Raw genomic sequence first — 144,179 nt, 5'->3', positions numbered from 1 at the left:
AAACTGTCACTTGACAGTTCAACAAAAGCAATTCTATTTATGAAATTAAACAATTATTTAATTATTAAAATAGCAATTCGGTTCTCAGATAATGATCATGCATAGCCAACTGCATGCATGCCTGCACACATGCATAGCACAGTCTAATATATAGTTAAATGTTTTACCTGGTTTTTCATATAAGCAGATCTTTTAATACCTTTGTTGAAAAATCAACATTCATTCGTGCTCTAATCACTTACTATTTAAAATGGAAAGGCATATTATTATGAAACCCCTTTGTTGAAAAGATCTTATAGCACCAGAACTTCCTCAAGGTGACTCTTGTCATTCAAGGTGTTCTATCCAGAATTTCTTTCTTTATACATTACAGCTTCTTTATACATTAGCAATCCAATTTCTTTACATAAGTTTGATTTCCCATCAAATAGATTGTCAGTTCTGTATTTGATATAACAGTAAGTCTTTATTCTGTATTTCAATTTAAACCAACCCACAAAAAGGAAAATGTATGTTCCTCAATCACAAATTCTCTAGGAGTTTGTTGATAGTAGGCTAGCTGATTCTGTTTCCAAAACCCCATCTTCTGTGAAACATAGAAAACAGCTTCTCTTTGCTTCCTATAAGTTTCTGGCATATCACTATCATTGATATACACAGTAAAGTTAATACATTCCATATTTTATGGATCTAATCATTCCACCCTCATCCTTCTTCCCCCTTTCCATCTGTCTATTATAGTGCTTGTACAATGTCTAGCACAGCATCCACATCACAAAAACTGGCATGAATTGGCATCTTTGTTGACAGTTTCAGCAACAAGGCCAAAGATTGAATCAGCAAGGAGACTGAACTACCTGCCCACCCTTAAGGATATAATTACACACATTCTATAGCTGTTCTGTGGATAAACAGGATTTCAAATCTCCATGGCTACTAATCTGGAACCTTTCATGAGCTCTAAATTCACTATACAAGACATATAAAGTTGTTGACAAAGGAGGATAGTAAAAAGATGAAAAAGAGAGGTTTGAAAGCAAGTGTGAAAGGACGGTCAAAAAAAACTTAAGCAAAGGACAAGGAGAGACAAAGTACTGAAGTAATCTGCTGTGATAAGAAGTTTTTGTTTTCTGTTTCTGGAAGCATGGATAGCAATTACAGTTCAACTTCTATTCTGATTCAGAGTTTGGTTCAGCCACTTAAGAAAACAGGCTCTTTTAAAAAAAAGTTAAGATCCAGATTTCAGAAAAAAATAAGTCTGGATGTTCATACTCAAACTTCTGTTTCAGGCCCAATACTAGCTTAGTCCTCTGTAGTAATGGGACTAAAATCAAATCTACAATAAGGCACAATATACTGTGCTGGTGCAGGAACCATTTCCCTTTCATCCTGTTGAAGTGTTCAAGACAGACAATCCTAACTTGTTCTTTTACCTTAAATTATTAACATAACTGGTAGTTTCCCAAAGCACCTTTCAAAGCAAAGCTATATTTGTTCTGATGGTGCAATTATTAGTCAGCAATCAAGAATCTATAGGAAAACTATATGAAATATTTAAATTGGAATTAAAATGGAAAGAGTAGAAGAGGTATATATTTAGGCAGCTATTTCAATAATTTATTATAGTTGCAACGATGTAACTGAAAACCTACAATTGCAAACCCAGAATTTGTATGATTTTCTAGTAAAAGTGTCTGTAATGAACTTTTATAACAACAAAACCAGGAAAACAAACTTAAAATGTTATTTTACACTTTTATACACTGGTTCTTAAAATGTCCGTGGGGATCACAGGAGTGAAATCAGATGGTCAACACAACATGCCAATGAAAACATGTTTTGTCTCAAGGAAATCCCGTTTATCCCAAAACTCAGGGTATGTCTACACTACGGAATTAGGTTGAATTTATAGAAGTCGTTTTTTTAGAAATCGGTTTTATATATTCGAGTGTGTGTGTCCCCACAGAAAATGCTCTAAGTGCATTAAGTGCATTAACTCGGCGGAGTGCTTCCACAGTACCAAGGCAAGCGTCGACTTCCGGAGCGTTGCACTGTGGGGAGCTATCCCACAGTTCCCGCAGTCTCCGCTGCCCATTGGAATTCTGGGTTGAGATCCCAATGCCCGATGGGGCTAAAACATTGTCGCGGGTGGTTCTGGGTACATATCGTCAGGCCCCCGTTCCCTCCCTCCCTCCCTCCATGAAAGCAAGGGCAGACAATCGTTTCGCGCCTTTTTTCCTGAGTTACCTGTGCAGACACCATACCACGGCAAGCATGGAGCCCGCTCAGGTAACTGTCACCGTATGTCTCCTGGGTGCTGGCAGATGCGGTACTGCATTGCTAGACAGTAGCAGCAACCCATTGTCTTCTGGCAGCAGATGGTGCAATACGACTGGTAGCCGTCATCGTCATGTCAGAGGTGCTCCTGGCCACGTCGGCCGGGAGCGCCTGGGCAGACATGGGCGCAGGGACTAAATTTGGAGTGACTTGACCAGGTCATTCTCTTTAGTCCTGCAGTCAGTCCTATTGAACCATCTTATGGTGAGCAGGCAGGCGATACGGATTGCTAGCAGTCGTACTGTACCACCTTCTGCTGGGCAGGCAAGAGAGGAGGATGGCTAGCAGTTGTATTGTACCATCTTCTGCCGGGCAGGCAAGAGATGAGGATGGCTAGCAGTCGTACTGTACCATCTTCTGCCGAGCAGCCATGAGATGTGGATGGCATGCAGTCCTTCTGCACCATCTGCTGCCAGCCAAAGATGTAAAAGATAGATGGAGTGGATCAAAACAAGAAATAGACCAGATTTGTTTTGTACTCATTTGCTTCCCCCCCTCCCCTGTCTAGGGGACTCATTCCTTTAGGTCACACTGCAGTCACTCACAGAGAAGGTGCAGCGAGGTAAATCTAGCCATGTATCAATCAGAGGCCAGACTAACCTCCTTGTTCCAATAAGAACAATAACTTAGGTGCACCATTTCTTATTGGAACCCTCCGTGAAGTCCTGCCTGAAATACTCCTTGATCTAAAGCCATCCCCTTTGTTGATTTTAGCTCCCTGAAACCAACCCTGTAAGCCGTGTCATCAGTTGCCCCTCCCTCCGTCAGAGCAACGGCAGACAATCGTTCCATGCCTTTTTTCTGTGCAGACGCCATACCAAGGCAAGCATGGAGGCCGCTCAGTTCACTTTGGCTATTAGGAGCACATTAAACACCACACGCATTATCCAGCAGTATATGCAGCACCGGAACCTGGCAGAGTGATACCGGGCGAGGAGGCGACGTCAGCGCGGTCACGTGAGTGATCAGGACATGGACACAGATTTCTCTGAAAGCATGGGCCCTGCCAATGCATGCATTATGGTGCTAATGGGTCAGGTTCATGCTGTGGAATGCCGATTCTGGGCTCGGGAAACAAGCACAGACTGGTGGGACCGCATAGCATTGCAGGTCTGGGACGATTCCCAGTGGCTGCGAAACTTTCGCATGCGTAAGGGCACTTTCATGGAACTTTGTGACTTGCTTTCCCCTGCCCTGAAGCGCATGAATACCAAGATGAGAGCAGCCCTCACAGCTGAGAAGCGAATGGCGATAGCCCTGTGGAAGCTTGCAACACCAGACAGCTACCGGTCAGTTGGGAATCAATTTGGAGTGGGCAAATCTACTGTTGGGGCTGCTGTGATGCAAGTAGCCCACGCAATCAAATATCTGCTGATATCAAGGGTAGTGACCCTGGGAAATGTGCAGGTCATAGTGGATGGCTTTGCTGCAATGGGATTCCCTAACTGTGGTGGGGCCATAGACGAAACCCATATCCCTATCTTGGCACCGGAGCACCAAGCCGGTGAGTACATAAACCGCAAGGGGTACTTTTCAATAGTGCTGCAAGCTCTGGTGGATCACAAGGGACATTTCACCAACATCAACGTGGGATAGCCGGGAAAGGTACATGACGCTCGCATCTTCAGGAACTCTGGTCTGTTTCAAAAGCTGCAGGAAGGGACTTTATTCCCAGACCAGGAAATAACTGTTGGGGACGTTGAAACGCCTATATGTATCCTTGGGGACCCAGCCTACCCCTTAATGCCATGGTTCATGAAGCCATACACAGGCAGCCTGGACAGTAGTCAGGAGCTGTTCAACTACAGGCTGAGCAAGTGCAGAATGGTGGTAGAATGTGCATTTGAACGTTTAAAGACGCGCTGGAGCAGTTTACTGACTCGCTTAGACCTCAGCGAAACCAATATTCCCACTGTTATTACTGCTTGCTGTGTGCTCCACAATATCTGTGAGAGTAAGGAGGAGACGTTTATGGTGGGGTGGGAGGTTGAGGCAAATCGCCTGGCTGCTGGTTACGCGCAGCCAGACACCAGGGCGGTTAGAAGAGCACAGGAGGGCACGGTCCGCATCAGAGAAGCTTTGAAAACCAGTTTCACGACTGGCCAGGCTACGGTGTGAAAGTTCTGTTTGTTTCTCCTTGATGAAACCCCCCGCCCCTTGGTTCACTCTACTTCCCTGTAAGCTAACCACCCGCCCCTCCTCCCTTCAATCATTGCTTGCAGAGGCAATAAAGTCATTGTTGCTTCACATTCATGTATTCTTTATTCATTCATCACACAAATAGGGGGATGACTACCAAGGTAGCCCAGGAGGGGTGGTGGAGGAAGGAAGGAAAATGCCACACAGCACTTTAAAAGTTTACAACTTTAAAATTTATTGAATGCCAGCCTTCTTTTTTTGGGGCAATCCTCTGTGGCGGAGTGGCTGGTTGGCCGGTGGCCCCCCCACCGCGTTCTTGGGCGTCTGTGTGTGGAGGCTATGGAACTTGGGGAGGATGGCGGTTGGTTACACAAGGGCTGTAGTGGCAGTCTGTGCTCCAGCTGCCTTTGCTGCAGCTCAACCATACACTGGAGCATACTGGTTTGGTCCTCCAGCAGCCTCAGCATTGAATCCTGCCTCCTCTCATCACGCTGCCGCCACATTTGAGCTTCAGCCCTGTCTTCAGCCCGCCATTTACTCTCTTCAGCCCACCACGTCTCCTCCCGGTCATTTTGTGCTTTCCTGCACTCTGACATTATTTGCCTCCATGCATTTGTCTGTGCTCTGTCAGTGTGGGAGGACAGCATGAGCTCAGAGAACATTTCATCACCAGTGCGTTTTTTTTTCTTTCTAATCTTCACTAGCCTCTGGGAAGGAGAAGATCCTGTGATCATTGAAACACATGCAGCTGGTGGAGAAAAAAAAAGGGACAACGGTATTTAAAAAGACACATTTTATAAAACAGTGGCTACACTCTTTCACGGTAAACCTTGCTGTTAACATTACATACATAGCACATGTGCTTTCGTTACAAGGTCGCATTTTGCCTCCCCCCACCGCGTGGCTACCCCCTCAACCCTCCCCCCTCCCTGTGGCTAACAGCGGGCAACATTTCTGTTCAGCCACAGGCAAACAGCCCAGGAGGAACGGGCTCCTCTGAGTGTCCCCTGAAGAAAAGCACCCTATTTCAACCAGGTGACCATGAATGATATCTCACTCTCCTGACTAACAGACTAACACGGCTGTTCCTCTGAAACCTGTCTCCTGAGGATAACACAGAGAGATAAAGAACGGATGTTGTTTGAACGCCAGCAAACATACACTGCAATGCTTTGTTGTACAATGATTCCCGAGTACGTGTTACTGGCCTGGAGTGGTAAAGTGTCCTACCATGAAGGACGCAATAAGGCTGCCCTCCCCAGAAACCTTTTGCAAAGGCTTTGGGAGTACATCCAGGAGAACCGCGAATGCCAGGGCAAAGTAATCCTTTCACATGTTTACTTTTAAACCATGTATAGTATTTTAAAAGGTACACTCACCGGAGGTCCCTTCTCCGCCTGCCAGGTCCAGGAAGCAGCCATGGGTGGGTTCGGGGGGTACTGGCTCCAGGTCCAGGGTGAGAAACAGTTCCTGGCTGACGGGAAAACCGGTTTCTCCGCTTGCTTGCTGTGAGCTATCTACAACCTCATCATCATCTTCTTCGTCCCCAAAACCTGCTTCCGTGTTGCCTCCATCTCCATTGAAGGAGTCAAACAACACAGCTGGGGTAGTGGTGGCTGAACCCCCTCAAATGGCATGCAGCTCATCATAGAAGCGGCATGTTTGGGGCTCTGACCCGGAGCGGCCGTTCGCCTCTCTGGTTTTCTGGTAGGCTTGCCTCAGCTCCTTAAGTTTCACGTGGCACTGCTTCGGGTCCCTGTTATAGCCTCTGTCCTTCATGCCCTAGGAGATTTTGACAAAGGTTTTGGCATTTCGAAAACTGGAACGGAATTCTGACAGCACGGATTCCTCTCCCCATACAGCGATCAGGTCCTGTACCTCCCGTTCAGTCCATGCTGGAGCTCTTGCGATTCTGGGACTCCATCATGGTTACCTCTGTTGATGAGCTCTGCATAGTCACCTGCAGCTTGCCACGCTGGCCAAACAAGAAATGAGATTCAAAAGTTCGCGGTTCTTTTCCTGTCTACCTGGCCAGTGCATCTGAGTTGAGAGTGCTGTCCAGAGCAGTCACAATGGAGCACTCTGGGATAGCTCCCGGAGGCCAATACCGTTGAATTGTGTCCACAATACCTCAAATTCGACCCGGCAAGGCCGATTTAAGCGCTAATCCACTTGTCAGGGGTGGAGTAAGGAAATCGATTTTAAGAGCCCTTTAAGTCGAAATAAAAAGGCTTCATCGTGTGGACGGGTGCAGGTTTACATTGATTTAACGCTGCTAAGTTCAACCTGAAGTCCTAGTGTAGACCAGGGCTCAGAAATAACCTGACTTGAAAATCTTTCATTAGACACCTGCAGCTCAGGAGGCAAGAGCGGCCAAGGTGGCTTTAAGCCCTGCTTCCAATGTGTAGGTGTGACACCCAGAATCAGAATCTTTGAATCATTATGCATTGTGACTTCACTCCCAACACACCAGTCCCATCCCCACTCCTGCACCCAGTGTACCCTTTACACCTGACTTGCGAGCTGGTCCTTGGAAGACAACCTCTTCAGTTCCTGCATTGGAAAATTCCCCTTTGGCTGGATCCACGGCTTTTAGAGCCCCTTTTCACCACTCCAGCCCTTTTACCTGGAATAAAGAACAAGGGTAAATATCTCACCTTTATGACCTGGTAGTTACACATATAGGGCTAAATATCTGCCCCTGGTACAATCCATTGGTACAAACCACTGCAAAGCCACCTTAACCAGCTTCCTCCTGGCATGGGGGAATCCCCGGGCTCTGTAGAGCTTGTGTAGCTGTCCACTTTCTGGTTGCCAGAGAATGGGGAGTGGCAAAAGACGTGTACATTTGGTATGGCTGCACAAATCCAGCTATGTCCTTCCCAAGAGCTGGTCACATAATCTCACCCAGAATTTTTTTTTTCTCTAAATGGCTACTTAGAAATATTTAAGCATACAATTATCTTTACCTATTTTTAAAAGAAAAATTAAATGGAATATAGTGTGGCTTTTATTTGTTCGTGTAAGGATAGATACAACTCTTAAGGAGTTTAAGAATATCATACAGATGTAGGGAAAGCAATTCAATAGACAGTCACTACTTGCAATTAATAATACCCAAACATGGACAAACAACGCATGAAAAGATGTATGAGGAAGAAATAGGAGAAGGTCTCTGAGTTTCTAATTTCTAATATAGGTCCCAACTCTGCTACCACATATGCAAATAGGTGTTCTCTAGAGCTCCTTCCAGGATAGGGCCCTCACAGATAAAGCGCCTATTAGAGGAATAAAGATTAATGGCAACAGGTGATGTGCAGAGAGGTGGTCTTATTCACATCAGTGGGGAAGCTGATCACCCAGGTAGTGCTGCAGAAATCAATAGGATTTATAGGGAGAGTAATTCTTCACCACTGTGAGAAAGGCAATGGGTAGGCATAATCTGGCCCTAATAATGGAAGAATGGCATGTTTGATGTGAGGTATAATTAAGACCTCAAAGAACTATGCAAGTGTTATGTATTAAAAGGTCCTGTGGTCTCTCTTTATTCTTCTTTTCCAGGATCAGATTCTGATCTCACTTACACTGAAGTGAATCTGGAGTAACTACCGTAATCAGTGGAATTACTCTGAATTAATGCCTGTGCAACTGAGCTCAGAATCTCACCCCAAAGAGCCTATCTTCATTTAGCACTTAATCTGATTCACACTGAAGTCAATGGCCTTTCAATGGAGTTATGCCAGTTTACACTAGCCACATGAGTCTTTCCGTTATCTTCAATGGGAGCTGAATTTAAGCCCTTAAACCTTTTCAAAATGGTATGATTTCTCTCCTAATTCTCTTCTTCCCATTGTTAGGAAATAGATTGACAATTCTCATGAGGCCTTTCTGGGATTCAAAAGAAATAGTCCTAAATAAATAACCATCCTTTCTTCAAAATATTTATTAAGATTAAATTCATGCAAACAACCCCGGAACAAAAGAATTTTCAGAGATGCAAGTCATCAAGATCCCAGGCTATTTCTCAATGCAGTATTTGCCTACGAAAGGAGGTACTTACCTTCTGTTTGAGCTGGTGCACTCAGCACCTCACAAACTACCTGTCTTTTTCTTTCTGAGACTGAAAAACCACCGGCTTTTTCTCAAACAACTTTACAATCCTTTGTGACCCTATCCCAGAATCGTTCGTGTTCTTTCAGCCTCACACAACATCTCTCCCACACCAATTCTGTAACTTAATAACTTGCTTTCTCTCGTTCATTATTCCATATATGGCCAAGCTAGGCATTGGTTTTAAATGCGTACACATTTTACATTGTCACATTAGAAAACTATAATCTATACATTCTCACAGAAAATTTAACGAGTTGTACATTCCCAAATTCTCTATATATTCAGTATATAGGCTGGGCAACTACTAGACTAAGCAGTTTTTCTCACCCCACTGGATATTGCAGTCCTTAATATACAGATTTGTCTCTTAAATCTGGGCCAGTCTTCAGGAGGCTTCAGTCTTCTTTGCGATGTCTTTGTTGCTTGCAGCGTAGGTGGGGGCAGGAGAAAGGCCCAGCTTGTGGTCACTTTGTTCTGTTTTACAGCCTCAGTCCCATGTGCTTGAGCATGGGGAGCACAAGTCCAGGCATGTCTGGGGGCATTGCTGAGTCTCCAGGCAAGGTTGAGCAATTCTGCTGGTGTGACTTCATGCAGGTGAGTCATTGCATTGTAGCTCCCTTGCTGGACAATGGCTGGTGATGTCTGTTCAACAGCACCCCCCAGGGTGTTGGTTACCTCCCTTGTCATTGTCTCTGTATAGCTAGTATATGAGTGCCTCCCAAACCCACAGCATATTTTAGTGAAAACTATACAACACAATTCTTATAATTTCAGATGCACTGATGTTACGCATATTTAGATAGAACAATGTCTTTCAGCAGATCATAACCTTTCCCCTGATACCTTACAAAGCATGCTCTATGTGCAAATCATGATTATATAAAAATGAGGAATATGGGGGTTACAGGGCCCTCCTCCAAGGTACAGAATATCATAATGGTATTATGCAAGAATAATTTCACCAAATTATCACAAGTAAGTGATACTAGCAGATTCTACTTTTGCTTCATATACTTTTAGATTTGCATTTGCGCTAAGAAGTGGCCTTAGCAATATTTATATTCTTTACACTGTACAAAGTAAAAGATGAAATAAGAATAAAACAAATAAAGACTAGAACAGGGTCACCTATTAGTGCAAATGCAAAACTAAAAATATTTCTGAAGCATTTCTGAAAACAAAAAATTCCTATCTACATTTACTGACGAAAAGCCAGGCCACAATTTTTAAAAATGGCTAGTGATTTTGCGTGGCCAATTTGTGAAACCTGAAAGGAGCCTGATTTTTAGAAAGTGCTAAGACTCATCCTCTGAAAATGACTCCCTATAGGCAGGAGTGCTGGAACAGTTTGTATAGTGGGGGTGCTCAGAGCCATTGAACCAAACTGTAAACCCTGTATATGATGGAAATCACAGCGAGCCAGGGGATGCGGCCGCACCCTCAGCACTACTAGTTCTTGCACCTATGCCTATAGGAGTCTCAAAGCTGAGCACCCAAAAATTTTGACATCCCAAACCTCTAGTCACTTTTGAAAATCTTGACCATAGACTGTAAATTATTCTTAGATAAGACCACAAAGGATGAGAAAGTGAGAGAACAGAAAGATGTGCCGTTCCCTGATGACGTTCTCACTCTCCTTCTCATAGTTTGCAAAACTCTTTGTGGACCTGATTATTCAGCTAAACTAACATTGCTGAACAAGCAACTTAGTTAGAAAGTCGTTATTTTCTATATCCTTTTAATTAGGTATTAGAGATATGATTTTTGTTTTCTTGTTGGGAGTCACTACAATAAAGATTGGAGCAGTTCTTATACGCTCCTGGCCAAATGTATATTTAACTTGGATTTCTAGCTAGTTCTTCTAATAGCTCCATTTTCTACTCTTGAATATATGTTTTTTCTATTTTTTCAGTTCACAATTTTTTCAGGGATATTCTTAGATAATGGTACTGTTACCATTTGATCCAAACACTTAGTCAAAATATGGAATCTTGCAGATCATTTCCCTTAGGAGAAGAAATTGATGATGGAATCAGGTATTTCTTTGATGCAATCTTGTTTATTTATAAATAAAGTATATAAAGTCCTGTTTCCCTGAGAAGAATAGGAAGCAAACAGCAGGAGATAGTTTCTTTACTCACAGTTCCAAGTCTCTTTCTAGCCAGCACTCTACCAAAAGTTCTCTTTCTCTCAGTTGCTTTCTTAGGATCATGGTACAAGTGTTTCTCTGGCTGTCCCTTGGCTTCCTTGCTAACTTCTTTGTGAGTTTTTCTCTTACACACAGACACACAGTTGCAATCAAATCAAAGCTCCACCCTTGTGTTTGTTATTAGACCCTCAGGGAATCCCTAAGATTGCATGGTCTAGCCACTGCTCAGACTTGCACGTGGTCTCATCCTTGGGCAGTGATTTTTCCATTGTTTCAGCTATCACTGAAAAGGAGTATTTGATTGGTCCCTCATTTAGTCCATATGGAGGGTAGCTATCATGCCCAATGGCTTCATCAGGGTGGTGTGATTGTGAACACCCTGCATAACAACACTCAGCTCTGCCCATTGTCTCTGTAGAGTCCAAAATGGTGACAGACTGTATGACGCAGCCCAAATAGAAAAGAAATAATTTACAAATGATACAAGCTTAACTATTTATGTAATTATATGATATTTTTCTGTCACAACATTTTCACATCATCAATCCAAACTGGTTTTATTCCCATCCAAGTCTCCTAGCAATTCTTCTTTCCCTTCCCAGTTTCCTTTCAAGGCCTCTTTTAATGACCCCCGCAAGTAATGTCTATTGTTTCTGTGAAACCTACTGGCTAAGACAGATGTTACCCATTTTGTTCTAATGGAGAAATCATCTCCGTTATAGGAATACCCTGCCATCAGTCTGCACACAGAATTTACATTGATATTATGGGAAGTTCCATGTGCTTAGTAAAGGCATCATTATTTATTAAGCACTAGCAATGTGCTACAAGATATTACTCCAGGGGAAAATCTACACCACTGCACATGTGCAGAATTCATGTCTGGCGAAGACTTTTTTTCCCACAGAAAATATATTCTGCCCAAGAAGTGCTGCTGTTCTGCCTTTCACCCACCAGAGGCCACTGTGGTGCCAGAACAGCCAGCAGCCTGCTACATTCATCACAGCACCCTGCCCACAGAGCCAGGTTAGGACAGATGAACATGGGGCTCCTGCGGGGGGTCACAGACTGGGGTTCAGAAGGGCTAGTTGGGGGGACAGACTGCAGTGCGGGCTCAGGAGCTAGTGGGGTGACAGCACTGAGCCAAGGGCTGAATGGGAGGGGTGCTGCAGAGCCATATGAGGATGGGGGACAGGGGGTGCAGGGCCACATGGGGACAGGGGCAGATGTACCTAACTGAAAGGGAGAGGCTTAAGGTCAGCCAGGGTCTGCATGGGGGAAGCTCCCAAATCCCTAACAATCCCTCTCCTTCTCTTTCCCTTCACCCAAAAAAACCTGTTCCATACTTCTCCCACTTTCACCCAGCAACCCTCCAAGTTAAATCACAGGCTCCTTCCTTCTCCCTTAGCTCCTCCATTACCCCTGACTCCTACCAAGATTTTTCACTGCTTCTGAGAAGTGTGGGAAATATGTTTCTGTATTGTAGTTTAAATGAATTACTCAAAGTTCCATATTAATATGCCTAGTAAGGAATCTGTTTGTCAAAAATCATTACCTGAATCTTTTTTTTGTTGTTGTTGTCTGTATTGTTACAAACATACTTGCTGACAGGTATTTTGAAATAAATTACCAAAATAATTTAAACTGGCCTGATTATATTGTGGTATTTTGACAAATAAAATATGCAGAATTTAAAATGTTGTGTGCAGAATTTTTAATTTTTTGGTGCAGAATTCTCCCAGGAGTCAATATGGACACAGATAATTAAAAGTGATATTTTAGATATAGTCTATGTGTCATCATTGATTTCAGTTTTTGGTTTATTTTCTTTCATCCTCTAGGACTTTGCTGTTTCTATTATATTTAACATGGGAAACTGTCATTCCTTGCTAGAGCACTAGGTTGTGTGTAACTGTGTACTAAAGGAATTGCTGGAGAAGAGAGAGGTAGAAATGTGTGCACTAGAAAGGTCTTATAGTGGATGTATTGCAGTAAAACAGTACTGGAGCTATCTTAATTTTGCTAACCTGATTGATCAGACCCAATATTTTCAGTATGTCATGCATCTCTACAACCCTCCACCACTGAGATTATTTATTATTGCCACCAGATCACTAAATTCTTCCAAGATATGTGAAAACTAAGTTTCATCTTATTTTATTAATCTCTTACCATTTATTATCTACTTTACCTTTGTTAGGGTATTTTCTTTTCTTTATAAAACTTATCTGTCTGTACAATTATTGAATCATTTCCAATCTTTTGTCTTTGGCCCCCTAGCCAGACACAAACTTGACCAGGGTAAAGATGGAAGAAACTTCAAAGTGTGTCTTGTCTTGAAACTAATCTCCTGATGCACAAAGCTCATGTACAGTCTTATCACGCTGCTTCTGTTTCAACCAGGTCTACTTTTTCTCCTCCCATTGCTAATGAGAAACACAGACCTGAAGTCTTATTTTGTACTATTGATCACATTTTGAACCACAAATCACTTGTTGTGCACAATCCTTCAACTGCCTCCTGTGAGGAATTCGGCAAGAACAGAATGAATTTCTAATCAGCTACTCCTGTTCAGCACTGCTTCTGGTAATTATAATACCAGTGCAAGTTTGACAGTTTTTCTTTGTTCCATGCTGAGCTCATAGGTTATGTCTACACTACAAAGTTAAGTTGACTTTATGTAAATCAACATTAAGCCTCCAATTTAAGCAAATCAATCTTCCGTGTCCACACTATGCTCACTGTGTTGGTGGAGTGCATCCTTACTAGCAGGGCTTGCATCGACGCACAGAGCACTGCACTGTGGGTAGCTATCCCACAGTGTACACAGCCAAGTAGAATTTTGGATTGGGTTTTCAATGCCTTATGGGACCAAAATATTGGCATGGGTGGTTATGGGAACATGGCGTTAGTCTCCCATGATGCACTTACCTACCTACCTCCCTGAAATCAATGACAAACAAACCAAGTCTTTTTTTTTAAAAAAAAGGAGTACTTGTGGCACCTTCGAGACTAACAAATTTATTTGAGCATAAGCTTTCGTGAGCTGCAGCTCACTTCATCGGATGCATTCAGTGGAAAATACAGCGCGGAGATTTATATACATAGAGAACATGAAACAGTGGGTGTTACCATACACGCTGTAAGGAGAGTGATCACTTAAGGTGAGCTATTACCAGCAGGAGAGTGGGGGGGAGGGGGCGGCGGAAACCTTTTGTAGTGATAATCAAGGTGGGCCATTTCCAGTAGGGGACACCATCATAGGGCCTAATCACATCAGCCATTTACATTGGTCAAACTGAACAGTCTCTACGTAAAAGAATAAATGGACACAAATCAGACGTCAAGAATTATAACATTCAAAAACCAGTCGGAGAACACTTCAGTGTCTTTGGTCACTCGATTACAGACCTAAAAGTGGCAATTCTTCAACAAAAAAACTTCAAAAACAGACTCGAACGAGAGACTGCTGAATTGGAATTAATTTGCAAACTGGATACAATTAACTTAGACTTGAATAGAGACTGGGAGTGGATGGATCATTACACAAAGTAAAACTATTTCCCCATGTTTATTCCACACACACACACACACACACACACTGTTCCTCAGACATTCTTGTCAACTGCTGGAAATGGCCCACCTTGATTATCACTACCAAAGGTTCCCCCCACCCCCACTCTCTTGCTGGTAATAGCTCACCTTAAGTGATCACTCTCCTTACAGTGTGTATGCTAACACCCATTGTTTCATGTTCTCTATGTACATAAATCTCCCTACTGTATTTTCCACTGAATGCATCCGATGAAGTGAGCTGCAGCTCACGAAAGCTTATGCGCAAATAAATTTGTTAGTCTCGAAGGTGCCACAAGTACTCCTTTTCTTTTTGCAAATACAGACTAACACGGCTGCTACTCTGAAACCAGTCATTATGCAAGGCACTGAATTTAGCCGTATGGAGTGGAAATCTATCAACTTCATGAAAAAACTCGTACAGATACAGACAGACATTATCTTCCTTTCCAAATGCAAACAGATGGACATCAAAAGGACTGAAGGTAAAAAATCCATTACAATCTACATACCACACAGACTATGCTGACAGCTTGTGCCACATGCTCTCAAAGAAACTGCAGAACCACGTGATCAAGATCCTCTACAGCAAACAGGGAAAGATTAAGAATGAGCTCTCAAAACTGGATACTCTCATAAAAAACCAACCTTCCACACAAACTTCCTCATGGCTGAACTTTACAAAAACTAGACAAGCCATTTACAACGCACACTTTGCTTCTCTATAAAAGAAAAAGGACACTAAACTATCTAAACTACTGCATGCCAGAAGGGGCCACAACAATGGTTCCCTTAACCCATCCAGCAATATCGATAATCTATCCAACTATACTCTTAGCCCAGCAGAAGAATCTGTCCTATCTCGGGGCCTCTCCTTCTGCCCCTCCACCCCCACGAACATGATATAGTTCTGTGGTGACCTAGAATCCTATTTTTGATGTCTCCAACTCAAGGAATATTTCCAACACGCCTCTGAACAACATACTAACCCACAGAGACCTTCCTATCAAGACTACAAAAAGAAGGATTCTGGGTGGACTCCTCCTGAAGGTCGAAACAACAGACTGGACTTCTACATAGAATGCTTCCGCCGACGTGCATGGGCTGAAATTGTGGAAAAGCAGCATCACTTGCCCCATAACCTCAGCCGTGCAGAACACAATGCCATCCACAGCCTCAGAAACAACTCTGACATCATAATCAAAAAGGCTGACAAAGGAGGTGCTGTTGTTATCATGAATAGGTTGGAATATGAACAAGAGGCTGCTAGGCAGCTCTCCAACACCACTTTCTACAAGCCATTACCCTCTGATCCCACTGAGGGTTACCAAAAGAAACTACAACATTTGCTCAAGAAGCTCCCTGAAAAAAGCACAAGAACAAATCCGCACAGACACACCCCTGGAGCCCCGACCTGGGGTATTCTATCTGCTACCCAAGATCCATAAACCTGGAAATCCTGGATGCCCCATCATCTCAGGCATTGGTACCCTCAGAGCAGCATTGTCTGGCTACGTAGACTCCCTCCTCAGGCCCTACGCTACCAGTACTCCCAGCTATCTTCGAGACACCACTGACTTCCTGAGGAAACTATAATCCATCGGTGATCTTCCTGAAAACACCACTTGCCACTATGGATGTAGAAGCCCTCTACACCAACATTCCACACAAAGATGGACTACAAGCCATCAGGAACAGAATCCCCGATAATGTCACGGCAAACCTGGTGGCTGAACTTTGTGACTTTGTCCTCACCCACAACTATTTCATATTTGGGGACAATGTATTACTTCAAATCGGCGGCACTGCTATGGGTACCCGCATGGCCCCACAGTATGCCAACATTTTTATGGCTGACTTAGAACAACGCTTCCTCAGCACTCGTCCCCTAATGCCCCTACTCTACTTGCGCTACATTGATGACATCTTCATCATCTGGACCCATGGAAAAGAAGCCCTTGAGGAATTCCACCATGATTTCAACAATTTCCATCCCACCATCAACCTCAGCCTGGACCAGTCTACACAAGAGATCCACTTCCTGGACACTACGGTGCTAATAAGCGATGGTCACATAACCACCACCCTATACCAGAAACCTACTGACCGCTATTCCTACCTACATGCCTCCAGCTTTCACCCAGACCACACCCCACGATCCATTGTCGACAGCCAAGCTCTACGATACAACTGCATTTGCTCCAACCCCTCAGACAGAGACAAACACCTACAAGATCTCTATCAAGTGTTCTTACAACTACAGTACCCACCTGCTGAAGTGAAGAAACAGATTGACAGAGCCAGAAGAGTACCCAGAAGTCACCTACTACAGGATAGGCCCAACAAAGAAAATAACAGAACGCCACTAGCCATCACCTTCAGCCCCCAACTAAAACCTCTCCAACGCATCATCAAGGATCTACTACCTATCCTGAAGGACGACCCATCACACTCACAGCTCTTGGGAGACAGGCCAGTCCTTGCTTACAGACAGCCCCCCAACCTGAAGCAAATACTCACCAGCAACCACACACCACACAACAGAACCACTAACCCAGGAACCTATCCTTGCAACAAAGCCCGTTGCCAACTGTGTCCACATATCTATTCAGGGGACACCATCATAGGGCCTAATCACATCAGCCACACTATCAGAGGCTCGTTCACCTGCACATTTACCAATGTGATATATGCCATCATGTGCCAGCAATGCCCCTCTGCCATGTACATTGGTCAAACTGGACAGTCTCTACGTAAAAGAATAAATAGACACAAATCAGACATCAAGAATTATAACATTCAAAAACCAGTTGGAGAACACTTCAATCTCTTTGGTCACTCGATTACAGACCTAAAAGTTGCAATTCTTCAACAAAAAAACTTCAAAAACAGACTCCAACAAGAGACTGCTGAATTGGAATTAATTTGCAAACTGGATACAGTTAATTTAGGCTTGAATAGAGACTGGGAGTAGATGGGTCATTACACAAAGTAAAACTATTTCCCCATGTTTATCCCCCCCACCCCATTGTTCCTCAGACGTTCTTGTCAACTGCTGGAAATGGCCCACCTTGATTATCACTACAAAAGGTTTCCGCCGCCCCTCCCCCCCACTCTCCTGCTGGTAATAGCTCACCTTAAGTGATCACTCTCCTTACAGTGTGAATGCTAACACCCATTGTTTCATGTTCTCTATGTATATAAATCTCCCCACTGTATTTTCCACTGAATGCATCCGATGAAGTGAGCTGTAGCTCACAAAAGCTTATGCTCAAATAAATTTGTTAGTCTCTAAGGTGCCACAAGTACTCCATTTCTTTTTGCGAATACAGACTAACACGGCTGCTACTCTGAAACAAGTATTTTTTCCCCTTTTTTTGTAAGCCTGGGTTACCCGCGTGGACACCATAGTACAAGCATGGACCCCGCTCAGCTGTACAATGCTGTGAGCATTAAAAACACCTGGTGCCTTATCATGCAGTATTTACACAGCCGATACAGGGGCCGCTGCGCAGAACAATGTGATGCCACACAAGCAGCCCTGCTGGAAGCCACAGAGCAGAGCAATTTGCAGTTGCTGGCAACAGTCATAAGAACATAAGAATGGCCATACTGGGTCAGACCAAAGGTCCATCCAGCCCAGTATCCTGTCTACTGACAGTGGCCAATGCCAGGTGCCCCAGAGGGAGTGAACCTAAAAGGTAATGAACTAGTGATCTCTCTCCTGCCATCCATCTCCACACTCTGACAGAGGCTAGGGACACCATTCTTTACCCATCCTGGCTAATAGCCATTAATGGACTTAACCTCCATGAATGTATCCAGTTATCTTTTAAACCCTGTCATAACCCTAGCCTTCACAACCGCCTCAGGCAAGGAGTTCCACAGGTTGACTGTGCACTGAGTGAAGAACTTCCTTTTATTTGTTTTCAACCTGCTACCCATTAACTTCATTTGGTGGCCCCTAGTTCTTATATTATGGAAAAAAGTAAATAACTTTTCCTTATTCACTTTTTCCACACAACTCATGATTTTATATACCTCTATCATATCCCCCCTTAGTCTCCTCTTTTCCAAGCTGAAAAGTCCTAGCTTCTTTAATCTCTTCTCATATGGGACCCTAATCATTTTAGTTGCCCTTCTCTGAACCTTTTCTAATGCCAGTATATCTTTTTTGAGATGAGGAGGCCACATCTGTACACAGTATTCAAGATGTGGGTGTACCATGGATTTATATGAGGGCAATAAGATATTCTCTGTCTTATTCTCTATCCCTTTTTTAATGATTCCTAACATCCTGTTTGCTTTTTTGACTGCCGCTGCACACTGCATGGACGTCTTTAGAGAACTATTCATGACGACTCCAAGATCTTTCTCCTGATTAGTTGTAGCTAAATTAGCCCCCATCATATTGTATGTACAGTTGGGATTATTTTTTCCAATGTGCGTTACTTTACATTTATCCACATTACATTTCATTTGCCATTTTGTTGCCCAATCACTTAGTTTTTGTGGACTTTTTGAAGTTCTTCACAGTCTGCTTTGGTCTTAACTATCTTGAGCAGTTTAGTATTGTCTGCAAACTTTGCCACCTCACTGTTTACCCCTTTCTCCAGATCATTTATGAATAAGTTGAATAGGATTGGTCCTAGGACTGACCCTTGGAGAACACCACTAGTTACCCCTCTCCATGCTGAAAATTTAGTATTTATTCATACCCTTTGTTGCCTGTCTTTTAACCAGTTCTCAGTCCATGAAAGTTCCCTCTTATCCCATGACAGCTTAATTTACATAAGAGCCTTTGGTGAGGGACCTTGTTAAAGGCTTCCTGGAAATCTAAGTACACTATGTCCACTGGATCCCCCTTGTCCACATGTTTGTTGACCCCTTCAAAGAACTCTAATAGATTTGTAAAACATGATCTCCCTTTACAGAAACCATGTTGACTTTTGTGCAACAATTTATGTTCTTCTATGTGTCTGATAATTTTATTCTTTAATATTTGTTTCAACTAATTTGCCTGGCACTGACGTTAGACTTACCAGTCTGTAATTGCCAGGATCACCTTTAGAGCCCTTCTTAAATATTGGTGTTACATTAGCTATCTTCCAGTCATTGGGTACAGTAGCTGATTTAAAGGACAGGTTAGAAACCATAGTTAATAGTTCTGCAATTTCACATTTGAGTTCCTCAGAACTCTTGGGTGAATGCCATCTGGTCCCGGTGACTTGTTACTGTTAAGTTTCTCAATTAATTCCAAAACCTCCTCTAGTGACACTTCAATCTGTGACAATTCCTCAGATTTGTCACCTACAAAGGACGGCCCAGGTTTGGGAATCTCCCTAACATCCTCAGCCATGAAGACTGAAGCAAAGAATTCATTTAGTTTCTCTGCAATGACTTTATCATCTTTAAGTGCTCATTTTGTATCTCGATCATCCAGGGGCCCCACTGGTTGTTTAGCAGGCTTCCTGCTTCTGATATACTTAAAAAACATTTTGTTATTACGTTTTGAGTTTTTGGCTAGCTGTTCTTCAAACTCCTTTTTGGCTTTTCTTATTACATTTTTACATTTAATTTGGCAGTGTTTATGCTCCTTTCTATTTACCTCACTAGGATTTGACTTCCCCTTTTTAAAAGATGCCTTTTTGTCTCTCACTGCTTCTTTTACATGGTTGTTAAGCCACAGTGGCTCTTTTTTAGTTTTTTTACTGTGTTTTTTTTAATTTGGGGTATACATTTAAGTTGAGCCTCTATTATGGTGTCTTTGAAAAGTGTCCATGCAGCTTGCAGTCTACTCACTGTACCTTTTAATTTCTGTTTAAATAACCTCCTCATTTTTGCATAGTTCCCCTTTCTGAAATTAAATGGCACAGTGTTGGGCTGTTGAGGTGTTCTTCCCACCACAGGAATATTAAATGTTATTATATTATGGTCACTATTTCCAAGCGGTCCTGCTATAGTTACCTCTTGGACCAGATCCTGCGCTTCACTCAGGACTAGATCGAGAGTTGCCTCTCCCCTTGTTGGTTCCTGTACCAGCTGCTCCAAGAAGCAGTCATTTAAAGTATCAAGGAATTTTGTCTCTGCATTTCGTCCTGAGGTGACATGTACCCAGTCAATATGGGGATAATTGAAATCCCCCACTATTATTGAGTTTTTTATTTTGATAGCCTCTCTAATCTCCCTTAGCATTTCAGTGTCACTATCACTGTCCTGGTCAGGTGATCGATAATAGATCCCTACTGTTATATTCTTCTTAGAGCATGGAATTACTGTCCACAGAGATTCTATGGAACATGTGGATTCATTTAAGATTTTTATTTCATTTGATTCTACTTTTTCTTTCACATATAGTGCCACTCCCTCCCCCCTCCCATGACCTGTTCTGTCCTTCCGATATATTTTGTACCCCGGAATGATGGTGTCCCGTTGATTGTCCTCACTCCACCAGGTTTCTGTGATGCCTGTTATATCAATATCCTCCTTAACACGAGGCACTCTAGTTCACCCATCTTATTATTTAGACTTCTAACATTTGTGTACAAGAACTTTAAAAACTTGTCACTGTTTATTTGTCTGCCCTTTTCTGATGTGTCAGATTCTTTATGTAAATGTTTCTCATCTGATCTGGCCCATACTTTGTCCTCTTTCATCACCTCCTCCTGACTAAAACCTAGAGAATCTCTATCAATAGATTCTCCTCTAGGAGAAGTCTCTGTCTGATCCATGTGCGCCTCTCCAGCAATCGGCTTTCCCCCAGCTCTTAGTTTAAAAACTGCTCTGCAACCTTTTTCATGTTAAGTGGTAGCTCTCTGGATCCACTTTGGTTTAGGTGGAGTCCATCCTTCCTGTAGAGGCTCCCGCTCTCCCAAAAGTTTCCCCAGTTCCTAATAAATCTAAAGCCCTCCTCTCTACACCATCGTCTCATCCATGCATTGAGACTCTGAAGCTTTGCCTGCCTACCTGACCCTGTGCATGGAACTGGAAGCATTTCCAAGAATGCCAGCATAGAGGTCCTGGATTTCAGTCTCTTTTCTAGCAGCCTAAATTTGGCCTCCAGGATGTCTCTCCTACCCTTCCCTATGTCATTGGTACCTACATGTACCACGACCACCAGCTCTTCCCCAGCACTACACATAGGTCTATCTAGATGCCTCAAAAGATCTGCAACCTTTGTACCACGCAGGCAAGTCACCATACGGTTCTCCCAGTCATCACAAACCCAGCTATCTATGTTTCTAGTGATTGAATCTCCCATTATTAATACCTGTATTTTCCTAATGACTGGAGTTCCCTCCCCCAGAGGGGTAACCTCAGTGCGAGAGGATACCCCAACATCATCTGGAAGGAGGGTCCCAGCTATGGGAAGGTTTCCCTCTGTTCCCATTGACTGCTCTCCTTCTCTGGGCCTTTCACCTTCCTTAACGGCCCAGGGGCTGTCTGACCGGAGGTGGGACAAATGTACAGTGTCCCAGAAAGCCTCATCAACATACCTCTCTGCCTCCTTTAGCCACTCCAGTTCCACCACCCTGGCCTCCAAAGCCCGTACATGGTCTCTGAGGGCCAGGAGCTCCTTGCACCGAATGCACACATACACCGCCCACCCACAGGGCAGGTAATCATACATGCTACACTGAGTGCAATAAACAAGATACCCCCCACTCTGCTGCTGATCTTCAGCCTGCATTTCTCCTACAGCTACCGAGGTTAATGATAGGGTTTTTGTTTAAATCAAGAAGTTTTGACTGTAGTTTAGTGTAAAGGTTTTAAAGAATGGCAAGTGTACCTTACCCCCTTCCCACTCCCCTTCCAAACTCCCTCTCGAAACTCCCTGTTAGCGGCCCCTATATCACCTTGACATGGTTGAGTGCCGTTTCTGGGCCCAGGAAACAAGCACTGACTGGTGGGACCACATCATTATGCAGCTATGGGATGATGAGCAGTGGCTGCAGAACTTTCAAATGCATAAGGACACTTTTCTGGAACTGTGTGAAGAGCTTTCCCCAGTCCTGAAGCATAGCAATACTAAAATGAGAGCTGCTCTGAGAGTGGCAATAGCTCTGTGGAAGCTTGCAACGCCACACTGCTACCAGTCAGCGTGGCATCAGTTTGGTATGAGTAAATCTACCACGGAATCTGTTGTGATCCAAGTTTGCATGGCCATTAACAGGCTTCTGGTAAGAAGGGTAGTGATTCTGGGCAATGTGCAGGACGTAATGGATGGTTTTGCCGTGATGGGGTTCCCTAACTGCAGTGGGACAACAGACAGAACACATATCTCTATCCTGGCACCAGACTACCTTGCCAAAGAATACATAAACCGAAAGGGGTACTTCTCAATGGTGTTGCAAGTGCTGGTGGATCACAGGGGCCATTTCACCAACATAAACATGAGATGGTCAGGAATGGTGCATGTCATGCGCATCTTTAGGAACACAGGTCTGTTCAGAAAGCTGCAAGCAGGGACTTTCTTTTCAGACTGCAAAAGAATCACTGGTGATGTTGACATGCCAATCTTGATCCTAGTAGACTCAGCCTACCCAAGCCGTACACTAGCAGCCTGGACAGCAGTAAGAACCTGTTCAACCATAGGCTGAGCAAGTGCAGAATGGATGTGGAATGTGCCTTTGGTCATTTAAAAGGTTGTTGGTGTTGTTTGCTTACTAAGTTAGACCTCAGGGAAAGCAATATCCCCATTGTTATTGCTGCCTGCTGTGCGCTCCATAATATCTGTGAAATAAAGGGAAAAAAGTTTCCACTGGGGTGGGGATGTTGAGGCAGATCGCCTGGCAGCCAATATTGAGCAGGCAGACACCAAGACAATAAGATGAGCACGTTGAGGGGCTCTGCGTCTCTGTAAGGCTTTGAAAACCAGTTTCAACAAAGAGCCAGAGTAATGTGATACTCATCTGTGTTGTTCCTTACCAACTTGTCCCCTCCATTGCATTTTCTCCCCTGTAAACTCCACCCCCACCAACCACTGTGTGTTAAAGGAGAAAAAGCTCTTTATTCATTCATCTGTTAAGTTTTGTGATGCACACAAACACATAGAGACTGAAAAGAAAAGTAAAATAATCTGGGCCAAAAGGGTTGATAACACTATGGGGGGGAGCAACAAAGAAAGTTTACTTACAGGTGCACTGCAATAACAATCAAAGGTATGGGAATGTGCGCCTTCTGGTCCTTGTACCCTCCCCTGGTGTTGAGTGCAAGTGATACTTTCCGACCCACTCCCTCCCTCCCCCATCTCATAGGACGTTTGAGGGAGGAGGATGTAGAACTGGGCGATGATGGCAGCAGGTTCAGCATAGGCTGCAGAGGGACTCTAGCATCCGGCTGCCTCTCTTGAACCTCAACCAGACACCTCAACATATCTGATTGCTCCTTCAAAATCTGCAGCATCTCGTCCTGCATGGCACGCTATTGTTCCCTGCATGTTCTCCTGTCCTCCCTGTCCATGTCCAGGTTCTCGGACAGTGTAATCCTCCATCTTGAGCTCCCTCTTGTCACTCTCAGAGGCATGCATTAACTCACTGAACATGTCCCCCCGAATCTTCTTTTTCCACCTTCTAATCTGGGAAAGTCTCTGTCCCGGTGTGGAGGATGTGCAGACAGGCAAGGTTTCAGCTGCAAAGAATGAAAAGTACAAGGGTAGCATTGACAGTACATACATTGTTTCTGGTGCAAGGTTAAAACACCCTCTATACACTTCACTGCAAGCCACAATGTAATCACAACCGCTGGCTATTGCAAGAGTCAATTTGCTGCTCCAGCCATGGTGAGTAAGGCCATGAGACACACTGCTTTTGTGAAGACATCCTTGGGATCACAGGTTGGAACTTGAGAAAAGCCCACTCTCCCCTAGCAACCTGGATAGTGCTTGAGGACAGGCACCAGTGTAAAGCCCCCCAAATAATTTGTTTTTTTACAAAAGTGGCAGCAGGTTGTGGGGGGGAAGGGCGACAAACAGGAAGCCACTCTCTTCTTTTTTTCTAATGCTGCTTGCAATACATAGTGATCCCTTCCCACCACAGCCGTGCCACATCTAGGAAAGCGTGGTTGTGTGACCCAGATTTCACCAAACGGGAGTTGGATTGTTTTCAGCCCAAGGGCTAGCATTGAAAACTTCCCCCGTTTCCCCTAGGTGATCCTATGTGATATCATTCTCCTGAGGGTAACAGAGGTGGAAAGGGAGCAGATGCTGCAAGCATCTGGGTACAGACCTGGTCCAATGCTGTGTGCTACAATGATGCCAGCAGAGTTAATACCGGAGTGGGGTGGGAAAGTGTCCTACCATGGTGGATGAAATAAGGCAGTCCTTCCCAGACACCTCCTGTAAAGGATTGCAGAGTACTTCCAGGAAAGCTTCCTAGCGATCTCTATGGAGGATTCCCAGGCCAACCCCATGCATATAAACTTTTTTGGAGAGCACCCTCTGCATAGCTGGAGTGGCCACTGATACCCACTACACCTACTTTTTTGTTCAGATTAAACATAAAAAATAATAGCATGTAACCCATACAGTTTGATTGGATATGTGTACTCACCAGAGGTGCCTTCCCCGGCATCACACTCCGCTGCCAACTGGTCCTGTGAAGGGATGGGCTCCAGAGTTAAAAACAGTTCTTGGCTGTCAGGGAGAATGGATCCTCCACTTGCCCGCTTCACATTCTCCTCCTCTTCCTCATCAACAATGTCCTCCTCGTTGTTGCTCGAGATCACCTGGGGTTCCTGGGAGGTATCCAAGGCATGTTTTGGGGCAGTAGTGGGATCACCGACAATGTTCCCTCTAATTTTTTTTGTCCATGTGTGGAATGAATTTTGATATGTGCACCAATATGGAGGTAATATGTGGTGGGGTTGGGGCTGGGGATGAAGGGTTTGGGGTGCGGGAGGGGGATCAGGGCTAGGACATAGTGTTGGGGTGTGGGGGTGAGGGCTCTGGCTGGGGGTGCAAGCTCTGAGGTGGGGCTGGGGATGAGGGGTTTGGGGCATGGGAGGGGGCTCAGGACTGGGGAAGAAGGTTGCTGTATAGGGGGTCAGGGCTCCAGCTGGGGGTGTGGGCTCTTGGGTGGTGCTGGGGGAGAGGTGCCCCTGCCTGGCCATGGTAACTCGGGGGCCAGGGGAGAGGCACCTCTCCCCAGCCAGGGCAACTCCAGGCCCCGGGCTGAAGGAGAGGCACTTCTCCCTGACCTCAGCAGCTCTGGAGCTGGGGCCAGGGGAGAGGTGCCTCTCCCTGCCTTCATGGCCCTTGATTGCCTGCTGTGCATCTTAGAGGAAACTTAGGTCACCACCGAGAATCGCATGCAGCTCATAAAAGCGGCACATCTGTGGAAGAGAACCAGAAAGACTGCTGGCCTCCCTTGTCTTCTGGTATTTTTCCCTAAGCTCCTTTATTTTCACGTGGCACTGCTGCGTGTTCCTGGTGTAGCCCTTCTCCCCCATGCCTGGCATGATCTTGACATAGATGTCAGCGTTTCTTCTGCTGGATCAGAGCTCTGCCTGCACACACTCTTCTTCCCACACAGCAATTAGATCCACCATCTCCTGTGTACTCCATGCTGGAGCGCGTCTGCCATCTTCAATCTCCATGATCAGCTGTGCTGGTGAGCTCTCCATGCTGATCAACAGGAAATGAAAATTCAAATGTTCCTGAGGCTTTAACAGGGGAGTGGCTGTTCCCTGTGTACCTGGCTGACTTGCAGTGGAGTTGAAAGTGCTCTCCAGAGCGGTCACAGAGGAGGACTGTGGGACACCTCCTGGAGGCCAATTCATTCAAATTACACAACGCAGTGTCTACACTATCCCCATGTCGAACTGTGGATGTCGAATCAAGCGCTACATCTCTTGCACAGGTGGAGTACAGAAGTCGACTTTACAGGCCACTTAGGTCAGCAGAAGGTACTCAGTATTGTAGTCACACACATTACTAGATCGACTTAATGTGGCTTATGTTGACCTAAGTTTGAAGTGTAGATCTGGCCATAGTTGAGAAAGCAATCATGCTCCATTACTTCTTGTTTTGACTCTTGGCCCATATGGCTGCTCACGGACAGTCTTTTGGTGCTTTGCTACATTAGCTAATATGGTTAATGAGTCTTTGCTTTCTGAGTGTGTTCATTATCTGTAGCTGTTCATTGTTAGCAGAAAGAAGCCAAAGCTTTCCCCTTTGTATCTTGCAGATTTCTATCCTACAATCCCTTACTAAAACTCCTGTTTTGGATAGTGGGAAGGGAAAGATTGGAAAAGATGGTTGTCCTTTAACTAAAGGCAATTTTGCCCGGGAATGGATTATATGAGAGGTTTCAGTCTGGCTTCAGGGAGAATACCAGTAGTGGGATTGCTTTACTTAGTGGCACAAATGATTTATTACTAGCTGATTATTCAAGTTAAATTACACGGCTCCTTCTGATAGATCCTTCTGCTGCTTTCTGTACAGTAGATCTTGGAATATTACTGAGTCATTTGACGGAAATGCTTAGATTATGAAGAACTGTCCTGGCTTGGTGTCATTCACCATTTATAGGGCATTATCAGTTTGTAACTGGGCAATTGTGGATCAGATTCTTCCTCACTGGCTCCATTACTCTCCAGAATATAATATCCTATAATTCTCTCCCTTTATTTGCTGCAGATGTGGACAAAATTCTCTAGCAGCATAATATTAATTTTAATTAGAACACAAACAATATGCATTTGTCTTTTACAGTTTTGGGCAACAAAAATGATTAGGGGTATGGAACAGCTGCCGTATGGGGAGCGATTAATAAGATTGGGACTTTTCAGCTTGGTAAAGAGACAACTAAGGAGGAATATGATTGAGGTCTATAAAATCATGACAGGTGAGGAGAAAGTCAATAAGGAAGTTTTATTTACTCCTTTTCATAACACAAGAACTGGGGGGTCATCAAATGAAATTAATAGGCAAAAGGTTTAAAACAAACAAAAGGAAGTATTTTTTCAGTCAACATGTGGAACTCTTTGCCAGAGGATGTTGAGAAGGCCAAGACTATAACAAGGTTAAAAAAAGAACTAGATAAGTTCATGGAGGATAGGTCCATCAATGGCTATTAGCCAGGATGGGAAGGGATGTGTCCCTAGCCTTTGTTTGCCAGAACCTGGGAATGGGCAACAAGGGGATGGATCACTTGATGTTTAATTGTTCTGTTCATTCTCTCTGAAGCACCTGGCATTGGCCACTGTTGTAAGACAGGATACTGGGCGAGATGGACCTTTGGTCTAACCCAGTATGGCTGTTCTTATGTCTCTTGCAGCAGTTTTGCCCATGTCTACGTATTTTACCAAAGCATGATCTGTGATGGTCACAAATGATTTGAAACTGAACTGAGATAATATGTATTTGTTTTTTGCAAATCTTCTGCTTCTACTAAGTAGTTGTTTTCTAGGCAATCTAATCTATCTATCACACTGACTCAGTGCAAGGGGATGAACTAGATGACCTCTTGAGTTCACTTCCAGCCATCCCTTTCTATGATTTTATAGCTGAAGTATGCATCACCTCGCATTTGGGGGATCTTTCTCCAAAGACTATAATATATAAGCTACCAGAGTTAGAAGACTTGGAATGAAAATAGAGTCGGGGAGGTCGGGGGGGCAGGGGCGGGTTAGGCTGGATATTAGGAAAAACTTTTTCACTAGAAGGGTGGTGAAACACTGGAATGCGTTACCTAGAGAGGTGGTCTCCTTCCTTTGAGGTTTTTAAGGTCAGGCTTGACAAAACCCTGGCTAGGATGATTTAGTTGGGGATTGGTCCTGCTTTGAGCAGGGGGTTGGACTAAATGACCTCCTGAGGTCCCTTCCAACCCTGATATTCTATGATTCTATTACATATCTTGTCACCAGGTTTGCCTTTCATCATCTCAGAAGTCTTAGAGTGAAACTGCACTTTTGCAATGTTGATATTTTAGTTTTTATTTTGCTTGACTTTTAATTTCTCCCCTGGAATCTTCAAAATTATTAATGCACACATTCTCTAGTTTTCACAATATGAACATTGGGCCTTATTCTAAATGCCGGGATTGTCTCTGGTAATACAGAGTTGTTCTTAAGCCACTTCACTGGCTACTAGTACTGTTTCCATTTTACTTCATAATCATATTGATCATTCCCCAACTACTGCAATGATTATCACCTACTTCTTTCTAATACCATCTGTTTCAATAGGCCTTTAAGGCCCCTAGGATCATCTGTTTCCAGACTCTCGTTTTCAGACATAGGAGAGCTTTTACTTTCCCATCTAGAAGACAGGTCTATCACTTTTGGATATGGAAGGTAGAACATTTAGCAATGCCACTACAAGACCATCCAATGAACCCTTCGCCAGAAACATACCCCATGGGAACTGTTTATATTTTTGTTTTCCTGGAAAACTTACCCATTACAAAAAATATGTATATTTCATTTTAGATTTATCCAACACCTGCACTTTGTGCATCACCCAGTGTTAGACACTGCTGCTTCAAGCAGACCACCACACCTACATAACTGCTTGCAGGATTTGATTCTCAGTTATAAGTATAGTTCAGAGTTTTCCAACACTAGAGAGATCTTATGAGAGGTGACAAATCCATTAGAAGTGACATTCTTATTCAAATGAGTCAATGTTTGTGCCTGACAGACACTGTCCTTGTATCATCAGACAGCCATGGATATTTTCACAACTTCATTTTCCGGTGACACTTATGCTAATTGAGCAATATTGTCCAGGCACCATTCCAAATATGTTTGATTTTTTTAATATAAAATATTAAATGTGATTAGAAATGCATTATTAAGTATTTCCCTTTAAACCAATATCCTGTAAAAAGATGAGCTGTTCACCAAGCACTTGGGTGCCATGGGTATTTACAGCTCACCCTGCTTATATTACTCACAGAAAAGTCCTGCACAGGCAGAAAATTTTCTTCCATATTAGAGAGGACTTTGCTCATGGGGGGTGGAGCAGGGAAGGTTAAAAACATTTTTATTTTTAGATTCTATAAGCATATTTTTTCTTTGACTTGGAAAACTTCTCTTCACATTTCCCCAGCTAATGTATCATGCTGAAAAGCATCCTCTCCTTTTATATCACATAAATAAATATGTAACGAAACCACTTGGGATGCCTCAAATAACACAAGAAGACAGGACATTTGAACAGAAGGTTTTCTGAACAATTTGGTAAAGAAAAACAAGGAAAGAAAAAAGCTTTTGTCTTTAGATTGGCTAGTACAAGTGCCCCAGCCACATAGTTGCCATGGGCATTTAATTCAGTTCTGATTTACTCCACCCTTCAGTATGCAAGCACACAGGGTCCTCCTGCTGTTAACACACTGGAGAAACATAACAGATGCCTTGTTAAAACTCACCCCTCTAGGCTAGCAGTCCACAAATAATTTCCAAATGCTCCCCACTGCTCAGCACCTGATCATGAATGTATTAGGAAAACTAAAAACAAACTAAAGACAAAAACTAAACTAAAATACTTAAATAAAACAATAAACAAACACAGCAAGAAGCTAAATTGATTTGGACAAAAAGAGAAGCTTTTTAGTGCATTTTAAACCACTTTTACCATAATTTTATCATCTTCACTGTGGCTGCAACTTCTTATGTGTGGATGGCCTACCACACATGGCTTCACTGATCTCAGCCTGCTCACATGCAAGATGTTGCAGAATCACGGCTTAATTTTAAGGTCTTTGGTGCAGGACCCTGACTTTTATATCTATAAAACACCATGTATTACCTAATTACCAGTAATAAGAAGAATACTTAACACATAACCAATATCACTGTAACACTTACAATAACTTAAAAATGAATAATATAAACAAAACCAATATATTGATTCACAGAAAGATCGGGTTTAGTGGAAATATTAGACCTGCTCAAATGCAATCATAGTTCAGATTATCTGGTCAATCAAACACACATTTTAACTTCCCCTCATAAGATCCTATGTCAGGTTGAATATACACTACCCATGTAGTAATAAACCAAAAGAATCAACAATTAACTGGTGGAATAAGATATATCTATGGGATATTTTTCCATTATTTATGTGTAGAACTGAACAGTGAATATTTGATATTTGACACAACTGTAGCTGAGACTCATCTAATCATCACTATAACACTGAATGTAGGAGATGAGCTAGTCGGCAGAAGAGCATTTTCCTCAGAGGACAAAGAAATCTCTCACATATTGGTGGTTTCAGTGACAATGTGTTCTCTATCACAAATCAAAGGCCTGATCTAACAGTTGCTTTAATTAATGGCAATTCTTCCTTTGACTTCAACGGGCACTGGATCAGACCCCAAAAGCTGAAAATATGGGCTTCTTGGGTGGGACTAACTGGTTGGAAGGTTGCTAATTCTCACATTTCATAACAAAACTTGCACTACTATGGAAGGAGTACACACACCAAAGTGTCTCAGTTCACACGCTGTGGGAAACAATATTCTATCCTTTTTGGGGCGGGGGGGGTCTTCCTTCTATCTGTCGCAGTCACATGGCACCCCCATCACCATCATATCTTCCCAATCTTTAAAGTATTTATCCTCACAACATCCCTTCGAGGGTGTTATTATCCCCATTGTACAGATTGGGAACTGTAGCACAGAGAGACCAGGGCCCAGATCCACAAAAGTACTAAGGAGCATAAACCCCAGACTTAAGTGCCTAAGTCCCAATTTTAGGCTCCACAACAATCCTGCTGAACTCTGTAGGCACCTAAAATCACTTGATGCCTACAGTTTTCAAAGCAAAGTTTCTCTAGGCCCCTACATTTCAGCCTCTTGGCTTGTCCACTGCTGTCTCCCTCTAGGCATTCAGATGCCTGTCTCCTGCCTAAGCCCCAGAGTGAGTCACAAACCAGGGAAGATAGGCTTTTGCCCACCTAAGTCACAAGCAGGGCCCAATTCAGCAGGCTCAGGTAGCACCTAATGGATTGGGTCCCATTCAAAATACAGCTGAAGGAAGAGGTGGTGGTGGTGCCCACCGTATTTAACATTTAGCCCAGGGATTAGAACATTCTCCTGGGATAAGGGAGACTCAGGTTCATTTCCCCCCTCCCTGAAAGAGGAGAGAAAGGATTTGAGCAGGGGTCTCCCTCCTCTCAGCAGAGTGTTCTTACCTTTGGACTCTTGGATATGCTGATGTGCAGCTCCCTCAGTCTCTCCTGTTGAAGCTATTCCACTTTGGAGAAATAATGAGAGTCATGGAAGCAGGGGGAAGGGGACTGCGACTGGGGTTTCCCACCTCCGAGGCAAGTGCTCTAACCACTGGGCTAAAAGTTATGCTTTGGGTGGCACCAATCCTGTAGCTATTTCGTATGGAATAAAGCAGGCACCTGACTCAGTTCCTCAAGATGTGGCTTAGATGCCTAAGCCACCCGACTCCATGCGATAGGTTCCTGTTTGAGGATTGCCAAGGAGCGATAGCGCCCCCACCCCCCACCCCCCCCCCGCCCCAGTCTCAATTTAAGACTCCAAGAGCAGGGTGAGTGCGCACACACACACTTGTTGTCAGTCTCTCCCACAGCTAGCTAACTTAGGTGGTTCCCTGCCTAGTATGTTACCCTTTGTGGATAGTATTGATACCCATCACTCCTCATTCATTATATAGGGAGTCTAGATAACTAATTTAGGCTTTGTGGATTACACTGTTGCTTCTGGAATTTTCTAAGCACCATGACACTCAGTGCTGCTATGCCTAGATCCCGTTACGCATCCTACCCTAAGTGACTTGCCCAAGGTCACACAGGAAGTCTGTGGTAGAGCAGGGACTCAAACCTAGGGCTCCCAAAGCATAGGCTTGTGTTTTAACCAGTGGATCATCCCGTTTCCTCTTAATTTCTTCAAACTTCATCTTCCTCTGTGATCCCCACCCCCATCCCAGACTGACAGTGCCACTTTCTCCTATTAATTCAATGTGGCCTCATCTGTCTCCTGCTATCTAGGGCACCAAATGAATTGCTCTCACTAGTGAAGATGTTTTATTTGTCCTGCACACAGTTTGTCTTTGTACTATTTCGTTTTTATATTATGCTGTTTTAACTGTATTTTTAGACTGTTTTAAAATTACTGCACAGCCATCAGCGCCCCCTCTCCAAGTGGCCTGTTCTTTAAATAATTTCATATTGGCTATTTTGAGTGGGATTTTCAAAAGCACTCAGCCCTGCTCTCATTACAGTGTTAATGCTGAGTACTTTTGATAATCTCACTTTTGACACACACAAAGGTGGTCATATATGTGTGAAATGATTGAACTCTTGTTCCTTCTAGTTTTCATTTTTGATGCTATTTACCCAATCTATTAATAATAATTTGCATAACCATGCTGCTTTCTTTTGTAGATCTCACAGCAGTTTATAAAGGTGAGTAAACATGATCATCCTCATTCAGAGGATGTGGCAATTAAGATGATGAGCATTGACTTGGTTACACAATGTGTCAATGACAGACACTGGTACACACTCTGAACCTCCTCAAACCCAGTCCTGTGTTCTAACCACTACTCCATGAGAAGTAGCTTGCCACAGTAGTGTGGAATGCCTTCCTACATCATTTCCTAGCAAGAAAACTCCATTCCTCCTCTTAGATGAGAACCCCAACCATCACAAATCTATGCTTTCAGTGCCTCCAGATTAGACTATTACAACTCATTCCACCTGAGACTGTACAGAACTGACTCAAGACAACTAAGATTGGTGCAGTATGCAGCAATGCACCTCATAAACCATAAAGATAAATGGGAACACAACGCACCTGAGCTTTGTACATTCTACTGGCTCCCCATTAACTTCAGAAGTCATGTCAAAGTGTTGGTCTTAATCTGTAAAGCTCTTAACAGGACCTGGTTGTGCCAACCAACTGAGAGGAGTTGTGACTTATACACACCTTGAAAAAAAAATCTGGCTGGTGCACACAAGCGTGTGTGTGTGTGTATATAAAAAGAAAACATTGACACTACAAATGGAGGGAAAAAATAGAAGAAATTAAACAAAAAACAATACTATGTGATTTCTTCAGATGCATATCTTGTCTTCTGACGCACTCCAAAACAGAAGCTTTCAATTCTGTAAGTAAAACACAACAACCCAATAATCAAGTTCCCACTCTACTAATGAGTCAGGCCTATCATTCTTTTGACTCTGTCCTTTAGATACTGATTACACTGAATTGTTTTACAGCTTTGTCCTTGTGTAGTTCTTTGCTGTTTACTGGACCAAGCCAGATTCCCAAAGAAATTGCCAGCCATCCTGTATTCATTCCATCACCTCATTCAATTGCTTTTCTAAGTTTAGTGTTTCTCTGTAAAGTCCTCCTCATGTTTCCTACTAATTTCAACACACTTATGATAGTTGGAATTAAATGTAGAAGTATTCTCATAACTGCCAATTTTGTGCAGCTCCATGTGTGAAATTGTATGCAAATCATTTAATGAACTAATTTACATAACAGCATAAACTTCAGCTTAAGGCCACTACCTAAACACTCCCCGCCAAGCAGAAGTGGGAGTAGGACACAAAGCTGCCTAAAATTTGGCTGCTGTGAGGCAAAGCCAGATAAGGGGTTAGTAGGTGGGAGGGTAGGTGATTGGGGGGGGATGCTGGAGGTAATCTGGGGTTGCCACCATGTGCATTCATACTAGGGTGTCTACATCACTGAGTGCTTTTGGGTAACTGTGGGGGGGGTGGCAGGGTGCTGTCATGGGGTGTCTAGAGTAAGTGGTTCAAGTGCTGCGTGCTGAGACGTCTGGGAGTGCTGGGATAGTCAGGGGCTGAATGGGAGATGGGCTCTGGTCTCCAAGAGGGCAGGTACCTGGGGAATGGTTACTCTCTTGGGGGCAGGGGTCTGGATAGGGTTTCTGAGGGGCTGGTTAGGAAAGCAGTGGTCTCAGGTTTTTCTGGGGTCTGGCTGCGGGAGCCTGGGGCTGTTATTTAGGTTACATAATCTTTCTTCCCAGCCAACCTGCCACCTGCTGCAGCCAAGTCACTATGCTGCTGCTCCTTTCCCAGCTGAATCCAATACCGGGAGCATCTGGAGGGAAGGCAGAGTGCTGCCCTGAAGTGCTGAGCTTCACTGAGCAGCAGTGAGAGACCTCAGGAGGAACTGCAGTTTCTGCTCTCAGGCCAGCTGGGCTATGTGATATTCAGGCTGAGCTGTGAGCAGGCAGGACAGAGCTGCCAAATGCATGATTGTCATGTGTGAGGCATAGAATTCGGCAGCACTGCAGACTTGCCAAGAGTTCTCCCCAGGGTCAGTGGAAAGCAGGAGTATTAATAAAGCTACTGAATATGAGGCTTATGGTACATATGGAAATATTTTAAATTTCTACATGCAGACCTGCCACGTGTATGTGATTTCCCCATACACTATGGGGCTTCCGACCCTTATATGGGACGCCCCGGCCCCAGCCTACATGGAAATACCTTCTGATTTGCTGACTTCACCGTCATCCCACCTCCTGGGGGAGGGGAATTCAGTTTCAGGAGTTGCATGTGGTGAGCGATCACTTGGCACTTAACATTCGCAGTAGCCAAGGCTCCTTTGCCTTCCCCCAAATGTAAGTGGACTGTTGGCCCCCTACTAAAACTCAGTGAGGGTGTTTTGGTTGGCTACCTCCCAGTACCAAAAGGAAGGGGAAGGGTTGATGGGAAATCAGGACCCTGAGACTGACAGTCCCCAGGAACAATGGGGAGAGGCCAATGCTCCAGGTCAGCCTGATTGACAGGGCAGGCAGGTTAATGAGAGAGTCAGGAGGCCAGGGGGGTCCCATCCTCTGTGTGAGCTGGAATTGCCTGGGTCAGACACAGTAGGACCAAGCTAAGGAGAGAGCAGGAGCCTGAGCTGAGCTGGGGAGCAGGGCTGCGCCAGCCAGAAAGACAAAAAGCCAGAAAAGCAGCCCAGGAAGCAGATCAGTGCTAGGAGCCGAGCCACAGAAGCAGCCCACAGAGCAGACATTTTCTGGGAGGAGAGCTGCAGCAGCCAGAGCCAGAGGGGCCAGTGGGGTTGCCACGCATCCGGTTTTTGAGCGGAACACCTGGTCAAAAAGGGATCCTGGTGGCTCCGGTCAGCACCACTGACTGGACCGTTAAAAGTCCAGTCAGCGGCGCAGCAAGGCTAAGGCAGGCTCCCTGTCTGCCCTGGCTCTGTGCGGCTCCCAGAAGCAGCCGGTACGTCCCTGTGGCCACAAGGCACAGAGGTAGCCAGGGAGGCTCTGCGCGCTGCCCCCTGAGCGCTGGCTCTGCAGCTCCCATTGGCCAGGAACCGCGGCCAACGGGAGCTGTAGAGGCGGCACCTGTGGCCGGGGGGAAGCGCGCAGAGCTGCCTAGCCATGCCTCCCTCTAGGGGCCGCAGGGACATGCCAGCCACTGCTGGGAGCCTCCTGAGATAAGCGCTGCCTGGAGACTGCACCCCGCACCTCCTCCCGTGGCCCAGCCCAGAGCCCCCTCCCACACTACAAACTCCTCATCCCCAGCATCACCCCAGAGCCCCCACCCCCAGCTGCAGCCCTCAGCCCCCCTCACACTCCAACCCCCTGCCCCAGTCCTGAGCCCCCTCCCTCATCCCCGGCCTCACCCCAGAGCCCGTTCCCCCAGCTGGAGCCCTCACCCTTTGCCCCAGCCCAATGAAGATGAGTGAGGATTGCTAAGAGCTAGCGAGGGAGGGAGGGAGGGGGGGAAATGGAGTGAGTGGGGGAGGGGCCTCAGAGAAGGGGTGGGGCAGGGGAGAGTGGGGCAGGGAGCAGGGTAAGGGTGTTCAATTTTTCTGCAGTCAGAAAGTTGGTAAACCTAGGGGCCAGAAAAAGCAGCCCTGGGGGCTGGAGGCAGAGCAGCATCAATGCTGAGGCTGGGTGGAGCTGGAGCTGGGGCTAGAGCAGTCTGGAACCAGGTGCAGTGAGCAGCTGGGAAGAGTGAGGGGGGACCCTGGGCAGCCAGCCCAGTGCAGGGAGATGCCCCAGCCAACAGGCCTTGCAGGCCAGACCTGTGGGGGATCTAACCACGACCCTAGCCCCTGTCCCAAGTGATCATGACAAGGTTGGGGGTTGAGCCCCCCGAGGAATCCTGGGCCCAGCCTTGTTGGGGTTACGAGGACTCTGCCGTACAGGAGAGTGGAAGGGGAGCCCTCGAGGTCAGGCAGGCCTGAGTAATGGAACTGGGAGTGAGGACTCAGATCCTTTCACTAGCCAAGTCCTCCAGGGTAGTGTATAAGACAGGAAAGTTCCCCACAGTAGCGGGACCGTTGCCCCACTTACACAAACACCAGGCTGAGAGCCAGCTGGAGAGAAGCAGCTCCTTGCTGGCTCTTAGTTTCCATCACTAATTTTCCTCCACCCATCCTGTCCAAACCTCCTGGGGGAGAGGCATACAGAGGCCACTAATGCTGCCTTCTCCCAGACTGGGTGACAGGACAAAAGTCCCCTTTTCCCATCCTCGCCTCCCAACATCTGGAGGAGAGCAGCTGGAGCTGCTCCATCAGCAGAGGAGAGACAGTGAGCAGCAAAGCAGCCCAGCAGAGCTGAGAGACAGGCACCAGGAATGGAGCAGGACTAGCACCCACCCTGGAAATAGGTATGGATGGGGACAGGGCAGGCTGTTCCAGGGGGCAGGATTAGTGATGGGCTGTGTGGATAACACAGTCAGAAACCAGATTAATTAGGCGACCTGCCTATAGAGAGTATAGAATTTATTGGGGGCTCTGTGCTGGGGGCAGCAATGTCATTTGGGGAAACAGATGGAACATACATAATTAACTGGGGGGCTGTGTGTAGGATAAGAGAATTAATTAGGACTGCATGGAGCATGCAACTTGGGTGCTGTGCATTGAAGGGACTGACAGAATTACTAGCTGTGCGACAGATGTAATGCACGGTGCACTAGGGATAAGTATTGATTTTATATGTGTAGGGAAGCGGATGAAGGCATGGGGAAAGGTAAGAAAGGAGCTCTCTCCTTCCTAGAGTCCATTCTCTCCTCCCTGGGGAGTTTTGCTTGTTTTCTCTGCTGTTTTATAATGGGAGGAAGACTGAAAGAAGATCAGGGCTATGGAGAGAGAGAGAGAGCACCCCCTAACAAAGAATCCCACACCACCCACAATGTTTACATCAATCAGACTTAAGAGTGTTTGGTGGGGGTGTCCCACTCTTCTCCATTGTCGTCGCCAGCGGCTCCAGTGATGTGGACAGTACTAGGAGAGGAGCTGGCCTGGCATGTATTCCCCATAACATCAGACCCCCTGCCTACATCAAGGGGGAGGAACTGGGACCGTCACCAAGTACTCTAACCCACTTGTTTTTGACATATGCAAATTCAAATCTATTGGCTTCTGGTTGACCGCTGTTGGCAGTAACAGTTTGCTTTAGGGCCGAGCTAAGGGTCACTTTTTGCTCACTAAGGTTTAAGTAATGCATTCAAACACTGATCAAAGTAAGATTTAAGTAATGCATTCAAATACCAAGAAGAGGGACTGAATCCTGAGCCCACCCAAGCCTCGCTGCCCTAGGTGGTGGGGCCAAAGCCAAATATGGGTAGTGGAGCTTGGGCTTCAGCCCCGGGTGGTAGAGCTCGGGCTTTGGCCCCGGGTGATGGGGCTCGGGCTTTGGCCCTGGGCGCCAGCAAGTCTAATGCTAGCCCTGGCAACTCCATTAAGACGGGATCGCAGGACCCACTTTGGGGTCCCAACCCACAGTTTGAGAACTGCTGCCCTAGATGCATGCTTATAGTTTACCCAACCATCTTGCACTAATGCCAGTGTTCATTCTTTTAGTCCAGAAATAATAAAACAACACCGAAAATAAATAGCAAACAATAAAACCTGAACATAATGGCTGGGATTTATTTTCAAAGGAATTTAAGGGACTTAGATGTCAAAATCCCATTCAAATTGTGTGCCTAACTCCCTTTGGCACCTTTGACGACCCCAGTCTAGATTCATATATGCCATATAATCTAGAAACAGAGAGGGGAAAACATCAGTTATTCTGGATGTAGTGGGTTGTGTTGGCTCCTTTTCTCCTGAGTTTGGGGGTGCTCTCTCCATCCATAGCCCTGACCTTCTTTCAGTCTTCCACCCCAAACCCACTCTGCCCTACCCATCCCACCTCCTCCCATAAAATATCTACTCAAAACATCTGTCTGTCTCTCTAATATATGGGTGTAATCCCCTTGCAGTTTAGAGAGCATGGCCCCTTGTCTTCAGAGGAACTGCTGGTTGTTCCTGGGAGAGGAGAATGGAGAAAGGGGGGGGGGTCTGTAGCTCCAGACAAGAAGGCCTACAGCAAGCAGGCCCTCACATAGTAAAGCAGCCAAGAACCAGCCCAAAGCCCAGGAGGGACAGAGCATCCAACAGGGGACGTCCCAGAATGGGAACCAGGAAGAGCACCATGCAAGGGAAGAATCACCTGAGAAGGGGAAAACCAGAGCCAGTCCCAGTATCACTGTTGCCCAGAGCTGTATGGGGCCGGGAGTACTGGGGCTTGTGACCTGACATTGAGAATAAGGAGGGTGGCTGTAGCTAGTTAAGTGGGGAGGTTGTCACTCTGTCTGGATTTGCAGAGAATGGTAGAAGTGGGGTGGATGATATTTGAAATTTTTGTCTACCCACAAAAAAAACGAAGCAGCATCGAAGACGCGTTCTCAGTTCCGTATACTAAAGCCATAGGAAAGACTCCCTCTGAACACTCACACTTCTCAAACTCTACCCAAAACTGATCTGTTTTAATAAAAAATAAAAAATTCACTAAGAACGGATACCAAGCCTTGCCCTTCCCAAAACCTTTCCACATACATCTTTTTCCTTCCAGATTCCTTGTTTTAAAATCCAGAGAACCACAGAGTTAGGCAGCATATCTTTAGAGTAATTCTAGCCTCATAAGGATACTAACAGTTTAGAAATGAATAGGATGTGCCTGGGCAGATTAGATTGGTCAAATGGCTTTAAACATCAAATGAACTCACCCTTGACACCAGACAGGTTGATTTATTGTACTGTTAGCTCTCCTGACAACATGCACTGTGGTCTTGGCACTGTCTGATCATTTTTCAAGCTCTCTGCTCTCTACTGGCACCTACACCCTCTAAGACATTACATCAGACAGCTCAGCTACAGAATGCTAAAAGTGTTTTCTGGGTTTTTTTTTTAAAGCAGCCTAAATGTAAATTATAATGTAATGAAAGAGAAGGGGTCAGTGTTTGTATCTGCTGGACAAATAAATATATATGGGCTAGGATGTGTCAAAAGGACACAGCTCATAGTATTTTATATATTTATTTATAGTGGTGCCTACTCAGGAAGGCTGCTCCAATAAGTTCACAATCTAGTAAGGGCCAGTATGTAGCTGCCCCATGCAAGGGGTATCCTAAAGAAAGAATTGTGGTGGAAAGAACCACAATATCCTCTATGCTTCAGGGAGCTAAAATTTGCCACTGCCTATAGGAGTAAGTATTGATTTTATAGGTGCACATCATCACTGGCCACAACCAAGGGCATTCAACCTGCAGAGTCCAGAGGCAAGCAGAATGCCTTCACAGGAAAACTGAAGGAGCACATTGAGATTGGGTGCTTATACCTCCATAATAGGTTAAATATGCAAGTCCCCTTCCCAGCATTGGCCACGGCCACCAATGGCTGTGCAAGGGGTGCCAGGCCTTAAACCATTTGGGTTGCAGTTTATTTCCAAAAGAAATAACTCTTCATCCATCTTCCCTTATTTTATCTAAGACACATAGAAACACAGCTGTGCTAAGTTAGGTATCTAAATAGATTCCTGGATTCCAAGGCCAGAAGGGACCAATGAGATCATCTAGTCTGACCTCCTGTATAACACAGGTTATAGAACTTCTCCAAAATAATTCCTGAAGCATATTTCAGAAAAACATCCAATCTTGATTTAAAAATTGCCAGTGATGGAGAATCCACCACAAAATCCTTGGTAGACTTCCAATGGTTAAATACCCTCTCTGTTAAAAATTTACACCTCTTATTTCCAGTCTGAATTTGTCTAGCTTCAACTTCCAGCCATTGAATCATGTTATATCTTTGTGAGTTTGAAGAGCCCATTATCAAATATTTGTTCCCCATGTGGGTATTTACAACTGTGATCAAGTCACCTCTTTACCTTCTCTTTGTTAAGCTAAGTAAATTGAATTCCTTGAGTCTATCACTCTAAGGCATGTTTTCTAATTTGTTATTCATTCTTGTGACTCTTCTCTAAACCTTCTCCAATTGATAACATCCTTCTTGAATTGTGGACACCAAACCTGGACACAGTATTCCAGCAGTGGTCATACCAGTACCAAATATAGAAGTAAAATAACCTCTTTACTCCTACGTGAGATTCTTCTGTTTATGCATCCAAGGACCACTTCCAACTATTATGAAAATAAAAGATTTTCTTTAATATTCACAACTATTTCCTTACATGGTCTGCAAGGTCATCAGTTCTGTGAAGGCCAGTGTCCTTTGATAATGGGGTTGTTTTCAACTTGTTGGCTCCAATCTTCCCTATCATTATTTCATATATTTCCCACAGCTGCATGAAGCAATTAGGGGTTCATCTGAGCAATTTTGTTTTCAATGATCTGTAACGAGAAGGCACATGACACCCTAAGTGTATTTTTATTTAATATGGCTTTTTAGGAAATAACTTTCCTGCCTTTTCATTTGTTGTTCCCGCCAAACTAATCTCTTTCACCCTCCCCTCAGACTGTGGGTGCTTAGGTGAGATGTCTCTTCAGATTCCATGGTCTCATAACATCATGTGCCTGAATGTGGTAAAACAACACACACTAAAAGAAAAGGAGTACTTGTGGCACCTTAGAGACTGAGCAATTTATTTAGCTGTAGCTCACGAAAGCTTATGCTCAAATAAATTGGTTAGTCTCTAAGGTGCCACAAGTACTCCTTTTCTTTTTGCGAATACAGACTAACACGGCTGTTACTCTGAAACAACACACACTGTGATTGTTGGACTCATATTTAGAACACGGAAATTCATGTGTCTGGCTGCTTTTCAGCATTTCCTTCTCTATTTTATTTCTGTGGCTCTCACTCTTTGCACTACTGCCTTCACTGTCACCTTCATGTTTATACTTCTCACAGCTGCCCTCCCACTGTGATTAGTGCTGCAGGCCTTCATGGACTTCAGAGCAGAAAAGGAGGAGGAGGTGGTGACTCCAGGTGGCAGCTCCTGCCACTTCTGATCTTAGTGCAGGACATGGGGAAGCAGGAGGGAACTCCTACAGGCAGCTTCTGCCACTTCTACAGGACCTGAAAAGAGGGAGAGGAAGCTATGAATATGTATTTCAGAGATCTTTTAGCTTTGCATCATGTCTCATTTACCAAATATCCACGCTTCACCAGGAGGATATGCCTCGTGACTTGAAAGCTCTTGTCCTACAGAACATCATTACCTAATTATGTTTCTCATCTAGCAGCATATGCAAAATTACTTTGTGATTTTTTTCTGTTTGGTTTTCTATTCCACAACAGCCAACTAAGATGCTTTCACTGGAGGAAAAAAACTACTTTTTTCCCTTGAAACGCAGGATGTCATGATTATATTTGGATATTCTTAGCATGAACCAAACCAGGCAAATCCTGGCTGTTACACAGTAGGGAAGCTCATACATTTATCATTTTTACAACATGAGCATCATTCACAAAGAGTCACTGTATGTCAAAAAGAGCAGGAAGAATTGAAGCGAAGCTATTTGTTGAATTCAGTCTCAAATTTTGTTTTCCCAGGTTTACAAATCCAATATTTGTTGCTAACATGAACATTTGTACAAACGACATTTTGTTTGTCTGAATGTTCATGAATAAAATGATGAACTATCTGTATAATCTGAAATTCATTTCGGGATCATGGGAGTTCTGATTTGGGACAGAAGAGGTAATACCAGCAAAAGTTATATAGTGACAATGAAATATAACAAATAGGATGAAAAAAAAGTTGGGACAACCAACTAGGTTACATTTTCGCTGACATTTTTCATATGATTCCATCAAAAAATGACAAAAATATGAAAAATTGTATAAACACCAACTTTTTTGTAAAAAGTTTTTAAATAAAAAAAGCCTGTATATTTTAATGAAAGAAAAAAGTAACCAATATCTCCGCCAGCTCTAATGGAAAAATCTCCAACTACACTACCTAAAGGTTTTAAAAAACAACATCTAGCAGAGGGCTGGGAGCCAGGAGGTTCCAAGTTCCATTCTCCCCACCTCACCAAATCACTGTAATGATGTGTAAGTAGGTGCTCTAACACTTTACAAATGTTGTTTAGTAGCTAAATATTGCTGATCCCATTTTATTGACAGGGTTCTCTCCTTGACCTACTCATTTCCATGGGCACCTTCATCTACTCTCAAAGACTCAGCTAGTCACTTTATGCTGGTAACTCGCAAATGTGTTTCTCCATCTGCTCTCTATTTCCCGTGTTCAGTCCTACATATCAGCTTGGTTCTTCCAAATTTTGTCATGGATAACTTGCTGACAACCATAACCTAACATGGCTAAAGCCAAACATTTTATATTCTCTGCTAACTATTCTTTCTCCGCCTTCTTCCTTGCTGATGATAACCCACCATGCTCCTTGTCATATAGGCTCATTATCTCAACTAGTCCAGCTCTCATATACAATCAGTATCCAAATCTTCCATTTCTTCCCTCAGAGCTCATTAAAAATCTGACCTTCCCAATCCAGATGGTTAAAAGGATTGACTACACCCTCATCCTTGAGTCTTCATCAACTTCTTCATCTCTGGTATTCCCAGTACCCACATTACCCCCACTAGCCCATCCAATAAACTAACATTTTCTTCCCCACCCATTCATCCGAATGCTTCCCTCTATTGGTTCTCCTGGCATACTATGTCAAGTTAAACTTCTCATCCTCATGTGTATTTCTATCCCTACCTATAAGTCAGACCTTACTCTCATTTCTTTTCAACATACACCTTCCACCAGTGATACTAACTTTGATGCCCCACTATTTTTCTTCTCTTGCTACTATCTTTGAATATTTTCCACGTTGCCCCATGCACAGAATGTCTTCCATATCCCATTATCCCACTATCTCACTCATTCAGAGCTCTCCTGAAGACGCATGACAACTGAAAGAAATAACTTTATAACTATCCTAATTTATTCTTAACTCTAGATTTCATCTGTGTCTGACTTTCAAACTGTAAATTCTTTGGGATAAGGTTAGTCTTTATTATGTGTATATTGTACAGCACAGACCACACATTGTCAGAGCTAAACAGACAACAACAATACTGAGAAAGAAACTAAGGATAAGACACTTTAGACCAGAGGTTCTCAAACTGTGGTCTGCAGACCACCAGTGGTGCACAAGCTCCATTCAGGTGGTCCATGGATAGTTACCTCTAAGATGTGCACCTAGGCAGCCGCAGGCATGACTCCACTAATTAGATGCCTGGACCCTGGAGAAGATGCACATGTAAGGTGAGGTGGTGGACTTGGGGGGAATAGAGGGTAGGTGGGAGGGGACAGTGGGGTGAGAAGGGGGGTGGGGGGAATTTGGGACGTCAAGGGCTGTGGCAGCCAAAGAAAGAGACGACTTTCCCCAGATCCAGGGCTGCGGCTGCCGGGGAGAGACGGCCTTCCTTCCCAGCCCCAGCTCGGGGGCTGCTGTGGCGGGAGAGAGAGAGGGCACATCCATTGCATTAGAAAGGTAAGACTACTGATATTAAAATATGAGTTGTGCACTTTTATTTGTAGAACAAAAAAACATTAATTGTTAAGGTTTTTTTATATAATGCTTTTATCCAAAGCACTTTACAATAGTTAGCTAACGGTACAAACAACAGTTGGAAAGATCATTAAGTGGTCCGCCAAGACCCTCAGCAATTTTCAAGTGGTCCATGAAAAAAAAAGTTTGAGAACCACTGCTTTAACCAATTCTACTTTCATTTACACTGATGCAACTTGCATTGACTTCTTGTGAAAAGGTTTTCACCTGTTTTGCCTACTTTGTTCAGTATCTAATTGAAAACATCTAGTTTGCATTATTCATCTTCATCAGTTAAACCAGGGTTTCCCAAACTTGGGATGCTGCTTGTTCAGGAAAAGCCCCTGGCGGGCCAGGCCAGTTTGGTTACCTGCCGCATCCACAGGTTCGGCCGATTGCGGCTCCAACTGGCCGCGGTTCGCCGCTGCAGGCCAATGGGGGCTGTGGGAAGCGGTACAGGCCAAGGGAAGTACGTACCGGCTGCCGCTTCCCACAGCCCCCATTGGCCTGCAGCAGGAAACCGCGGCCAGTGGGAGCCGTGATCGACCGAACCTGCGGACGTGGCAGGTAAACACACCGGCCCAGCCCACCAGGGGCTTTCCCTGAACAAGTGGCATCCCAAGTTTGGGAAACACATGTAGAGAGACCTCCCTCTGAGCCTAATGAGGAGGGACTACCCCATGTCCTATGGTAGGTGAAGCCAAGTCAGCCCTCCTCCCCTACCCTGGAAGTATCAGGCTGCTTAAGGCATTGCCATTAGCTACCTCACAGGCTCACAACAGGAAGTCTAAGAGGTGGTGAACTCCAGCTCAGTTGGGTGGAAGCCAGGGAAGGAAGCAGACATCTTTGCCCTGCTGCAGAACTCTGGACCAGAGATTGAGCTGTGCAGCACCCTGCCCCCAGTGGAGACTGACTTTGGTGAGGAGTTACTGAGACTGCTGTCTGTGGTTTACCCTGAGGAGACTGAGGATGCATGGACTATGGAGCCACACCAAGGAAGGGCAGCAGGAAGTAGCCCAGGGGAACCACACATGAGTCCGGTTATATTGCTGAGAGAGGAGTCAGTGTGTTTTGGTCGGATCTCTGCTGACCAAGTGACAAGACCATCCACCACTCTTAGGGCCCTGGGCTGGCACCCAGTGGAGCAGGGCGGGCCCGGGTCCCCCTACTACCAACCCAACCTCTGGGGTGGTGGCCTACTCACCGTAGGCCAGAAGGCCTGTGCCTTTCCTGTGGCCGGCCCCAGCCAGAAAGCTGTAAGGCCCTAACTGTCTTGTTTGCTGTCTTCCCTAGTCAGGAGCTTTGGGCTATAGACTGCTCTCTGCTCTGCCCCACCCAGAGGGTCATAGCCCTAAACTGCACTTATGGTCTGCTCAGTTTGGAGGCTAGGCTAAAGACTGTTTGTTACTCTGCCCCACCCAAAAGGGCCTGGGCTATAGGCTGATAATTACTGTCTACCTAGCCAGGAGGCTGGGGTAATGATGGCTTGTTACTCTGCCCTACCCAAAGGGCTGCGGCAGTAGACTGTTAATGGTTGTATCCCTGCTCAGTAGTCGAGGCTAAAGACTGCTAATTTCCTGTGATTTGACTGTTGATGTAGTGAGGCAAAGCGTCCTCCCTCCAAACCTGATGGGAAGGGATGGACATGGACTACTACACCAGTGTGCCCTCTAATTTTTTACATCCATATGTGGAATGAATTTCGTTATGTGCACCTTCATATTGGTGGACATAACAAAATTCATGTGGTGGTGGTGGTGGGGCCACGGGGTTCGGAGTGTGGGAGGGGGCTCAGGGCTGGGGCAGAGGGTTGGAGTGCAGGGGGGGGTGAGGGCTCTGGGATGGGGCTAGGGATGAGGGGTGCAGGAGGGGGCAAAGGGTTGGTGTGGGGCGGGATGAGGGCTCCGGCTGGGGGTGTGGGCTCTGGGGTGGGGCTGGGGATGAGGGACTGGGGTGCAGAAGGGGGCTTAGGGCTGGAGAAGAGGGTTCGGGTGCAGGGGGGGACCAGGGATGAGTGGGTTGGGGTGCAGACTGCCCCAGGGCTGCAGTGGGGAGAGAGAACTCCCCCCAGCCCTCTCTCGCTGCAGCGGTTCTGGCGGACCTGGGCCCGGGGGTGGGACACCTCTCACCACCGTGGCAGCTCCGTGCCAGGGGGAGGGACACTTCTTCCCACTGTAGCCCTGAGCCTCTTCGTGGGGCTTAATAGGCAGCTGCGTGGCCGCACAGTTTAGAGGGAACTTAGCACTACCTCACACTTAACTGTTAAATGGTGTAACAATGGACGAGAGTTTCAATAATATCTTACTTCTTATTGGATCTATCTACAAGGTCATTAACAGGCTAGAACTTGACTCTCTGAGAAACAGCCTCTCTATCCATAACTCACCATAACAAATGCACTCCACAAGGATGGTACAAGTGGATAGACTCAAGTTCTAACTATAAAGCACTTTCTACAGGTTATGCTCAGTGAGGGGAACCTGAGCTATGGGACTACTTACCAGAAGAGATCAGCCCATTCCTACATAGGTTCAGACATTCTCCCCAAAACTATCCCTTAGTAACAATAGAAAAGTTCAGGAAGGAGACAAGGCTTTGGAAATGTAGAAAGGCTGAGGTCCCTTAGGATACTATCGGTTGTACCCAAAGTTGCGTGAATGGGACTTCTTAGATATCATGGGATAGGTAATTCTGAGATACCTCTGATTTAATGAGATTACATCTTTTCAAATGATTTAAAAACTGATCTGGAGAGTAGCTTTATTTGCATCTATTACAGGAAGATGCATTAACATTAATTGATCTCTCTTCTTTTTCTCTGCCTCCCACACTGTCCCTCCGCATCCCTGGTAAGGTAACTTTGACCTTATTTCAGCTTTTCCTTACTTTCCATATAATATACAGTTCTGGGTCCAGTAGTATTAAATGTTTTCATTAGTGACTTGGATAATAGAGTAGAGAGGTTGCAAGCTCTTTAGAGGGCAGAGTTAGAATTCAAAAGGAACTTGACAAACTGGAGAATTGATCTGAATTCAACAAGATGAAATTTAATAAAGACAAGTGCAAAGTACTTCACTTAGGAAGGAAAAATCAGATGCACAACTACAAAATGGGGAATAACTGGCTAGGCAGTAGTGCTGCTGAGAATGATTTGGGGGTTATAGTGTATCACAAATTAAATATGAGTCAACAGTGTTATGCAAAAGGCTAATATAATTATGGGGGTATTAACAGGAGTGTCGTCTGCAAGACACAGGGAGTAATTGTCCCACTCTACTCAATCTACTGGTGAGGCCTCAGCTACAATACTATGTTCAATTTTGGGAGTCACACTTAAGGCAATGTGTGGATAAATTGGAGAGTGTCCTGAGGAAAGCAACAAAAATAATAAAAGCTTTAGAAAAACATGACCTATGAGGAAAAGTTAAAAAAAATTGTGCACTTTTAGTCTTGAGAAAAGAAGACTGAGGGGAGACCTGATAACAGTCCTTAAATATGTTAAGTGTGTTCTAAAAAGGACTGATAAATTGTTCTCCCTGTCCACTGAAGGTAGGACAAGAAGTAATGGGCTTAATCTGCAATGAGGGAGATTTAGGTTAGATATTAGGAAAAACTGTCTGTCTATAAGGGTAGTTAAGCACTGGAATAGGCTTCCAAGGGAGGACGTAGAACCCCCATCATGGGTTTTTTTAAAAACATGTTGGACAAATACCTGTCAGGGATAATCTAGGTTTACTTGGTCCTGCTTCAGTTCAGGGGGCTGGACTAGATGACTTCTCAAGGTCCTTTCCAGCTCTACATTTCTATGATTCTAGGATACCCTTACATTTCAGAATCAACCATACATTTCAGAACAAGCAGGACAGGAAAGAAATGGTGGCTGAAATGGGCCCTAATACTACTTTACAATGATGATGGGCAATCATTTGTTACCAGGTATGATCGTTGTCCATGGGAGTTATGGGTCCTCAGGTGGCTAATAAGGCCAATCCTTGAACCACAAGTTCTATTACAATGAGGGCAGATGTTTTCAGGCTCAGCAGGAGGTTGTTGACCATGACTGGAAGCCAATGGGCTTCCTCCTGCGCCTCTTGTCCTCTTCAGCTTGTCAGCGAGTAAGTTCAAAATGCAGGGGACCATCACATAGGACTTCACTCCATTTTAAGCGATTCTGGGCAAGTGTCTCCCAGGTGTCAATGTCAATATTACATGTTTTTAGGTTGTCCTTATCATGGAATCTTAGAATATAAGGGTTGGAAGGGACCTCAGGAGGTCATCTAGTCCAACCCCCTGCCCAGAGCAGGACCAATCCCCAACTAAATCATCCCAGCTAGCGCTAGTCAAGCCTGGTCTTAAAAACTTCTAAGGAAGGGGATTCCACCACCTCCCTAGGTAATGCATTCCAGTGTTTCACCACCCTCCTAGTGAAAAAGTTTTTCCTAATATCCAGCCTAAATCTCCCCCACTGCAACTTGAGACTCCTTGTCCTGTCATCTGCTATCACTGATAATAGTCTAGATCCATCTTCTTTGGATCCACCTTTCAGGTAGTTAAAAGCAGCTATCAAATCCCCCCTCATTCTTCTCTTCTGTAGTCTAAACAATCCCAGTTCCCTCAGCCTCTCCTCATAAGTCATGTGTTCCAGACCCCTAATCATTTTTGTTGCCCTTCGCTGGACTCTCTCCAATTTTTCCACATCCTTCTTGTAGTCTGGGGCCCAAAACTGGACACAGTACTCCAGACGAGGCCTCACCAATGTCGAATAGAGGGGAACGATCATGTCCATCGATCTGCTGGCAATGCCCCTACTTATACATCCCAAAATGCCATTGGCCTTCTTGGCAACAAGGGCACACTTCTCGTCCACTGTCACCCCTAGGTCCTTCTCTGCAGAACTGCTGCCTAGCCATTCGGTCCCTAGTCTGTAGCGGTGCATTGGATTCTTCCGTCCTAAGTGCAGGACTCTGCACTTGTCCTTGTTGAACCTCATCAGATTTCTTTTGGCCCAATCCTCCAATTTGTCTAGGTCCCTCTGTATCCTATCCCTACCCTCCAGCGTATCTACCACTCCTCCCAGTTTAGTGTCATCTGCAAACTTGCTGAGGGTTCAATCCACACCATCCTCCAGATCATTAATGAAGATATTGAACAAAACTGGCCCCAGGACCGACCCTTGGGGCACTCCGCTAGATATCGGCTGCCAACTAGACATGGAGCCATTCATCATGACCTGCTGAGCTCAACAATCTAGCCAGCTTTCTATCCACCTTATTGTCCATTCATCCAGCCCATACTTCTTTAACTTGCTGACAAGAATACTGTGGGAGACTGTGTCAAAAGCTTTGCTAAAGTCGAGGAATAACATGTCCACTGCTTTCCCTTCATCCACAGAACCAGTTATCTCATCATAGAAGGCAATTAGATTAGTCAGGCATGACTTTCCCTTGGTGAATCCATGCTGACTGTTCCCGATCACTTTCCTCTCCTCTAAGTGCTTCAGAATTGATTCCTTAAGGACACGCTCCATGATTTTTCCGGGGACGAGGTGAGGCTGACTGGCCTGTAGTTCCCAGGATCCTTCTTCTTCCCTTTTTTTAAAGATTGGCACTACATTAGCCTTTTTCCAGTCTTCCAGGACTTCCCCTGATTGCCATGAGTTTTCAAAGATAATGGCCAATGGCTCTGCAATCACATCTGCCAATTCCTTTAGCACTCTCGGATGCAACGCATCCGGCCCCATGGACTTGTGCACGTCCAGCTTTTCTAAATAATCCCGAACCACTTCTTTCTTCATAGAGGGCTGGCCACCTCCTCCCTATGCTGTGCTGCCCAGTGCAGCAGTCTGGGAGCTGACCTTGTTCGTGAAGACAGAGGCAAAAAAAGCATTGAGTACATTAGCTTTTTCCACATTCTCTGTCACTAGGTTGCCTCCCTCATTCAGTAAGGGGCCCACACTTTCCTTGACTTTCTTCTTGTTGCCAACATACCTGAAGAAACCCTTCTTGTTACTCTTAACATCTCTCGCTAGCTGCAACTCCAGGTGTGATTTAGCCTTCCTGATTTCACTCCTACATGCCTGAGCAATATTTTTATACTCATCCCTGGTCATTTGTCCAATCTTCCATTTCTTATAAGCCTCTTTTTTGTGTTTAAGATCAGCAAGGATTTCACTGTTAAGCCATATTTACTATTCTTTCTACACATCGGGATGGTTTGTCCCTGTAACCACAATAAGGATTCTTTAAAATACAGCCAGCTCTCCTGGACTCCTTTCCCCCTCATGTTATTCACCCATGGGATCCTGCCCATCAGTTCCTGGAGGGAGTCAAAGTCTGCTTTTCTGAAGTCCAGGGTCCGTATTCTGCTGCTTTCCTTTCTTCCTTGTGTCAGGATCCTGAACTCGACCATCTCATGGTCACTGCCTCCCAGGTTCCCATCCACTTTTGCTTCCCCCACTAATTCTTCCCGGTTTGTGAGCAGCAGGTCAAGAAGAGTTCCGCCCCTAGTTGGTTTCTCCAGCACTTGCACCAGGAAATTGTCCCCTACATTTTCCAAAAACTTCCTGGATTGTCTGTGCACCGCTGTATTGCTCTCCCAGCAGATATCAGGATGATTGAAGTCGCCCATGAGAACCAGGGCATGCGATCTAGTAACTTCTGCGAGTTGCCGGAAGAAAGCCTCGTCCACCTCATCCCCCTGGTCCGGTGGTCTGTAGCAGACTCCCACCACGACATCACCCTTGTTGCTCATGCTTCTAAACTTAACCCAGAGACTCTCAGGTTTTTCTGCAGTTTCATACTTGAGCTCTGAGCAGTCATACTGTTCCCTTACATACAGTGCAACACCCCCACCTTTTCTGGCCTCCCTGTCCTTCCTGAACAGTTTATACCCATCCATGACAGTACTCCAGTCATGCGAGTTATCCCACCAAGTCTCTGTTATTCCAATCACATCATAATTCCTTGACTTTGCCAGGACCTCCAGTTCTCCCTGCTTGTTTCCCAGGCTTTGTGCATTTGTATATAAGCACTTGAGATAACCCGCTGATCACCCCTCATTCTCAGTATGAGGCAGGAGCCCTCCCCTCTCACATGCTCCTGCTTGTGCTTCCTCCCAGTATCCCGCTTCCCCACTTACCTCACGGCTTTGGTCTCCTTCCCCCGGTGAACCTAGTTTAAAGCCCTCCTCACTAGGTTAGCCAGCGTGCTCGCAAAGATGCTCTCCCTCTCTTCGTTAGGTGGAGCCCGTCTCTGTGTGGCACTCCTCCTTCTTGGAACACCATCCCATGGTCAAAGAATCCAAAGCCTTCTCTCCGACACCACCTGTGTAGCCATTCATTGACTTCCACGATTCGACAATCCCTACCTCGTTCTTTTCCTTCCACGGGGAGGATGGACGAGAACACCACTTGCGCCTCATACTCCTTTGTCCTCCTTTCCAGAGCCACGTAGTCTGCAGTGATCCACTCAAGGTCATTCTTGGCAGTATCATTGGTGCGCACATGGAAAAGCAGGAAGGGGTAGCGGTCCGAGGACTTGATGAGTCTCGGCAGTCTCTCCGTCACATCGCGAATCTTAGCCCCTGGCAAGCAGCAGACTTCTCTGTTTTCCTGGTCAGAGCGTCAGACAGATGACTCAGTCCCCCTGAGGAGACTATCTGAATCCTGTGAGTCCTGTTCTGCCATTTGAAGGCCACCTCTTCTTGAAGTCAAATCATACCTAGGCATTTGTAGTGCGAGAGGGAGAGAGAGATCGAGAGAAGGGAGCAGAGATACATATGAACTGTGAAATCTAGGGAGATGAAATGGAAAAAATCCAGGCTATATCATTTTCTATCTTGAGCTGACAAACCTATGTTTCAACACCACAGTAAAGCAGGGTAGGTAAAATTGGAGTACCAGACCTTGAAAACTAACTTCAGATTTATACAGAAAGTTCAGAAATGCATTTCTCTTGATTCACTGCATGAAAATTGTTGAGTAAGAATTATACTGTAATGCTAGGCTAGTGTTCTTCCTTTCACTTTTTGGATGCAATTTTTTTTAATATCAATCCCACTGTACATTTGTAACTGAATTGTAAAAGTTGCTAAAGGATAAAACTATTTGAAAAATGAAAAATGTATTTATGCTAAAGTCCATTCCACAACCACTTCATGAGGTATACTTTGTGATAAGCCTTTGTGGTATTACAACATGCTGCTGTGAATAGTTGAAGATAGGTATCTATCCCAATTATCTTCAAAATCCATTCAAAAAGGATGACAGGTTTCAGAGTAGCAGCCGTGTTAGTCTGTATTCGCAAAAAGAAAAGGAGTACTTGTGGCACCTTAGAGACTAACAAATTTATTTGAGCATAAGCTTTTGTGAGCTACAGCTCACTTCATCGTGGTGTCTCATATTTCTAACCATCAACTTCCTGTTGTTTTCCAGTTAATCATTTTGTTTTTTAAGCTGAGATTTTAGTGTTTGGAGTTCCCACTTGGAACTGGTTTTAGGTTCTTCAGCCTCCTTCTCAGTTTCTACTTCTTTCAGGAGACCACCAAAGCCTGCAACTCACTCACTCTCCTTGCAGACATTATTGCCACAAGCAAGGCAGTTTTCTGGCACAAAAGGAAGAAAGAAGTTGCCAGAGGCTCGAACAGAGGACCCATAAGAGCTGCTATGACAGTATTAAGGTCCCACAAAGGAACTGGCTCATCAACTGGTGGGTGGAGAAAAATAACGCCTTTCAAGAACCTCACTACCATGGAGTTTGAAAACACCAACTTTCCATGGATGGGCAGATGAAACGCCAAAATCACCACCAGTTGGACTCAATGAACTAAGTACAAGACCAAAAGACTGAAGGTGTAACAGGTACTCTAAGATGTCCTGGATGCAACCTAGCTTTGATTCGACTCCTTGGGATAATGATCAGATCAAGAACCACTTCTACTTAGCTGAATAGGTTCTCTGGAGGGATTCCTGCTATTAAGCAATATTCGCCAGTCCACCTCTGCACATCGCTCCTCTTTCTCATCTAACCGCGTAGCATCCATGCTGCAAGATGCAGGGAGCTGAGTTCTGGATGTAAAACCTGACTGTGATGCTGAGTCAGGAGGTCAGGATTAAGATGAAGGGTTGTGGGAGGCCGAACCAATAATGTGCTGAGATCAGAGAACCAACATTGTCTCCGCCACATTGGAGCAATCAGCCTGGCATGTCCAATTTCATCTCAAGAATGACCTGCGGCATGATCAGAATTGGAGGAAAAGCAAACAGAAATGCTGATTTCCAGATCAGGTGAAAAGCATCAGTCAAAGAGCCCGGACTGAGAGCCCCTAACCCCCAGAACAAAATGGACAGCATTTCTTCTTGTCTCTTGCGGGTACAGGTCGATTGTTGGGATGCCCCAAACTGAAAAAAATGTGCCTCAGGACCCTGGGCTTCAGAGACCACTCATGGTTCAGGGAGAAATTTCTGAGGTGATCTGCCAGGTGATTCTGGATCCCAGGTAAGTGATGAGCCACCAGTATAATGCTTTCCCTGATGCTGAACTGCTAGAGCCTGATCACATCCTGACAAGGCACATTGTCTATTCACATAGTATATTGCGGTGGTGTTGTTGGTGAATATGAGAGCCGCTGAGTCCCAGAGGTGATCTTGAAAGGTCTGACAGGCATTGTAGATGGCACGAAGCTCTGGGACATTGATGTGAAGAGAATCTTCCTGTTCTGACCACAGGCCTTGATATTTCAGCTGCGCTCCCCAGCCTATTTAGGAAGGATTGGTGCAGTCTTGGTCAGTGGGGACTGAGCAAAAGGAACACCTGGCACACAGGGTTCTGAATCATCCACCATTCTAAGCTGTCTAGGATTGGCAGGGGAGTTGGACCAGCCTGTCCAAAGGATGACAAATTAGATGATAGATCGACTTCATCCACATCTGAAGAGGACACAGCTGCAGCCTGGCATATTGGACTACCTGTGTCCATGCAGCCATATGGCCTAACAGCCTCAGACACACCCAAGCTGTGGTTGAGGGTTGAGATTGCAGCTCCAGACATAGGCAGGAAATCGCTTGGAATTGCTAAGTCAGTAGAAATACTCTAGCAGGACCCCAATGAACTCAATTCTTTGAGTTGGAACCCATGTTGTCTTCCCAGTGTTTAGGATGAGACCTAGATGATTGAGTAGGCTTAGTGTGAAGTGAACATGACAGAGGATTTATTTCCTGGACTTGCCCCTCAATAACCAATCGACCAGAAATGGAAGGTATGAATTCCCCTGTTCCTGAGGTATGCTGTTATCACAATCATACACTTGGTAAAAACCCAGGGAGCGGAAGACATGCCGAAAGGCAGCACTGTGTACTGGTAGTGTAAGCCAGCCACAACAAACCTGAGGAAACTCCTGTGTCTCAAAAAGATTGCAACATGGAAATAAACATCCTGAAGGTCCAGAGCAGCAAACCAGTCCTGATTTAAAGTGTGGAGAAGAGTTGCTAGGATGATCATACGGAATCTCATGTGTCTGATGTATTTGCCGAGATTGCAGAGGTCAAGGATAGGTTTCATCCCTCCTTTGGGTTTAGGGACCAGAAAATACCAGGAATAGGATTCCTGTCCTCAATGCTGTAGAGGGACCTCCTCTATAGCCCCCAGCAACAGAAACTGAACCTTGAGGAGCAATGTCTCATGAGAGGGGTCCCTGAAGAGGAACATGGTAGGGGTGGGGAGGAGGGATGGAGAGGAACTGTATGGCATAACCCGATCTGAAGGTGCTTAGGACCCAATTGTCCATGGTAATCAAGTCCCAAAAACCATAAAAATAAGTCAGCCTGTCCCCAAAGAGGGGCTGGAGAAGGAGAGTTCACCACTGATTGTTACCTTGACACACAAGTCAAAATGGATGCTTGCTGGATGCCAGGGGGGTGGGGAGATGGCTCGTTAAAACCAGAACCAGGGAACCTTCTCTTCTCAGATCTGTGGTCCTTCCTGGAGCCCCACTGCCTCACAGGAAAGGGGGACTGTCCAAAGAAACACAGAGTAGTTTTGCTGCTGACTGCTACAGTGGCGCCTCTTCACAGCCGGACCATATAAACTCAGAGAACGCAAAATAGCACAGGAGTGTTTAAAAGAGTGCAAGGTTTTGTCATTTTTTCCTGAAAACAAAACTCTTCCATCAGTGAGTCCTCAATGGTCTGCTGCCTCAGGCACAATGCTTGAATTCTGCAGCCACGAGAGCCTCCTCATGGTTATAGCTGATGCCATAATTCTGACCAAAGCATATGCCATATCCAGAGCTGACTGCAACCAAGTCTTGGCCATCATAGAGCCTTTTACAATGAGTATCTTAAACTCTTCCTTGAAGGCTTCTGGCAGCTTGTCCACGAACTTAGACATGGCCTCCCAATTAACAAAGTCATATTTAGAGAGCAATGCCTGTTGGTTTGTGATGCACATCTGCAGGGAAAAGGAGGTATACATTTTTAGCCCCATCAAGTCCATCATCTTGGACTCATTGTCCTGAGGTATGGACTTCTACTTTCCCTGATGTTCCCTGTCATTTGCTGCAGTTACCACCAGCGAGTTAAGGGCTGGTTGAGAGAAACCCTCAAAACCTTGCATGGGAACAAAGTACTACTTCTAATGCTTCACCGTGGGAGGCAGCGAAGCTGGGGTATTCCAGAGGAACTTTATAGGCTTCAAGAGATCCTCATTTATCAGGAAAGCTACTCTTCCTGGAGCTCATAATTGGAGAATATCCAGCAGCTTATGTGTATTCTCCTGCAGCAATTCCACCTGGATGCCCAAGGTGGTGGCCATATGCCTCAGGAGGTCCTGATATGCCTTAAAGACCTTGAGCATTGAGGGAAAGGAAGATTTCTGTAAGGCAGAGTCATCCGGAGAGTATGGAGAGGTGGTTTGCCATGCCAACACCAGGTCCTGTTCTTGCACCACAGGATCCAGTCAGAATAACCCCAGAGTTCCAACAGAATGGGCTTAGCGGTCACATGCAGTTGAGGTGGTTTGGAAGAAGGAGCCACCATCATGACCAGTGATCTTGCCCTGGAGCGGGTCAAAGAGTGGGACCTTATGGACGAGGAACATCCCAAAGATTCCAAGAAGGCCACTGGGCATATAAGTAAGGCATTTATGACCAGTAAGCACCAGTTCAAGAGCCTCTGTCCTGACTACAGAGGTGATCCAAGGGCAATTTCTGGTGCCTCCCAGGCGACTATGAAGGGGATGATGAAACCAAATTGGATCTTGATGAATCTCAGAGGTTGTCTGGTGACAACGGGGGAGCCAGCCCCAATTAGGCAAACAAACAGAGAGACTCATCTGAGTCCCAATATGTGGGCAGCATTGGTTCCAAAGAGCAATGTGGGTTTGGCACTGGCAATACTGAATGAGAGACACTCCCATGCAGTACCAAGAGGGGTATCGGCACTGAAGTGAAGGGCAGCACTGAACTCAACAAAGGGCTCTGCCTCCAAGACAACAGCAGCACTGAAGGATTCACCAGCATCGAGGGGGCCTTCAATGCCAGACTCTGCATCAGCCTCAACTCCACAGAGTGAGTCTTGGGTGGTGTGAGCTATGGTGCTGACAAACACGGCAGCTCTGTGACATGGACAGAAGGCTCATGCCAAGGGCTTATGGAGGATTTAGGCAGTAGAAGCCATGGCATCAGAGAACAGCACTGGAGAGTCCAGGACTTCAAGGCAAAGCAAGTCAGATGCACCAGTTATGCTGTTAAGATGGAGACAGTTGGAGTTGGTACCATTGTCATCCATACTGGACTCAGCACACACCTCATGGACAGAACTGGAATCAATGGTACAGGCTCTTGCTGATGTTGGAGTGGTTCTAAGGAGCTGTTGTACAGACCTGCTTCATCCCGTGTGAAAGGAGTCTGCCCAGTTCATTTTATGGGCCCTCATCCTTACCACACTAGATGTAGATGAACAACCTCTCTTCCTCCTTGGTGAAACACCAGAGCCTGAGGGCAGAGGGACATCACTTGCTGGATCCAAGACAATCACTGATCAAACAAGGTCCTTGCTACCAGAGCAGCTCCAGCAAGTGCTGCTTTAGGTGAAAGTCTCTTGCCACCTGAGTCTTCTTTGTGCACAACTTGCAGATGGAGCATTGTTCTTTAATGTGTCCTTCACCAAAACACAATAAGCTCCTCAGATGGGGATCACTGTCATGGCTGGTCTCCCCACAAAATGGACAACGCTTGAACTCTGGTGAGGGCATCACACAGGGCAGCCAACTACTCTAGCTAATACTATACTAACACTAAACTTAACCTAAGGTACTACTAACTAACTATTAAATACAAGAAAAAATTCTCAGACATCTGACACTGAAAGTGTGAGGTGAAAACACCACACAGAGCTCTGACTGTAGCCACAGGGGGTGAGAAGGAACTGAGGGAGCCCCTTATATGGCCAAGGGAGGGGCTAGTGCCGCAGGGCATGAGTGCCACCCCTACAAATACTGCTAGGTAAAGTTTTCTGGCTCCAGTGCACTGGGTGCACACACACTGAAGTAGAATACACAACTACATCTACTCGAAGATTATTAGTTGTGCAGCTGGTCAAAAACAATCATCAAAATGTAGTCTTATATTCTGAATGGCTTTTACCAGCTCTAGAACAGGTTGAAAAAAAGGAAGAAGGTATCACAAAAATTGTTATTGAAAACTTACAGCTAATTTTTGTGGAAAAACTCTGCTTAAAGATTTCACCAAAACTGCACATTTTGAAAATTTTCAGACAGCTTTAGTGAAATGGTAAGACAAGTTCTCAACAAGCATAACCAGTAGGGGAGTGAGAATTGGTTGTTTTTTTTTTACTGTACCTTCTGAAAAATAAAAATATATTCAAAAATAACCAAAGAGAATAATTGTCAAATAGATTAACGCTAACTAGGCAAACTGAGACATTATCGTTATTCATATAGCACCGTAGCTGTGCATGGCATATTGTGCTGCACACAAAGACCGAACACGAGGCCTACCTCAAGATATTATGGTCTGAAACTCGCAAACAAGACCTTGAACAATAAAGTGAGCAGGCACAGACCGGTACATAGGTATTATCATTGGTAGGCTATGGGGAACAGTAGGTTTGTATATGTTTTTGAAGGACAGGAGGGATTGTTGTGAAAAACAAGTCACATCCTTTCTTTTCATAACGCCTTCTTTTAACATTTGTACAAAGTTTCACTGCTTAATTTCCTCCAGTAACTACAGAGTTAACCTCTCACTTTCTTTCTTTCAACTTCCTCTACTGTGGTTGCCTGCTGGTCTGGGCCGGATCCTTTTTTTCTTCTTGTTGCATTATTTCTTTTCATGGTCACAGGCATTGTTTCACTACCAATTTAGCAAGGAGGGTGGACTTTTTGACTAACCCCCCTTTTATTTATTTATACACACCTATTTACATACACACACATTCATTCCTCATATCTAGATGCATCTTATTTAACAATAACCTTAATCCTTTATGTCCAGACTTAATACAACCTTCCCTTTATTTGAGGCTGTAACAACCCCTCAGCACCGGTGCTTTGCCGAAAAGGATAGTAGCAGGGCTAGGGACAACGTGAAAGGTAGGGAGAACAGCAGCATTAACAGCACCGTGAAATGGGGGAGTTACGCTCACTGACCATAGAATAATGACTCCTTGCTGAATTAAGGAGGTGATTACTGGTCAAATTTCTTCCTTGGCCTATTTTGAGAGAGGATTCAGGCAAATTTTAAGAAGGGGCCTTGCTGGGTTCAGGCGGAATTTTAACCAGTTGGGCGGACTCAGTGTACCCAACCTGATCAGCATGATCAGCCCACAAGCAGGAGGGGGAACCTTAGCCAGCACTTCCTGTTGCAACGAGGAAGGGCTGGGGTCGGTTTCCCTCTTGGAGCATCCATGTACATTTTAATTTACATAGCAAGCCTCTTTCCAGTGAGCAAGGGCTGAGGAGGAAGGCATGATGGTCAGACAGAGGACCAATAGAAACGGTCAGAGGTAAAGAGAGGGGTGGGGATTAGGAAGATTGCCCACCCCCACTGCAGTTTAAATATAAGTTTATAGGATCTTCAGATGGAGCTGAGGGGGTCCCCCGAAGAGGCCTTAAAGGGTAGAGAGATATCTGCTGGCCAGCAGGGGCTTGGAAAACCCAATTTCTCTTTTGTCTCCCTTAATTGTGTTTTAAGTTTTTCATGGGAGTCCTTGAAACTCCTCCTTTGAGATTCATGGTGCCGTTTTTCTGTTTCTCCAATTGAAATATGCATCAAACATTTGCCAGAAGTGCGCCTCTGAGGTGCACAATCTTGTCAAGGTCAAAACTTTCCCTCTAGGGGAGACCGTAATTTTGAATCATCCCTGGTATACCGATTCCATTTTTCCAGAAACTTGTAAGTGAAAGGACTAGGCCTTTTGGCGAGACAGTGATCCCTCTGGACCCACCGGCCCCCATTTCCCCAGTTCCTGGTGTCCCAGTATAACAGTTCCTGGCAAGGCAGGGATCCCCTTGGATGCTCTGGCCCCCAAGTATCCAACCTTCCTGGGGGATGTTCGGCCCCCAGTCCCCGGTTCACTTTCACTTGGGTCACTCACACAGGAAAGACTTACAGGAAATGTGGAATGAGGAAAGAAGTTAAGGGAAACACACTTGTACAAGGAAAATTTACAGAGGATGTCCATGACCCTCTCACACCCCCTTTGGCGAAGAGCCTGTGCTAGTGTTGCATGCTCTATCACATCAGGTGAGATGTAAGACCAGTCAGTGGTCCTAGCCTATGACCTTCCCCACAGCCCCCTGTAGCAAAGAGCATTGGCTAAAGCCGCATGCTTTATCACATAAGGCGAGATGTAGGATCGGTCAATGGCCAAAGAATTAGGGTCATCCACGGATGGAAAATAGGGACACACACACTTTCCTATCCTTAGACGGGGTCCATTTCGCCAGTCAAGCCATGCAGAAACAGCCCATCTTGGCCAGGGCTTTTACCGCCCTTCTCCATTGGGGCCACAGAGCTTGTTTTAGAGACACCTCTGGTCACTAGCAAAGCTTCGCAGAGGGCTCTGGGCGTCTTTCTGTGAGCCTTACTTTCACACTGGCACACACACACAGAGACTAAGTCCTAGACAGCCACCTTTGTGACTTCTCTGGCCTACCTGAAGGTGGCAGAGCTGTTTGATAATAAAGTTCAGATCCAGCAAGCAACTCACCCAATTCCAGAACCTACAGTCAGTTCTCCACCGAAAACCCAATGTAGAGATTTAAAAGGTCTCTTACCTTTTACATGGTGCCTTGGGTTTGAAGGGAAACAGCCTGCGGTTGTGGATGGTATACACTCATGGATGGTATACACTCATGGATGGTATACGGTGGATCCTGGACGAGCCCGCAAATTTTTGTGGAAAACGAGTCACACCATCTGTTTGATTCAAACAGCTTGAGGTCTTTTATTGAATACAAGCATGCAGGGAGAGGGAGATAGAGATGGTCACACACAGGTGCCACCCTGGTCTCTCTCTGCCCTGCCCCTATAATATATAATCTATATATATCAGACTTATATTGGTCCAAATTCAAGCCAAATGATACATTTCCTTACCACTCAAGCATTATTAATACAGCCTTATAAGGAATTAATGGAAGGGCAGTTTCATAATTAGCACAGTGCTGATGCACTGTGTTATTATCAAGATCTTATCAAGATCTGTGGTTTGCTGTGGTAGCGTTTTGTCTAGGGACTTTTGCAGGGTGGAGGGTGCATATAATGGACAGCTAGGGACTTTTCTGGAGGCACTTTGGTTCTTTTTTAGTTAGAGATTGGCCTAGTCTATTATCTGGGTCAAGTGCCACAGCCTAGCATACGTAAATGCTTTAGCTTAAGCCAAGTCTTACAGGATACAGGCCTGTAGGCCTCTTGCGTTACAGCTTTTGTATATGTTGCATATAGTGCATAGATTTTGCCACAGAATGGGATGGGTTCAGTTTCAACAGCAAAGTTAATAGCAATTTCCCCCACAATATGGTGCTTGGAAAAATGTTGAGTGATGGGTTGTTCCAAAATGGCAGGAGGTCTGAATGTTGGTGCAAAGTCAGGAAGGGAAGAAATAGTGAATTGTTTAAGAATATTAGCAATCTTGGACTCCCCATGTGATGCTCACACACTTAAGAAGACTGTAGGAACATAGGAATTGTCATACTGGATCAGACTCATGGTCCACCTACTCCAATATCCTGTCTCCAGCAGTGGCCAGCACTAGATCCTTCAAGGAAGGTACAAGAAACCCTGCAGTAGGTAGATGTTGGATAATCTGTCTCCTAGGGGAGTCAACTCCTAAACCCCAATAGTTAGAGATTGGCTAAAATCCTGAAGCATGTGGTGTTACATTACTTCTCAAACTTTTTTCACTGTTCTTTAAGTATTTACTATTACTACTGTTGATTTTCTTGTTATCCATATAAAAGCCCAATACCTCTTTGAATCTTACTAAGTTTTTGGCTAGCCTGTGGCAATGAGTTCCACAATCTAATTATGCATTGTGTGAAAAAAATATTTCCTGGTATAAATTTTTAATTTGCTGCCTTTCTAGTTAATTGAATGTCCTATTCCTCTTGTGTTATGAGACAGGAAGAACAGATATTCTCAATCCAACTTCTCAGTACCATTCATTATTTTGTATATTCTGATCCCTTCTACTCATCTCCTCCCTGAAGTAATTAATCCCAATCTTTTCAGTCTCTCTTCACATGAGAACTTTTCCATACCCCTAATCATTTTCATCACTCATCTCTGAACTCCCTCTAAATATTCAACTTAACCACAGATCTTTGACCATCACACATTTGGCTTTTCAAAATTTGCCACAGATGGTTCACCTCATCTCATTTCAGACAAAAGGAATGGATAATATTTCTAATTTGCTGATATTTTAAACCAACAATCGTAATCTTTTTAGCCTTCTAGTAGATTAATTGCAAACTCAAAGAAAGAAATACATACGAAACTTACAGTCTGCAGTCAAATGTGTGATAAATGATTTAAAAATAATTATGTTGATGAATGACAGAAGATTCTTTTCTCCGGGGAATAATTAACTTCACGCACCTGAAAAAGTGAAAAAACAGACATGTTATAAATATTGGGCCAGATCCTCAACTGGTGATTTACACAAGCTAAGGATCTAGCCCTTGTTTTAAGTAGTGATTGTAACATGGGAAAAGGTTAACATACATGTGCTCATTATGTTATGTAAGACTATACAGGAAAATGACAGCATCTCGGCTACTTGTTATGATGACTTAGTGCCATTTTATACCATATCAGCCAGCATGATAAGCAGAGACATAAATTTCACCCCATTGTGCAAATCAAGTTACATTAGCAAAATATCTGATGCTATGATAGATACCTGTAGGCAAACATTCTTACAACTATTTTTGAGTTAAATTGGTTCCAAAAATATGGTGTCCAAAATATATTATATTATGCAGTTTTAGAAAATGCTGCCACCCTCACTATTATTTATATGCACCATAAAAGTGCACAGGCTATTACAGACAATTAAGAGACAACCTGTCTGCCCTGAGAAGCTTACACTCGGAGGCTCTGACTTATACACATGCTTAAGTTTATGCACTATGAGTAGTAGTAAGTCAGTGGGACTCCTTGCTGTGTGTAAAGTTAAGCACCCGCGTAAGTCTTTGCAGAATTAGAGCCTACAGCTTCCATGCTGAAAAATGGATATACAGATTCAATGGGGCTTCACAAGGTGCAGCTGTCCTGCCACATAGCTAAGACTGCTATGTTTGTTGGGTAGATGCACCCCTGATGGAACCACTGTTCCCATTGTTCTGTTGCAATGTAGTGCTTCGCTAGTCTCCATTCTATTCTCTATACTTTCCTCTACCAATAGCACTTTTTAGTGCTAATCTATGTGATCAGATCAGGCCTAGATTTCAAACCAGATGAATAGTGACCATATTACTGGTGAGATGTGAATCTTAGCTGTTGGAATTTTCACTTGATTTTGAAATATGTTATTTACCAAGGCAGTCGGTCTCAGTTGTCACTCACAATCTGAGACTGGCAGTGGCAACAGAATTTTAGTTTTTTTATTAAAAGGAAGACAAAGCTACACTTATCAGAGCAAGTAAAAGTCAGACACACTACAAACATGAGAAAAGCAAGAAATCATGGCATAATACTCTGTAACAGAGCAAGGAGAATGCAGAAGGATGCTATTTAATTTAAAACTATCACAGTGGCAACATTTCATTTTGATTCACTTAAGATTGTGATAAGACCCTGGAAATTAGTGCAACCACATTTTCCTATTAGATAACTAGAGCGGAAACCTTAACTGCTTATTGACAAGAGCTCAAGGTCCTGCCTCCCCCACCCAGATCTGGTGTCAATCTTGGGTAATTTTAAAGTTTGCTAGTTTTGGTGTGCAGAGAGTGGGTTCTGTTTAATTTTCTTTGATTTTCAAAAGAGGAATAACTTCCACTGACACCGTTTCATTCTGTTTTTAAACCATAATGCAGTTTCATTGAAACCATTTTTCCATCATAACCTTACATTGAAAAGGCTTCATAATGGCGTCATCAAAAGGTCCTTACAGACTTGCTATGAAATAGTTTCCCCATAATAACTTCACATCTCTGACTGTATTGTAATGGTATGATCATGGGGTCATAGACTACCACTGAATTCCTTTTGCCATTGTAATTGTACAGTACATCATTATAGCCTCAGTCACTGTGGCATTGTTATAGGGTCTCCATTGGCTGGCAATGAAACTATTTTCTCGTCCTACATTAGTCTTAAATAACAATATCGACCTAACGATATAGTCAAGAGATTAGGAGAAAACAAGCCATACCCTTACTTATTTCAGTTCAGCACTAGATTCATGGGGCTGAGGGTTTACAGTATGGCCTCCTGAACTACGTTCCCTCCTTTTATAATGAAAATAAACCATGGCTCTATAAGCCACAGAAATGAAGAAATTTTTAAAAAATGAAAAGGGAGCTCTTTTACCTCTTGTAGGACCTGATTCACCAAAACATTTAAACATATGCTTAAGTTCATTCCTGTTCATCAAAGCACTTAAGCACATGCTTAACTTTAAAGTAATGCTTATATCACATTGACTTCAGTCAGATTTAAGCCTGGTTGTCAAATTCTTTGCTGACTTCAGATGGACTTCAGCACATGCTTTGCTGCATTGGACCCTAATATCTCCCAGTTCTAGTTTGCTCGCAGCCAAATCCTGAAGAGTGCTGTATGCCTTCAAATTCCACCAATATCAATGGGAGTTGACTCCCTCAGCAACTTACAGGATGAGACCTTCGGTCTGTACTCCATAAGGCCCCCCGTAGTCATCTCATCAGATCCACAGCCCTCCACTTTGTATACAGCTTTGTTATGGCTGCACATATATAATTTCTTTGAAACTGACCTAATAAAATTTTCTATTCCCTCCTATAATGACAGGTTTCAGAGTAGCAGCCGTGTTAGTCTGTATTCGCAAAAAGAAAAGGAGCACTAGTGGCACCTTAGAGACTAACCAATTTATTTGAGCATAAGCTTTCGTGAGCTACAGCTCACTTCATCGGATGCATTCAGTGGAAAATACAGTGAGGAGATTTATATACACAGAGAACATGAAAAAATGGGTGTTACCATACACACTGTAAGGAGAGTGATCACTTAAGGTGAGCTATTACCAGCAAGAGAGCGGGGGCGGGGGCAGAAAACCTTTTGTAGTGATAATCAAGCTGGGCCATTTCCAGCAGTTAACAGGAACGTCCATGGAGCAGTGGGGGGATGGGGGGGGAATAAACATGGGGAAATAGTTTTACTTTGTGTAATGACACATCCATTCCCAGTCTCTATTCAAGCCTAAGTTAATTGTATCCAGTTTGCAAATTAATTCCAATTCAGCAGTCTCTCGGAGTCTGTTTTTGAAGTCTTTTTGTTTTAATATTGCAACCTTTAGGTCTGAGATCGAGTGACCAGAGAGATTGAAGTGTTCTCCGACTGGTTCATGAATGTTATAATTCTTGACATCTGATTTGTGTCCATTTATTCTTTTACGTAGAGACTGTCCAGTTTAACCAATGTACATGGCAGAGGGGCATTGCTGGCACATGATGGCATATATCACATTGGTAGATGTGCAGATGAATGAGCCTCTGATAGTGTGGCTGATGTGATTAGGCCCTATGATGGTGTCTCCTGAATAGATATGTGGACACAGTTGGCAACAGGCTTTGTTGCAAGGACCTAGCAAGGACCTCTAGTCACTCGATCTCAGACCTAAAGGTCGCAATATTAAAATTAAAATGGCCCACCTTGATTATCACTACAAAAGGTTTTCATCCCCCCTCCCCCGCTCTCCTGTGTGTATGTATGTGTATGTGTGTATGATAACACCCATTTTTTCATGTTCTGTGTGTTTATAAATTTCCTCACTGTATTTTCCACTGAATGCACCCGATGAAGTGAGCTGTAGCTCACGAAAGCTTATGCTCAAATAAATTGGTTAGTCTCTAAGGTGCTACTAGTACTCCTTTTCTTATTCCCTCCTATTCACCCACACAGGCTACATTTTGCCCAGACCCCTGAAACTCTTGCCATTTTATTCTCACATCCTAATGGCTCCATGTTAATAGAGCCTCCATAGTCTTGTACCTTATGCCACTGAAATCTCAAACTGTAATGGTCCTATAATCGCATCATCACAGGATCTCCATAAATTGATTATCCTTATTCTGCCACTGCTATTGCACTAAACAACCATCCCCTTTGCTGTTGGTGCCACGGTGAGAGAGTGGGATAACGAGTTCCTGGTAAGATGAGAAAAATTCATTTTAATGCCCAAATAGAAAGGTCTTGACATTAAGTCAAAACATCAGCAGAGTCATTAATGCCGTCTGTGCACTTAGGAGAAAAAAAAATTCCTTAAAGTGAGCACTAAGAAGGAATGCTGGAACAGTCTCGCTGGCTTGACATCTCCTCAGCTTCACTCAGTGACACAGAGCCAAGCAGCAGGTACACAGACAGCCCTTCTTTTCATTGCCTCCCCTCACTTTATGCAGAAGGATTAAAAAAAGGAAGCGACAATGGGAGTGAATGAAGGTATGTATACTCTAGCCACCCCTTTGACTATTCCACATATTGTCATTGTTCCAGTACTGGGTTTAGTTATACAGACCAGTATAAAATAAATTGACAAAAATATGGATGGCCACTACAAGTGGGGTCAACTAGCATTGATTCCTCCAAAGAAAGTAGTGTTCAGTATGCTTAGGGATAATGAGCTTTAGAAGAAAATTAATGGTTAAAGTGGAGGCAATTATTTCTCTCTTTCCTCCCCCCTGCCCCCAGACACACACTTTTCATTCAAGTGTCTGTGGCATTCAGATCCTGACATTAGAATTCTAAACACCATGGTAGTCATGACATACCTTCTCCAAATTTCTGCACACCCCTATAATGCATTTTTAAATTCCTCTCAATTTTTCATTCTTTTTCAAACTGACAATACTTTACTTCATTTACCAAAGACAATAAGTCACATGTACCTCTCTTACAAAGGAAAAAAGAAGCAGCAAACCTAATATTTCCTTTATGGTTTAATATAATCTACTGGGCAATTTTAAAACATTATTTTAGAGAAATTATATATAAATGCATAAAATAAATAAAGTCTCCTTGCATGAGCTCCAGACAAATAACCTGAAAATAATCCCAAGAAGATTTTATTTACAGAACTGAGAACCTCTGTCAGAAAACACTTCTATGAACAGCCACATGATTTTTAGCTTCAAATGCCTTTCAGTGTAGTTTTTTCCACCATTACAAGTTTTGACTAGATGACAAACAGCCTTAACTCTACCCTTATAGTCCCATCAACCTATATAGCTCTGAGTCAGGAAAATATGTGGCAATAGCCAATATCACAGTATCACAAATAGTTGAACCATGGTACCTTGGCAGCTCACCCAGGACCATGGTGATGGATCCCTTAAACCTTGTACATACAACTACATTTCTGTAAACGTAGATATTCTAAATCTTGTCCTTGTACAGCAGTTCATGCATAACCAAGTCAAAAGACTATCTCAGATAAAGATATCAGCAAACAAAACAGGATAAAGACAGTATTATAATTTTGATTTAATATTTGAGTGGAGAAGTTGTCCCTTTTTCAACTTTTGCAATTGTGTGAACAATTTATATTTTACCATTCTATACTTCTGTCAATATTTGGCACCTATTTATTGTTAATGGATCAGATACTCTTCGTAAAAGCAACAGCCGCTTAGGAGCAACATGGCAAAAGGGCACCGATAAACTACTACTAACGAATGTCTATTGTTGTTAGAAATTTTTTCTTAATATCTAACATAAATCACCCTTGCAGCAGATTAAGCAGGTTACTGCTTATCTCACCTTCAATGGACATGGAGAACAACGGATCACAGTCCTCTTTACAACAGCCTTTAGAGGGGTTCTCAAACTTCATTGCACCGTGACCCCCTCCTGCCAACAAAAATTACTAGATGACCCCAGTTGGGGGGGGAGGGACAGGTCAAAGCCAAAGCCCCACCATCCCGGGTGGGGGAGCTAAAGCCAAAAGCCCAAAGGCTTCAGCCCCAGACAGGGGGCCCTGTAACCTGAGCCCTGCCACCCAGGGCTGAAGCCCTAGGTTTCGGCTTCAGCCCTGGGTAGTGGAGCTCGGGCTTGGTCTTGGGCTTTGGGCCCCAGCAAGCCTAACACCAGCCCTGGCAACTCCATTTAAGTGCAGTCCCAATCTACTTTGGGGTCCCAACCCACAGTTTGAGAATCCATTTAAAGCTATTATCAGGTCCACTCTCAGTCTTCTTTTCTCAAGACTAAACATGCCCGGTTTTTTAACCTTTTCTCTTAGGTAATGTTTTCTAAACTCTTTATCCTTTTATTTACTCTCCTCTGGACTCTCTCACGATTTTGTCCACATCTTTCCTAAAGTGTGGTGCCCAGAATTGGACACAGTACTTCAGCTGAGGCCTCCCTATGTCTGTCTTGTCCCTCTGGAATGTAACTTCTTCATGACAAAAACTGTCTTTGTACATTGCCTTCCACAATGGTGCCCCTGATCTCAGCTGGTGACCTCTAGATGGTCCAGTAATATAGTACAAATAATAATAAATGGTAAACAATCTCTGTGTGTTCTAATTTTCCAATCTGTAAAATGTCTATAATTACTTCAAATGTCTATAATTACTTAGCATCCCCATCCTAGGGACCTTTTTTTATAATATAAAGCAGCATTTATTAATTCCTCCACATTTAATTAATTGTGACCATTTTGCTAGAAGAGGTCGCTTTTGTTGTATTTAAACCTTTACTTGGTCATTGTTACATGTGTTATATTATAATTAACAAGGCCATAAAACCACTACACCAATTTTAACAGAAGTTATCCTGTGCATTACAATGACACTTTGACCAGAAAGTAAAATTCATTGTAAAGGACATTTCCAATTACTTACAGAAAGGACTGTTTGCAGCCTTAATTGGACTGGAAAATCAGTTAACTGAAGAGAGATTTTTCACCATAAAAAGTCTTTATGCCCAGAATGTGGATGAACTATATGTGCCTATCTTCCTAAACTTTCCTTTAATAGGCGACGTGGACAATGCCACTGTACTAATTCACTAGTGACATAAAGATGCACTTTCTTTACAACTCCGGGAAAAGTAGGAAAGGGTCACACCTTGTTTTTATTTTTTTTTAATTTTGGATGCTCACATGATATAACCACCTCATTTTACAATGAAAAGAATTCTATTGCATCATTTCAAGTATGTCAGTTAAAAACTAACTGCTATGATCGTCACAAACATCAAATCCTCCTCCCAAATTCAGTGAAACTAGAAATCAACTAGAACAATGGTTCTCAATCTTTTTGTGCTCAGGACCCATTTATAAATGTTTATGGCCTGTCATGACCCAGTAAATAGTCTGGGGGTGGAGGTCCTGCAGTGGTGTGGTGGGATCCTGCCCACAGTGGAGGTTGCGTCCTGCCTGGCACTCACTCCGCAGTGGCGGCACCTGCCGCTCTTGAGCTGTGGGGCTGGCTGGGCTTGGCTCTCCGCTCCAGGTGTTGCAATCTCCTGGATTGCAGCGCCTCTCAAGTTTGGCCCCATCCCCCTGACTAGACCAAATTTATGTGAGTAGAATTGTGACCTGGCTCATGGGGTTGCAGTGCCACTCACTCAAATTTAGCCTCCCCAGACTCCCATCATCATGACGGCTGGGCTAAACCTGAGTGGCGCTGGGACCCCAGAGGTTGCAGTGGCTGGAGCTGGGAGGCGAGCCCAGACAACCCCGTGGGACAGGAGCCACAGGAGCTGCCACACGACACTTTGAAACATTCTGGCAACCCAGTTTTGGGTCCCTACCCACAGGCTGAGAAACCCTGAACTAGAATATAATCTATGAATTTGATCCCTGACTTACAAAGATACTGTTATGACAAAGCTGGCAATGGAATGTATGTTATGAATGACGGACTAGCAAGTAGCATAGCATTCTACGCTACTTAAATTTAGACCCCCATTAAGTGTGGCTAAAGCAACCACAACTGGGTGGTTGTTGGGTTAGTGTGTGAGTTCAATGCTTGCTGTAGTCTGGATGGACATGAACAGACAGCTTGGTTCCAGTGGATGCTATTTATAATCAAGCCTGTTATGAGAGTTTCTTTTTGTTGCAGAGCAGCTGCAAGCTGGACAAACAGAGGATTAACACTCAGGGAACTTGAACTAATGTATGCCTAGCATTGATGATGAGGCGCTCCATGCAGCAAAGTGCTTATAAGTTTGGACGAACTGATTTCCCAGATGAAATAAAGGCCAGGCAGTACACAAGCACCGACAGTGCAATGAGGGTAGGAAAGAGTGACATCAGGTCAGAAAAGGATGCTGCTTTCTGACTACATGGCTGGATGCAGTGGGGTCTTCGCTGGAATTTCTGCCAGAGGAATTACCTCTGTATGTAGTCTTTCTGGCATTTTTACCGTCTCTTTGCAAAGTAACCAAGATTTGTGACCATTTTCATGTGAAAAGTTTCTCTACCAACAGAAAGTTGCCACTGAAAAGTCCTTGCTGCTACCACTGAGCAATGGGCAACAATGCTTTTGAAGAGGACATTTTTTGCCTTTAGCATAGACCAGACTGCATCAATAGTACTCAGATTCTATGATGATGAGCAGAGTAGAAGAACCTTTACAGAACAGAACAGCCTCAGGCAGGGAGGCAGCTAAGTCAATTGCAGGCAGGAGTCTCAGATGCAGGGAAACAGAGTAGACTTAGGGTATGTCTACATGGCTCAGGCTGGAGGGCTAAAAGTTGCAATGTAGACATTCGAGCTCAGGCTGGCGCCCAGGCTCTGAAACCCCACAAGGAGGAGGGTCTCAGATCCTGGGCTCCAGTGTGAGCCCCGATGTCTACACTGCAATCTTTATCCCTGCAGCCTGAGCCCCATGAGCCCAAGTCAATTGACCTGGGCTCTGAGACTCATTGGTGCAGGTTTTTATTTCATTGTAGATGTACCCTTAGGTCCTAAATCTTCAGTGACATGATGGCCTTTGCGATTTACATGGAGACATGAAACATACCTACTGGAAGGTGAATGTTAAATACAGTATATGGACTGAAGCTAATGACTTTTTGAGCCCCATTTGAAGGGGATTAACCTTATTAAAAACCACAAAAGCAATGAATGGCACTCCCAATGCTTAAAAAAATTATCAGCAGTTCAGTTGGGTGACTATGCTGGAAATTGGTCATTCCTTGGAGATTAATAAGCCATTTTCTCTCTGTGTAAAGGGTGCGCTCTGGTAGAAAACGAACAAAAAAAGCACTATTCTCAGGGAATTATTGTTAAGAATCCATTGTGTTGTACATATTTAAGAGGAAACTTGTGGATATTGCTACTGTCCCAGAAGTATATTTTTTATTTTTCCCTGTAAACACTAGAAGCCAATATATGACATGTAACAGTGCACTGGATATCTAGATTCTAAAATGACCAATTATAGGTGAAAAACCAACAAGGTGTCAAACATTTCATAAGGTGTTTGTTGATGATGGTGGTGGGGCTTTCTTGTTTGTTTTCTGTGCAATAGCTTTCATTTAGGTTTGCCTGCCTTTTGCTGGTGCTTATTTTTCTATTAGACTTTATTTAAATCAGTCACAGCTGATTAATGTGAACTGTTTGACTATTATTGTTTAATTGTCCCTAAGCAGGCATTCCCTTAAAAAGCATAAAGTTTCAAAAGAGACCTCTCTGATTAAAGAAATGTAATTATGAGTAAGATAAATGTGATTTGTACCAGATGCCTAAATGTTAATACATAAGATTCTTAGAATATCCTTCTATAAAAATCTTGCCCTAGTTTAAAACGTTCTGCCATTTATTTTTTTTTACCAAGACATACTTCACCAAGGTTAATATTGTATTTTAATTGTACCATATAGCAAATTGGTCATGCAATAACACGTGTAGGGGGCGTGGGGCAAGATTGTGTTATGTCTAGACAACATTATTTCAAATCAAAGTGTAGCAGAGATAACCAAATCAGTTTCCATGTAGGAGACCAAAAAAGGAGAAAAATAATATCATGCATGCAAATTTCTTTCAAAATGAGCGTTTTGCAGACCTAAATCCTTTTTCTGTGGTTTCAAAGTCACAGTGGGGCTAATATACTGTCTTATCCTATCACAGGACTCTGTTCTCCCATAGAGTTCAGGTACACAAGAAGCAACACTGAGGATATGACTTGAGGAGCTGGTAAAGGGTGAGTGTGAAGGTGGATTGAGGATAGAACCAGCTTCAACAGAAATGCCACCATTTATCTTTATAAAAATCTTATATCATTATCTTATAAAAATAATAATCTTGACTAATGGTTACACAGAAATGTAGCCACTTATTCCCACACAATGCAACCAATCCCATCCAGTCTACCTGGAGTCTCATCAGGCAGGTGGAGAAGGGGATGCATAAGGGAGCTGCACCTGTTATACAGGATCAGAGTTCAGAGCCACTTGATTAGATGAGTCCCCTATCCTCCAACCACTTTTATGCAGATCCTCCATTCAGAGCCTCCCACCTTTCTGCAGGGCTTGTGTGAGTTACTGCAGGCACTGAAAACAATAGGCCAAAAGCCCCGAAGGCTTGGTTGCTGAAGAGTCTCTCTCCTCCCCTCATCCTGACTGCTGTGGCCTTAACTGTGTGGCTTGACAGTGTTTCACAGGAAGAGAGATTGGGGGAGGGTTGTTAAGCAATCCAAGCTCATCATCAGAAGCAAGCACTACACAGACATAGACCCACCAACTCAATGTGGCACCTGACCCTGTCAAAACAACAGATGCAAAACCTGCAGACATATTTCCACTGCTACAATGATCAACACCCCCCACAACACACCTTTCAAGATCCATGGGCCCTACATCTGCCTATCACAATATGTTGTGTACCTCATCTAGTGCACTAAATGCACCAATAGCAACTATGTGGATGAAACCAGAGAATCACTAAGCTCTCAAATGAACTCACACAGGAATATGATAAAAGACAAAAACACTACATTACCTGTGGGTGAACTCTTTTCACAAACCCATCACTCTATATCTGACCTATCAGTCCTCACATTCAAAGGAAACCTGCACAAAACTTTCTGAAGACGAGCCTGAGTGCTTAAATTCATAACTTTGCTAGACACTAAAAGTCACAGATTTGAAGAGAGACACTAGATTTATTGACAGGTTTCAGAGTAACAGCCGTGTTAGTCTGTATTCTCAAAAAGAAAAGGAGTACTTGTGGCACCTTAGAGACTAACCAATTTATTGTAGCTCCCTTCATCGGATGCATACTGTGGAAACTGCAGAAGATCTTTTTATATACACACAAAGCATGAGAAAATACCTCCTCCCACCCCACTCTCCTGCTGGTAATAGCTTATCTAAAGTGATCACTCTCCTTACAATGTGTATGATAATTAAGTTGGGACATTTCCAGCACAAATCCAGGTTTTCTCACACCCCCGCCCCCCCCCCCCCCCACACACACACACACAAACCCACTCTCCTGCTGGTAATAGCTTATCTAAAGTGACCACTCTCCTTACATGTGTATGTGTATGATAAACAAGGTGGGCCATTTCCAGCACAAATCCAGGGTTTAACAAGAACGTCGGTGGAAGGGGGGAGGTAGGAAAAAACAAGGGGAAATAGGTTACCTTGCATAATGACTTAGCCACTCCCAGTCTCTATTCAAGCCTAAGTTAATTGTATCCAATTTGCAAATTAATTCCAATTCAACAGTTTCTCGCTGGAGTCTGGATTTGAAGTTTTTTTGTTGTAATATCACAACTTTCATGTCTGTAATCGCGTGACCAGAGAGATTGAAGTGTTCTCCAACTGGTTTATGAATGTTATAATTCTTGACATCTGATTTGTGTCCATTTATTCTTTTACGTAGAGACTGTCCAGTTTGACCAATGTACATGGCAGAGGGGCATTGCTGGCACATGATGGCATATATCACATTGGTGGATGTGCAGGTGAACGAGCCTCTGATAGTGTGGCTGATGTTATTAGGCCCTGTGATGGTGTCCCCTGAATAGATATGTGGGCACAGTTGGCAATGGGCTTTGTTGCAAGGATAGGTTCCTGGGTTAGTGGTTCTGTTGTGTGGTGTGTGGTTGCTGGTGAGTATTTGCTTCAGGTTGGGGGGCTGTCTGTAGGCAAGGACTGGCCTGTCTCCCAAGATTTGTGAAAGTGTTGGGTCATCCTTCAGGATAGGTTGTAGATCCTTAATAATGTGTTGGAGGGGTTTTAGTTGGGGGCTGAAGGTGACGGCTAGTGGCGTTCTGTTATTTTCTTTGTTAGGCCTGTCCTGTAGTAGGTGACTTCTGGGAACTCTTCTGGCTCTATCAATCTGTTTCTTCATTTCCGCAGGTGGATATTGTAGTTGTAAGAATGCTTGATAGAGCTCTTGTAGGTGTTTGTCTCTGTCTGAGGGGTTGGAGCAAATGCGGTTGTATCGCAGAGCTTGGCTGTAGACGATGGATCGTGTGGTGTGGTCAGGGTGAAAGCTGGAGGCATGTAGGTAGGAATAGCGGTCAGTAGGTTTCCGGTATAGGGTGGTGTTTATGTGACCATCATTTATTAGCACTGTAGTGTCCAGGAAGTGGATCTCTTGTGTGGACTGGACCAGGCGGAGGTTGATGGTGGGATGGAAATTGTTGAAATCATGGTGGAATTCCTCAAGGGCTTCTTTGTCATGGGTCCAGATGATGAAGATGTCATCAATGTAGCACAAGTAGAGTAGGGGCGTTAGGGAACAAGAGCTGAGGAAGTGCTGTTCTAAGTCAGCCATACAAATGTTGGCATACTGTGGGGCCATGCGGGTACCCATAGCAGTGCCGCTGATCTGAAGGTATACATTGTCCCCAAATGTAAAATAGTTATGGGTAAGGACAAAGTCACAAAGTTCAGCCACCAGGTTAGCCGTGACATTATCGGGGATAGTGTTCTTGATGGCTTGTAGTCCATCTTTGTGTGGAATGTTGGTGTAGAGGGCTTCTACATCCATAGTGGCCAGGATGGTGTTATCAGGAAGATCACCAATGGATTGTAGTTTCCTCAGGAAGTCAGTGGTGTCTCAAAGGTAGCTGGGAGTGCTGGTAGCGCTGGTAGCGTAGGGCCTGAGGAGGGAGTCTACATAGCCAGACAATCCTGCTGTCAGGGTGCCAATGCCTGAGATGATGGGGCGCCCAGGATTTCCAGGTTTATGGATCTTGGGTAGTAGATAGAATATCCCAGGTCGGGGTTCCAGGGGTGTATCTGTGCGGATTTGATCTTGTGCTTTTTCGGGGAGATTTATTGTTTATTACAACAATCTGTAACCCACTAACAACACCCCCCTCCCCCAGCTAACTTCCCCTCAATTCTTTTCTCCCCTATAATTGGGGGGTGTTAACAGGCCACTTCAACTTGAATGGTCCCTTGAAATATGTGTTAACTACTTATGCTAAACAATCCGTTCCACCTTGTATTTAGCTCTGAGTAGGTTTTCTGGACCTGAAGAAGAGCTCTGTGTAAGCTCAAAAGTTTGTCTCTCTCACCAACAGAAGTTGGTCCAAGATATTACCTCACCCACCTTGTCTCCCTCAACCGTGTAATCTAATCATTATCCCCAAGTGTTACTCAGCCATGGAGACCATGATTTCCCCTCACTACAAACCTCTGTTCAGACATTGAAGAGGAAATGCCTACCCTGTTTGCTATATGTTTAAGCTAAGCGGGGAGGGACTATTTGTGTGTCTGCCCCAAGGGAGTGGGCAGGATTGAGTGGCCATTTCGGAGCAAATGGCTGCTACTGAGGGGGCCATTTACTCCACAGGTCTGGAGCAAGACCTACTTACATGGTTTAGATCAGGCCATGTGTTACAGAGGCAACAGGGCCAGACACTAACTCTTACATATAATTTTTCATAGTTCTCTATAAACAGTGACTGTGTAATTAAACAGATGGAGAAACTTGGGAAGAGAGGTTACAGGACTTGCCCAAGGCCAAACAGTATATTGCAAAATTGGTCTTATTCCCAAATTATTTTCTGGGATTGATCTTAAAGCCAGGGGCAGTTGGCATAGTTTTGCAGGGTAAACATAGCCATAGTGACAGAGACAGGATTATACTCATATGAGTTCCTAGCTCATATGCCTATGCTCAATCCACTAGGTCTCCTTAGCCCTTACACCATGACAGGCCAGACTGCAATGACTTTGACTCATCTACTTGTATCCACGGTCTGATTGTGACTATTAGAGCATTGCTCTTTCCTTGAACAATGGCTATGGCCTAACTACCAGGTACACGTCCCTTTTTTCAAATGCAAATGACAACTGTTGTCGGGCTCTGCTGGGTCACTTCTGTATGTTTCAGCCTGTGCTAGGATTGCTTAACATCCAGTGCTTGGAAATTGCACCCTCATCTTACATGTATTTTGGCAGCTGCCAGGTGGTCTTCATATGTTTCTAAAACACCATCTGCACTACAAACTTGTTAGTAATCAGAATGCACCAGATTTTCATGCCTTCCTTTCTTCTGCTGTTCAGACTTTCTCATAAGGGGAAGAAAGAATTTTGTGCCAACATGGCATTGCAGTAACAAGGGAAGAACATTCTGCTGTGGAACATGGTGACTGGCCCATTGCCAGGCACTGATGGCATATGGCAAGGGGGTTGGCTAATATTTTTAGCATTTTAGAGAACATGGGCCTGGTCCCATCCTCAGATATACAGGTATAACGCCAACTGACTTCAGTGATGTGAACATCGGTCTGACAGAACCAGGCACTAATTAACACATCTGTTCTGTGGATTAAAGAAATTATTCCCAATCATATATTTTTGTGTGTGTTAAAATATTTGGCTTGGGTTGTTGAAATGTTCAGCTGAATATTTTAAAAATACAGAAAGAAAAGTATAGCTAAAGACCTGATTAAATGTACGTATACCAGACTTTACAAGTAGGGATGGGCTAGAACTTGAAGAGTTCATAGAATAGATCTAAAATGATATGTGATATGTAAAGGAGTCAGAGAGGGTTCATACTGGTTGACTCTGATCTGAAGTGATTAGGAATCTGGAACTATTTTGGCTATGGTTCCAACATCAACATATTCATAGTTAGCAGTTATACTGCAAGATCTAGGCTAGTTGTTAAAGAGATCTTTCCAGTTTGGTAGGGTGAACTGAACAAGAAATAGGAGTTTATCAGTAGATCTTAATAATATAATTATATTCACTGAAAGTACTAGAATGATTGAGCATTACTCCTACTGGATAACATTTATTAGTTATAGTGAGCTTTTCCAATAATTTAAACAATTTTCCAGCACTGTTGTAAATCTCTCTCTCTCACACACACACACACACTTTATGTCTGCTGTTAAAATCACATGCATCTTGTCTCTCAGCATATTAATTGTACACAAGGTATATTTGTTAAAATGTGCTGGGGTTATCTATCTCACAAGGTGGGATTTTCAAGGTGAAAAGAACTGAAGAACACACATCTTGCTGAAAGTCAGTCAGTGGAATTTGTGCTCTTAAATCATTTAGGTGCCTTCGAACATCCTTCCCACAGTGGTTTGCTTTACTTCATTCCGTCTCACAAGCAATTATACCTAACTTCCTGACAGTGGGCCAGACTGTGAAGCCCTTACTCATGCTAGTAAACACTCACTCAAATAGGTCCATTCTCATAAGCAAACTCAGGAAATGCAGGCTAGATGAAATTACTATAAGGTGAGTGCACAATTGGTAGAATGTCCAAACTCGAAGAGTAGTTATCAATGGTTCACTGTCAACCTGGGAGGGTGTATCCAGTGGGATCGAGCAGGAGTCAATCCTAGGTCTGGTACTATTAAATATTTTCATTAATGACTTGGATAATGAAGTAGAGAGCATGTTTATAAAATGCAGATGACACTAAGTTGGGAGGGGATGCAAACACTTTGGAAGACAGAATTAAAATTCTAAATGACCTTGACAAATTAGAGAATTTGTCTGAAATCAACAAGATGAAATTCAATAAAGACAAGTGCAAAGTACTTCATTTAGGAAGGAAAAATCAAATGCCCAACTACAAAATGAAGAATAACTGGCAAGGTGGTAGTTCTGCAGTAAAGGATCTGGGAGTTATAGTGGATCACATATTGAATATGAGTCAACAACATGATGCAGTTGTGAAAAAGGCTAATATTATGGGGAGTATTAACAGGAGTATTGTATGTAAGATACCGTCGGTAACTGTCAAATTCTGCTCTGGACTAGTGAGGCTTCAGCTGGAGTACTGTGTCCAATTCTGGGTGCCATACGTTAGGAAAGATCTGGATAAATTGGAGAGAGCCCAGGGCAAAGCTACAATACGATAAGAGGTTTAGAAAATCTAACCTATGAGGAAAGGTTAAAAATCTGGCCATACTTAGTCTTAAGAAAAGAAGACAGAGGGCTGATAACAGTCCTTAAATATGTTAAGGGTGTTCTAAAAAGGACTCATCAATTGTTCTCCATGTCCACTGAAGGTGAGACAAGCAGTAATCTGCTTAATCTACTGCAAGGGAAATTTAAATTAGATATTAGGAAAAGCTTCCTAAGTATTATAAGTGTAGTTAAACTCTGGAATATGCTTCCAAGTGCAACTGTGAAATCCCCATCATTAGAGGTTTTTAAGAACAGGTTGGACAAACACCTGTCAGGGATGGTCTAGGTTTACTTTGTCCTGCCTCTTGAGGTCCCCATCAGCTCCACATTTCTACGATTGGAAGTGCTGACATGAATAAGTGCTCAGCAGTAAGCATAGGATCTCCGTAATCTGGCCCACTAAATTCTACTGACCGAGAATTAGTCTGTCAAGAGAGTTTTTGGAATCCCATTGCTGGGTACATTTAAAACAAAATTGGACACTAGAAAATATACTGTAGCAACACAATAAGTGCTCATTGGGGGTAAATTAGATCATGTAATAGGTCCTTTCCAGCAGTAATTTCCATGATACTGTTTCTATCCAAACTAACATATCAGCAATTGCAGGCCAAAATTTTCAACCTGAGCACCTACAGTTTTTGGCCATATTTCTTAACTTCCCTCATTTAACTACTCAGTTAGTATTCTTAGCTCAGGAACAGCTCTGAAGGGTATAAGACCAAGTGGCATGTGCCCTTCCTCTGTCCTGTGTGTAAATATAAAGAATAAATATAGATGTGTCCTCCGGTAGCTCCATGTCCAGGTTGTTCTATCATCCCCATGAGCATAATGGCTCTACTTGAACATCCAATGGCTGGATATGTATCTTAAATCTCAATCATTCAGCAGTGATCCTTGGCTTTAGCAGCTGGATAGTTCTCTTCCCACAACTGCAGTTCTGTATATCCAGAACCTCTTCTCAGGATCAGTATCTGATCCATCATGATCTGGAGATTTCTTTTTTAAATTCTAGTTTTTCTACATACTGTGCTAAAGCTAATATCAAGCTGCCAAAACAGTTCTCTCTCTTTCTCTTTCTAATTGTCATAAGTACCCGCTGAGGGCCACCCACATAACAATCTTCAAGCTCTAGTAGAATTTCTTCAGCTAACAAAATGATTCTCCATATTATCAGTCATAAGGGTAGACTATCTAGATATAAAGGGGTGTCTCTCTTAAAATACTAAATTAACTTTATTGTTCCCCATGTCAGTCTGAACACTTGTCTCTCCCTGCCAGCAGGCTGAGGAACTTTAACCCTAAGAAAGTGAATTGAGTATCTCTGTATCTTTACCTCCTATTAACTCCTAGCTCCTTACATTTTGAATTAAATTAAAATACATTGATTGATACTGGCATACTGCAAAAAAATCAGTATTTGACCCAAATCCCTTCAACATTTACATGTTCAAGTGTTACAATGGTTTCCTCTTGAGATCACAGATTAGATTTTGTATTCATTCAACCCAAAAAGCCACAATATTAATGGAATGCAAAAGTTAAGACTTGAACCCACAAATGTAAGGCAACTTAGATAAAATTGCCTCAGCCCATGTCTGTGCTCTGTGTCACGTGTAGGCATCATGACAACATCCTAGAGTATATGACACGTATCAACAGTCACGGGTAATAGGACATATGATTGGACAACTATTTCATTTGCAAATATGGTGCAACGCTGACAGACCAGGTGCCAGCTCTTGCCAATGCTGTTGGTGCCAGCTGAGCACTAGCAAATTCATAGCTGAAAACCAAACCAGCTCACCTGCATATTAGTATTGTTCAAGATAGGTATTAGACTTATCAGAATGTGTTTAGTCTCCATGGAATGCATGTAAGTTGCTGCATGCATTAATTTCACTTGTAATGTCTGTATCCCATGCTATAAGGTGATATATAAGATTTACTTTATAATTGTAAAAATGCTTGCTCTGAACCTGTGAACTCAGTCATGAGGAATGGTCTGGCACCCATCAAGGACTATCAAAACTAAATGGTCTGTTGTGGAGTACCACAATACAAAGACTTGGTTAATGGCCCTCTCACACCCACGAAGGTGATATGTACAAGAAAGCCTGTCCCATCTGTTTTAATGTTGGGAAAAGGGAATAAAACAGAGACATAAGAAAATGTTCTCTCTCTCTTGTGCTATTTGGACTCTCACAGGGCTGGAGCTAAGAAACAGAATCAGAGATCCCCAGGGTCAACCTTTTAGGGGGTTATCCCTAAAAGATATTCAGTGCTGACTGATTACTACAACTCTGTCACCTTTTAAAACCATAGACTGTAACTCATTTGTGCATATGTTTGCCTGCTTTAACCTGTAAATAACTCTCTCATTTCTTTTTCCTAGTTAATAAATGCTTAATTAGTTTACCATAGGTTTGACTACAAGCATTGTCTTTAGTGTGAGATCTGAAGTACAAATTGACCTGGGGTAAGTGACTGATCTCTTGATCTCTTCAGGAAGCAACCTGAATATTTTGCGATCTTTGGTGTATGGCAACCCAACTATCACTAAGTCCATCTTGCCTGGGTGGCAAGAGAGACTGGAGTGCCCAAGGCAATTGTCTGTGACTCCATGGTAAGACTGTTATAGTGCTTCAGGAATTCACATTTGTTAGATTGGGGTGCCTGCCCTGCTTTTTGATAAACTGCCCTGAGGTTGGCACTCATGGTTGTGAACCGCTCCAGACAGTGTGACATATGAAAGAAATTCCATATCAGATTTGTCCTGTCATAATGCACATGCACAAGAAGGCCAAATTAATTGTGTCTTGAGAAAGAAGAGGGAAACAGCATGAGGGAGAAGGGGGACAAAATCCCACACCACAGTAAGACCCAGCATAAAATTCTTCAGCCGTCTTTGCTTTGTCTGTTGTGTCATCTCCTGCTTTGTCAAACACAAAGTTAACGGTTGCCTTCCTCCCTGGTCTTCATTGTTCTCCTTTATCTCCCCGCTCTTCTTTTTGTTCTTGCAGTCATACACAGCCTAACAAGTTCTACAGCCCGAAGCTTTAGGCTTATAGCTTTAAGTTTATTTTCTCTCTTTCGGGGCATCTTGTCTATTCAGACACAATTTCAGATTTGTCAAATGTTCTTCAGATAAACTACTTTAGAAAGCAAATTTCAATCTGAATCCTTTTCCCTGTGATTAATAATGAGTTATTCTAACAGTCACTAACCCTCCCCAAGACTTTTGAATCAGTCTTATACTTCTGTCATTCTTATTCTTCAATCTGAAAGACAGAGATCAGCTCTGTTTCTTTTAAACGAGTATTTGACTTTTTGTTCTAGGGCCTAATTTAGTGTAGGGAGAAAGTAAAAGAGCAACATTCACTGAACCAAGTTCCTCTCTGAGCTACGTTTGTGTAAATCCAGAGCAACTCCAATATCTTCATTTAAATCCAGATTGCCACTACCAGAGAAATTGGGCTGCACCCTTTATGACAGGGATCTCAAACTCAAGTCACCACGAGGGCCACATGAGGACTAGTACATTGGCCCCAGGGCCGCATCACCGATACTTTTTCATATAAAGATACGAAAGCCCTCCCTCGTGTCCCCTGCCCTGCCCCCCTTCACCCTTTCCATGAGGTCCCGCCCCTTCCCTGCCCCCACTCCGCCCCCTCTCTGCCACTATTCCAACCCCTTCCCCAAATCCCCGCCCCTGCCCTGTCTCCTCCCCTGAGTGCACGGCTCCCTGCTCCTCCCTCTCCCTCCTGGAAAGCGCTAAGGCAGCGGGAAGCACCTGGAGGTAGGCAGAGAAGCAGGGACTTGGCACACTGGGAGGGAGTGGGAGCATCGGGTGAGGGGAGCTTGGGGCTGCAGCAAATAACTCCGCGGGCCGCATGTTTGAGACCCCTGCTTTATGACAAGCATTCCCATGAAAATGTTAATCTCTGATGCATGAAGAGCTATCTTTCTGGTGACATGAAGCCATCAGAGATTTTTCCACACCAGCTTTCTTGAATGATTATTGTTTATATTATGGTAGTGCTTAGGAACGACAATCAACTATCAGGGCCCTATTGTGCTAAGCACTGTACAGACAGCAAGCAAACAAGACAGTCAATGGCCCAGAGAGGTCACAATCTGCTCACAGTCTACAGTAACATCCTACCAACAAAAATGTGATTTTTATAAAACTAGCATGTGCTTTACACGTATTTATGACTTTATGTATTGAATCCATATATGAATATGAACGTGTCACCTTTCAAGTCATTACAGTCCAGGTGCTCACATAGCAAATAGTATAACTCTCATGTTTATATCTGTAAATAAACCCCATCTGTTCTTAATAAACCCATCAAAAATCATTAAAGGGAGTTAATCTGGTGGCGGTTGGTAACATTTGGAGGAGTCTTACATCTCAAAACACTGATGCAAAAGACCCCTGAGACAGCAAAAATAAATTCCAGGATATTATAAACACTAGGATTTTAGTATGCAGTGTAGTTGTAGCCATGTCAGTCCCAGGATATTAGAAAGACAAGCTGGGTGACGTAAAATCTTTTATTGGAAGATATTTGGAAGTTGGTCCAATAAAAGATATTATGTCACACACCTTGTCTAGCTAGGATTTTAGCACATTCTTATGGAAAGCCAGCAGTTCTATTTCCTTTACTCTATCACTATTCAATGATCCTAGTGTTTTTTTAATCTATATTTGTTCTACTTTCTCTTTAGATATCCCTCCAAACTTTTTTATCTTTATGTTTCTCATCATACCTAAGTTTTTTTGGACAGGGACCACATCCTCACTTACTTATTTTGTAAAACTCACAAGTGTTGTGAAGCTAATTCCATTAATGTTTGTGAGATGCTCTAATGTTACAGTAATGGATGCTATAGAAATGCCTTACATACTTTTCTGTTTGCTCTGGAAAGCACCTAGAGTAGTTTTGAGAGCTGTAGAAATAAATAAATAAAATATCTGAATTAAAATGCGGCAAGAAAGTTTGCAAGAAATTTACATATCTTCTATGATGTTTTTATACCATAAATGTTCTTCTTAACTTAAGCAACACTTTTTACAAGTGCTTAGTCTATGGGTAAAAAATTTTCAAAAGCACCTAAGTCCCCTGTAATAATGGGACTTAGGTACCTTTAAAATTTTTACCCTATATTTTATATGCTTTTACTATTTTAGTAAAAACATATTTTGAAACAATTCAGATAAGAGAATTTCAGAACTATTGTTTATGCACTCAATTTTTCTAATGTGTTGTCTCTTTTGCACCCCTCAATTGCACAGAAATATTACTTAAGTACCCATCTTTTTGTGTAATTCCATGTCCTAATTATGTAATTGTGTGTATTTAAACTAATTTCATAATTGGCATGCATATGTTAATTAAGGCCCATAATGATATGTTCATAAATAAACAAATTATTCTATGGGAAGGATTGTTCCAAACACAATTTTTTTTTATTTGCTGACCCAAAAATAACATGACCTGAGATATAACTGGAAAGTGTTACAAGGGAAAAGTTTAATATTTAAAGAGAAAGCGTCCTATTTAACATCCAACCTGTTACATAATGAAAAAGCAGTAGCATCTTCAGCAGTAAACAGTCCATGTTATAGTCAAAATATTTGGTATGCAAATGCATGTAACTAAGAATCAACTATTAGGAGGTAGTTAGAGCCAGTGGGTAGGGTCCTGGCCTTAATTCTGTTCCTGTCTCTGCTGTGTGACTTTGGGCAAGGTATTGCATACCTCTGTAAAATGAGGAGAATCGTACTTTTCTTCCTTTACAAAGCACTCGGTGATCAATGTATGAAGGCCAGTATATAAGAGCGAAGTATTTTTAATTAAATACATTAACAAGCTTAGTATTTAGTTCTTTCTGTGAGAGCTATTCGGGAGCCTTCAGGAATTTTGACTGTACTGCAGCCTGCAAAACCACCCTCAGTATTTTCCCTCATAGCCAGAGTCATCCCCTTCACTGATAGAACATTTCCCATTGCCCTGGCTTCAGGTCATTTATGGCTTAATCCCACAAGGGACGAAGGACACTAACACTTAAGCACATGCTGATCTTTAAGCACATGGGTAGATCCACTGGAAAGTGCTTAAGCTTTGCTAGGCCAATGCTAAAGTGCTCAACACCTTGCAGGAATAAGCCCTTTGGCTTAAGTAGTGCAGGATTCCCAGAATCCTGTTGCAGCGAGTAATAAGAATGCCTTCCTTAACTTCCCAAAAGGCATTTCTACACCTGTACAGGATGGCTCATCTTAGATAAGTGAGGTAAGGTGACTTGCTTTCTCCTAGTTTTTAGGATTATAATGTTTTCTACTTTTTTAAAAAAATTATTTTAGTGCCTCGAAGAAAAGGGCTTTTTAAAAATTATTTTGTTCTATTTGACTTGTGATAAAGGAGCATTATTTGAGCGGGAGGTTTCAACCTATAACAATTTCTGGAAGGTGTTCAGATACTATTGTGGTGGGCGTGACATAAGTATAGACCATGAACACAAAATATATGGACAGACATGCAGCCAGTCTTGGGGCCCAATCCTTTGGGGATTCTGAGTGCCTCAAGTATCTTTGGAAAGTCATATAAAACTGAAGAGAGATTAAACCTATAGGTTACAAACCAGTTGGGTCCCACAGAAGTTAATTTTTAAAAGTTATAGAATTTAATAGAGAATCATGACTTTTATAGATTAAACCCAACCTGGAGAAATTAGTAGAGGAATACATCTCTGCTTTAGAATACTATCGAATGGCTTATAAATTACAGAGGAATTCCATATTTGATCAGATCTGCAGTCCATTCTACCCTGGAATCTTATCTCTGACAGTAGCCAGTACTAGCTGTTTCCAAGAGCGGAGTTTGGGGCGGGGAGGGAGGGAGAACTAAATGAAAGACTATGGGAAAAAATCTTAGGCACCACATGTGCTGTTGGCTTTCCCACCCTGATCCAAGACACAGTCAACACACATTCATAAAGTCAAAATTCACCCCCTTCCTGATTTTTAGTTTTGTTATCAAAGACACTAATAACGATTTAAAAAATTCAGCCCAAACCTACTCCCTAGGCTCAGCTACTCCTCCATGAGGACGGGTCAGCCAAGACTCCTTGTTGCCCTGCAAACCAGTCCTCCATATCTTATATCCATGTTGTTAATGACCCCACCTGCTCTAATGAGTCAGGAGGAATCTATCATTAGCTCCCTGCAGGGTTCCAACGTCTGTTAAAAGCATGAGGTACTAATAGAAAAACCTTGCCACATTCATGTATGGACTCCACTGAATTTCTGTTCTCAAAGAGAGTTGGAGCATAGAGCTAACCTTTCTACTGTTTTGTGCAATATGGAGCTAAACTGCAAAGAAAATTTGACCATTTTCTTCAACCTCCATCTTTACAAATGCCTACAGTGCTGTTGTACACAAAGCACCACCCGCCACCGCTACTGCTCTAGACATTTGTCCAGCAAAATCACATACTAACGATGCCTGTCTGGCTCAAAAGTACAAGGTCGTTCAGATACCTACTTTGCAAATCTACTCTTCCCCCAGGGCCTCCAGGAACAACCCACTAGGTTGTCAGAATAACAGCTCATCCCTTATGGCTTGGCAGGGGCACAGATATTCTGGGAAAGGAGAAAAGACATCATTAAGTTAATTTGCATTTAAAAATACAGGTAATTTCCTTGTGCTTATAACAGAAATATTTTAATTCTCTTCAGTTCTACTGTTTGACAGTCTGAATATTTATTAGCAACTATTGGTTCTCCAGATGTGTAAGAGCAGATAATACAATATGGTTTTATCTCCATGTCAAATAATAATCCAATAAGGAGTTAAACTATGCACTGATCTCTGGACAATATGAAATTAACATTTGCCAAGGAAGACAAAAGGGTTATTTCCCTGACCAGGAAGGGTTTATGCAGGAGCAGATTAAATTTCATAATCCTAACACTGTGTAAATAAAATAAAAGTTAAGACACTGGTATGCTTTTCACTTTACTGACCTTTCCGTTTAAGGATTAATGCTAAGAAAACTTAAACCCAAAGAACAGGGTGAGAGTGGAGAACTGTCTTTTTGGTGTATTGTATTTATGTATTATAACATATAACCACATGAATTAAATGTGGCTATCATGGTTGATGTATAATATAAGCAGAGCTGGTACGCCTTAAATTAGGGTTACCTAACACTTTCCATTTTAATACCAGGTGCCAGAGGGAGGGGAGAATAGGAGCAAAGGTGCAGGACAGACACAGACTAGGGGTAAGAGGGACGGATGGGTTTATAAGCATGAACGCACACTCCCCTTCAGAGGCTGAAATAGAACCCAATACTCCGGAGTCTCTACTCCACTGCTATCGGTGTTTCAACTCACCACTGATGGCTGGTTCATATGGAAAATAACAGTCTATTACTCCTACATTATTCCACTTCCTGAGTCATAGAGATCTGTGCTGCGAATCTAGAAGCTCCAGTTCTATTGATGACTCTGGGGGGGGGGGGGAGAGTTACTGTGGTTCCACATGTTGGAAATTGGTTTTTTACCGTTTGCTTTTTAAAAAAAAAAAATTAGAAAATTACATTTAAAAAGATGTTAAAAGAATGTGAAGGTTGCACAGTCAGGAAGTCACAAGTTAGGAAATATCAGAATTTAGGAAGTTAGAAAATGCCTGAACAACTGTTCCCTTGTGCATATACATTGTGTCAGTCTTTACTGACATGATCAGATACTTTTTTTGACCCCTACCTTATTCAGGGCCCAGGATGGACCTGCTCAGAGAATAAATCAGGGTTGTGAAGTGCCTCAGACTGTTATCTGTAGGGCCACTGCCTTATTTGATGCAGAAGTTGAAAGGTGTGTATGCTATTTATGGGTACTGGGACAGGCAGGTCTAGCCCTGCTCAAAGTTAGAGGTCTGCCCCCTCAACTAAGGAGAAGGAACCAATAGGCACAGTCCAGAAAGGGAGTATATTGGACAACAAAAGAGAAAACGAGAACAGGAGTGAGGTCAAAGGTTAAAAATAAGGGATCCAAACAGACATATCAAGCACAGAAACTCGGACAGAACCTGCTGCTCCTCAAAGGCATGTGAGGATGCAGTGGACAATGCCCAGAGGAACTCTGCCCAGAGACTTGATTCAATGTGGGACCAGAAATAGGTCCCACAGTCACAGAATACCCCACGCCCCTAGCCAGCTTCCTTCTCCTGATGTGATGGATGCCCATCTCCTCTTCCAGGAGAAGGTTGATGAGGAGGTGCCACAACTTTGTGGGCCCATGGATGGGGTGTGCAAAATTTCAATAAGAGGTTCTGGAAGAGGGGCTTCAACCTGACACACCCTGCATAGATGTGTGCCAGGGTCTCCCTCTGGCCACTGAAGGGAATTGGCACCAGAGGAGTTGAAGAACTATGCCTTACAGCTCCATGGAAAAGCTGCCAATTAATATCCCCGGTGGACTGTAGAACCAGAGTGGAGTACAGATTGGCCTGGGTTCCTTTCCCTCCGCAGATGGCAACAGTTCCGGTCACTTAGTGTTGGGGCAGAATCTGAGAGCGACAAAGTGGATAGTAAAAAGCATGAGAGTGTACAGATGTTCTCTGGGCATGGTTTGGATGTGGACTGGCTGGATGTTGTGCAGCCAGCTCAGGTGGAAGGTCAAGGGCTGACAGGAAGACTTGTGAGACAAGGGCCCAATGACGAGTTCCAAAGGGCAGGGATGAAGGTTGGGCAGGGAGCACCTCCCACAGGACACACTTGAGGAAAGCGAGAGAAGCAGGAAGTAAGACTGCTTTCACCTCCTGGAGCACATGACCAGCGATGCACAGGGTGGGCAGCCCCATGCTCTGTGGCCAAGCACCGCAGGTCCACCCAGTCCCATCAATCATTCCAGGAGGTCTCAAAGTCTGGTGGTACCAGCCAGGACTGTCTTTTGGTGCACCAAGGGAGACTCAGCCATCTGCATACAGAGATGGGAGTTGTGTCACAGGGGTTCTGTGAGGAGGTCCCCCCTTTCAGCGGAGGCTATGGGCCTGATCACTGCAACTAGCTTCCAGATCCCGAGCAGGTCCTGGCAGAAGATCAGCAGCTCAAATAGGTCTCAGGGGAGAAGTTTCGGGTGGAGATAAAGGAGCTGCTGGTTGCATTGCACCCTCGAAGGTGGCAGAGGAAGGTGTGTGCCAGCATATTTCATGCGAGACTAACTGCGGCTTTCAGGAGTCTCTGAAGGCCAAAAGCATAGACGTGGCTATGGATTCAGATCAGGCTCTGCCTGCCCTCCCCAGGGGGAGGCTCAGGACACCCACAGAGACCCAGAGCATCCCCAGCCAGAAAAATTGCAGGATCTTCTTCTGGAGGCTCACCAGGTACCCATGGGCAGGCTCAAGGTGTTAAATCAGTGCCAGAGTATGGAGAGGACCAGCTGGTTGAGCACCAATGGTCTCCCCAAAGAAAAAGGCTCTGGAGCAGCCCCACCAACCTCCACAACTGGTCAGCCATCCAGACCCCTAGACTGCCTCTATTATGCAGTAGGGAGGGATCGGTGGCAGAAAGGTACACTCCCAGACAGAGCAGTGGACCTGCCCCCCACCGAATAGGCCAGAACACTGGTGGGAGGGAGCTCACCTGCCACCCATCCTTGACCATCTGTCCAGAGATCTTGACCCAGTTGACAGCAGAGGAGATTGCCAAATAGATGGCTTGGAAAGTCACTACCAGCTCCATGTCTCCCAGGTCCTGGAGCATGAGAAGCACATTATCGGCATATGCCTACAGTACCACCCACAATTCCAGTTCCCAAAGCACCAGCTTTGTCATCCTCTTGCAGAAGAGATGGAAAAATGCCTTGATATCGATGGTATAGAGCTGGCGAGATAGCGAGTGGCCCTGATGTACCCCTCAATTGAAGGTGACAGGTTCAGTCAAGGCCCAGCTGAACTTGCCCAGACACTTCGCAGAGGCATACAGCACCTGGATAAACCCCCACAAAGCAGAGCCCAAAGCCAAATGTCCACCAAGTACCCATGAGATATTCATGATCCACCATCAAATGTCTTTTTTCAGTCCATAGACAGAAGGGCAAATGACAGACCAGCCCTACATGCTAGATGGAGTAGGTCCTGGACTAGATAGAGATTATCAAAGACAGTGAGGCCAAGGACCATGTAAGTCTGTTTGGGGTAGATTCAGTGGTGAGCTGGAGCCAGTTTGCACCAGTTCGCTAGAACCGGTTGTTAAATTTAGAAGCCCTTTTAGAACGGTTTGTTCCGCGAGGGACAACTGGTTCTAAAAGGGCTTCTAAATTTAACTGGCCAAAAGTGGCGCCTTAGGCGCCGACTCCACGGGTGCTCCAACCCTGGAGCACCCAAGGGGAAAATTTGATGGGTGCAGAGCACACACCAGCAGCTCCCCGCCCCACCCCCGGCCCCAGCTCACCTCACCTCCGCTCTGCCTCCGCCTCCTCTCTGAATGCACCGCCCCACTCTGCTTCTCCGCCCCCCTCCCCCCCGGCTTCCCGCAAACCAGCTGTTCGCGCGGGAAGCCGGGGCAGGCTGAGAAGCAAGCGGCGGCTTCCCACTCAGGCCCAGGGAGGCAGAGCAGAGGTGAGCTCAGGCGGGGGTGGAGGGGGGCGCGAGGAGGGCCGCCCATGCCGCAGCAGGTAACCCGGGGGGGGGGGTGGTACAGGGGAACTGCTCCCCCCCCAGCTCACCTCCGCCACCCTCAGCCTGAGTGGGAAGCTGCGGCCTGCTTCTCAGCCCTCCCAGGCTTCCCGCCGAACAGCTGATTCGCGGGAAGCCGGGGAGGGGAGACGTGGAGAAGCAGAGCGGGGCCATGGGTTCAGGGGAGGAGGCGGAGCGGCGGTGAGCTGGGACCAGGTGCGGAGAGCTGCCTGTGGGTGCTCTGCACCCACCAAATTTTCCCCATGGGTGCTCCAGCCCTGAAGCACCCAAGGAGTCAGCGCCTATGGCGCCACTTTAGATGTGATCAGTGGGGGAGCAGCCACTCCCCCTGCTCCCCCCTAGCAACACTCCCCCGCCCTTATGAGCCAGAGGGACCTGCCGGATGCCCCAGGTAAGCACCGCTGGGACTCCCCACCTCGCCCCGGCAGGTGCCTCTGGCTCTTAGGGGTGGGCACCCACTACGGTGGCCCACAAGACCCTCCTGCCCAGTTCCGGGGGCAGTCAGGGGACAGGGTGGATGGGGCAGGGGTCCTGGGGGGGGCGTCAAGGAACACGGGGGGGTTGGATGGGGCAGGAGTCCCGGGGGGCGGAGGTGGACAACAACCCCCTTGTGGGGTGAGGAGGGAACCCGTTGTTAAGATTTTGGCAGCTCATTACTGGGTAGATTATGTCTACCAGCATGGACCCCAGCCACAGCAAGATGGTGTGCACTACAAATTTATAGTCCATGCTGAGGAATGAAACTGCGTGCCAATTCCTTAGGTTGTGAAGGTCCCTCTTTTTAGGCAGCAGGGCAAACAAGGCCCACCTGCATGATATGGGGAGCACCATGTCCCCAAGGACTCAGCCAAATGGTGTCAAGGTCCAGGCTGATCGAACTTTATGGTCAGCCTGTCAATGCCTGGAGATTTGTTGGTGGGCATCAGATTAGAAGGCTTCTGAGAACTTGGCCAGAAAGAGAGAGAGGCTTCTCTAGCTGGTCCTGGTTGCCCATTCTGAATGTAGAGAGTTCATCCCACAGGACCACACAGACATCAGCATCAGTCAGAATTGAGGAGGAGAGGATAGCGCAGAAGGGTCTGGCCCTTCCCCACATTTCCATGTGACCCATAAGAGGGAGGGGTGCCAATCTCTGCCAGGAAGCAGGTGATATGCTTTGTTGGCACACCTCTTTTTCTCCAGGGCATAGAAGAAGTGGGAGTCATCATCAATCTTCCAAAGAAGCTGGATGAGGGGTGTAACAAAGGCACTCAGGCTCCTTGGTCATCAAGGACCTGGAGCTCGTCCCACTTCTCCTAACACTTACTGCAAAGGGTTGGCTCGCTGGTGCAAGAGATCAGGCACCTCTTCAGCTCCAAAACCTTTTGCCTCAACTGCTCTGTTGCCACATCCATCCTCAGGCTGCCCCTGCCCCACTGGTTGTAGTCAAAGCAGAATTGCTGGGCATGTGCCTTCGCCACATCCACCTTCTCTTCACCAAGGGAAAGGTATACCTCTGCCAGGCCAGCCAGAACTCCCAGAACAACACTGCAAACCCCACATCCTCCAACAGGCTGTTATTGAAATGCCAGTAGGCTGGCCCTGGCAATGAGAATAAAATGGCCATCAGGTGGTGGTCCAAGCATGGGGCCATCCCGATGCAGGAGGCATGGGCCTGCAAGATGTTAAATCAAGTTAAATCACAGTCCATCCAGGAATGGCATGACCTGGTGTCCTTTACCTGGACATAAACTGAAGGTGATAGAGACATCCAGGTGGTAGTCATGCCGAACCTCCACCTGAGAGTGTTGGTTGACAATCTCCCTGAAGAGGTTCATGGCAGCCTGTCACACCTCTCTTCCACGGCAGTCCAGTGCATCCAGGGTAGTATTAAAATCCCCACCCAGGAGCAGGCACTCATGGAAATCCAGAGTGCCAAGAAAGGTGGATGCCTAACCTATAGAACTTCACCCACTCTGGATCCAATATCAGGGCACAGATGTTAACCAGGTAAAGAATCAACCCCGTCACACAGACCTGGAGGTGCAGCAAGCATCCTGGCATGACCTTGGCAACCCCCAGCATATTGAGCAACAGGTCTGTAGATAAAGGGGTGGCCACCCCACCCAAGATCTCAGTGAGGTGGCTGAAATACACCCGATCCCCCCACTCTAGCTGGAACCGGCAGCTGGATCAGTGAGAGTCTCCTGCAGGAAGATCACAGAGTATGCCCCCACCAGAAGGAATGAAAGTACCTAGTACCTGTGGAGACTGACCATACAGCCCCGGTGTTAAGTGATGTGAAGGCAGTTGGATTCATTGTGGGGGATTGAGTATCCTGGGCTGGGAGTGCTGCCCATCTCTGCAGAGCCACAAAGCAACCTATGGTCGATCCCAAATGCAATCAGGGAATAGTGGAAGCTGCGAGCCCACTGGAAGGCTGCAGCATCCTGTTTCCTAGTGCCCTTGCTTTCCCGCATCAAGGCCCTCATTGTCTAGGGGACAAGATTAAAATCCCCCCACTGCTAGAGAGTGAACTGCACCATCCCTCTGGAGACATTCATATCTGCTATGAACTGGCACAGCCCATCCTGCAGCGCAGTGGAGGCCAAGAGCTCCGTAACCTTAACCAAGCCCACGGATTCCCAGTTGTTCTCTAGCTGGGCTCTGTCAACATCCCCACGGCCTTTGGGCAGGGACACATGTACCATTCCCTCAGTGGTAGCAGAACCACAGCACAGCACATCCACACTGCATTATCCCCCTTGTCTCCTGACACAGGAGGGAGCTGTGGAGGGAGCATAGCAACCCCCAGTGGAGGAAGGAAGGGAAATACAAATAAGGCCTCCCAAGAAAGAAGAAAACACCACCTCAGGGGCAGCATTAGCATAGGAGGTAGAAGTGGAGGGATCAGGAGTGAGATTGGTGTCTCAAGCTGCTGAGCTACAGGGGGGCAGCACCACCTCACCAGACACAAGGGTTGAATGGGCAGGTGTAGGGGGCCCCTCGATGACACCAGGCTTGCGCACCACAATGGTCTTGGTGCCTGCAGCATCAGATTGGGCACTGACTTGGTCGGGGTCCTCATGCTGCTCCAGGAACAATGGCCCTGTCTGAAGAGGGGGTGCCCCAGAAAGCTGTAAGCCCAGCTGCGTGGCACCAGCTGTTACCTCAGTGGGGTTGGCAGCCAGAAGCGCGGTGCGATCTGTAACCAGGCAGGTGGAAAGGGCAGGAAACACCCCAGACACAAAAACTAGGGCCATCATCCTGGGCAATAAGCTGGGGAAAGCGAGGGGTGTTGTAGCAGATTCAGTGCCCAGATCAAGGCCCACTGGCAAAGGTTTGTCCTCAGCCTGGCTGCAGAGGTCAGATCAAGATCCTCCAACTCCTAGAAGATGGCCAAGAGGCCCCAGCCTGCCAAAAGGCTGTCCCCTCCCCATCAGTGACCAAGGCAAGTTCTACCTTGGTGCCAATAGAAGAAACAGGTTACAGAAAGGTGAGGGGGGCGGGTCTGTGAGGCCTTATCCATAAACGGCTCCATAAGGGAGACCATGTTACCTCCCTCGGCTGCCAGAACCACCTTGGCCAGCTTCACCTGCTAGATTTTTTCAGAGGGCACAGAAGCAGACCCAGAGATGGCCCCACTAGGTGCCTTATAGAAGGCCTCCTCCCCATCCTTGACAGGGAGGTGCTGGGCCCATGACTTACTAAGTTCCCCCTAAGCTGTGCGGCTGCACTGCAGTTATCAAGGGCCATGTAGGCGGGGAGAGGCGCCCCTCCCTCAGCCCGGCCCAATGAAGCCCTGCCTGTGCTGCCATGGCGGAGAAGAAACACCCCTCCCCCTGAACCAGCCCAGCCCAGCTGGAGCTGCCATGGCCGGGGAGAGGTGCCCCTCCCAAAGCTGCCGCGGCCATGGCCATGGAGAGGTGCCTCTCACCCAGCTCCAAGCTACTGCAGCAAGAGAGGGCTGGGGGAAATCCTCTTTCCCCACTGCAGCCCCAGGGCAGCCTGAACCCCAAACCCCTCATCCCTGGCTCCACCCCAGAGCCCACATACCCAGCCGGAGCCCTCACCCTACCCCCCCCCAGCACCCCAACCCTCTGCCCCAGTCCTGAGCCCCCTCCCACGCACCAACCCCTCAGCCCCACCCAAGAGCCCGCACCCCCCGCCAGAGCCCCCACTTCCCACACCCCAACCCTCTGCCCCAGCCCTGAGCCTTCTACCGCACCCCTAACCCCTCATCCCTAGCCCCACCCCAGAGCCTGCACCCCTCACCAGAGCCCTCACCCCCATGCTTACTCTCTTCCCCAGTCCTGAGCCCCCTGACACACTCAGAACCCCTCGGCCCCACCCCCGCCATACATCACCTCCATATTGGTACACATAAAATTGTAATTGTTGGGGCTACTAAGTGCTTTAGTACACCAAAACTACTAGGGTTCGAGTTGCTTTCCAGTTGTACCACAACGCAGCAGCAAGCACAGTAAGTGTGTTGTATTGTATCGATAGCCCGGGTAGATCCCAATAATCACTCAGACACATGGCTAAGTGAAAGGGTATTTTACTGGGCCTGGCGGGAAAGAGAAAGTTTAAAAATACCTAGGCAGAGAGGCTTAAACAGTTATTGTTCAAAGTGAGCAACAGCAGTAAATGTTTGGTTCTCTGGGACAGTCGAATTGGGAGTCAGGGCTCTCTAGACCTAGTGCCTGGGATGCCATCTACAGTCCAGGTCTCTATTCAGGCAAATAGGAGTTTGCAGGTTTCCAAGCCAGGCTCAGCTGGGTTCTCACACTGTGTTCCCTGCCCAGTCATGGCTCTTCCAACATTGATCTGCACCTGTCTGTAATGTCTGGCAGTCGCTGTCTGTTCCACATATGGCTCCACATACGGTTCCTGGGGATTCCTCTCTGCATCTGACTTCTCTGTAGCTCTTGGCTTGCCATGCTGCCACTGCTTCCCCACAAGAGCTGATTACCTGACCACTTCCTGGTTCAGGACCATTTGCCTTACCTAGCCTGAGGAAGGAAAATGCAATGGAGAGGAGACTGATCGAAGTTATAGTCCCCTGCTTAGCAGGTCCATCACAATTGGTATTGGCCATAAATTTATTCGCAAAAAGAAAAGGAGTACTTGTGGCACCTTAGAGACTAACCAGTTTCTTTGAGCATGAGCTTTCGTGAGCTACAGCTCACTTCATCAGATGCATTGCATCATTGCATCCGATGAAGTGAGCTGTAGCTCACGAAAGCTCATGCTCAAAGAAACTGGTTAGTCTCTAAGGTGCCACAAGTACTCCTTTTCTTTTTGCGAATACAGACTAACACGGCTGTTACTCTGAAACCCATAAATTTATTATAACTTCACCAGCAGAGATTTTTAAGGCTTCTTATCTGGATGGAGTTCTGTGGAAAGATGTATATTGTACCAATGAAAAAATTAGAATTCAAAGCTCTATTTAAACTGTGTCCTGTGACAATGTTGTGTTCACTCTGTCTGTGATATATAGATGGCTTCCATCACTGTAGTATCTGAGCCCCTCACAATCTTCAATGCACTGATCCTCACAACAACCCTGTGAGAAAGTAGTTTCATACCCATTTCACAGATGGGGAACTGAGGCAGAGAGAGACTGGCCCAAGATCACAAAGGAAGTCTGGGGCAGTGCAGGAAATTGAATCCAGCTTTCCTGAGTCTCAGCCTAGTGCGCCAACCAGCCTTCCTCCTGGTAGAAAACCTCAAGAGAGAACACAGGATAATGAAGCTTTTACTGGGGTAATGGTTCTCATTTGTAATTGTATTAGAGATGTCATTTTAGATATATGACATATGTATGACAACAGAATACATTTCTAATAGAGGGCCAGTCATTACTCAGCGTGTTGCCCAATTAAGGACTACAGGATTTGGCCCACTCTATATTCAGCCCAGCTTCATCCTATAAATATCATTTAAAAACTGCAACTTCTGAATAACAAGAAGTTCTCAAGCAAATGGGATGAAATTCACATCCCATCAGAACACCACATCACAGCAGAACACACAATATTTAGATGTAATATTAGCTCCATCAGGAAAGCAAATTCTGAAAGTTAACAAAAATTGATGAATGCTTCCTGACCGTAAGTGTTTGTAATTTTTTGCACTATATCAATGTGGAATAAGTTAACTACATGAACACCCGTTTCTCCTTTACAACTGCTGTTACTATTCTAACAGCATTATCAGCCTCACACATGTTTACCTCAGGGATATTTAGCCAGTCATAATTGACTTTTGCACAAAAACAAAGCTGCAAGCAAGGTTTAATCCATTTGGGTCTGATTTTTCACCAAAAATAATTAACTATTTAAGAGAATTTTTACAAGATCAAATATGAAAATCATAGATTAGGATTAACCTGTTCAGTCTTTCCAGTTTATATTTTTCTCTATGTTTCTCATAATTAGCAAATCTTTAAATATACAGTGCTGTATAATTTAAGACAGTACAAATAAACAAAGCATTCAGGGTTTGCACTTCCAATAACAATACTGATTTAATTGATATTTAATCATGTCACGGTACATCACCAGGGTATAGCTTAATAAATACCTCATCGCTATACTAACATCAAACCACATTTCAGCTGACAAAGTTAATACTACCTAACTGAGACTGTAAACACATGATGTGCATAGTAGTTCATCACAGGATAAAAATCTGTTGTAGAGTTGTCAGTATAGTTAATTCTATATTTAAAGATTTTCCTCATTGCAGGTATCTCATTAGTACTCTTGTTTTTTTACATATGCATTGAATACTAGGTAGTGCTTGTCACAGTTTCAGGGTAACTACTTTTCTATCTCCCTCTCTGTGGTCCACTTCAAGAGTTCCCAGTCAGGTCTCAGGTTATAAACCATCACTTGTCTCTGGGTATGGACCTTTGTCCTGCTCCCTTCTAACCAGGGTGTTTTAAGGCTGCACAGCTCCCTGCCTTATATTGTGCTATCATAGCAAGTGAGTCTACTTAAAGGCCAGCTTGTGCTTTGCTTTCTCTCTGAGGGCTACAGTGTATTGCCAGCAGTTACAGGTCACCACACGGCTCCTCCTAAGCAAGCACATTTATTCTTAAGGTAAAAGCATTATGGAAAAACAATTAAAATAATAAACAGATTTAAACACACTAACCATACCAGGAGCCACCCTGTAGTCAAATGGGGCCCTAGAATGTCAAAGTCTTTCCAACCCTTCCTTAAGGTTTGGGGCATTTGGACAGAATGTCCTGTCCATTTGCTGGATCAAAAAGAAGGCCCTGAGTCAGTTTAAACCAGCCTTTTTATATCAAATGTTCTTTCTTTGTCTCCTAGTCTCTTGAAACCCAGCTTGAACCAGTATATGTAAGCCACTCCAGGGCTGGTACCTCTATAGATTTTTTGAGTCTCTGTGAGTCACCTTTAATCACCTCTCACTCTTTTTAGTTCCTGTAGGAGTTCTGGTAACCATCCCCCCTGGAATAGAACACAGTGATACATAAACCATTCATAGAGTTAATACAGTATAGTCCCCATGTAATTGTAATATCTGTCACAGTGCTGCACAGAGGACCCGGATTTAGAAGACTTGGGGTAAAATCCTAACTTTATTTAAATCAATCACAAAATTGCCATTGACTTCAATGGGATTTGGATTTCACCTCTGGATTTTATTCCTGACTCTGTCAATTGATTCATTGTCTGACCATGGGCAAGACACTTAATTTCTCTGTTCCTTAAATGATTTCTAGAAGATTCTCTGAACCACGCTATGAAGTATCTCTAATCTCTGTTCACGAGAAGCTGGGAATGGGAGACAGGGGATTGATCACTTGATGATTATCTGTTCTGTTCAGTCCCTCTGAAGCACCTGGCATTGGCCATTGTTGGAAGACAGGATACTGGGCTAGATGGACCATTGGTCTGACCCAATATGGCAGTTCTTATGTTGTTCAGATCTCACGGTCCCTTCTGGCCTTAAGTTCCATGACTATATTTTTTAATTTCTCTATCTGTAAAATGGTGATAATTAGGTTCACCCTTGTAAAATGCTTTGTATTCTATGGATGAAAGACATTATACAAGTGGTAAGTACATTGTTTAATGTTATTATCTATATTTTATATAAAATGTATACCTTGTTCCCCTGTTTCTGTTGTTTTCCTGCAATGGTGAAACTAAAGCTCTAGCCCTGAAAACACTTAAAGTACATAGATAGTCGCATGATTAATATTAAGCATGTTCTTAAAGAAGACTGGGCCTAACTGAGAATACAGAGGAAATTGAGAAGCTGACCATCCAGAGTGCTGCCAAATGAAGAAAGAAAGAAAGAAAGAAAGAAAGAAAGAAAGAAAGAAAGAAAGAAAGAAAGAAAGAAAGAAAGAAACTACTAGATAGACAGATAGATTACATGATTTCCATTTTTACCGGTTATTATAGCTATTGTAGTAGGTACAAACATTTCAGACAAACATAATTTTCATGTTGAAGGCATCCCTATAAAATCTGACTGGGGTCCTGGGATGTGTGGATTTCCCATGGAGAGCCTTATGACATTACTGCTGGGCTTAACAGAACACACAAGGCTGGAAAGCTTGGGCAAAATTTGTAGAGACAGTAAGGTTTGTTGCCTTTTAAAAAAACAAAACAAAAACCAATGAACGCATAAAAACTTACCAGGAAGTCATGAGTAACAGATCGTCACAAGTATGAGTAAAGGTATAAAATATTAGTCCTGGTCTTTTTCTAGTAGCCAAGACTTTATCAAATCTTGTATTTTAGTATTTTGTAACTATACAGAAAATGAATCCTTGCCCAGTTGAAGTCAATGGAAAAATTCCCACTGACTTCAGTGGGTCCAGGATATCACTGAAAGTGTGATGAAGGGAGATCTTCAACAGTCAAATAATAGGGTTGGTAGATATGGGTACTGTTTCTTAAAGAAAGGAGATAAGTGGAGGCAAAAGAGGAATGTTAAAGGCTCATAACAAATCCAGAAAAGTCCTCTGGTTGATCCAGAAACAGAAAACCTATTGAGACCTCTTGGCAACGATGCGATTGGGCAGTGTACAAGATGTCAAAGAAATAAAGCTGTTGCTCATAGATACAGATCCAAAGTTGGTGATTAGTGTGGCTGGGGATCTCTGTAAAAATGTTAGTTCTAATAACACATGCAATTTCAATACAGAATAAACCTATACATTCAATAGCGGATCAAGCCCAGCAAAGAAAACATTGTTAGATTGCACAGCTGTGTTTGACTGCACCCTGAAGTGATTGGGAGTTTCAAAACAGTAATACTTAATAAATGAAAATAAGACAATGCTCTTGTGCAAGATGTATTCACTAATAGCAACATTAAATCCTTTGATCAATGTAAATTAAAACCACAGTCGCAGAATTCGTTTTTTTCCCCTCTGCAGACAAATCTTTAATGTCTTTCATCATAAAGACCTGGTGCTTTGTGCTGAAAACTCTAGCAGGTTTTCTTTTAGTCCTCCAGAAAATTAGATCATCATGATAAACAGAGATGGAAAAGACACACTACAAAAGATCATAAAGACTATCTCCTTGTAAGGGTGCAAAACAGTCTTCATACAGAGGACTCATCAAATAATAAGTGGATACCAAAAGAGATCTTAGCTAAGAGGCTGAAACAGTTCAGTCCAAACCTCATACAAACTTCACAGCATCAGCCATGAGGAGGAGAACTGAAATGGAATTAAGAAGATTTATTATTACATGTATAGAATTGTAAGAAAATACAAAAGGGAGTATATTTTCCCCCTTAATCCTTCTACTATGGTTATATGCCATAGAATACTTGTGTATCACTTACAGCAAAAGATACCAGAGCTGGCTGGAAAATTATTTTCCCCCCATAGAATATTTTTAGATTTGGCAAAAAAAAAATCTGAAATATTTCAGCCATAAACTAAAATATTTAATGTGAAAAACAAAATATTTTTATTCTGAAATGCCACTGCAGAGCATCATGGGAGCTGAAGTTCAAATGCCTGATGCTCCCATTTTCCTCCGAAGGATGGACTCATCTCCCATGATGCACCATTCTTGGTGAGGGAAAACGGTGCCTCATTGATATTTTTGGCTTGGTAGCATTCAGTTTTTGACAAAATACTAAAAATTTCCATGGAAAGCAAACCCTTTTTGCAAAAAAAAAAAAAATGTTTTGTTGCAAACCCATTTTTCTGTTGAAAACAGTTATGATGGAAATTTTTGACCAACCCTAAAATCTGCTTAATTTGTCAAGGACACAAGCTATACCCAGAAGACTTACTTAATTAATTCCGGTTCTTTCCCATACTGTGTAATTATTAGGCCCAGATCCCAAAGCAGATGTTGATTGCTCTATAGAACATAGTCCCTTTTTATTCTAAAATATTCTATGGCTGTTTAGCCACTTGGAAAAGGTCTAAATTCTTAGATGTTTAAAAATTTAAGGACTAGTTGGTTTCCAGGTTTTTGTGGGGGTAATGTGGCATGCTGAGTCTTAATTTATTCACTTTAATTTAAGGTTTTGCATGCCAATAATACATTTTAACATTTTTAGAAGGTCTCACTCTATACGTCTATATATTATATAACTAAACTATTGTCGTATGTAAACAAAGTTTTCAAAATGTTTAAGAAACTTCATTTAAAATTAAATTAAAAAGCTGATCTTACACCACCGGCCCGCTCAGCCCGTTGCCAGCCTGGGGTTCCGTTCACCTAGGCCAGCAGCAGGCTGAGTGGGGCCTGCGGCCGGGATCCCGGCTGGCAAGGGGCTGGCAGCCAGAACCCCAGACCGGCAGTGGGCTGAGCAGCTCAGCCCGCTGCCGCTCAGCCCACTGCTGGTTTGGGGTTCTGTCTGCCAGCTCCTCCCAGCCAGGGTCTCGGCCCTGTCCACATAGAGTAGGTACCTACCTTCTCCCTGGTTCTACCATTCTCTTCCTCTAGCTGCACTGAGATGAGGGTGGGAGTGCACTGAGAACAAGGCTGGGGGTGAAGGAGCAGGTTGGGGTGCAGGGTCTGGCCAAGAGCTAGAATGAGGGAGGGGGCTCAGGGTTGAGGCAGGAGGTTTGGGTGTGGAGCACTTACCTGGGGAGCTCCCATTTGGTGTGAGGGGTGCAGGTGGGAATGCGGGGTGTGTGTGTGCAGGAGCTCCCATTTGGTGCTCAGGGCAGGGGGCGGGGTGTGTGTGGGAGGGGTGCCAGAGTCAGGGCTGGGGTTGTGGGGGGGTTCAGGGGTGAGGGCAGAGGGCTGGGTGTGTGTGAGAAGGGTTCAGGGGTCAGGGCAGGGGGGGTGTGAGGGGATGCAGGAGTTAGGACAGAGGGCTGGGGGTGTGGGCTGGAGTCGTGGGGGTGCTCCCAGCCCCCTGCCCAGAGCGGCTCACGGCAGGGGGCTGGAGGGGATATGCCTAGATTCCACCCCCCTCCCCAAGGTCCCCGGAGCAGAGAGCGCACTGCAGCTCCACTTCTCCCCCTCCCGCGCAAGGGCCATCAGCTGATCGGCAGCAGGGAGGGAGAGGAGGAGGGGGCAGGATCCCAGCACGCTGGGGGAAGAGGCGGAGAGGGGGAAGCTTGCTTGTCCTGCAAGGAGAGAGCGGTGGGCAGGGGGGTGGAAAAGAGTGGGCCGGGCAGGAATTTTAATGGCAGGCTGCTGTCTGCCGGGGTCTGGCAGACAGCAGTGTGCCATTAAAAATTGGCTCACATGCTGTCTTTGGCATGCGTGCCATAGGTTGCCAACCCCTGAGGATGAATGGACAATCACTAGCAGCCAGCATGGATTTACCAAGAACAAATCATGCCAAACCAGCTTGATTTCCTTCTTTGGCAGGGTATCAGGTTTGGAGGATAGGGGGAATGTGGTGGTCAGAATACACCTGGAGTACAGCATGGCTTTGAATACGATCCCACACGACATTCTGATAAGTAACCTGGAGAAATGCAGGCTCGGCAGAACTACCATTAAGTGGATACAAAATTGGTTAAATAACGGCAAACAAAGAGTAACTATTAATGGAATGTTGTCAGATTAGAGGGAGGTTTAAAATGGGGTACCACAGGGATCTGTTCTGGGTCCTGTGTTGTTTAACCTCTTTATTAATGACCTGGGTGTCGATATAGAGAGCAAACTGATCAAATCTGCAGATGACACAAAGCTAAGGGGGGGGACACTTTGGAGGATAGAGCTACGATTCAGAACGATCTGGATAAATGGAAGAACTGGGCTATGGATAACAAAATGGAATTTAACAAAGACAAATGCAAGGTGCTGCACTTTGGAAAGAAAAACCAAATGCACAAATACAGAATGGGGAATAACTAGCTTGGCAGCAGCAGTACTGACAAGGATCTGGGAGCTGTGGTGGATCAAAACCTCAACATGAGTCAGCAGTGTGATGCTACTGGGAAGAAAGAAAAAAAAAGCAAATGCAATTTTAGGTTACATTAACAGAGGCACAGCACGCAAGTCACAGGAGGTAATAGTATCGCTCTACTCAGGACTGGTTAGGCCTCAGCTACAGTATTGTGTCCAGTTTTGATCACCAATGTATAGAAAGGATGTGGAGAAACTGGAAAAGATACAGAGGCGAGTGACAAAGATGATCAAAGGGACAAAACCAAGTCATATGAGCAAAGGCTGAAGGAACTGGGTATGCTTAGTTTGGAAAAGAGGAGATTGAAGGAGGACATGATAGTGGTCTTCAAATACTTGAAAAGTTGCCATAAAAAATGGCAAAAAGTTGTTCTCTCTTGCCACAGAGGGCAGGACAAGAGGCAATGGGTTCAAACTACAGCATAGCAGATTTAGATTAAATCTCAGAAAAACTTTCCTAACTTTAAGAACAGTAGGACAATGGAACAGACTGCCTAGGGAAGTTGTGAAAGCTCCTTCACTGGAGGTTTTAAAAATGAAGTTGGGTAACCATCTGTCTGGGATGGTTTAGACAAATCCTGCATCTTGGCAGGGCGTTAGACTAAATGAACCTTGCAGTCCCTTCTAACCCTATGATTCTAAAGCCAGATCCAGGAGGTGTTGCGGTCCAAATACAAGACAGAACAAGGCTTTAAGCAAGCAAGCAGGCTGGTCTGCCGACGGGCTGGGTCGCCTGTCAGCTTTCCACCCTCTCCTTTATTCTTTCTCTCCCCCCGCACAAATATCCAACAGATAAAAGGAATACCCTGGCTTTGTTTAATATTCTTATTTACCAATTTCTATCTACTGCATTCCTTGCTCTCGGGCCTTGAGCCCAGTCCTGGGAGGCTTCCCACGGTTCATGTGATCTGGGCAAGATTCCAAGGTTCATGCCCTTGAGAGGAGCCATGTGTGCACTGCTCCTACACAACACTCCGGGTGTGCCCTGAATGTTGCCAAGTGCATGAACCCCATATGAATCCTACATCCCCTCCTTTTTGTTTATTTGTGCTCGGCCATCTCATGGTAGCCATCAATTTGCTTTTGCAAGCCATTAACTCACAGACAGACAAGGTCATAACTCGTGGAGCCTGCCAGGGCGGGTCTCGACAAAGCCTTAACAAAAAGGAAATACATTGCACACAGCAACAGCAAAAAATAAGCCCAAGAGGGTAAAGTGTAGTTGGCCGGACCCCAATTAGCCATGCTAGAGTACTGGGAAGAGAGGTTCGCGTAAGCAGCGAGCATCATCTCATTCCCTATTTCCTCAGGGTGACAACATACTGGAATAAGGCACGTACCTAACAATTCTTCAGCTGCTACAAAATCAGATAAACAAAAGTGGGTAACATTTGCTATTGAAGCCAATCTTTCCCATAGGTTATATGTCATTCGGGCCCGTAACGGAGGAGGCGCTCCTGAGTCAACCCCTACAGGAAATAGCAGGCACATAAGGCACACAATCAATACAGAATTATCAGTGATTTGGGCAAGAATGGCCACAAACAGAGTCTCAGGAGTCTCTGGCTGTTGGTTTGCTGCCAGTCTTTGTTGAGCCGCGGAGACCAATGCTTTCACTGCTCCCCATGTCACGGGCTGGCTTGGGACGCTACGTCTCCTCCATCTCCGTCCCGCCATTGTCGACCTGGGAGGCAACGCGTTCTCCTCCAAGGTCAGCTGAAACTCCGGTATGGGGTTCGACAGCCCCTGGTGCCACGCCATGCTGTTTCAGTGCCGGTCGCACACACCGGGCCGGAACCCACAACGGTCCTGCAGGGAGAGACACAGCAGCATATCCCCGACCCCAAGTGATTAGAGGTACTGGGCCCAACAATTGCGGATCGGGCAGCTGACGGTAATAGACATACGGTCTTTCCAGTACCTCGTATTTATGAAAATGCCAATCCGTGGGGGTCTGCTGATCTTTATTCAGTGTTAAATTATTTAAAGTAAACAAAAGGACATGCAATTGTTGTTGAATGTCTCCTAAGGTTCGGAGACGCAGCTCCCCTTGTTTTAATTGTTTGTCAAGCAAGGTTTTTAGCGTGCGATTTGCACGTTCAACAATATCTTGGCCTTTGGAATTATAAGGGATCCCGTGTTTGAGACAGACGTCCCATTGGGCACAAAAGGTGGAGAGGGCTGTGGAGCAATAGGCTGCAGCATTATCCGTTTTTATCTGGCTCGGGCGACCCATAACAGCAAAACAGGCTAGCAAGTGGTGAATAACTTTGGGAGTGGCTTCCCCACGCTTTGGGGTCGCCCAGAGAAATCCAGAATAGGTATCAATGGAGACATGTAAGAATGAATAGGGGTGGAATTGTGGCACGTGAGTGACATCCATTTGCCACAGCTGATTTGCTGCGGTACCTCTGGGGTTAACAGCATAAGAAAAGGTAGGGGCAGCAGCGGCACAGTGGGGGCAGGAACGAACAATAGAACGTGCATGATCAGCAGGAATGTGAAATTGTTGGGCCAAAACAGAGGCAGACTGATGAAAAAAGGAATGGCTTTTGATGGGGTCAGAAAAAAGGGAATTTACCTGACCACGTAATGCACGATCAGCACGCACATTGCCCTCAGTGAGTATCCCAGGCAGACGTGTATGACTGCGAATATGAGCAACAAAATAAGGGAAATTACGAGTGGTGATGAGATACTATAAGGACAAAAACAGGTGAAGAAGGTCCGCATCGACCTGAGGGGTAATGAGGGCAAGGGTAAACGATCAATTACCTGATAAACATAATGGGTGTCCACAATTAAATTAAAGGGACAATCAGCAAAAAATTGAAAGGCCAAAATAACAGCAGCCAGTTCTGAGCGCTGCGCGGAATGCTGAGGCAGCATAAAACGAGAATGCCAAAGAGGGGGGTCACCTAATTGATAGGTGACAACACCGCGATGTGGAGAGCCATCAGTAAAAAGAGTGATAGCTGAAACAATAGGTTGAGAGCGGCTAAGACAATGTACGATTAGTGGCACCTTTTGTGTGATCACCAACCGAGGATCTTTTCGGGGATTATAAGAAATCTCTCCCACATAATCACAAAGAGCAACCTGCCAGGCCAAGGAGGTGTGGTACAAGGAATCAAATTCACTACGTGATAAGGGAAAAACAATGGCAACTAAATCAGTGCCCGTGAGTTGCACTGCACGGTGGCAGGCTTTACGAACAAGGTCGGAGAGGGCGTCTAAATAAGGATAAATGTTCCGAGGAGGAGTGGAAGACAAATATATCCACTCTATAATAGAGACGGCTGTGTCTGTACGAGGTACAAACAGAGCCGCAGTAGGCAAGGAGAACTAACCGCAGGGGATGAACCTCAGTGAGTCTATCCACAAACTGCTGACTCAACACTGCATTGATCTGTTGAATGCAGGCAATGTGCTCCTCAGTGATGGCAATAACTGCGCCCGGTGCCCGAGCTCCACGTAGGAGCTCGAACAACGGCCGCAGCATCGATGTGGGGAGACAGAAGTAGGGTCGAATCCAATTTAAGTGACCCAAAATTTGTTGCAATTTAACAAGGGTTAGGGGTTGGGGTAGGACCACTTCCGGGCGAACAGGGGCAGCATAGGTTTGTAAAACCTTATGCCCGAGATATTGGTAGGGATAAGAGCGTTGGATTTTTTCTGGTGCCACTAACAGGCCATTTTGGCCAAGAATCTGAGACAAATATTCAAGCTGTTGTGCCGTGACCTGGGGACCACTAAGCAAAATATCATCCATATAATGGTAGACCTTTAGTGTGGGGTATCGGGCACGAAAAGGGGCGAGAGCCCGATCCACAAAAAATTGACACAAGGTTGGACTATTTTGCATTCTCTGGGGCAAGACCTTCCACTGATACCTTTGAGAGGGTCGCTGATTATTATATTCTGGCACCGTAAATGCAAATTTTTCGCAATCTTGTGGGCAAAGGGGGATTGTGAAAAAACAATCTTTTAAATCTAACACATAAAGCTGATTGGTTTGAGGAATTAAATTCGGGTTTGGCAACCCAAACTGCAAGGGGCCCATGGGTTGGATGCATTTATTTATTTCCCTTAAATCCAGCATGGATTCACCAAGGGAAGGTCATGCCTGACTAATCTAATCGCCTTCTATGATGAGATTACTGGTTCTGTGGATGAAGGGAAAGCAGTGGATGTATTGTTTCTTGACTTTAGCAAAGCTTTTGACACGGTCTCCCACAGTATTCTTGTCAGCAAGTTAAGGAAGTATGGGCTGGATGAATGCACTACAAGGTGGGTAGAAAGTTGGCTAGATTGTCGGGCTCAACGGGTAGTTATCAATGGCTCCATGTCTAGTTGGCAGCCGGTATCAAGTGGAGTGCCCCAAGGGTCGGTCCTGGGGCGGGTTTTGTTCAATATCTTCATAAATGATCTGGAGGATGGTGTGGATTGCACTCTCAGCAAATTTGCGGATGATACTAAACTGGGAGGAGTGGTAGATACGCTGGAGGGGAGGGATAGGATACAGAAGGACCTAGACAAATTGGAGGATTGGGCCAAAAGAAATCTGATGAGGTTCAATAAGGATAAGTGCAGGGTCCTGCACTTAGGACGGAAGAATCCAATGCACCGCTACAGACTAGGGACCGAATGGCTAGGCAGCAGTTCTGCAGAGAAGGACCTAGGGGTGACAGTGGACGAGAAGTGTGCCCTTGTTGCCAAGAAGGCCAATGGCATTTTGGGATGTATAAGTAGGGGCATAGCGAGCAGATCGAGGGACGTGATCGTTCCCCTCTATTCGACATTGGTGAGGCCTCATCTGGAGTACTGTGTCCAGTTTTGGGCCCCACACTTCAAGAAGGATGTGGATAAATTGGAGAGAGTCCAGCGAAGGGCAACAAAAATGATTAGGGGTCTGGAACACATGAGTTATGAGGAGAGGCTGAGGGAGCTGGGATTGTTTAGCCTGCAGAAGAGAAGAATGAGGGGGGATTTGATAGCTGCTTTCAACTACCTGAAAGGGGGTTCCAAAGAGGATGGCTCTAGACTGTTCTCAATGGTATCAGATGACAGAACGAGGAGTAATGGTCTCAAGCTGCAGTGGGGGAGGTTTAGATTGGATATTAGGAAAAACTTTTTCACTAAGAGGGTGGTGAAACACTGGAATGCGTTACCTAGGGAGGTGGTAGAATCTCCTTCCTTAGAGGTTTTCAAGGTGAGGCTTGACAAAGCCCTGGCTGGGATGATTTAACTGGGAATTGGTCCTGCTTCGAGCAGGGGGTTGGACTAGATGACCTTCTGGGGTCCCTTCCAACCCTTATATTCTATGATTCTATGATTCTATGATAATCGTGTAACAGCCTCCATGCACCAGATTTTTTCTTAATAACGAACACCGGGTTGTTCCAAGGACAGTGGAGCTCTCCATGCGCTGTGCATGCAAATATTGTTGCGCAAGCGAATGAAGCGCTTTCAGCTTTTCTAGGGGGAGGGGCCACTGGTCAATCCATACAGGCTCTAAGGATTGCCATACCAATGGTAATGCGGAGGGCAAGGTGGGTGGGGGAGGGGTTTGGGCCATTATATATTAATATCGAGGGTGGTGTCCAGCTTTACAAGTAAGTCACGGCCCCAAATATTGAGGTGGACAGGGAGCACAAAAGGGCGGATCGTAGCAGGGGCATGGCCTCCTGGTTTAGAGACCGTGACCCAAGACAAACTTTGGCACCCGGGTTTGCTACCCCCGAACCCCCACAACTCTTTAGAAGGAACTGTTGGCCAACTGACGGGCCAGTCCTGATCACGAATCACCGTAACTTCAGCTCCAGTGTCCACCAGCCCTGTGAAAGGAAAATTATTTAAAAGAAGTGTTAACTGAGGTTTCGAGGGGCGGAGCGACATTGTTAGAGCAACAAGTTGAGAGGACGTGTTGTGAGGCAGCGACTGAGACAGCGTCTATCGAAAGCCGCCTCCGCCCCGGGCTCGATCCTCTGCGGCTGGCACCTGATAGGGGACTAAAATCAATTGTGCAATTGACCGTCCATGCGGGAGTGACTGCGGAAGATGGGTCCACACCTGAACCTTAATAATGCCGGTGTAATCAGCGTCAATGACCCCTGGGATGACAAAAAAAAACCCTGTTTCTCAGCATGTGAGCGAGGGAGAACCAGACCCACAAATCCGGCAGGAAGAGGTCCCATCACCTGTGTAGGTATGGTGCAAACCTCCCCCCGGCAACTGAAAATCAGCGTCCTCCTGCATAATCAAATCAAGTCCTGCACTTCCGGCAGTCGCCGCCCTCATGGAGTCTATGGATTTTAAGGCACAGGAACAGTTGTCTGAGTGGGGAACACCCCCGTTTGGCCCTGGGTTCGGGGGGGACCCGTCGTGCGGTTTCCCGACCCGCTACGACACTGATTAGCCCAGTGATAGCCCTTCCGACACTTGGGGCACTTCTTTGAGGGGCGGGCGGGCGGGCACTGTCGATGAGCGGCACTCCCGCTGAAAGTGACCCTCCTTACCACAGCGATAACATCACTTCCCCTCCTTCCCACTTTTCCGCAGGGCGGCGGCCAGAACCCCAGCTTTATGTGCTTGTGTGCCGATGTTTTGACATGCCCACAGCATGTCCGACAGCTCTAGAACGCCAGCGGCTTGTGCCGCCTGGAGAGCACGGCGGCAATCCTCGTTCGCATTTTCAACCGCCATTTTTAACAGAATCTCCTGAGCTGCCGCAGGGCTATCCACCTGTCGGAGGATAGCCTCCTGCAATCTGTTGGTAAAATCCATAAAGGACTCTGATGCACCCTGACGGATACTGGCAAAGCTTTTGGTAGGCTTGCCTGAATCCGGGACCTTCCGGAAAGCATGCTGGGCGCAGGTGGAAATAATGGGGAAGACGGCCTGAGGGAGTTGAGACTGCATCTGAACGGTAGCAAACTGGCCCTCCCCTGCCAAGTGCTCATAAATGACACCTTGCTCTCTATATACCTGGGCTTGGCATTCCGCCATCTGCCAATACTCACTAAGCCAAATAACATACTGACTGGGCGTCAGCATCATGCGCAACAGCGCTTTCCAGTCTTCCGGGACCAGGGTGTACCCAGTACCTAGCCCTTCAATGAGACCACGTACATACGTGCTAGTCAGGCCGAACTCACGAATCGCTTTCTTTACCTCTCGGATCACCGAGTAAGGCAAACTGACCCAGTTTGCAAGCTGGTTGCCCTGGCCATCATCCTGCCAGGTCACCGGGCAAACTGAGACCAGATCAGCTAATTCCTCTGCTGTAAGATCTGGGTGAGTCTTCGCTGCGTGAACCATTTGTTGCACCAGCGAAAGTCCCTGAGCAGACGTGGATGACCCCTGGGGGGCCCCAGAGCATGGGGCCCTACGCGGGGACGGTGACCACTCACCGGCTCCAGAGGAGAAGACAAAGGAGGCGGCAGTAATTGAGGCACTGGGGGCGAAGCAGGGGGAGGGATGGCTGCAGGAGCGGACAGGGGTGTCGAGATCAGCAGCCCCTCTATTGGCGCGGGAGAGGGTCTTTCCGAGGTGACACGCTGTGTCGCATCGCCAGGAGGGGGGATGGCTGCAGGAGCAGACGGGAGTGGCGAGATCACCAGCCTCTCTATTGGCGTGAGGGAGGGCCTTTCCGAGGCGACACGCTGTATCGTGTCGCGGCAGAGGTGCCAGGCATGTAAAGCCTGCACGGGCGCCCGAGGCTCTTTGTGCAATGTCTGGCCCAACCGCTCCCAGTCCGCTAGCTTAAGGGTTCCGGCTTCAGGGTACCACGGGCATTGGGCACTCACCTCCTGTAGCAGGAAAGTGAGTTCTCGAGTGGGGCAATCATACTGAGCCTTACGCAGCAAATACTGTAGCTCATTGCGGTGTTGCACTTGCAAAGCAGAGAGGGAGCTTCCCATACTTACCACGACGAAAAATACTCACCAGGATCCGCGAAGCGGATGAGTGACGCGTCTGAAACCCTTGCCGGGCGAGGTGAGTGCTGAGGGCCCCACGTTGGGCGCCAGTTGTTGCGGTCCAAATACAAGACAGAACAAGGCTTTAAGCAAGCAAGCAGGCTGGTCTGCCGACAGGCTGGGCCGCCTGTCAGCTTTCCACCCTCTCCTTTATTCTTTCTCTCCCCCCGCGCATTACATACTCCAACAGATAAAAGGAATACACTGGCTTTGTTTAATATTCTTATTTACCAATTTCTATCTACCGCATTCCTTGCTCTCGGGCCTTGAGCCCAGTCCTGGGAGGCTTCCCACGGTTCATGTGGTCTGGGCAAGATTCCAAGGTTCATGCCCTTGAGAGGAGCCGTGTGTGCACTGCTCCTACACAACACTCCGGGTGTGCCCTGAATGTTGCCAAGTGCATGAACCCCATATGAATCCTACAAGGAGGAGCCAGCAGATTGTCAGCAGTGTGTCTCAGTTACTCCTGAGGATATCCTGCGTGACTGCACACCCACAGAAAACATTGTGTCCCTTCCCCCCCATCCCGAATTCCTGCAGGAAGGGAAGCCACTCACGGGATGGGGTGAGGCATGACCATGGGCACAGTTTTGGGGGGGAGGATTGCCCCCCCAAACAGAGACGAGGCATGGAGGGCTCATGGGGTTACATGCCACTGCCCCCCATCATTTCTGCAAGCACTGAGCCGCCCAGCTGCAGGACCCTGCCTCTCCACTCAGCTGACTCTGCAGTTGAATGCCACCTCCTGGGTCCTAGTGCCAGTCGTGTTCCCCCTCTGTGTGCTGGGAGCCTTCCTGTTTTCTGGGCAACCGTGAATGTCCATGGTGGGGCTGGGTAAGGGGGGAGAAATGAGGGAAAGGGGGTAAGGGGGAAGAGGCAGTGGGGGGAAGGGAGTGGAAAGTGGGAGTGTGGGGACGGGGATGGAGAAGAAAAGGGGTTAGGGGAATCACGGGGGGAAGTGGGAGCCCAGTGCAGCATCCCCTTGGCAGCATCTGAGGCTCCCCTGTTAAGCAGGCCCATTGAACCCTCACTCTGACAAGCCCTACCCCCCTATACCTGGACTCCTCCAATGAGCTGCCCCACCTGGACCCCCACCCCACTGATCCCCAACCAGCTGCACCTGGACCCCCACCCCATCAAGCCCCACTACCCTGGCACCCAGACCCCCCCACTGAGCTTCCCATACCCAGACCTCCCACTGAGCCCAATCTCCCCACACCAAGACCCCCCCCCAGCTGACCCCCAACCACCGTCACCTGGATCCTCTGCTGAGACCCATTGCCCCTGCACCCAGAACCCCACAACAAGCCCCTGTGCATCCAGATCTCCCACAGAATGCCCAGATTGCCCCACATAGAAACCTCTTACGCCACATCTGGATACCCCCACACTAAGCCCCTCCATACTTGGATCCTGATGGGTCAAGCCTGCCCACTCACACCTGGTGCATCTGGAGCAGGGTCTCAGGATGTTTCTGGGGCATGTCCAGCCCTTGCACTGTGTCAGGGTCAGGTGCAGCCTTACTGCCGAGTCCCTGTACTGGGGGAGGTGGGGGCTTCAGGGTGATCTCCCACCTCAATGCAGCCAGTGGCCTGTGCTCCCCACTGTCATGCTAGAGCCACATTTATTTATTGACAAATACATTTGAAGAATTTTGAGAGTTTTAAAATATTGTGCCCATAATTTTTAATTTTTTGGCTCAGAATTACCTCAGGAGTACTCAGTGGAGACCAGAGGCAGTGGTTAAGCTAAAGCAGGTAGGGAACAGCAGTGACTCTAGTAGGTTGGATATTAGGTGAAACACTGGAATGCGTTACCTAGGGAGGTGGTGGAATCTCCTTCCTTAGAAGTTTTTAAGGTCAGGCTTGACAAAGCCCTGGCTGGGATGATTTAATTGGGGGTTGGTCCTGCTTTGAGCAGGGGGTTGGACTAGATGACCTCCTGAGGTCCCTTCCAACCCTGATATTCTATGATTCTATGACTCTGTTGGCAAATGAGAGACAAAGAAAGAGCAGGGAGAGAGAAGGAGGTTGAAGGAATGAGGAACAAAGGAGTCATTTATTTGGCTCCTCTCTCTCAGCTTATAATTTCAAAAGAAGTATAGTCTTCTTTAGGCTAACAGAGGATTTACTTTGCTTTATCAGGAATCTGCATTTCTATTGCTTATCTGTGATATTCTGACACAGTACTCCGTGTTGAAATTTGTTTTGTTATATATGAAAAGATTATTAAAAGTTGGTGGTTATTGATAAATTATATGCAAAGTGAAGCTGCACTTTGGGGATATTTAAATTAAGTGGCAAGTGTGCTGGTTGCATGAGTTATTGTCCATTGGACAGCTGTGTTTTAGAAATAATGAAATAAATTAGACTTGGCAACCTATCTGAATGATCAGTCTAGTTCACTGATCATCACACAGAGAAAGGGTCCTGGTCAGTGAAGAAAAACACAGGTTGGTGTACTGGAAAACTGGGACTAGCATACATGCAGTTTCCTGAGGAGTGGTAGAAATCTCTGGGTTGCTTGGTAGTAAGCTATAGCTTCAAAACAAGTAACAGAGACACAAGGGTGCAAAGATTAACGCAGAATCCTCCACTAGAGCAAGTCATAGCACCCATTTCTCTAGAACATTCTCTCTGAATGATCCGTAAGGCTCCTGTAGAACTCTGAAGCTACTCTGCTGTCATGTCTGTCAGTAAATTAATGATGGTTAGACTGAGGGACGGACGGATAGCTGGCACTTTATTAAGAATTATTTTTAAATATATAAATGCACACTTTCCCCTCCCCTAACCCTTCACCTGTCACTTGTCTATCTATATTGCAAGCTCTTCAAAGCAGGTTCCAAGCCTTCATATATATTGTACAGCCCCTAGCACAATGGAGCCTACTCTAATATAAATACTAATAAATTATAACTTCTGTATATGCTGAAATATAGGCCAGTTATTGGAAGCTTAATCTCCATGTGTCAGCTATTCATCAGTACGCTTTTTATACCAACTTCTGTGTTAAAGACTACATTCTGCAAGGACTGCCCATCAGTCCAAGATTAAGCAAGGGGAGAGCACCTTGTAAGGTTGTCTGGGCAGCTGCTCATATGTGAGTATTGTATTTCAGCAAGTGGTCAAGCTCCCCTTTCCCATCTGGGAGGAATTCCTTTCCTGTCAAAATTTCATCATTATGCTGTAGTTAGGTGTATACATCTGGATTTCAGCTTTCCCTGATGCCAGAGAGCTCGCCTTGCTAAGTTGTTTTTGTGGGTCTTGCTGGTCTTCCTCTCCCAGTACCTTTAATTTCACTTCCTAGCTGCACTGCATAGTGATCAATAAGATACCATACTGTGCTTCAATCAGTGTTCTGTCTTCTCTTCACTCCTGCAAAAAGACCTTTTCTTTGCTTTTTAAATTTTTTATTACCAAGATCAATAAAATCAGAGTTCTGAATCTGTTTAGTCTCCATTTGCCAGAGCCAGTCTTTCTGGAGACCTGCTGATCTCTTAGTAATGGTCATATCAAGGGGGTGATTTTTTTCTTACTAAATTAATCTTAATGACTTCCTCTGAGATTGTAGAGGTGGCTTTGCATCCATTCTCCATGACTTGCTGTCTCTGTCCTGGCATACCTGATTTATAAAATTATGCCTTCTAATTTTAGGCCCCTTCTATTCATGTGTAGCAAATGTTCCGTTCATCTTCAAGAATGATTCTCCAAAGAAGGCTGTAATTTCTATTCTGAGGAAGCTTTTGGTTTAGGTGGTTTAGGTGGATGATTTTTTTAGATTAATTTCTAATCTACCTTTATTAGCAAAGATTTTGGAGAAGGTCATGGCAGTTTAAATTCAGGCCCATCCTGTCAGAAATCATCTGTGTGAAAAATGCTAAACTGTCTTCTTGTCCTGTTGCAGAACTAACTTTAATCTCGTGTGTCTGTGTATTTACTAAGATCCTTATATTATTGGCAGTAGATTCCATTTATGGTATAATACCATTCCACTGTTTTAATATGATACAGTTTTATCCTCCTAGAACATCCTAAAAAGTTTATCTGGAACTGTCAATATGTTTTCATTCATATTTTTCACAACATTGCAGCTTCAGACTCTTGGTAATAGATTCAGCCACAGAGAAGTTTAATTTCAAATCCATTTAATTCTCTGCATCAATGTTTTTTGTCATAGAGCAATTGCCTAACTCAGTGGTTCCCAAACTTGTTTCTCTGCTTGTGCAGGGAAAGCCCCTGTCAGGCCAGGCCGGCGCAGTTTGTTTACCTGCAGCGTCCACAGGTTCGGCCGATCGCAGCTTCCAGCAGCTCCAAATGGCCTGGAGCAGTGAATCGCGGCCACTGGGAGCCACAATCAGCCGAACCTGTGGACACGGCAGGTAAACAAATAGGCCCGGCCCACCAGGGGCTTTCCTTGCACGAGCGGCGGAACAAGTTTGGGAACCACTAGCCTAACTTTATCAACAGCTGAAGAAATGAGGTTTTCTAACCCAAAATGTTCTGGCACAAAATATTTAAAACAAATATTTTTATTACATATGAAAATCAACCTACACATTCTAAAAACTATAGGACAATCAACTACAGGACAATCAAGTTTTAAATGCATGCCATTTATTGAGTCATCAAGAAAATAACATAAGATGATCTGGATGACTTAAATAATTAGATGGAGGGCCTTTCATCATTATCCCACCAACCAGTAACCAAATCAGTAGGAATTAATGTAATGGCCTGGTATGATGAGCTAATAATTTTGGTGTTTTTCCTATTGAAGAGATATCAAAATTATTACCAATAACATGAAGCCCAAATTTTGGAACTAGAGCTCACACTGAACCAGGATTTTTTTTTTTTCAGGGCTAAAATACCCTTCAGAAATCTCCTGAATGAAAAGTGGAACTGCTCTAAATGCTGAGTTTAGAATTCCTCTGGTATCAGCCACTGGATACATTACAAAAATCTATATTTGCAACAAAGAGATCTGTTAAATCAAATCAGTTTGTAAACTCATTTGTACACTTCTAAACACACACACAAATTATACACACAATATTGTAAAATTCTGAAAAATTCTGCAAATTTTGTCAATAAATAAATGTGGCTCCAGCATAGCAGTGGGGAGCACAGGCCACTGGCTGCATTGAGGTGGGAGATCACTCTGAAGCCCCCACCTCCTCCGGGGACTCTGCAGTAAGGCTGCACCTAACCCTGCCCCAGAAACATCCTGGGGACCTGCCCCTCTGCTCCAGGTGCGGGCAGGCAGACTCAATCCATCAGGATCCAAGTATGGAGGGGCTTAGTGTAGGGGTATCCAGCTTTGGAGTGAGAGGTTTCTGTGTGGAGCAATCTGGGTGTGGGCAGCTCAGTGGGAGATCTGGATGCACAGGGGCTCGCTGGGGGGTTCTGGGTGCAAGGGCAATCAGACTCTGCAGGGGATCCAGGTGAATGTGATGGGCCTCAGCAAGGGGGTTGGGGGGGGGAGCTCAGTTGCAGTGTCTGGGTGCCAGGGGAGTGGAGCTTGATGGGGTGGGGGTCCAGGTGCAGCTGGTTGGGGAGAAGTGGCATTGGGTCTAGGTGTGGGGTCTCATCAGAGGGATCCAGGTGTAGGGGGGGTAGGGCTTGTCAGGGTGAGGGTTCAATGGGCCTCCTTAATGGGGGAGCCACAGCTGCTGCTGAGGGGACGCCACATACAGGGGTCCCCCTTCCCCCTGCTATTCCCCAATTCCCTTTTCTTTTCATTCTTCCTCCCCTTGCCCTATTCCACCCCCCTTCCTTCCCCACTGCCTCTTCACCCCAACCTCTCACTCCCCTTCCCTCATATCCCCCATCCCTCCCTCCTTACCCAGCCCCACCTAGGGCATTCACAGTTGCACAGAAAAGAGGAAGGCTCCCAACACACAGAAGGGGATCACGACTGGCACTAGGACCCAAGAGGTGGCGTTCAGCTGCTCAGTCAGTGGAGCAAAGAGGCTGCCTCCTTCAGCTGGGCAGCTCTGTGCTTGCAGTAATGGGGGGGGGGGCCAGTGGCACATAACCCTGTGTGCCCCCCCATGCCTCACCTCTGTTTGGGGGGGCATCCATGGTCCTCCTTCCCCACATGGCTTCCCTTTGCTTCCCTGCCTTTTTCAGCAGGGAAGCACAGGACTTCTGCGGGAGGGCTGTTTTCTGCAGGCACGCAGTCACGCAGAATCCTCCCAGGAGTAATTTAATATGTCAGTAATATATCATATAAATTCCATAGGGCTGTTGCCTTGAAGATTTTCAAAGTTATTGTTTAAACATACTCCGAAAACCTTGAAGTGCCTGGCATATCACATTTAACTCTGTACATTTCTTGTATAAATTTGGTGTGATATGAAGAAAGAACGGTTAAGGAAAAAGATTGGAACTCTTATATTATTAGTCCCAAGAAGGCCTTTAGCTCCAGAAAAGAGCACAGTTTCAAATAAAGGTGGCTAAATCTTCATTAGACACCTAAACATAGTCACCTACATCCAACAATTTCATACTTAATATGGGTATTCAGATGCCTAAATATAAATGTTAGTGCCTAAAGTTTGGCAACCGTTGAAAGTTGTGCCTACCTTTGTTGAAGTGTGAGGAAATCAGGCCACAAGCAATTAAAAGTCTGACCTGTCTTTTGACATGAATGCTTGATTAAAGGGTAAGAGAGCACAGATATGGCAAGTTTCCTATGGATAGGAGTCCAGTGCCTAACTTAAGCATTAGCTGTGATTATAGCATTTTTAGGGTTTGGATTCATTTTTCAATTGTTAGGTATTATTAAATGACGCAAATACCTCTCAGGCTGAAGTTATTTTAATAAGCTTTGAATCACAGAATTTACAGGTGATAGAATACCCTATTAGGTCACCTAGTCCAACTCCTTGGCAGCATAGGACTATGCCTTATTGACTATGATTATGAACCCGTGAAAACACAACTCAGAAAATAAGTTTCAAAAATTCTTGACATAAGTAAAATTTAAAAAAATAGATTAGAATTTAAACAAATATTCCTTAAAGAGCAAAGTGGGATGTTACTGTGGGTGCTGATATCAAGAAGTAAGCTATAGTATTTAGCCTCCCAGATCTTCCAGAAAAGCTTCTCTAATTATTTACCAGGAAAAGTGCCTATGCTGATATTAATAGGGAAAATTGTTTCATAAATCAATTTTGCACTAACCATATAAACAAAATGCATCTTGTATTGAGATGCTATTACTTTGCCTTGTACCTCAAAGGATAAGGTGAATTGGTATTCAAGAAAAAGGGTTGTTCTTTGTTCTCTATACTCAACATGACAATCTATTATCAGAGAAATTATAAGCACTCATATAAAGTACATTGTCCTTGACCCTTGCACAGATGCACAATTGAAAGGAACCTCCCCCTCCATCCTCTATCTCTCCATCGAGAACCAAGAAACATTTACCCGATCTATCCCCATCATATTGCTGTAATCTTCATCTTTGCCCTTCTCATCCTTTTCCACTGATCAAGCCAGGTCTAAAATTCAGCCCTGATCCTGCAATCAGCTCTTCATGGATAGACCTTTGCACCTGTACTGAACCCCATTGACTTGATCTACCAAGACATTGCCTCTAAACTCTGCTCAGGGTCTATATCTTGTCTATCAGCCCCAATTCAGTGTTGATTGTTATGTTCACAGCATACAGAGATAATAGGTGAAAACATAAAATCTTCTTGCTGAAAGGCTCAACATAATGCTACTTTATTTCATAGAATTCAGAACAACATACAAGAACCCAGAAAACACAGACAAAAAACAGACTGCTCCCTATAATACAGAGACACAACTCAAGCCACTGGTTCTCTGCAGAAACACCCAGATCGTATGCTTCCCTAGAAAGCCCCCATGCCAGCAAGCAGGACCAGGAAAACTGAAGTGACAGCTTGTAATTTTTACACAGTTTTCAATACATCCCATGATTAATCCTATCCCTAGTGAGTAGAGTTGCCAACCCACCAGGATTGTCCTGAAGTCTCCAGGAATTAAAGATTATGTCTGTGATGAAGCCTTCAGGAATAGGTCCAACCAAAATTGACAACCCTTCTAGTGAGTAAACTGTTTAAATTTAAGCATATGCGCAAACATATTGCTGAATCATGGCCTAAATGTGTAATAAATTGGAAACCTTTCCCTCAGACCTACTAGAAGGGCAAAGGAGCTCTCTTTTCTTTCCACCCCAGAGCCTCCAGATTGTTGTGTGACAGAATCTATTACTGTATCCTTTGTCAAACCTATTGGTTGCTGTTGGGGTAGGGAGGGTAGAGTGTCTACTCTATTCAGCCACTCCTCTAGCCACTCTGCTACCAGTGGCATGAACAGGACTTGGGGGTACTGTTGTCTTCTATTTTCAGGCCTCACTTTTTGGAACTCTTCCACAGTAGATTCATTTGTTTCTATTTTTACTATTGTTCAATAAAAAGAACAACACTGCAAAGCTTTGGGCACACTTTACAATCTTTTTAAGATATACTAACAGCTACCCAGACCCAACAAAATTATTCTAAGATCAGTGCTTGCCTCTAAAGCTGCCGAGTGGAACAGACATCATTCTTTATCCTATTTATAATCTACTCTTTATTATTTTATTCGTTCCCAAAACTGTGCTAGGCACTTTGGAGAAACACGTGTGAAGGCAAGCTCTCTGCCCCAAGCAAGGAGTGTTCAGTCTACTATTCAGTTTATGCCATGGGATGGAGACAAGAAACAGGGAAGGTATGAGACAAGATAGGGTAAGGATTACAATAGTAAGACCACATGGTCAGAGAGGGACCTGAAATTCTCGTAGTTCCTGAGAACCAGGCTGTATATGTTATCTGTGTGTGGTTATTTTTTGGAAGTGGGCAGGCTGGATAGAGGATGCATGCTTTATCTTAGTCTTTGTCATTTCCTTCGCTCTCTTTACCTGTTCCACTCCCCTGTCACATTCTGTTGAAATTTACCTGCTTTTGACTATCTGTGTGTCAAGGACTGTTTGATTGGATTTCAAAATGCAGAACCAACCATTAATGACCTAATTCTCTCCCATATCACAGAGTGCTTTCTGAGAAAAACAGACTGATTCCTGTACCTACACAGAGAATTAGCTCTGACCCCAAGGACAGATAGTCTGAAGTTACCTCAGCTGGAGGGAAGGAACTGGAGATATATAGATGGGGTTAACAATTAAGTCACTATCTTTGCCCATACACTTGTTATCTGTTCCCCAGCACGTCATCTACATTCTCTTTTTATTCACAAATAAATACCAGGCAGACTGCACATTATGCCTTTAGCTGAATGAAAGAAATGAGTTTTATCATCTTTGACTCTCCACCACACATTACCATCTAACACACACAGGCTATATCTGCGCTTAGCATGGCATGCAGAGCACAGGCACTACACATGTAGCTACATGGAGCAGTGAAAGGCTCCAGCAGTGGGGAAAGGCCCTGGCAGCTCCCCAAAGCTGGAGCCTTTCACTGTGCCAAGGAAAGTCTCCAGCAGCCAGCAAACAGTGGGAAAATGCACCTGTTGGCCCTTTGCCAAATGGTCAACATCTATACCCGAACAAATTTCTGTGCAAAAATCTGTATTTGCTTATACCCCGACTAGTTAAATGACATTTATAAAGGTGCATATCAAATTATGAATAGGGAAATTACTATGCAAATTGAATTATGTAATGTTAGTAGGGGAGTGGCTATGCTAATACCTGCGTTAAGCATCTGAACACGTCCAGGGTAAGTTGGATATTTCCAGAACTCTAAACAGAGTCAAATGGAAATGAGTGCTCATGCAGTTAGTAAAATGCTGAGCCTTCTGTCCTGACAACTCTGACTCCATTTTTCTGAGACCCTTACATACTTGCTTTGGCTTGTAAATCTTTTCTATCTGCCATCATATCTTTAGCAGCTTTTAGTAATAAACTCACGGTTTCTGACTATCTAATTTTGTAGAATGTTTGCCCTACATTATAATATTAATCCTTTTAATGCTGACAAGAATGAATAAATACCAGGAGCAGTGTGAAATGAATGAAAGGCAGGAGGTGAAGTATATGTACTATAGCCATTTCATCATAGGATGTCAAAATGAAAAGTGTTGTGCCTTTCCCCATTATGTCATACTAATCCACCTTTGTCCTTATATAAAGTAGAGCTGCTCTTTTGCATGTAACGTGTTCAATAAGTAATAGTGCTCCAGACATGGTAAGTGCTCTGCTTTAATTTTTACATCACAAGACACTGTGCCGTGTATAGGCAATCCAGAAAATTATCTACATTACTATGTATATTATTCTAAATGTATTAACATTTGTTCATAATTTGTATTATGTTTTTTTATATCACTTAATCTCCCATTGATATTACCTGACTTTAAAAACTATACCAATTACACAGGGAAGACAACTTGAAAGTGCACAGAATTCCAGCAGGAAACAGTGCATTGTAATGCATATCCTCAATTCTCTGCAGGATTCAGCAGACTGCAGATCAGTCAGGGTAGACTCTGCAGGGAAACAGGGTACTTTTCAGCTCTCTGTACTGCATATAATCATGCATCATATGATGCAGAAAGATATATTATTGTGTGTCAAATGAGCCTAGTGCTCCTCTTCTCTGTTTTCCCAACATCAGATATTGCAAAGTCAAAAAGGCTAAACCAAACTTGCTATGTTTTTGGAGCTGAAATTGTGTCGGCAATGTCCTGTATATTAAATTTTAAAGTGTTGCCTGTCATCACTGACCAGAGGCAGTTTCCTGAATAAGAGGCATTTGGTGCCAAGGGTCACCTCATATTACAGCTCAGCCCCCATAACTTCACTTACACCAAACTCTGAGTATAAAATACAATATTGTAAACATCACCAGGAGGTATAAATATAAATAGATATAAAGACTGGTATACAAAACTAAACAATGCAGCTGACTTTAGTAAACCCAATAACACATTTTACAGATCCTACAAACATGGTGCTACCTTATAAAAATTCTTACAGAAGTGCACTGGCAGAGTAATGACTTTGAATTTCACGAAGGGAGTATCTCAAGATCACATGGCTAGTCAATGGCACAGTCTGAATAGAACCCAGGAGCCCTAACAATGAGAGCATTGATCTAATGTCACTGCCTTATCTACAACTGAACAATTATTTCTGAGATATAAGCACACAGTGAAAATGCAGATGATTCAGAGCACACTGATGTAAAGTGGATAATGGAAGTCGATGGGTACTGCACATTGAATACTGAGAAAGAAAACGGATGAAGATTAAACTGAGGCTCTAGTAATAAAGATTGAATACGAACCCAGAAAAGACCCCTATGCATTGGGAGCCATGTTCCAAGGCAAGACCTTGTAGCTTCTTTTTAACATGATTTAAACTAACAGACATACTTTGTGTTAATTTGTAGCCTGTAATACTTTTAATTTGAATGACTTCACTTTTTAGGCAATTATAAATTATTCCAGTGCTACAGGTGTGGAAGCCATAATGGTAACTAATTCCATTACATTGTAATTATTCACAGCTCAAACTGAGAAAATGGTTCCAGAAAGGAAAACTGCAATGGCATAGTATTTTTAGTTCACTGCCACACCTCTCACCTGTCCCTCATTTCATATGCAAATGTTCTTCCATTCCTCGGAAACCTGATGTTATTACTCTATTATTAATGTAAACTATTTACAGTGCATTAGAAGTGCTAACCTATGAAACTGTAGCTATAGAAAATGTTGCTGATCCCCAAAAAATGAACCCATAGCTTCTCTCTCCTTTTAAAACATTTTAACGGTGAATTTAGTGCTTGTCAAAATTATCACATTCACAGTCCCATTCACAGAAGCTCACAGAAAGGTGCTGCAGCAGCCATCAGGTTTTCCCACATTGTCCCACTACCTTTGACCAGACTTAACAGACCACTGTTAGTGTTCAAAAAGTCATCATTTATCAGGCTGATTCCATATGTGATTTTTATATTAATAATACTGAGCGCTTATGCATGGTCTTGGATCAAAGTATCTTAAAGTATGGGATAACTTAAGGGCCAAATTCTGGTTGCAGTGAAATAATTTAATGTTTTGTCATTCCCATGAATGGGACCAGGGTTAAGTCCTAAATAATTAAGCCTCAGTCATTAATTGTTAATCTTAACAGAAAAAGTAATCAAAAGGAACTCAGCATGGAGCAATGATTTTTTTTTTTCTGATTTATCCTCCAAGAAGTGGTTTGAGACCGTCATAGAAAACAGAACTGTATCTAACTATAAGAAGCTACCCCAATGAGCATACTTTCTTATAGGCCATCAAACAATCAACAAATGTTGATCATTTTTTAACATTGCCGATCTGGTTGGATTCAAGCAAGTGATCAAAAGAAGAAATTCTCCATATTCTGCTACAAAACCTCTGAGCCAGTTGTCCCACATCTGTTAAAGCTGCTTGTACTCTTTTTGTTTTGGGGGTTTTTTTTGGCCCCACATTCTTACATAGTTATAGTCTCACCTTTGGGATTCAGCAGGTTGAATGGTATACTCTCTGCAATTACCCTTATGTGTAGGAAAAACCAAGCTCTAGCTATTGGATTTACAACATTGGTGAGGTTAGCAATATTAAATGCTGATGCAATATTTGTCTACTGCTCACATGACAATCATGATAATACAGTAGAAGTCTCTCAAATATATAGCTTCTATGAACAGAGACTGTATTATCTTGGCAGACTTATTCTTCAACATGTACTCATGGGGACTCTAGGGTGTTTCTGTGAAGTACAGTACTTTACATTTAACGATAATGTCTCTAAGCCCTGGTCTACACTAGGAGTTGAGGTTGAATTTAGCAGCGTTAAATCGATTTAACCCTGCAACCGTCCGCATGATGAAGCCCTTTTTTTTCAATGTAAAGGGCTCTTAAAATCAATTTCCTTACTCCACCCCTGACAAGGGGATTAGTGCTGAAATCGGCCTTGCTGGGTCAAATTTGGGGTACTGTAGACGCAATTAGATGGTATTAGCCTCTGGGAGCTATCCCAGAGTGCTCCATTGTGACCACTCTGGACAGCACTCTCAACTCAGATGCACTGGCCAGGTAGACAGGAAAAGGCCCGCAAACTTTTGAATCTCATTTCCTGTTTGGCCAGCGTGGCAAGCTGCAGGTGACCATGCAGAACTCATCAGCAGAGGTGACCATGATGGAGTCCCAGAATCGCAAAAGAGCTCCAGCATGGACTGAACGGGAGGTATGGGATCTGATTGCTGTATGGGGAGAGGAATACATGCTATCAGAACTCCGTTCCAGTTTTCGAAATGCCAAAACATTTGTCAAAATCTCCCAGGGCATGAAGGACAGAGGCCGTAACAGGGACCTAAAGCAGTGCCACATGAAACTTAAAGAGCTTAGGCAAGCCTACCAGAAAACCAGAGAGGCAAATGGCCACTCCGGGTCAGAGCCCCAAACATGCTGCTTCTATGATGAGCTGCATGCCATTTTAGGGGGTTCAGCCACCACTACCCCAGCCATGTTGTTTGACTCCTTCAATGGAAATGGAGGCAACACGGAAGCAGGTTTTGGGGACGAGGAAGATGATGATGATGAGGTTGTAGATAGCTCACAGCTAGCAAGCGGAGAAACCGGTTTTCCCGACAGCCAGGAACTGTTCCTCACCCTGGACCTTGAGCCAGTACCCCCCGAACCCATCCAAGGCTGCATCCCAGAACCGCCAGGCAGAGAAGGGACCTCTGGTGAGTGTACCTTTTAAAATACTATACATGGTTTAAAAGCAAGCATGTTTAATGATTAATTTGCCCTGGCATTCGCAGCTCTCCTGGATGTACACCCAAAGCCTTTGCAAAAGTTTGGGGAGGGCAGCCTTATTCCGTCCACCATGGTAGTACACTTTACCACTCCAGGCCAGTAGCACGTACTCGGGAATCACTGTAGAACAAAGCATTGCAGTGTATGTTTGCTGGCGTTCAAACATCCATTCTTTATCTCTCTGTGTTATCCTCAGGAGAGTGATATCATTCATGGTCACCTGGTTGAAATAGGGCGCTTTTCTTAAGGGGACATTCAGAGGTGCCCGTTCCTGCTGGGTTGTTTGCCTGTGGCTGAACAGAAATGTTCCCCGATGTTAGCCATGGGGACGGGGGAGAAGGGAGGGGCTAGCCACACGGTGCAGGGAGGCAAAATGCGACCTTGGAACGAAAGCACATGTGCTATGTATGTAATGTTAACAGCAAGGTTTACCCTGAAAGAGTGTACCCATTGTTCTATGAAATGTGTCTTTTTAAATACCACTGTCCCTTTTTTTTTTCCTCCACCAGCTGCATGTGTTTCAAGGATCACAGGATCTTCTCCTTCCCAGGGGCTAGTGAAGATTAGAAGGCAAAAAAAATGCACTCGTGAGGAAATGTTCTCTGAGCTCATGCTGTCCTCCCACACTGACAGAGCACAGATGAATGCATGGAGGCAGAAAATGTCAGAGTGAAGGAAAGCACAAAATGACCGGAGGAGAGGTGACGAGCTGAAGAGAGGGCTGAAGCTGAAAGGTGGTGGCAGTGTGATGAGAGGAGGCAGGATTCAATGCTGAGGCTGCTGGAGGATCAAATTAATATGCTCCAGCATATGGTTGAGCTGCAGAAAAGTCAGCTGGAGCACAGCCTGCCGCTACAGCCCCTGTATAACCCACCTCCCTCCTCCCCAAGTTCCATAGCCTCCTCACCCAGACGCCCAAGAACACGGTGGGGGGGCCTCAGGCCACCCAGCCACTCCACCCCAGAGGATTGCCCAAGCAACAGAAGGCTGGCATTCAATACTTTTAAAGTTTTAAACTTTTAAAGTGCTGTGTGGCCTTTCCTTCCTTCCTCCACCACCCCTCCAGGTACTTCTCTCCTCCACCACCCCTCCCGGGCTACCTGGGCAGTTATCCCCCTATTTGTGTGATGAATTAATAAACAATGCATGAATGTGAAGCAACAATGACTTTATGCCTCTGCAAGCGGTGATCAAAGGGAGGAGGGGAGAGTGGTTAGCTTATAGGGAAGTAGAGTGAACCAAGAGGCGGGGGGGTTCATCAAGGAGAAACAAATAGAACTTTCACACCGTAGCCTGTCCAGTCGTGAAACTGGTTTTCAAAGCTTCTCTGATGCTCACCGCACCCTCCTGTGCCTCAACCTCCCACTCTGCCATAAACGTCTCCCCCTTACTCTCACAGAGATTGTGGAGCACACAGTAAGCAGTAATCACAATAGGAATATTGGTTTCGCTGAGGTCTAACCAAGTCAATAAACTGCGCCAGCGTGCTTTTAAACATCCAAATGCACATTCTACCACCATTCTGCACTTGCTCAGCTTGAAGTTGAACAGCTCCTGACTACTGTCCAGGCAGCCTACGTATGGCTTCATAAGCCATGGCATTAAGGGGTAGGCTGGGTCCCCAAGGATACATATAGGCATTTCAACATCCCCAACGGTTATTTTCTGGTCTGGGAATAAAGTCCCTTCCTGCAGCTTTTGAAACAGACCAGAGTTCCTGAAGATGCGAGCATCATGTACCTTTCCCGGCCGTCCCACATTGATGTTGGTGAAACGTCCCTTGTGATACCCCAGTGCTTGCAGCACTATTGAAAAGTACCCCTTGCGGTCTATGTACTCGCCGGCTTGGTGCTCCTGTGCCAAGATAGGGATATAGGTTCCGTCTATGGCCCCACCACAGTTAGGGAATCCCATTGCAGCAAAGCCATTCACTATGACCTGCACATTTCCCAGGGTCACTACCCTTGGTATCAGCAGATCTTTGATTGCGTTGGCTACTTGCATCACAGCAACCCCCACAGTAGACTTGCCCACTCCAAATTGATTCCTGACTGACCGGTAGCTGTCTGGCATTGCAAACTTCCACAGGGCTATCGCCACTCACTTCTCAGCTGTGAGAGCTGCTCTCATCTTGGTACTCATGCTCTTCAGGGCGGGGGAAAGCAAGTCACAAAGTTCCATGAAAGTGCCCTAATGCATGCGAAAGTTTCGCAGCCACTGGGAATCATCCCAAACCTGCAACACTGTGTGGTCCCACCAGTCTGTGCTTGTTTCCCAGGCCCAGAATCGGTGTTCCATCCTGCCCCATTAGCACCATGATGCCCACATTGCCAGGGCCTGTGCTTTGAGAGAAGTCTGTGTCCATGTCCTCATCACTCTCGTCACCACACTGACATCGCCTACTCACCTGGTTTCATTTTGCCTGGTTCTGGTGCTGCATATACTGCTGGATAATGCGTGTGGTGTTTAATGTGCTCCTAATTGCCAAAGTGATCTGAGCGGGCTCCATGCTTGCCGTGGTATGGCGTCTGCACAGAAAAAAGCTGCGGAACGATTATCTGCCATTGCTCTGACGGAGGGAGTGGCGACTGATGACATGGCTTACAGGGTTGGCTTACAGGGAATTAAAATCAACAAAGGGGGAGGCTTTACATCAAGGAGAAACAAAAACAACTGTCACGCAGAATGGCCCCTCAAGGATTGAACTCAAACCCCTGGGTTTAGCAGGCCAATGCTCAACCCACTAAGCTATCCCTCCCTCTGGTATTTCAGGCAGGACTGAATCCCCATTTAGGTTTTCAAGGTGCCCCTGACAGACTTCACCAAAAGGATTGTCAGCTGTTGATTTCACAGAGGGAGGAAGGGAAGGAGAAGCAAATGAATACAAAACAAATCTGGTCTATTTCTTGTTTTGATCCACTCCATCTATCTTTTACATCTTTGGCTGGCAGCAGACGGTGCAGTAGGACTGCAAGCCATCCACATCTCCTGGCTGCTCAGCAGAAGATGGTGCAATAGGACTGCTAGCCATCCTCATCTCCTGCAAGCTCACCATAAGATGGTACAATAGGACTGCCTGCAGGACTAAAGAGAATGACCTGGTCAAGTCACTCCTAATTTAGTCCCTGCACCCATGTCTGCCCAGGTGCTCCTGACTGACCATACTGAGGCAGCCATGAGCACCTCAAACATGAGGACGATAGTTTTCAGGCCTGTAGCACCTTTTGCTGCCACAAGGCAATGGGTTGCTGCTGCTGTGTAGCAATGCAGTACTGCGTCTGCCAGGACCCAGGAGATATACGGAGACAGTGAGCTGAGCGGGCTCCATGCTTGCCATGGTATGGTGTCTGCACAGGTAACTCAGGAAAAAAGGTGCAAAACAATTGTCTGCCATTGCTTTCATGGAGGGAGGGAGGAAGGGCCTGACGACATGTACCCAGAACCACCCTCGACAATGTTTTAGCCCCATCAGGCATTGGGATCTCAATCCAGAATTCCAATGGGCAGCAGAGACTGCGGGAACTGTGGGCTAGCTACCCACAGTGCAACGCTCCAGAAGTCGATGCTAGCCTCGGTATTGTGGAAGCACTCTGCCCAGTTAATACACTTAGAGCATTTTGTGTGGGGACACACACAATCGACTATATAAAAACAATTTATAAAAAAACGACTTCTATAAATTTGACCTAATTTCATACTGTAGACATACCCTAATTGTGCAGTAGTCAAATGGACCTTCCTTTATTCTCCTTTGCTATTACAACAGCATTGCTTAATTGTCTATTACTCACCCACTAGTAAATTTCTGCCTCTCAAGCAGAGTCATGTCCATTGATTTCACCAGTTCCCATTTAACTTTCAGTGGAATAATAACCTAAATCATATAAAAATAACGAGGAGCCCTTGTGGCATCTTAGAGACTAACACATTTGTTTGAGCATAAGCTTTCATGGGCTAAAACCTACTTCATCAGATGCATGGAGTAAAAAATACAGTAAGCAGTATATATATTACAGCACATGAAAAGATGGGAGTTGCCTTACCAAGTGGGCAACTCCGATCTTTTCATGTGCTGTAATATATATTCTGCTTACTGTATTTTTCGTTCCATGCATCTGATGAAGTGGGTTTTAGCCCACGAAAGCTTATGCCCAAATAAATGTGTTAGTCTCTAAGGTGTCACAAGGACTCCTTGTTGTTTTTGCTGATACAGACTAACACGGCTACCATTCTGAAACCTAAATCATATAGGATAAATTGAATCACCAAGGAGAACAAGATTGGTTAGAACTGTTATTTATACCTGGGCCAGATTTCAGAAGAACTCATCTCCCACTAAATTTAGTGACCAGATTTTCAAAAGAACTCGACAGCCAGCACCTCTTTGTTCTCTAAGAGTTGATGAGTTCTTCTGAAAATCTCACTAATAATACTACTGGTATCACGCATGGAGCTTTACAGCCCATAGTCCCGGCTCCCAGGAATTTACCATTTAAGGTGCTGATCCAGCCGCAATTTATACTCAAATGTAAAACTCCCTTTGACCCTAATGGGAGCTGAATCCAGCTCTTAGCTTATCTTAATAGTGAAGCTTTTTTATTTCCATAGAAGCTGAGGATGCTCAGCATCATTCAGGGAGCAATCAGCACTGGGACACACTTAGCCCTAAGGCCCTGATCCTGTAAAAATACACATACGCACATTTAATTTTACTCATGTTGATTTCAGTGGGAATACTTACAGCGCCAAAAGTTAAGCACATCTGTAAGTCTTCACAAGATCAGTACCTATGGGCTTCATTCTGCTCCATTAAAATTAAAATTAGACAAAAAATTACCCATGAATATTATTTTCTAAAATAGATCTCCCCGAAGATGGATGAAAGTTGAGATGGATGGAGGGACAGCTGCCTGGATCTCTCTTCTGCATGCTTGTTTACAGTTATCACCATTAACTGACTTTTTAAAAAAAAAAAATGCTCACTCCCCTCACCCCATTTTATTTTTATAAGAAAAAAAATTCTGTATTCAAACACACAGCCCATTTCAAAGCTACAGTGGTAGCCAGGAAATACTTTAGAGATCAGGTGAAATGAATTCAAGAAGAGTGAAAATGGTCTTTGGTTCTGCTCTGTTACCTTTTCCTGAAGAATCACTGCAGAGATGTGAATCATCTTCATCGTACTGTGCTTCGTTTCTTGCGGGCATTTTCACAGATCCCTCCTGCTTCTTTTGTCTCCCCGTTTCAGACGCAGGCATTTTTCCCTTGGTCACTGTGACATTAAGGGTTTAATAGCAGCTGGAACATATAGTGGGGAAGGCAGCATGACTGAAAAAAAGACACCTTGTAATGAGGAATATCAATTAGGTAATAAAGTCAAGAAAAATGGAAAAACACAGGGAGCTTCAGCTCACTTGGCTTAAAGCAAAAACATAGCTTTTAGTATTATAACAACTAAAATCCCTACTTTAAATAAACTGAAAACCAGCTACACACAGACAACAAGGTCATTTGTCTTTATAGGGAAAGTCTCTTTCTCGAGAGAAGGAACAAATAAGACACTTAAAAACTATCAGAGGCTAACAATTTTTAAAGAATCCATTAATAACATAATAGAAATAATTGCATAAAACACTAGTGGAAACAATTGCTTCTGGACTAGCTGAGATATACATCAAAATGATAAATACTGTCTTTGTAAAGTATATGAAATATTGTTTTACCTCTCCTAGTTAGCCCTCTTAACAAAACATGCCTTCTATTTACATTTAGAAAACTAAATGATTGTGTTTCATGAAGAATGAAAGACCAAACACATTGACAATGCTGTCTTTGTTCTTACATTTAATTCCTTTCTTTGGGAACTACAGTTAGTGTCTACATTTATGTTAAATAACAAACAAAAAATACAGGAAAATAAGAGAGATGTATATTTTAAAGTTATGTATTTTTCTTGCAAAAGGCTTTTGACTGAATGATCTCCAAGTACGCCAGTATGGCCAATCTCCACATAAGATGCTAAGTCTCAGTTCCACTAACAAATTAAGCACTGAGGGAGACAGCAAGGCCTGGGGACATTGAGGGGTGGGTCAGGTGCCCACGGGGGTCAGGGGCACCAAAATACACATTCACCCAGGGCACCATTTTCCCTAGACCAGCCCCAGTTGTAAGATTGAATCAAGCTCAAAGGCTTTTTTCCACACTTGTTACTGTAACTAATCATCATCATCGGCCATCCCTCGATTCAGATCTCTACCACAGATTTACATATGGGTCCTGAGACCCATATAATAACTAACTAATATAAACATTTTAAAAGGGATAATCTTAAATACTATAAACTTAGACTCTTGAATGTGCAGTCTGTTGGAGCCTACATTAGGGCCTGATCCTGCAAGGTGCTGAACATCTTCAACTCACATTGAACTCCTAAGAAAACTAGCCAATTGCTGGTTTTGTGTCCAAGTAGAAGAGCTGTACCTTGACATATATTTTGTGTTTGGAAAATCCAAAGCTAAAATTAACAGTGAAGAAAGGATTTAAAGGTGTCTTGCACTGCTTGTAGGTGGGCATTCCACTGCTCAAGGCCCACAGTCTCGATTCTGCTAGCAGGAGTGGAATGAGCTCATTGTTCAATTATCATGCACATTGTCCTTATTTTAGATAATTTTCCTATTATTTCCTAACAGCAGGAAAACCAGAGAATGGAAACTGTAACACATGGCACACGTATATCTGCACCTAGTCCCAAGGATCCCCTTTGCAAATGAGATCTTGCACTTTGTAGAGCTTTTTTCCCCCCCATGGTAAACTATTTAAATGAATAACCACATTTAAAGTACTCCTGGGGAAGAACCAATTTAAGGAAAACCATCCAGGAATTCACTGCAAATGAGATGCAGCATCTCCAAAGACTGTGTTTCTTACCGTAATGGTGACAGGCTTACATTGGCAGCTAACAGTGAATACCAGAGAGTCAGGAATCTATCCATTATGCCTCGGTTTAAACCAGCTAGGCAAAAGGCCTTTTTTATCCCTTAAAATAAATACATAAGTAGCTTTCACAGCAAATAAAATGTATGCCTAACTAGTGACTGCTTATGTTCTTGTAGCTTATATATTAGGGGGTCCCCATAGGAACAGAAGTTATATGCTAATAAAGTATAAAATTGAGAGCAATGCTGTCCTTTCCTGGAGTAATCAATCATACATCAGATTTTTGTCATATCACACATCTCCCTTTAGTCCTGCGAGTTCATGAGATTCTCCTATTAATTCAATATTATTTGTACTGTGGTTGATGTTAGTGGCAAAATTTCCGTTGATGCCAATGGAAGCAGGATTGGGATCTTAGCTCTAAGGGGTAGTTTGCATTCAGAGTGTACCTCTTCACAGCTGATCTCCCAGTTCTGATGCTTATAAACCTAGCACATAACAAAAATTAACCCCAGCAGTCATGCAAGAAAGCGCTACAAGGTACCACTTAGTCTTGTCAGGATCTATCTGATCATCCAGTCTCTCTCCTGCCTGGACTGATTCTTGTTTAGCTGTAACAATGTGAAGAAACGCCTGACCGGCAGAATTAAAACATGAGGTTCAAGATGCAACTCCGCTTTACACACTGGGGAGACCAAATACAACATGCACAACCCAGTATCTAGAATCAGTCTTTACTGAGTCTGCCTCTGTGCTCATGTATATCTACATTTGCAAAATTCATTTCCAAAGAGTTTGGCTCATAAGATGAATTGCTGCATAGACGTCAGCTCCTTTGTGGTTGTATGCCCATGCATTTGTTGTTAGAAGCCATAACTTGCTGCACCAGCTAGGTAAGGTCTCATCAATTCCCTTCTTTGAGATTCCTTCACCTGTCATAGACATGTGACCTTTATGTGAGGCAAATATCTGTTGAAAAGAGGTACTGCTTCAAATTACCTGAAGGCTTTACTCACTGTCATGAGGATTCTTAGTTCAAAAGTAACCTGGAATGAATATATTTATTTCTGATGGTTTCCTAGGCTGAGTCGTTACTGCTGCATTCATCAGTTGATGGCATATTGGGCATCATTAAGAGCACTGAAGTATATGAATTGCAACAGGTTATATCAGCAGTCATCTCTGGAGTTGTTCCTTCTCATTTTTTCCCTTGAGTTAGCTAAACCCGATGAGTTAGATTAAATGACTTGAATAGTGTTTTACTAGTATCTTTTATTTCTGTCACTATTCTGAAAACATCAATCCATAAATGATCATTCCAAGTTAATTTTCATCTGTGTGCATTTAAAATATCCTCAGCTATTCCTTGCAGTTTGCTCGTCAAAAAAAAGCAAGGTGCCGCTACAAGAGTCTGATAACTGGACAGGTTATCATCCCACAAAGGAATATTTTTGCACTGCACATGTAAGGAAGATGTGGGTCCAGCTGGCTAACACACCCAACACTTGCTACAAGAGTCAGTGGGGTCTCCGCAACATTTAGAAACTTGTAGGTCATAAGGAGATAATTCAAGCACCCTGCCTCTTATTTTCATTTTTTGGCTTCATCGTCTATTTGTTGCAAAAATTTAACCCCACTTGCCACATCCTTTTGAAGCAGCTGTTCCTTTTGGTATGGCTGATATCTTCTCTTCCTGGAGCCACTATTGGTGGTGGTGGCTTGGAATTGATTGTTTTGATTTATGCTTCAGTGCCAAGGCAAAATGTTATTAAATATTCATATTACAGTAGCACCTAGAAGCTCCTATCAGGCTAGAGGCGGTATTGTATACAAACACATACAAATACAATGATAATTTATTTTTTTAATTGCTCATTTTCCAAATCCATCATCCGTGATTATCATAGCTGGACCTTTGAAAAAGTTGTTTTCTGATAGAGAGCACTTCACATCACTCAGAATGCGGTTGTACATGCAGCGCACAGGTCATATTAGCACATCATGCTAATTAGCCAAGTATTCCACCAGCCTGGCCAAAGTCAGCAAGAGTCAAGAGACAACAGCTGTCCTCTCTGTAACTTAAGAACCTTTCTCAATGTTGCCATTTCACTGACTTTTCTTGTCGCCTTAATGTCACACAACTCAGTGAACTGAAGAGTGAAGTTCAGCTAAACTCACATCTGTGCTGAGCGCATTGTGCATGCACTTCCTTCAGTTTGGTTCTTTTCCCCATTGAGCAGGACAAATTACTTCAGAGCATTTCGAAGTTTACTGATGCAAAGCATTCACTCAGATGCATCTCCAAATTCAAATGAACCACACTTTTCACTGCATCCAGATTACGCTTTTCTGTAAGTATGAAATTATTTCAGATCTGGCTTCTCTGGAATGAGTGTCAGTGAGTCAAATTCAGAAATATACTTTAGTTTACTTCTATAACCATTCAATGTCCCCCAGCCACCCCATCAACTAACTCTGACTTTTTGCCTATCACTTAATATAGCTTAACATCTATCTTTTGTACTCAGTAAATTTGTTTTACTGTTTATCTTTACGAGTGAGTTTGCCTGAAGCGTGTGGCAAATCTGCTCAGGTTTTGCAAAGGCTGATGTATATCCACTTTCCATTGATGAACCAATTAATAAATTTGCACTGCCCATCTTGAGCAGAGCAAAATGGTATATTCCTGAGATGCAAGGCTGGGAGCTAGGGGGGATCTGGCCGGTGCCTTTCCCTGTGTGATTCATGAGTAGCTCTGGGAGCATTCATGCAATCAAGCTGGGTGTGGATCTCCACATGTTGTTGTGCTGAGTGTTAACAGCACTTGGAGGGGTTTGCTGCTTGTCACTAGCAAGGCATTGTGAGAGTCAGCCCAGGCTGGAGAGAGTTAAAGGGGATACAGGGGTCCCACAGCCCCAGGCTGCACCCTGGGGATCCCATCATAGAAATTAATTATTCTATCTTTAGAATAGGGTCTGTATAGTGTGAAGTAGATAAGGAAAGTGGCCATGTATTGAACAATGAGGAAAAAACAAATATTCATTAGCTGCTCACTTAGCGAGCCCTATCCATCATCCTGTGCATTGAAAGAAGCTGGGGTCCTGTGAAACAATTAGTAAGTGATCATGTAATTAAAGACTATGTCATAATGCATACATGTGCCGGGACAGAATTAAGTATATACTGGGACTCTCAATTCTGGCATTTCCTAATTTTTGAGTGATTTACTTTGCAACCGTTTACTTTGCATTTTTAATGCAGTTTTTTTGTGTGTAATATTGTCTACGTTTGGCAATGATTCCATGAAAGGACAGACACCATAATGTGAAAATCATGGAATTTGACCTTAAAAGACAGACAAACTTGATGTGATGTGTTTAGCACACCATTGTTTACTGCTTATAACTACAGAGCCATACAAGGCAACAATGAATGCCCAGTAGAAAAAAAATGGAAAATTTGTAGCAGAAAATCATATTTAGCTACAAGATAGCACTTTACATATTTAGCCATTTTTATTATTTCATTTTAAAAATGTTATTTTTACTCATTAAAAATGTGTCTAGACCATCTGAATACATTGTGTCTTGTCTCATAGAACGGGTCTTTTAACTTTTCCAGGCACAAGATGAGTGGTAAATCTTCTTTGGCTCGGCATCACCATTGTGTGCACAAGTGTTCTGAGGATATTTTAAAACAATATCATGATATAAAATTGTGCTGAATTAATTCTAACCATTGAGATCTTAAACCTGACTTGATTATTTGCCAATTATAAGTACGCCTGAAGTAAAATACAGTTTTAATCCTGATAGAGTAGCCTATCTGGATCTACCTATCTAAGTGTTTGTATGGGAACCAGAACCATATATTATTGTGCTGGAGGATGTTGGTGGCTGCTAGTAGGCATGTCTTCAATCTGTGGGCGGTCAATGACCTCATTGAAGCTGATGGACATGCTAGCCACATTTCATTCAAGCTAAATGAAGGCGCAATTAAATGCACCTTGGCTTAGTGACAGGTAAAATAATAGAAGCCACTGCCCAAGGCACAGACTAGAATGGCAAGGCTCAGTAGAAGCTGAGCCATGTGGCTCAAGGGATTTTCTGGAAACTGATTGGAAAAGCAGGGGCTGGGGCACTGATCTGGTTGCAGTCGTTTGAGTGAGTGTGGAAAAAAAAACAAGAAAGAAGCAGAAGGTCAGGAGAAAGCTAGAGAAGTAACTGGTAGCATGGCTCTTAGAGAAAGCAGAGAGAGAGCTCAGTGGGACACACAACTAGATGGAAAGCAGGCTTGAATTTCTGAACAAGGAAACTGCTGTTTGTTTGCTTCTAATTTGTTCAGGGAAATAGGACTTTGTGTACATTCTTTGTAAATAAACAAGACTGCACCCAAGAAATACTGGACTCTCATAATCCATCTCTCCTCCTAAAGAAAACAATCCCACAAGGCTCCAAATATTGGTTAAAAGCTCAGATGTCAAGGGTTCAATAGTATATTCACATAAATTTCAGCTAATAAAAACCTAAAGCTGATAAGCCATAACTGACCACACAACACAACTACTTTCATACTAACTACAGTAGAATTTTACTAAGTGAAAGAAAAGGTTTGATTGGCTACTTGTTGGACTGCAAGTTCCTTCAAAACATCTACTATAGAAATAGAGCCTGCATTTCAAAGGTGACCTTTCTGCTTATGATCTGAACGCAGCAAAAGGAAAACAAAGATGGATTTATTTTTAAAAATATCTTTTAAGAAGATAATAGCTACAATAGATATAATTTCTGGGGGAGATGTATCACTATCTCATGGCTCAATAAAACCCTCAAAATTGGTCAGTTAAGGCCCAAAACTTGATCTCTGAAAGTTATAATAATCTGATGGGGAGAATTCAATTCTAAGGCATCATCCACAGTATACAGAAATCAATGAGAAGACAAACCTTGGCTTCAGTGGACTTTGGATTCTGTCCTCAATCTTTGTCACTCCACTGACAGCAAGGAAGCCGGGCATTTTCAGTGCAAACCCTCTGTTTTTGAATTCACGCCTTCTAAAAACCAATTAAAAAAAAAAGTCTGGAGATTTTAGGCCACTATGCAAAATTTGTTCCCTCTGGTTACTTCTTAATTTGGGCCTGGCCTGGAGGTAGTGGGGTGGAAGGAATTTATTTCTAGATTTGAATGACTGATTTTACAGGGAATAATTTATTCAATTATTTTAACTTTATTTTTTTCTTTGCAGATTATCCATACTCATCTTGCAGTTATCACCAATTTATTCCTCATTCACAGAATAATTTCTACAAATCAGCCCTAGGTCTATAATTTGTGCATGAGTGGTTTTTTTTATATTTTATATTCAAAATTTGAGCTTTCTTTAGGTTTGATTGGCTATACAGCTCGTGGTGTATTTTTTTCCTATTCCCTGACTGTTTGAGCTTAACTCTTAGAATAAGCTTGCGTTTAAGAGCTCAAAATTTGGTTTCCACAAATATTCTCTTATTATTTGCTGTTTCTGTGAACATTTTTGCAAGCCAATTTGATCATAAGAGAATCTAGCAGAATTGTTAGAAGACACACAAATAGAGGCAAAGCAAATTTGGTGCTTTTTTATGCAGATGAATATTTTAGAGACTTTTAATGCTATTTACCCTGCTTACTTAATTAATAAGAGGAAGGCATGGATTTGATCTGTGTCAACTGTTGGTAACAGTTTTAATTTTTGTCCTACATGCCCAGTGTGAGGGCTGATACAGTATACAGGCTGGTTAAGTAATTTTAATGAACTAATTACCTATGCCATGCTTCTCAAGATTTTGTTGAAATTGGGGCTGTTTAGCTAAAGTACAGATTCACATTCTCACACTTTTATAAAAGTTTTGTTAATCAAAATAAAATTTAAACAAGTTAGATGTTATATGACAGTGTTTCTAATCATAACATAAATTGGGCTTCATGTATTATCTTGTTGCTGTCTAATCAGAAAACAGGGCATCTCTGTTGCCCTTTTAAATCTGTAACTTCATATTGTTGCTGTGGGTCTTGTTCCCCAAACCCAAGCTCTACAGATCTTCACATTCCAATTCTGCTTTCAGAATTTCACCAGTTTAAGCAACTGCTAGACACCTGCTATGATTTTGTTCCAGGGATGAGACTCTGGTTTGGACACCTCTGTCATCCTGATCTTCCCAAAGCTTCCCTGTGGGTTCTGACCTCTTTCACACAACATCATATTCCTTCTGATAATGCAGAATCTCTTTCTTTACGCAAAATCAGTAAAGTCTCTCCACATTCTTTGACAGTCCAGTACGCAGCAGTATCCATCTTCTCTCCTCCAACATCCTTAGCTTGAATTAACATTAGCAGGATGAAAAATTATATAAACATTTGATTGTTAGCTGTTTATTATCTTTATTTATTCTTATTTGACTTATGAGCTGGAATTGCTTCATCAGTGTACTTTGCAGCTGGCACCTGTGCACTTCTAATCAAGCAGTGAACATATCTCTCTGACCATCCTGTTCTTATGATGCACAGTGGTTGGGTTAACTTTTAAGACTTCCACTTTTTCATTGGCTTTCCATCAAATAAATGTAACTGCTTCACTCAGTCTTTGCAATAAGATATCTTTGTTCATTATTTAAGCACTTCCATTAATCAACATTTCTTATTTAAAATGAAAACATATGTTGTCCTGACACACTGTGGTTACCGTCTCCTAGCAACACAACTTCCTCTTAAGCTGACACTTGTTCTTTTGAGGGGTCTACACCCTGAATACTTTCAATAGCATTCAGTCTCCGTATTTTTTGTCTAACTTAATCAATCCTTTACTTTATGTGTTTGATTAGCTATATAAAAGGGTTTATTATTTCCATAATGTCACAATAGTTTGCTCTATCAGATATGATAACTTCTGATCTTTTTCTATTAACACTTTCATGATGCATTTAAACTAAGTAGTGCAAAGCTCCTCTTTCACAAATACACCAGGAATTTCCAGGTCGGAAGGTTTGTGCCTCTCACTCCAGGTTTTAGAGTGCAACCTTGTGAAAGACTAGAGGAACACAGTTGCTAGATTTTCATTTTTACTACTTTCCAGGGTCTGTATAACTGTCATTGATACATGGTGTTATTGAAATCCATATTTATTGAGGTTGTCACCAGATAAAACAGTGATGGGCATGACATACATTTTAAAGCTAAATAAATTCTACCATTCCATTTCCAGGAGTACCCCCACCCTCACACTACTATTTTTGTCAGGCACACAAAAACAATGATTTTGTACTTCTTGTGTTGTCTGGGCTGCAAACAAACACTATCTAGGGCCATTATGTGATCATTGACTATATATATAGGTACACGAATAAAGCCATCTTGGTAAAATAAAGAGTCATAGAAGTAGTTGGACTTCCCAAAGAAAAACAATGATAATTTCTGTTCAGTTTGAAACACAATGGAAAAACAAATGTTCACTAAATAAAGGTCAATGTTGGTACAGAAGGAAATTTGTAATGTTCTCAAAAGGGAATTACAAATATGGAAGAATAACCAAAGAAACCCCAAAAGCTTAAAATTACTTGACAGAGCCCTTGTAATACTTAGCCCTGGTCTACACTAGGACTTTAGGTCAAATTTAGCAGCGTTAAATCGATGTAAACCTGCACCCGTCCACACGATGAAGCCCTTTATTTCTACTTAAAGGGCTCTTAAAATCGATTTCCTTACTCCACCCCTGACAAGTGGATTAGCGCTTAAATCGGCCTTGCCACCTCGAATTTGGGGTACTGTGGACACAATTCGACAGTATTGGCCTCCGGGAGCTATCCCAGAGTACTCCATTGTGACCGCTCTGGACAGCACTCTCAACTCAGATGCACTGGCCAGGTAGACAGGAAAAGAACCGCGAACTTTTGAATCTCATTTCCTGTTTGGCCAGTGTGGCAAGCTGCAGGTGACCATGCAGAGCTCATCAGCAGAGGTGACCATGATGGAGTCCCAGAATTGCAAAAGAGCTCCAGCATGGACCGAACAGGAGGTACAGGATCCGATCACTGTATGGGGAGAGGAATCCGTGCTATCAGAACTCGTTCCAGTTTTCGAAATGCCAAAACCTTTGTCAAAATCTCCCAGGGCATGAAGGACAGAGGCCATAACAGGGACCTAAAGCAGTGCCGCATGAAACTTAAGGAGCTGAGGCAAGCCTACCAGAAAACCAGAGAGGCCACTCCGGGTCAGAGCCTCAAACATGCCGCTTCTATGATGAGCTGCATGCCATTTTAGGGGGTTCAGCCACCACTACCCCAGCCGTGTTGTTTGACTCCTTCAATGGAGATGGAGGCAACACGGAAGCAGGTTTTGGGGACGAAGAAGAAGATGATGATGATGATGAGGTTGTAGATAGCTCACAGCAAGCAAGCGGAGAAACCGGTTTTCCCAACAGCCAGGAGCTGTTTCTCACCCTGGACCTGGAGCCAGTACCCCCTGAACCCACCCAAGGCTGCTTCCTGGACCCGGCAGGTGGAGAAGGGACCTCCGGTGAGTGTACCTTTTAAAATACTATAAATGGTTTAAAAGCAAGCATGTGAAAGGATTACTTTGCCCTGGCATTCATGGCTCTCCTGGATGTACTCCCAAAGCCTTTGCAAAAGGTTTCTGGGGAGAGCAGCCTTATTGCGTCCTTCATGGTAGGACGCTTACCACTCCAGGCCAGTAACACGTACTTGGGAATCATTGTACAACAAAGCATTGCAGTGTATGTTTGCTGGCGTTCAAACAACATCCGTTCTTTATCTCTCTGTGTTATTCTCAGGAGAGTGAGATATAATTCATGGTCACCTGGTTGAAATAGAGTGCTTTTCTTCAGGGGACACTCAGAGGAGCCCGTTCCTGCTGGGCTGTTTGCCTGTGGCTAAGCAGAAATGTTCCCCACTGTTAGCCACGGGGGGGGGAGGTTTGAGGGGGTAGCCACGCGGTGGAGGGAGGCAAAATGCGACCTTGTAACGAAAGCACATGTGCTATGTATGTAATGTTAACAACAAGGTTTACCCTGAAAGAGTGTAGCCACTGTTTTATAAAATGTGTCTTTTTAAATACCGCTGTCCCTTTTTTTTCTCCACCAGCTGCATGTGTTTCAATGATCACAGGATCTTCTCCTTCCCAGAGGCTAGTGAAGATTAGAAAGAAAAAAAAACGCACTCGAGATGAAATGTTCTCCGAGCTCATGCTGTCCTCCCACACTGATGAATGCGTCAGTGCAATAAGAGCACAGACAAATGCGTGGAGGCAAATAATGTCAGAGTGCAGGAAAGCACAAAATGACCGGGAGGAGAGGTGGTGAGCTGAAGAGAGTAAGTGGCAGGCTGAAGAGAGTAAGTGGCGGGCTGAAGACAGGGCTGAAGCTCAAATGTGACGGCAGCGTGATGAGAGGAGGCAGGATTCAATGCTGAGGCTGCTGGAGGACCAAACCAGTATGCTCCAGTGTATGGTTGAGCTGCAGCAAAGGCAGCTGGAGCACAGACTGCCACTGCAGCCCCTGTGTAACCAACCGCCCTCCTCCCCAAGTTCCATAGCCTCCACACCCAGACACCCAAGAACGCGGTGGGGGGGCCACCAGCCAACCAGCCACTCCGCCACAGAGGATTGCCCAAAAAAAAGAAGGCTGGCATTCAATAAATTTTAAAGTTGTAAACTTTTAAAGTGCTGTATGGCATTTTCCTTCCCTCCTCCACCACCCCTCCTGGGCTACCTTGGTAGTCATCCCCCTATTTGTGTGATGAATGAATAAAGAATACATGAATGTGAAGCAACAATGACTTTATTGCCTCTGCAAGCGGTGATCGAAGGGAGGAGGGGAGGGTGGTTAGCTTACAGGGAAATAGAGTGAACCAAGGGGCGGGGGGCTTCATCAAGGAGAAACAAAGAACTTTCACACCGTAGCCTGGCCAGCCAGGAAACTGGTTTTCAAAGCTTCTCTGATGTGTACCGCGCCCTCCTGTGCTCTTCTAACAGCGCTGGTGTCTGGCTGAGCGTAACCAGCAGCCAGGCGATTTGCCTCAACCTCCCACCTCGCCATAAACGTCTCCCCCTTACTCTCACAGAGATTGTGGAGCACACAGCAAGCAGTAATAACAGTGGGAATATTGGTTTCGCTGAGGTCTAAGCGAGTCAGTAAACTGCGCTAACACGCCTTTAAACGTCCAAATGCACATTCTACCACCATTCTGCACTTGCTCAGCCTGTAGTTGAACAGCTCCTGACTACTGTCCAGGCTGCCTGTGTATGGCTTCATGAGCCATTGCATTAAGGGGTAGGCTGGGTCCCCAAGGATACATATAGGCATTTCAACATCCCCAACAGTTATTTTCTGGTCTGTGAATAAAGTCCCTTCCTGCAGCTTTTGAAACAGACCAGAGTTCCTGAAGATGGAGCGTCATGTACCTTTCCCGGCTGTCCCACGTTGATGTTGGTGAAACGTCCCTTGTGATCCACCAGAGCTTGCAGCACTATTGAAAAAGTACCCCTTGCGGTTTATGTACTCGGCGGCTTGGTGCTCCGATGCCAAGATAAGGATATGGGTTCCTGTCATAAATATAAAGGGAAGGGTAAACCCCTTTGAAATCCCTCCTGGCCAGGGGAAAGCTCCTCTCACCTGTAAAGGGTTAAGAAGCTAAAGGTAAACTCGCTGGCACCTGACCAAAATGACCAATGAGGAGACAAGATACTTTCAAAAGCTGGGAGGAGGGAGAGAAACAAAGGGTCTCCGTCTGTCTATATGCTGTTTCTGCCGGGGATAGACCAGGAATGGAATCTTAGAACTTTTAGTAAGTAATCTAGCTAGGTACGTGTTAGATTATGATTTCTTTAAATGGCTGAGAAAAGAATTGTGCTGAATAGAATAACTATTTCTGTCTGTGTATCTTTTTTGTAACTTAAGTTTTTGCCTAGAGGGATTCTCTATGTTTTGAATCTAATTACCCTGTAAGGTATCTACCATCCTGATTTTACAGAGGGGATTTCTTTACTTCTATTTCTATTAAAAGTCTTCTTGTAAGAAAACTGAATGCTTTTTCATTGTTCTCAGATCTCAGACCCACAGATTGGGTCTGTGGTCACCTATGCAAATTGGTGAGGCTTTTTATCCAACATTTCCCAGGAAAGGGGGGGGTGCAAGTGTTGGGAGGATTGTTCATTGTTCTTAAGATCCAAGGGTCTGGGTCTGTAGTCACCTAGGCAAATTGGTGAGGCTTTTTAACAAACCTTGTCCAGGAAGTGGGGTGCAAGGTTTTGGGAAGTATTTTGGGGGCAAAGATGTGTCCAAACAGCTCTTCCCCAGTAACCAGTATATGTTTGGTGGTGGTAGCGGCCAATCCAAGGACAAAGGGTGGAATATTTTGTACCTTGGGGAAGTTTTGACCTAAGCTGGTAAAGATAAGCTTAGGAGGTTTTTCATGCAGGTCCCCACATCTGTACCCTAGCGTTCAGTGTGGGGAAGGAACCTTGACAGTTCCGTCTATGGCCCCACCACAGTTAGGGAATCCCATTGCAGCAAAGCCATTCACTATGACCTGCACACTTCCCAGGGTCACTACCCTTGATATCAGCAGATCTTTGATTGCGTGGGCTACTTGCATCACAGCAGCCCCAACGTAGATTTGCCCACTCCAAATTGATTCCCAACTGACCGGTAGCCGTCTGGCATTGCAAGCTTCCACAGGGCTATCGCCACTCGCTTCTCAACTGTGAGGGCTGCTCTCATCTTGGTATTCATGCTCTTCAGGGCGGGGGAAAGCAAGTCACAAAGTTCCATGAAAGTGCCCTTACGCATGCGAAAGTTTCGCAGCCACTGGGAATCGTCCCAGACCTGCAACACTATGCGGACCCACCAGTCTGTGCTTGTTTCCTGAGCCCAGAATCGGCGTTCCACAGCATGAACCTGCCCCATTAGCACCATGATGCATGCATTGGCAGGGCCCATGCTTTCAGAGAAATCTGTGTCCATGTCCTGATCACTCATGTGACCGTGCTGACGTCACCTCCTCGCCAGGTATCGCTTTGCCAGGTTCTGGTGCTGCATATACTGCTGGATAATGCGTGTGGTGTTTAATGTGCTCCTAATTGCCAAAGTGAGCTGAGAGGCCTCCATGCTTGCCTTGGTATGGCGTCCGCACAGAGAAAAGGCGCGGAACGATTGTCTGCCGTTGCTCTGACGGAGGGAGGGGCGACTGATGACACGGCTTACAGGGTTGGCTTCAGCTAAAATCAACAAAGTGGGTGGCTTTACATCAAGGAGTATTTCAGGCAGGACTTCACGGAGGGTTCCAATAAGAAATGGTGCACCTAAGTAATTGCTCTTATTGGAACAAGGAGGTTAGTCTGGCCTCTGATTGATACATGGCTAGATTTACCTCACTGCACCTTCTCTGTGAGTGACTGCAGTGTGACCTAGAGGAATGAGTCCCCTAGACAGGGTAGGGGGGGGAAGCAAATGAGTACAAAACAAATCTGGTCTATTTCTTGTTTTGATCCACTCCATCTATCTTTTACATCTTTGGCTGGCAGCAGACGGTGCAGAAGGACTGCATGCCATCCACATCTCATGGCTGCTCGGCAGAAGATGGTACAGTACGACTGCTAGCAATCCGTATCGCCTGCCTGCTCACCATAAGACGGTTCAATAGGACTGACTGCAGGACTAAAGAGAATGACCTGGTCAAGTCACTCCAAATTTAGTCCCTGCGCCCATGTCTGCCCAGGCGCTCCCGGCCGACGTGGCCAGGAGCACCTCAGACACGACGATGACGGCTCCCAGTAGTATTGCACCGTCTGCTTCCAGAAGGCAATGGGTTGCTGCTACTGTGTAGCAATGCCATACCGCGTCTGCCAGCACCCAGGAGACATATGGTGACGGTTACCTGAGCGGGCTCCATGCTTGCCGTGGTATGGCGTCTGCACAGGTAACTCAGGATAAAAGGCGCGAAATGATTGTCTGCCCTTGCTTTCACGGAGGGAGGGAGGGAAGGGGGGGCCTGACAATATGTACCCAGAACCACCCGCAACAATGTTTTAGCCCCATCAGGCATTGGGATCTCAACCCAGAATTCCAATGGACAGCGGAGACTGCGGGAACTGTGGGATAGCTACCCACAGTGCAACTCTCCGGAAGTTGACTCTAGCCTCGGTACTGTGGAAGCGCTCCGCCGAGT

The 144,179-nt window shown here is 44.5% G+C and overlaps 3 long non-coding RNA genes across 3 annotated transcripts; all 3 read right to left on the bottom strand.

Moving 5' to 3' along the window:
- Nucleotides 1-4,686: 4,686 nt before the first annotated feature.
- LOC142071390 (uncharacterized) lies at nucleotides 4,687-6,329 on the bottom strand. The gene is made up of 2 exons (XR_012667422.1): nucleotides 5,856-6,329; nucleotides 4,687-5,224 (listed from the first exon to the last, which is right to left on the bottom strand). It is a non-coding gene; the product is annotated as an uncharacterized LOC142071390 (long non-coding RNA).
- A 34,425-nt stretch (nucleotides 6,330-40,754) lies between these two features.
- LOC142071509 (uncharacterized) lies at nucleotides 40,755-129,428 on the bottom strand. Its single transcript, XR_012667568.1, has 6 exons — nucleotides 129,171-129,428; nucleotides 85,691-85,788; nucleotides 62,100-62,195; nucleotides 60,371-60,512; nucleotides 41,399-41,589; nucleotides 40,755-40,901 (listed from the first exon to the last, which is right to left on the bottom strand). It is a non-coding gene; the product is annotated as an uncharacterized LOC142071509 (long non-coding RNA).
- LOC142071510 (uncharacterized) lies at nucleotides 102,910-106,386 on the bottom strand. The gene is made up of 2 exons (XR_012667569.1): nucleotides 104,801-106,386; nucleotides 102,910-104,028 (listed from the first exon to the last, which is right to left on the bottom strand). It is a non-coding gene; the product is annotated as an uncharacterized LOC142071510 (long non-coding RNA).
- Nucleotides 129,429-144,179: the final 14,751 nt, after the last annotated feature.

The sequence above is a fragment of the Caretta caretta genome, chromosome 3 (genome assembly GCF_965140235.1).
Source record: "Caretta caretta isolate rCarCar2 chromosome 3, rCarCar1.hap1, whole genome shotgun sequence".
In the NCBI taxonomy this organism is placed as follows: Eukaryota; Metazoa; Chordata; order Testudines; family Cheloniidae; genus Caretta; species Caretta caretta.
This window is presented reverse-complemented; position numbering and strand designations above follow the sequence as displayed.